Below are 119,701 nucleotides of genomic sequence, written 5' to 3'. Positions count from 1 at the left end.
AATACGGACCTGTCATGGTAAAAAATGAATTTCTCTAAATTTGTTTTTTTCTTAGATTGAATAGAAAGCACCGCCTCTCAGGTGTATATATATATATAGAAAATGAAAAACGTACGTCACGGGGTTGAGCGATTGGTTAACAGACGTGTATTATTTAACTAGTGGGATAAAAAAACAGCTTTTCTAGTTTACGACCCCCCCCCAGAGCCATTGAGACACCCCCCCTTGATTCGATGCCTGGGGAAACCCCTGATTGGCTGGTAGCTATAGAACCACTGGAAACAGTCAACCACGTCACTCTGCCTACTTGGGCGATCTGTTCTCATCTGGACGAGGATAAAGCACGCCAGATACACTTGCGGAATATCGAATATTACCAAGAAAAAATAGCTCACGAGTCACGAGCAAGGACGCGCCACCACGATAAATGCAAGCGCGCCGAACGTCACTGGAAACAAAGAACAAAGTTGGCGAAGGAAGAAGTACAGGACAAACGCGACAAAGACGCAGAATGGCCCCATCAGGCACGCGCCAACGCCCCTCAACGAAAACAACATCGAAAGAACACACGCGCTACCAGTACTTCAGAAAGAAACCCCTCGAAGACGATCTTGGGATTTCGCGTAACATCTGCATCAGATTGCGGCTTCGGTGCGATGTTCGCAAAGGCGCCGTCGAACCACTTTGACACGCATCAGCAAACATTCCCAGACGAAAACGTCACGAATCTAAAAAAAAAAAAGAACCCAGTCCCACCCTGTGTGAAATTGGTTGAAACAGCGGAGCTATGCGTTGTCTTTATGAAGACTCCGTTTAGCTTCACACTGTATTAAACTTCCGCCTCTCCGATCCCCTCTTCCCACCCCTGAGCAGTCGGAGAACCTGGTGACCAGCGACCATCTGGACGTACAGCAGCTCCTGGCATCCAGAGCTAAGGCTCTCTATGAATTCCTGGACTAGAGAAGGAAATCCCACTTCAGAAAGCCCAAATAAAAGTCTCTCTCTCTCTCTCTCTCTCTCTCTCTCTCTCTCTCTCTCTCTCTCTCTCTCTCTCTCTCTCTCTCTCTCTCCGTTCAGCTTCGGCTTATTTCTTATGCGTAATGTTAAAGAGAAAAAGACAAATCCGATGTTGGTCTAAATGGACAAATCGGCGTCCCCAGAAAACGAATACACCAGTTTTTAGGGCAGTACCTCTAGATATAATCTCATAAATGCTCAAGGGCCTTATTCTCGACTGCATAAATTCACGGTGAATTCGCCATGTTTTCCTTTGCGTTTTTGTATTTTCTTTTCTGTTTTGTGATTAAAATATTGTTTTAACGCTCTTTTGTTTGCTATCCCCCAAAAATACGCCCACGCCTATTTTTGGTTAAAAGAATACTGCTACTGTCGGCTATTTATATTTTGCGTCATATATTCTTAATATTTTATGTTTGCTGAACAGTGCTGCCAAGTATGAAGCATGCTTGCAGATGCAGTAGCTCGGTAAGGTTTCGACTACGTAAACGTCTATAGTTCAATAATTCTTTTAGTGCTTGGCGGGGAGGCTGAGTGGAGCGGGACGCAAGCATACAGACATCACACCGTCTTTACCATCGTTAAAAGCTGCGCCTAAAAGAGACGAACTAAGTAAACAGAAGCTATAGTGGCGCGGGCGAAAGCAGGCGACGGCGGAGTGAATTCTTTTTCTGCAGTTGATGAAGTATTTAATTTCACAAAAGTCAAGCATGTTTGATTTTTTTATAAAGGAACACTGCAAATATCACTTCTGTATTGATTTGTTGTCGCATATTTGCGTAATGTCTTGTTCTTCAACATTGTTGACAAGTATGAACATTACACCGGACATAGACGGGTAGATTTAGCTGTGACTATATAAGACTATTGCGCAGGCATTGTTTTGCTTTGGCCGGGTGGCTGAATCGAGTCACAGACAGACAGACGGACAGACAGACAGACATACAGACAGACCAAAATTTCTGGGTTTAAGTAGCCCAAGAAAGACCATCGTCTTTAAAATAATGCGATTTGCTTTCGTCTACAGCAGTAGCGGTGACAAGTTGCAAGCGTTTCGTTTGTTGCTGTGAGCGTAGGCTGCGCCCGATGTTGACCGCAGGCCTGCGTGGTGTCCGTCCGGCCCGACGTGGATCGTGCAAACGTGTGCGGCGTGTTTTTTGGCCGGATACGGCCGCTCGTACAGCCGAACACGTTATTAAGACGATTGCCAAATCTTACAATGTAAGGTACCTTTCCTTGCCGATTCGCGCATTGCTTTAGCCTGCCGGGGTACGAACGGAGCAGCGGTGTGGCGTTTTTTTCCCCCTGGCGTAAACAGGTATGATTAAACCATTATTGCCGAGACTCGCGAAGAAGTAAACGTTCGTGCACAATTATCCGAGACTGGGTTGGGTAGCTTTAAGAAAAGAAAGGTTACACCAGCGAGAGCAAAAATGGGGTTCGGTCGGCACCACAATCCCGGGACGCTCGCCGCCGAGTCTGTACACAAAGCAGCCGCGTCGGCGGATTGCCTCGAAAGCGCGTCATCCCTATTTCATATTTGCCGCGCTTTCGAGGCGCTTTTTCAAAGAAAGTGCTACGAGTTGTACCGCGCCTCCGCCAGATGGCGCCACGGGCCCCGCGACCGAGAGAAGACGCAGTGAAACATCCCCCTCGCGAGGGGCACGATCAAATGCAGAGCATTTCCGGGGGCGCACGACGTTAAGTAGTTTGCGTTACGTTAATGTTGTTGCACTTGTGGCAACTGCTGACGAGAGAGCGCTCGTCAGCAGTAATTTGAATGAGTCAACGATATAAGGTGCGTTCGTAGCGTCCCAGACTGTGTCGGCTTTGTGGCGCAGTGGTTAGAGCACCATGTACATTGCGTTCCGCCCGCAGGGTCGAGGGATCGAAACCGGGCGCCGGATAGTATTTTTTTTTATATAGTAGGGAGGGGTGCGGTGCGGACTACGGACGTCAACGCGGGTGACATCGTGAGTTACTGAAATGCTCTGCATTTAAAAATTGGCTCCAGTCCACGCTGTGAAGGTGGTTGGAAAGCAAAGCTGTAAACGACACCAACGAAAATTGCCCATGCGACGTCACTTGAATTCACACACGTGACTCTACAAAGAGTGAAACCAGGGATTCTACCAGCCGTTACCAGGAATTCGCGGAGGCGGCGTCCGAACGCAGCAGCATAGGGCACGGCCGGGCTAAAGCGGCGGACGACGCCGCTGTAGCCCGGCCTTGAGTCGGGAGAAAGAAAGCGGAGAGAGAGAGAGAGAGAGAGAGAGAGAGAGAGAGAGAGAGAGAGAGAGAGAGAGAGAGAGAGAGAGAGAGAGAGAGAGAGAGAGAGAGAGAGAGAGAGAGAGAAATAACATTTATTTAAAGAGCTCCCCCTTATGGGGCGGTGGCGGCTGCCCACAGGGCCGCAGCGACCTGGAGGCCTCGGGAGGCGACTAGCACCTGGTCCGAAACCTCGGAGCTCCGCATGGCCTGCTCCCAGGCCAGGGGGGTGGGGAGGGGTGGGTAGGGATTCTTGGGGCACTGGCAGAGGGAATGAAAGTGCGTGTCCAGTGCACCACAGTGCGGGCAGCGAGGTGAGGGAAACAGGTGGGGGTGGGAGTGCTGCAGGATCGTTCGGTGAGGGAACGTGTGCGCTTGGATGATGCGCCACATGCGGGCCTCCTCTGGTGATAGGGAGCTGTGGGGGGGTGGGAGGGTTCGACGGCTCAGTCTGTGGTGCAGTGTAATGTCGGTGTATGTGTACAGGGGGATGGGGATGCTGTGGTTAGGAGCAAAAGAAGCAGGAGCCCGGGTAACGAGTTCTCGAGCATGTGAATGTACTGCCTCATTGCCTCCTAAGCCAGTGTGGAGAAAGCGGAGAGGAGCGTCTTCCGAAGGGTGAGGCAGCGGAACCTAGCCATCCTGATGTGCTAGCTCGGGGCTACTACACCACCGCGCGACACAAGCGCATACACCGAAACAATTCGGCGTGTGAGCTTTGTGATTCCCATTTATACCGATTTAAACTAGTTGGTTTAGTAACTTTGAGAATTGCAAGACAGCTGATGGAACTTTTATAATCGCTATTTATCAGAACCAGTTGCTCCGTTCGCCTTTTGTAATGCATGTTAAAACAACTGAACTGGTATTCACCAATTTAGAAAACAGAGTCCCATTCGTGGCAAGCAGTGCGCAAAAGGTAGCATTTCTCTAGCGGCCGGATGTCTGCATGTGGTCTCTACATTTTTTTCCCTCCCTGCAAACCAATCCTTAACGTATCTTTGCCGTACGACCACTTAATTCCGTCGGGTCCGGGTTACCAAGGAGGTGCCGTCGAACAAGCTAATCAAACCGTGCGGAGGAAGCGCGCAGCGGACGTGAAGCTGCGCCAAAATCGGCCCAAAACAGTCGTCGCTAAAGCAGACGACAAAGCCGACGGATTGGGTCTCGCCGACGCGCCCGCCGGGGTGAGCAGGCTCAAGCGCGGGAAACGCTGGGTAATAGTGCCCATTTGCCGCGCCATCTACACTGTGCTCCGTGAATGAAAAGTGCCCTCCCCCTCCCCAGCCGCGTTGGGAGCTCCTTGTGGCGCACACCACGACGAAACCATTGGCTGGTTGAGGTAGAAAGCTTTGCTTTAAAAAAGTGACCGTATCTGCTTGCTTCGCTGCCGATGTCGTGGGAAGGCGATAGTCGCCTTCCGCCCCTGCATCTCCTCTCCGTTTTCGAGCACTCTCGCTCAGGCTTCCATGATGAATGCGATGGAGGTTTGTTCAATTCAAATAAATTTTCCCGCCTTCACACTACTCGCGCGCCACCTGTTGGGATAGCACGCTTATTTTTCTTTTGTTTTTGTCCTGCCTGGAGCACCTCGAGCCGACTTGTTTTGTGCAAGTGTTTGCTTTTATTTCACCTCTCTTCGACATTGGTTTTGGTGAGCTACTAGAGTTTTAGCAGTCCGTATGTTCCGTGTTGTACGTGGTTACCGTGTTGACCGGGACCCGTCTGGGCACTTGCGCATTCGTCGCGGTAGGGGGTGGGATTAGTTCCGCGGGCCGGCCCTCGCCATTCCCGTACATTCGCCACGATGGGGTGCGCCTCCTCGCCCTTCCGCGCGTGGGCAGGCGCAGTCGGGTCCCGTTCAGCACGTTAACTACGTAAACGACGGAACAGAAGGACTGCTAAAACTCTCTAATTTCCAGCGTGTTCGCACAAGTAGGCGGCGTGGCTGACGTTCTTGGGCATATACAAGTCCGGGAAATTCGCACACAATAAATTGCTAACTAAAACTACCTGTAGAACCCCGATTATACGACTTTCTCTGGACCGTGAAAATGCGTCGTAAAATTCTCGAGTCGTAAAATCCGGACAACAATAATTAAGGCCCGTTCAAACTTGCGACGAAGTGACGCGATTTCTGTCGCTTTAGTCGCCAGGAGATCGTTTTTGTCATTTGGTCTCGACCCATTTTTGTCACCGTGACAGAAATCGCGTCGCTTCGTCGCAAGTGTGAACAGCCCTTTACGCCTAATAATATCAGTTTCGAGCGACGGATTTGCAAGAAACTGCCAACTACGAACTACATAATGCTTTGCAGGGCTCGGAAACCCAAATCACTAAAAAAGTAAATGCCAAGAGAATTATGCTTTGCAGGGGCTAATCACTGATATATTAAAACAAACGTTGAACCCCAGTCCACTGCCGCGATTGCCGCAAGCCAGTGCGAATCATGGCACACAAGATCATGACAATCACAAGTGGAAGCCTAAGCCTACGGGGTATCGTCGTTGGCGATTCACTGCTGAGCGGGTGAAATGAACACCTGTACATTGCCCCGCGACCGCTACGCAACAAGTGGAGATGCCAGTGAGGAGAGCGGGAAAGCGATTCTGCAGGCGAGCGGGCGGCTGCTGGAGGGTATCGAAATGAAAGATCAGACGGGGAAGAAAGGTATGCCGGAGGTAACCGATTGATCGTGATAAAGGTCCGCGGAACAGGCCCGCGGCACTTTGATTTTGTCCGCCGGTCAGTCGCGCGCTTCGCGTGGGTCGTCGGATAACGCGGGTCAATATAAAATTGCGTCGGATAACCGAGGTTTTTAATGCATTGTTTCTACGGGGACTTCGCCGGGACTTGAATAGTCCGTCGTAAAACCCGGGTTGTCGTAGAACGCGGGGACATGTAACCGCAGTTCCACTCTATATATTAGTCGTATTCCTCGCCAGCGGGCGCGCTAATGCTAAGGAAGGGTGAGAAAACCCAACAAAACTGCCGCTGTGAACCCTTGAACGCCAACTAAAAGCTGCGATTTCCTCCAAGACGCTTGCGAAAAACCACCGATTAAAAAAAATTTAACCCAGTTCCGCCCAGTATGAACTCTGCTGAAACAGCGCAGCTGTGGTTATCTTCTGTCGGCTAGACCGCCAACGGGCGCTCGCTTGAGAATGGCAGCGCCGTCGCCGCGCAAATTCTACGTTTTTGCGCAAAGGAATCGGAAGCTAACCGTCAGCGGTGGGAGACCCCCCCCCTGTGACACCTATGCGCCGGTGTTTGGGAACACCGGTTTCGGCGAGGTCGCCCGCGTGACGCATGAGCTACAGCACACTTACGATAAGGCTCGACCTACAGCAGCTCCGCTGCCAATAAAACTGTCCGGGAGGTGCTCCTGATACGACGATTTCACCCCTTGTTCTCCGCCATTGGTGTTCCTCAACGGGTGAACAAAAAAAGTGAGAGTGCACCTAGGCACTTCTTCGGTGTTGCGAGTGCGGAAGCAGGAATGTCTATGTCACGGCCGCTCGATGGAGAAAATGTCCTCCTTTTCGTCGAGCGGCCGTGGTCTGGTCGAGCGCTTTGATGACGCCTCGCTTTCCTACACGTTGCGCCGCTGTTCATTCCCGCTGCCGTGTAATGGGATAGTTGACGACGATGGTGGATCCCTCTGCTTGTCAGTTCACTCGTTCTGCTGTGTTTTTTTTTTTCGCTCCCTTCATCTGCAGTGTACTGGCCCGGACGACCACCTCTATGGAATTCCTGGCGCTGTGCAGTGCTTCCGGAGGAGCTCTTTTTCTGTTACGGACGTCGGCTTTTTCACTCTATGGGACACTCAAAGTTTGCGCCCTAAAAACCGGAAAATGCTTTGTGAAGCTGGTAATGGGAAGATCTAGTTGGCTGGCTCTCAAATGTGTCTAAACACTCTTTCCTCCATGCGCAACACGTTGCCCGATATCGATTGATTGCTGTGAGAGCTGAGAACAGAGCGGACAACCGGTTCATATACAAGAAAACCGAAAACGAAACTGCTTGTCAACCAGAACAAGTCCTCGCCAAATCTGTCTAATCCAATCCAGGCCCCAAGCCAATCGTGCCGGCTTCGAATCGAACACAGCGAGTTTGTTGTGTTGCTGCGGCGTTTCTGTCGGCGTTCCCACCCGTCATTGATTAGTTGGTTTGAGAATTTCGCAGTTTGCTGCCCAACTTATTCATATTGCAACATGTCTGGTGACACGAAATGGGTTCCACTGGAGAGCAATCCCGATGTACGCACGGAATAATTGCCCGATTTTGTAAACCGCGTTGTTTTGCCCATGACACTCACTATTCCATTTCTTCGATTTCAGGTGATGACGAAGGTACGAGGGCGTGGACTTTGGTTGTTGGTGCATTCAAAACTGGTGACCCATGAGGGTGTATGCTTGGGCTGCTGACGCTGCTGGGCCACTTGTTGGTTTTGTCAAAGCGAAGCGAGCCGAAAGTGTTTGTTTTCGGGAGGCCGCGTCTATGGAGCTTATCGACTCTGAACGATTTGTTCCGACTTTGATTTTATGCGTTTACAGTTCGCCCACAAGTTGGGTCTGCCGCCGAATTGGCAGTTCGTGGACGTCGTTGGGCTTGACCCGGAGCTTCTTCCCATGGTTCCGTCCCCGGTAGCCGCGGTGCTGCTCCTTTTCCCAACCAGCGATCAGGTAATAGTCAGCGTAGTTACTATTAGGTGAGTAGCATTAATTTTGGCTCTAGGAACGTCAGTTAAGTACCTGGATAACTTGTTGCCCTGTGGACGCCACGTGGTGTGTTCTGACACCGTTTGGAACGCCCACGCCATATTAGGATTTGGAAATATAATTAAAAAACTAAAGACCGTTGCTGCTCCTGTTGTTTGCTGTACGATGTTTGGGATGAAATCTAAGAACGTGAAACTTACTACTAGTTTTTTTCAAAGGCGAGAGTTTGAGCTGAGAGCAGTGGGGCTCTTCAGTGCTGAACTCGGCTACCAGGTAATTAAGCAGCGAAAGCGAGAAAGTGCTGTTGTCTTAGCCCGTCTTCAGGTAATAAGAGTAGAAGTGCTTTTAGAAGAGTAGAATGAACTTATGCAAGGTTCATTTTGCAAAGATGATGAGCCAGATTCCACTTAAAGCCCAAATGGTGCTACAGCGAAGAGAAAAGGCCTCTGTTTGGCTCTTCCTTCCTCGTCTCATCCTTACTGCTGAGTTTTATACTTTATAATGGCAAAGAACTTTGTTTGCTGCTGAATTTTAGTTCGCTTCCTGCAACTGTCATACTAACCGTAAGGGAAGCAAATGACGATATAATTAGTAAGGGTAGTCTGGATGGCACTGTGAGGCCTGCGTGAGATGAAGTCTGGGTCTGGGAGTGAAAAATCTATTTGCCACACAATTCGCAAGGGGCACACCCTATAGGAGGCACGCAAAGCAATCCAAGGTGGCTGTCCTAAGGAGGATCAGGGGGTCCCCTCTACGGACCGCCGCTTATGTGCGCGTTGAAAGCAAAGGGGGTAGCTCTACTTTTTAACGTCGTTAGGTGGCAGTGACGCCAGGTTTTAACGTCTGTCCTTAACTTAGATGTTACGCGCCAGATTAGAACTAAAGACCGGCCCACAAGCAAAGGTGAAGATGTGTGGCAAAAGCCGCTCACGTCGCTTGCTGTGGCGGTAAGGCTGCTAGCGCTTGATCTGTGACGCTGCAATACCACTGGTTAATTAGCCACTGCCACAATTAGTAGCGTTCGCTCATTAGCGGTACGGACTTACCAGAGTACGCGAGCTTACTAGGGGTTTTATTAACGCCCGCTTACTTGACAAATCCTGCCTGTATAAGGCATTTTCATAATATACTACTCAGTAGTACGTTGTGTCACTCCGTGCAGAACATGGAAGTCAATGGCCTGGCCAGCGTGAATAGTAATAGTTTCCCACTAGGTCCGTTTTATCACCAACAAAGGCAACGATATAAACGTTTCCAATCAAACTACCTAAGCGTGATGTTTTCTTTTTGTTTAAAACAATACCGAGCGGTCAACGCCGTGGCGGTCAGTCGCATTGCCCCCTACTAAAACCAATATTTTGATAAGAAGCACTATTATTAGAGCATTTGATGCAGCTTATAAAAAAAACACATCCAAACTAGCCAGAAAAGAAACCATTCAAAACAACTTTGTGGCTCCAGATTGGAGCCGATTAAACGCTTGAAACTTCTATGCAGAATGTTAACCTGTTAACCAGCATGAGCTGCTTTCTTACTATCATCCAACGTTTTATGCATTGCTAGAAGCGGCTCCCTGAAACAAGGAAATGCAAGGAAGAAACACAAAGCTCTTCGCACGTAAATCATTAATTGTAATGCTGGTTCTAAACTACCACGCCTGGGCAAGCCTGTTGGCTGTGAAATGTGAGGTGATGGCCAAGGTGTCCCCAAATCACAAACTGCCCTCGCGGTGTCGTACGTGCAAACTGCTTTGTTAATATGAGCCCATATCTGAAAACGGGTCTGCACAACGCACGATGCAAAGAAACGGTCAACAGCAGTAGGCTTTGAAAACAGATTATGGTTCAGCGTAACATCTCACTACTAAAATGTGTTATGCCTGTGCTTTCACACCCTTTCTTTGCTATGTAAGAACATGAGCACGAAGAAAATAAAATTATAGCAACGTTGTTATTGTTTCTTGCACAATTAGGGCGACGGACATCTGCGACCTGGATCCAACTTGTGGTATGCATACAAACGTCAAGTAAAGGGGACGGAAAATAAAGGCGTCCGCCCTGTAACAGCAGAGGTGTTGTTTAGACGAGTTGGTACATAATTGCAAGGATTTAAAAGCATTGCACGAAGACGAGGGAATAAAACATCACAATACACAGCATGCGCACTGTGTTCGGTTCGTGTTTCGGTTCCTAGTTTTCGTGCAGCGTGTTGAAATCTCTTGCACGCGGTGTATCAAGCGTGAGACCCTTTAGAGCAACATGCGTCCGGTAAATGTTGTGCTTCTTATCTTGTGAAAACTGCGTCAGAATCCCTGTGATACTATGGGCGAACGCTGCCGGGCGACGAGCGGGCGTGCGGGTTCCAACGCTTCCATCGCTCGTCGATCCTCCATGCAGTGATTTCTCCTCGTGCCACCGCGCGGCGCCACCATCCACGCGCCTTGCGAATAAAAAACATGGAGGTGAAGTTGTTTAGGCCATTATTATGCTGAAGAGTATGAAAGGAAGGGCTGGGGAACCTTTAGTCACTGTCACTACATAGGGAATGTCAGCAGGAAACTTGCAATATACTCGCCCATGGTAGAGAAATTTTATAGAAATGGAAACACAGAGGTTGGCCTGGTGGTATAAGCTCAGCCAGCAGCTCTGGGTGTTCAAAGAATAGAAAATAGCATAGGTATAAAAAAAAGTGTAGGAAGGACTACATATGGAACATGGTTTCCTATAACAGTAGTTCTCAACGATGGGTGCACTGGGACACCTTTTGGTCTTGCAGAAGTGATGGGTTACCCCATGATGAACTATGTTGGCCCATGTCGTAATGCCAAGCAATTGGCACTTGCTGTTAGTTGCCCGTACACCTATTGAATGCCTGCTTTGTTTTGTCGGAATTTAATGCTGATGCATGTCGTATTCTCACACAATTGCAAGGAAAGTCGCCCGAACATCTATGATATGCCTGCTTTTTGCGTGTCTGTATTTTTTCCACAGCTGGCTTGTTGCGCAAAGAGTCGATGCGAAAATGTCTGCTACGCAAAGAAGTTAAGCTTACGTGTCATGCAGCAAAGCCATCTTTTTGCACTGCTGGCAAGGTTTATCAAAAAGAAGAGAATGGTGTGTTGGCACGGTTTCAGGGAGGGCTTTGCAGACTCCTTGACGTCTGCGCACACCGAGGTTGAGAACTGCTGGACTACAATGTATAGAGTTCATGTAGTATATAGTTTGGTGATCCTTGGAATCCTTGCTCAATGTCTCTAAATCTTCCTAAGCTTCAGTCTAGCTGCCAAGCTGCTGCTTTGTGAAGATGGCAGCACAGCCCATGTAAGTCCATGGTGTGTCTGATGAGGGACCCAACAGGATGCCGCTGGACGTACCCGATCATCTAAACAGGTCACTTATGTCTCTAACTTCTCTCGTGAATTCACATAGCAAGGGCAGTCTCAGAGAACATGCGGAAGGGTCTTCAAAACATGGCACAGTTCACAGTCGAGGTCACTCGCACTGCTGATGTGCTGGTGGCAACAGATGAAAGGTGTGCAGAGCTGCAGCCAGTGAAGCAGCATTGCGGGACTTTGCCGAGTACAAGGGGTCAACTGAGACCTACAAATCGAGGTCTAGTTGATTGGGTCCAAGGTGATTATGCGAGTGGGTGAAGCAAGCTTGCAGATATTCATGAGAATTGTACTATGAGAACTGTAGTCGTGAAGCAGGTGTGGTGGGTGAGCAGCTCAAAGTTTTGGCGCGGGGCACTACGCTGTGGGCTTGACTGCCCTCAAGTAGAATACAAATTTGAGCTAGTTCTCTTTTAGGTGGTTAAACGTTAACGATGAAAGGCAAAAGGAAATACATCTGAGTGTGCATGAAATTTCTTACGTAAAACATTCTCAAATGTACATGGCTGACGCAAAATATTTGCAGGAGTGTGCACGAAACAAAGCCGGAGGAGGAAAATCCGGGACCTCTGCCGTGTGGAATTAAGTTCCTTGCTAAGCTGCCACCTGTAAGCATGTGTGGCAGATGCCGTAGCGGAATTTAATGCTACTGGACTTCAAAGAAAGCTGTCATTCATTGCGAAATTAGTAAGAGTGAACAAGTTTCCTGGTAACTAGTGCAGTGGAACCCGGTTGTATGCCGGGGTTTTATGATGGACTAGTCAAGTCCCGCTGAAGTTCCCGTAAAAACAACGCATTAAAAACGTCAGTTATCTGACGTGATGTCATGCATAATCCGCATTATCCGACGATGCACGCAACTGATTGGCAGGCAAAGTGAAAGTGCTGCTGGCCCATTCCGTGGACCTTGAGCTAGCCAGCTCAGTCAGTTATCTCCAGCATACCTCTCTTCTCCATCTGATCTTTCGTTTCCCCCCCCTCCAGCAGCCTCCCGCTCCTTGCACAATCCCTTTACCCCTCCCTTTGCTGGCATCTCCTTGTGCTGTGCAGTGGTCGCGGGGGCAGTGTACAGGTGTTCATTTCCCCCACTCTGCAGGGGATCGCCGATGAGGTTGCGCTGACAGGATTAGGCTGCCACGTGTGTTTGTTGTGATCGTGTGTGCCATGCTTTGCACTGGACTGCGGTACAATGTTTGTTTTAATACAGCGTGATTGGCACCTGCACTGCATTATTCTTTTCGCATTTACTTTTTTTTTTTTTTTGAGATTTGGGTTTCCAAGCCCCGCAAAGCAGTAGTTTTAGTTTTGATTGCACTTTCTTGCAGATACGTTGTGCAACACTGTATTTGTAGGGGTAATTGTTGTTTTGATTTTATGGCGCCCGCCTTTTTGCAATGCTTTTTCATGGTCCCGAGAAAGTCTGATACTAATTGAAGTTCTACTATATTTTGGAACATTGTCCTGGGTTATGTATTTCATTTTGCCATTGCCATTGGTTTTCTGGACTTGGAAAACCACCCCGAAAACCAAGCATAAGATTTTTGTTTAGTGAAGAAGTTTACTCTTCGTTTTCTCCATTCTTCTCTCATGCATAAATACAGTAAAGCCTCGTTACAAGAGACACTCAAGGGAACCAAAAAACGTGTCTTGTAATCAAGGTCTCTTGTATGCAATGTTGCTAACATGGCGAACATAGGAAAACCAACCAAACCGCTTTAATTCAAATGTCTCTTATAACCAAGTGTCGCTTATAACAGTGTCTCTTGTAGCGAGCTTTTACTGTAATAGAGGGCACAAGTAATATTGTAATGATGGTTACTGCTGAGGACTGCTTATGATTTATTTACAAAACACACTTGTACCTCAGAGATGATGTGCTACTTGCAGTCTCAGAGCTGCACAGTCGTCGTCTTTTGTCTTCACCTGTAGCGTGTCTGGCGTCCTCCTTCCCTGCCTACCAGTTTTTTTTTGATGCCTGGCATGAAACCGTCAAGCCAAGGCAGCACATTCAAACCGGGATGCGAGGGTTGTTGCAATATGTTGACCGTAAGCATTAAAACTAGGCTTTTTGTTGCTCAGCTCCAGGTACTAAACAGGGCTGTGCTGAAAGCTCAAGCTCTGAAGCAAGCGTGGTATAGCTTAGCCGAGCGCAGATCTCTTAGAGAATTGACTTCTCACACCAATGCTCTTTGCGTTTGTTTGCGTAGTACGACGCCTTTGTCAAGCAGAAGTGTGCTGACATCGAGAGTGCGGGCCAGGTGGTGAGCGACAAGGTCTTCTTCATGAAGCAGACCATCAAGAACGCCTGTGGTGCCATGGCCCTGCTGCATGCCCTGTCCAACAGCCTGGATCAAATCCAGTTTGGACGTGAGTGTCGCACTGTTTTTGCCCCAGTTATCTTTGTGTGTATGGAAAGTGCTTTCGCAGGGTTGGTTACACAGTTGAGTGCGTTGGTGGTGGCCATCGAGTGAGCTGGTATCATTTTCACCATAGGAGTAGCAGTGTTGCCCTCTGTGTAGCAATGCACATAGTGTTTTGAATATAAGCGAAGAGGTCTGTGTGAGCAGTTCACATTGATGCTTCACTGTTAGATTTCTCACCCCCACCTAGGTTGTCGCTTTGACAACACTGCTGATGATGCGTTTGTGTTGTCCTCGCACTATATAAATGTCCATATTCTTTGTAATTGGTAGGTTGGGCAGGCTTCTTTTATTAATAGTTTTAGTAGCTGCAACTTCATTTTGCATTTTACCCCACATCTCTTTCATATACACTATAGCAGTGCAATAGGGGCATCAAGCTGTGTGTGTCCAGTGTGTACTTTCCTCAAAATGTCATGGAGTGCAAGGAAAAGCCTCATGACCAAATGAGATTTAGCATTTCCATGTGCCCAGGACAAGGGAGTGGCATGCATTTGTGCGATTGTGTGCAGTCTGTACTTGAGCGGTAAGAAGGGGCTGGCAAGTATCTGCACAGTTCACACATCTCTGGTTTTCACAGTGACTATACAATCACAATACATTGAAATACGAACAACGGAGTACCGTACTTACCCGATTCTAATGCCCACTTTTTTTCAGGAAAAATAGGTGGAAAAATCGCATGCGCGTTAGAATCGGATACGAAACCGAAGCTGCCGAAACAGTGAAAATTTCGTCCCACCCATCGCCATCGCCATTTCAAGATGGCGCCAAAGCTTTTAGCAACTATTTTTCGGACGCAGGAAGCATAGGCGCCTAGGCTCTTCTATCGGCGTTCACACAAATCGTCAAATCGTTCCACTTGCGCGCTTGATAACAGCAATGGCAGCAGCGGCTCTCACGCGTTCAAAACGAGCGGTCGGCTATACCGTCTGCCACTGGAGAAGCTCGCAGGATGGGCGTGCGAGGCGTGGGCCACAATCTCATCTACCATGGTTGAACGTTCGTTCAGAAGTGTGGCATCGCGAACGCGCTTGACGGCACCAAGGATGAGATGTTGTGGCTTCGAATTCGCTCCGAACTAAAATACCACTATTCGCACAAGCCTACTAAAATTATTGAGGGTCTCTTTGCTACAGTGCTAGCCAAATTTGCTTGAGAGTACTGCAAGCCAATGCTTTGGTCCAGGCATTAGTGTGGATATTAGAACTGCCGAAAGAACACAGTTCAGGAAAGTACAGTTACAAGTTAAGATTTTCTTCCAGTATCGTTAACCCAAGAAATATATTTCTAATTTACTTCCAGAATCACGACACAAAAATAATTTAGCGGGGAATGAATTACTATTTTGCGCTGTTGTCGGGAAAGGACTGGGCTTAATACTTACAACTTTTCCAAAGATATGCTCCAGTAAATGGTAGTGACTGACGAGGCCTTCTTCTTAGAGGCTTTACATAGGTAGCCTCAGTAACTTTTCCCTATAGAAATTCAGCCACCTCTCACTGATGAGCCTTCAATTGCTGCTTTCATTTGGCAAGTGCTGCTGAAAATGACGACTACATGCTGTTTAAAGCGGCTTTCAATTGTGAATAGGTAGTAAAGATCTTAAAAATATGTAGGCTTTTGTTTTGGTGTTTTTTACTTCTTAGCTATCACATTCCACTACACCAAGCGGCTTTTGTCCATATTTGTGTTGGGAATTGTTGAGTTGGTTAGGTGTGTAGTAATCAAGAGTGGGCATTTTCTTACTGATGGTGGGTGATCAGTTTACGATGGCATCTCTCTCTCTCTCCTCCTCATTGTTGACAGCTGGCAGCATCTTGAAGAAGTTCTTGGATGACACCTCGGCCATGAAACCTGAAGAAAGGGGAACCCACCTGGAGGGGTGCAAGGCGAGTAATTGCTTCGGGTTGAGTTCCAGGTCATGTGGTGCGTGATGGGGGGAAGCTGAGCTTCCCCCCATCACTGAGCTTACTGAGAAGCATTTGTGAGATGTGTCTTTCAAAATGAGCCACCTGAGGCACATTTAAGAAGGTCTGTACAACCCCTCGTGCTAGTTATTGAACTAAATTGTGGGTATAGACCACTCAAAGAACGAAGTCAGCAGTATGGTGTCCGAGTGTAGGTGAAAGTAAATAAAAGCCATAAAAACAGCGACTGTAGTTCTGAACGTTTGCTGGAACACCGCAAAAAGTTTAAAAGGTACATTTAAATAGACAAATCTTGCTAGTAAGTCTGTTTTGCCATAGTTCTACTCAAGCTTAAGGGCTATGAAGACAAAATACCGTTTTTTTTTATTCGAAAAATTTCGTGTTCCATAGTGCCCCTGTGCTTGTCCGGGAGCAAATGATGCTTTATTCACTGCGAAATTAATCAATTTAAGCTAAAATTTTGATTTTCGCGCCAAAACGTGTTTGAACGAGGTTTGCAATGAAAACATGGGAACAGGTCTTTCAGCTAAACTTGGTGTGGAGTGGAGACTTGCTTACTGTTAGTCAACCTAGATGGCGCCACCTCACCGTAGCAAGTTGTTTTCTGCCTTTGGTTTGTTTGTGACTGTATTTAATTAAACCTGGCTTGTTTTTGTTCATGGAGAAAATAATCGTTTCCTGGAACATGGTGCTTGCTCGACAAATATGGTCATGTAAGACACCGTCGCTTTTGTAAATTGGCCAGTGTCGTCTGATACAACCCAAAGCCCCACTGTGCTGTGCATCTAAACGAAGCATAGTGCGCGCAGTACAACAGCAGTACGCATCGGTACTTGTATGTTTACACGTGCTTTCGTTTTGTCCCACCATTCTTACTGATATAAAAAGACTGTGCCATAAATTTAAGCATAAATAGCTCGTTCGGCGAGCTTATAAGTTCTGCCTAATTTGCGTTTACTTTTTCCGGCCTCCGCCAATTGCAGAACTGGCTGGTATGATATCATAGGTTCTGTTGCGGGAAATGAGCTGGTGGGTCGCATGGCCATTCCCTTCTTTCCTAATTATACAGCTTATTTGAGAGAAGTTTACATTAAAAGTGGTGTCAGCATGATTCTAACAAGGCAATCTTTTAATGAACCAAACTTGCATTTTGTCTTCGTGGCTCCTTTAAAAAGGCAGCTAGCCTAGTATTGCAAGTGCACAAAGTCACTGTACTATGTTGAGCCCCACATTATTTGTTGCAAGCTTGCACTGGCTAATTACAATTTTACACTTCGTGTAAGGTGGTTGTTTGGAAAGGGGATTGAGTTAAAATGATTGGCATACTGACAAGCGAACAGATCAGGTTGGCTCCTGACTCGAGACTGTGCACCATGTTAGTGTTTCTTACTAGCTAAGGCTTCCTCCTGGAAAAATGAGAAAGGTTGCAGGCTTGATTTGCTGGGAACATGGTGACCACTGTGTTAATTTTGTACAAAGCTGGTAACAAAACACATGCAGTGCAGAGAAGTAAAAATAAAGCTTTGTGCTTTGTGACAAAGCCTTGCTTTCGCATTTTTGGTGTGGGCATCTCTAAAATGGCCTCATAGTCTTGAGGCCCATGGGATGTCCTTTTGGAACCACTGTCATGCATTCGGCATTTCATTCAGTATATTAAATCTGAAACTTGAATATTTTTAAAACCTATTGGCTAATTGAGTTTGCTTCATCATCATCATCAGCCTATCTATGCCCACTGCAGGGCAAAGGCCTCTCCCATCGATCTCCAATTATCCCGGTCCTGGGCTAACTGCGACCAATTTATCCCCACAAACTTCTTGATCTCATCTGCCCACCTAACTTTCTGTCGCCCCCAGCCACGCTTGCCTTCTCTAGGGATCCACTCTGTTACCCTTAATGACCACCGGTTATCTTGCCTTCGCATTACATGCCCTGCCCACGCCCATTTCGTCGTCTTAATTTCTACTAATATGTCCTCAACACGCGTTTGTTCCATGACCCACTCCGCTGTCTTCTTGTCCCTTAATGTTACACCTATCATCTTCCGTTACATTGCTTTGTTAGCTTAGCAAATGTTTAATTTTGTGTTTGAGCACTTGTATTTGTTTTATGCCCTGTACAGCATGGCAAATGCTGCTATACATTCTCTTCACTGCTTGTTTCAGGGTTCTTGATGAGGTAGAGAAGGTCCTGGTAAATTAGCCGCTTGTTAATTTTTGCTCAAGCTTACTTGAGGACACAAGCATACCACTTGTTGGGCTTCATGATTAGCCATTTTGCGTTCCACGCATTGGTAGAGGACATAGGACGCACAATTGACTGACGCCTACGAAACCGGCATGAAACAGTTTTTCTTACTGCTAACACGCTAACAGCTAACATGTTCCTTAGCTTGTTCTTTAATCTCAAACCCTGGTTCTGGTATTGCCACGTGCTTTTCAAGATAAAGCAAAGTGAGTTCTGGGGGGACACTGGTCTTAAAACAACTTCTTAATTTTCAAGTGAACTTTGTGAAACTTTTCAGTTTTGCTGCTTTTTTTCCACTGATTTCAAATATGCCATTATTTTTTCAGTTGGTCCATTAGTTTCCAAGAAAATTGGAGATAATTAGGCATTTTTAGTCAAACAATAGACAAATGAGTGTTGGTTATAAAACTGTAATATCTATATTTTCCAATACTATGAACCCTGCTGAATGCAACAATCGAAGCAGTTTTTTGATGCATCGCTTGGAACTAATTTTACAGCTCATTAAACTTTGGTGGCACCAGTGGCAAGGAACCATTTTGAGTGCCCATTTCAAACATCAAAGTTTAAAGAGCTGTAAAGTTAGTTCCAAGCAATGCATCAAAAAACTGCTTTGAATATTGCATTCACCAAGGTTCATAGTATTGGAAAATATATAGATTACAGTTTTATGACCAACACTCTTAACTGGCTAATTATCTTCAATTATCTTGGAAACTAATTGACCAACTAAAAAAATAATGGCATGTTTTAAATCAGTGGGAAAAAAGCAGCAAGTCTGGCAAGTTCCACAAAGTTCACTTGAAATATAAAGGAAGTTATTTTAAGACCAGTGTCCCCCCTTAAACAAGTATGGAATTCACTGTCGAGAGAACTGTGATTACGCTCACGATAAATCGCTAAACCCAGCATTGTCAAACGAGCCGCTTGGCAGATACCATGCTCGGAAGAGCTTCATTAACTTGTTAAAACTAAATGCAAGGAGAATGAACTTGCCCGAATTCGGACCTGTAATCTCCTTTTTATAAGAAAAGCCATAAGCAGCCCTGCTAGAAATAGAAACATTGTTTGAGTACTGTTTCGCAAGTTTAGAATTGGAGATTCGGTGTTGGTCATTAAACACCGGGGATTAGGCATCAGTGATCCAGCATCTTGATTTGGGTTGTATGTGTGTAAGAGTGCGCTGCTTCTGCTGCCGTAACGACAGTCTGTAACAAAGGGGCTGTGTTCTGAGCCACTGAATGAGGTCGCCTCCATTTGGCCTATGTGGTGCTGAGGTGTGTGTTGGTAGGTTACTGAAACAGACGTGAAGTATTTGGTTGTGCACTTTCTCTGCAGGAGATTGCTGACCTGAACGAAGAATGTGCTAGGGCTGGACAAACTGCGGTAAGTAGACCCTGCAGCTGTCGTGTTGCACTTTTTGACGTGGTGTTGTGCAATGTCTTAGCTACTTGCATTGAATTCTGGTGTGAATACTATTATGCATGCCAACCGCTAAGTCATACTTATGTATGTCAAGACGTATTGCATCCTAACAGTGGTGCGATTGCTGCGCCAGCTCTGCCACAGAGTGCGAAAAGGAAATCCAGCAAAGTTCTAACTAATTTGCACCCAACCTCGCTTTCTGTAATTTTCTGGAAATGAAAAAATAACAATCAGTAGTGACATAGTTCATCATGAGCAATCCTTGCTTCATCTGTGTGTGTAAATGAAAGCATGTTCGAAAAACTAGCGAAAGAACACTCTGAGGTGTCTAAGCACTTCTTATGAGTTGTTAATACGGAGGACTCAAAGTGCGTACTCTGCCACAGCACACTTGCATAGCCACCACCATATTTGTTTACAAAAAAGACCATGTAGCGAGGTGGCTGTGGAGACAGCAAAGCAGCGACATCACCAGGGGGCGACACATGGTGACTCGCAGCATGGCTTTGGTTTGAGCTACGCTAGCTGGCTACCGCCGTGCCTGCGTTATTGCGGGTGTGGCGATTGGCGCTTTTACTCTCATAATATGCCCGCCTGTACCAGCCCAAAAGCGGAAGTATTTTTCGCTACAGGATAAGGCAGCCATCATTGCCCAAGTCAGTGGCCCAAGTGGAGGAAGGGAGGATAGCGCCAGTCAGGTTGGAACCGCCGGCAGTTCGCCCTACCATTTTGAAAATCAAGGACACAGGTCTTTAATGGCGCACGTGTGCAAAACAATACCATGACGGCTGCACCTTTTCGGACATCAACAAAGCATTGCTTACCTAGTTTTGTAAACAGCATTGGAACAACAAGATGCCACTTTCTGGTAAACTTCGTCAACAGATGAAGTTGGCAGGGGTGTCGGAACAGGGGGTGGCTACCCCTAATGTACAAATGGGGGAGCACGGCTCCCCCAGTCAAGGGGCACCTGAATAGTTCTGCTGTGCTTCAGACGGCTCCAGCAAAGTTAGGTTTATTTGTTGTAGGCAAAATGGCTAAGGATCGGACCATATTTTTCGCCCTTATGAGTCGCCTCAAATTTGAAAATATAGTGAGTTCGGCGTTACCAGTTTTCGGAAGGCCTTCGTATGAAGCATTTGAAAAGCTACTCTCCCCACCCAAGTATTCGATGCCTGCGGTATCAATCAAAGGATCGATGGTACATTGGCTTAGCCTTTTGTATTCGGCTCGTACAATCATGATACTAGCCAGTCCCACTGGACAGTATGAACAATAATTTTTTACGCTAACCAATTCAGATTTGTTAGAAAACCATGGTTCCCTAAGCGGCTTGCCCCAAAGCATAAAAACTCAGTTTAACAAGTTCTCAGCAGAGATATCAGCAGTGCGACTGTATATTACGATATATGAATGCATCCGTATCATACTACTGAAATTTTCCTTATATAATGGTGCACCAGACAATCATAAATACTTGGAACAAAATTAAAACAAATTATTCGTTGTGCATGCACGTACTCATAATAAAATGCACATGGTTCAATGTACATGTACATGTTAACGCATAGCATAACTTCTTTCTTCAACTGAACTGTATATTTAACTCACTTGCTTTGTCAATAGTATTCTTCGTGTAAGCCTTCATTTGGTAGCATAAATGTGCAGGTCTCGTAGTATGTTCGTGGTTAGGATGCATGTATATTAATGTGCTGTAAGTATGTGTTTCTTTTGCAAATTTTAATTTTTATTTATTTAGATGAACACAGCTCCTTTACATATATAAATAGAAAGGTACGGAATCGTGGGTGCTACTGTTGCCTCAGGTAGAGGGCACAGTCATCGTGACTCAGTGAATGTTTGACTGGGTTTGATTTGGTTTCACGTTTATGGGTCAAGTGTGATTATTTGTGCGTGCAGCACTGTACAGACCCTGCAGAAATACTCAAAGAAAATACATTAGAAGGTATTTAAAAAACAACCATAATGTTAATATAGTTGATGATGATGATGATGATGATGATGATGATTAAGGTAGCATAATTTTGGCTCTCCCAGGGAAAAAATAGTTCCGACGCCACTGGAAGTTGGACTTTGCTCTGCATGCTCAGGCATGCTCAGTGCTAAGGATCAAGGAGAAAAACATGCAGAGAAGTGAACCCGCAGGATGTTTAGGATGCGTTTGACACCATTAGGTCGTCCTCGCATGTCTTGACGACTAGCAATGAACCATTTCTTGTAGTGTAAGAGCTGAGCTCTGAAGTTGCTGCAAGGTAAGGCTCGCAAAGTGATATAACTGGCTTTGGGAAATAAATTTTCGGTTTGCGGGTGATTTTCCTGTTGACATTTCATGCTCAAGGCAACGAAATTCCCGCAAAAGGAAATTTCCAGGCTATCTCCAGCGGTTTCGTTACTGCAGGGTTAAACTGTACAACATTTTAACGCAGGCACCTGCCTCTGCTAAATTTGCATGCAGTGTGTTGTTTAGAGTTGGTGCAGGTGTTAATGACCGACTGTGGCATCATTTAAAAGAACAGCACCACTAGCCACCATACTTGAAAGTCTGTATAACTCTGCCCTACCAAAAGGCACATCACAGATGGAACAAGGCATCCTTTTGTAACTTTCCTTTCTCTTTTGTGTACCGTTAAAAGACAGTGTGTGAGTGTGTAAAGAATATATATATATATATATATATATAGGCAGAAATAAGGGTTGGCAGTCAAGAAAACCTCGGAAAGCAAAGGGGAGAATGTGGTAGGTCATTAAAACAGATAAAGAATTCGGAAAGACAGAAAGAAAGTGGAGAAAAAATGCCCGCCGGGTGGGATCCAAACCTACGACCTCCAGAACACGGTATATATATATATATATATATATATATATATATATAGATTTCGATGAGTTTTGCAACGGGCCAGAAGAAACGGTCAGGTAAAAGGTAAGAACAACTTTGCGGTTAACTTGTTTATTATAAATTAGTCCGACAGTTTCGGAAGTGGAACTTCCTTCCTCAGGGACAATCCCACAATGAACACCGAATCCTTATGCACACTGCATGCGAGGGAGAGTCTCTCCTCCTCTCCCTCATGAGGAGGGGAATACGCCAGAGAACGTAAAAAATCGGGTAACAACAGGGCACTTGCTGAGTGGAGAGGATTTAAATTAAAAAAAGAAAGAAAAAGAGGAAAGGCGGTGGTTTTAGTGAGAAAACGGCTCTGGTGGGGGAAGGGAGCGGGACCAAAGGTTTCTGTCGGCCCGCTGCGGCTGGGATGAAAGAGAACTGACAAACAAAATACAGACAACGCATGAGCACAGATGGGAAGAGCGGGGCGGTGGTGTAGTAACTAAGGACGCGGTCTTGGCCCGGCATTTGTTTCGTGGGTTCACCTAGAACAGACCGTTAAACGGAGAATCATTGCTTTTACCAAGAAACCGGTGATAAGTCTACTTTGTTTGCCCTTTGAAGGGCCGCGACATGGCGACAGAGAAAGGCACTAGCGGCAGCCAGCGGCGAGCCGCATAGCGGTCGGACCGCGCGGAAGACAGGGATCAAGTTACACAGGGGCGCGGCGAGTTCAGAGAAGGCGACGAGTACCCCGTCCGTCCTTGGCCGCAGCGTAGAGTAATGTAAAGGCACACATACGACGCGACAAGCGTGAAGTTCAATGGAGGGCCGACACAGAAAACCACTGAATTACGACACCGCTATGTCTCAACAGAACACGGCAATCTCAAGGTACGGCCAGATTGGCACTGCCGTTCAACGTCACCTCCCTCTCTCTTCTTACCCTTCTTAGTTGTCCCAATGTGGACAGCATTTATCGCGCAGCACGTGCAGTGCGGGGCTTAGGCGGCTTTTTTGGGCGGCGCTCCCTCTCGGTATGCGCCCGTTGTCTGCTGAGCTAATGGCGGGTGGTCCTGAATGAATTAAAAAAAAAAAAAAACTTTTATGCTAGGAGAAAGGGGGTGGAACAATGTGCATCCACTTCCTGTTGTCAATCAACGTCCGTGGTCCTCCGGAGGCACGACATGCTGCCAGCGCTCTCGTTGATACCATGAGTCAGCATTTTTAACTTATAAATAAGGTACGATTCCTTCTGTTCGCGCTCCCGTTTAGTGTGAAAACCGGTCTCTAGCAGAGTGACTTTAATTTGGTCGAATGAATGTCCTGGGAGGCTGACATGTCTTGAAATGGGCAAGTTCGGTTGTGTTTTAGCGTGAGAACGGTGGTTGTTAAAGCGTTTACGGAAGGCGGTTTCTGTTTGTCCGATGTACTGCATGCCACAGATGTCACAGTGAAGCATGTAGACGACATTTTGGCTGTCACAGTTTAGATGCGCATTTATTTTGAATACGTAATCTGAGGAGCTGGCTTTAGCAGCAGTGGTGGTAGTCATGTGTGAACAAACCTTACGTGTTTTCTTGCATGGCTGGCATCCCCGTTGAGTGCCCTCAATGGCAGTCGTCTTGGCTCTGACTAACATATCTTTCAGGTTTTTTCCGCAGCGATAAACAACTCGGGGGGGCTTTTGGAAAATTGAAGATAGCCGGCTACTTTGTTGCAGTATATTAAAATGTCTCGAAAGAATGTTATTAAGTTTGGGCAACGCAGATGAGTGGGTGAGGACAAGATTTGTCTGGCTTCCTTCATTCCTGGGATTCCCTCCATGTAGAATTTCCTCGCGGTTTAGGTTACGAGCTCTGTTGATGGAGTCATCGACCACTGCTGCTGGGTACTTTTGATGAATGAGGGCATTTTTTAGTTGTTGGGAGTTGTGGTCAAAGTCGGCGTTGTCAGAGCAAATTCTGCGGTATCTGTGGGCCTGGGAATAGGGAATGCTCATCTTGCAATGCCGTGGATGGTCACTTTCAAAGTGCAGATACTGCTGGCGATCTGTGGGTTTTCTATATAGGGCTGTGATCGTGGTCGTGCCCTCTACCTGAATGGTGACGTCGAGAAAGTTCACCGATGTCCTTGAGATATTATGCGTAAAAGATATAGAAGGGTGGACCAAGTTGAAATCCGAAATGAACTTATGCAAGCTTGCCTCGTCATGCGGCCAGACAAAAAAGATGTCATCCAGGAATCGCTTGTATATGAGCGGGCGAACGGGTTGAGCTTCCAAGAAGGGTCCCTCGAGTGCCGCCATGAACAAGTTCGCGTAATTAGGTGCCATTTTTGTGCCCATAGCGGTGCCGCTAATTTGAAGGTAATGTTTGTTTTCGAATTGGAAATAATTGTAACGAAGCACCACGTCAAGTAGGGTAGTAAGGGCGTGCTCATTAATCTCTAGTGCCATATCAGCGTTTTGACATGCCTCCACGGTATACCTGATGCCGTCTGAATGGGGGATATTGGTGTAAAGCGATGAGACATCCATTGTAACCAGGAAGCTGCCAGGGGGGATTACCAGTCCAGACATCTCTCTCAAAAAATGGTTTGTGTCCTTGATATAGGCCGGAATTTTGGGAACTGCGTTTTTCAAAATAAAATCAAGAAAGCTGGAAATTGATTCTGTTGGAGTGCCATTGCAAGATACAATAGGGCGGCCTGGATTGCCAGGTTTGTGAATTTTAGGGAGTAGGTAAAAGCGTCCCGGTGCTGATTGGGTGGGCGTCATTGCTTTAAACATGTCTTTAGTTATATCGCCATTTTCAAGAAGCCTTGTGAGTTCAAGGGTGATTTTTGATACGAACTGCTGTGTTGGGTCCGCAGGAAGTTCCTCATAAAAATTCTCATCACTCAGTTGTCGGAGTCCTTCCCTAATGTAGTCGGTTTTGTTAATTACGACTATTGCTCCGCCCTTGTCCGCCGGCTTTATAACAATGTCATCCCGTTGGCGGAGGGAGAAAAGGGCCTTGCGCTCATCAGTTGATAGGTTGTTGCGGACAGGGTTTGTTTTCTTTAATGCATTCAACACGTCTTTTTGAACGGCCGAAATGTACATATCGAGGTGTTTGTCCCGACCATCGCTCGGTGTCCAACATTTGTCTGATGCTCCCGGAATTTTTTTGTCTGGGTTCGTTTCCCGGTCGTAGAAGTATTCACGAAGGCGTAAGTTCCTCGCAAAATTGTCTAAGTCCTGGTACAGCTGAAATTCATTAAATTTACCCGTAGAGGGACAGAATGTGAGACCTTTTGACAGCAGTTTAAGTTCAGATTCTATGAGCGGTACGTCCGATAGGTTGACAACGTTGGATTCTGGATGCGCCGAACTTTCAGATGGGGTTTGACTCACAGGACATACGCTTTTCTCCTCACCCAAGGGTACAGCAGCTGGATTATCCGGAATGGAAGAATTCTCAGTTCTGGTTTGGCTTCCTGAGCATCCAACTCCCTGCTCCCTAAAGGAGTGATCTGGAATGGGGATATTGTCTCTCCGCATCTTTTTAAATTTTTGGTTCATCACACCTCCTTCTTTTTGAGATTCGTATCTCTTGAGTTCCATTCTTTCCATTTCGGATATCTCCGGGCTGCTCCGAAGGGAAGTTTCCAACTTCTCTAATTCTAATGTCTTTCTTTCTCCGTGTCCTATTATTACCTGCATTAGCTGCAAGGATGCGTCCTCAAGAATATTGTTCCACCGCGCCATTTCATCTGCATTAAGATCGGTCATTGCCGGTGTCAGCCTTAGCCGCAGTCCTTTAGGTATTTTACGTGCTGTTGCATATGATTTTAAAGTAGCACTGTGCAAGTTGTAGCGCACTCGCTTATCTATGCTTTTGCGAAGAGAGAGGAAGGCGCGCGACCAGGGTCGTGTCGCTCGGGCCGTACCTTTACTTGGGCGGAGTCAGTTGTTGCGAACCCCCGCGTCAGTCGTCTCAGGGGGGGTCTGGCGTGTCCCGTTGGGCCGGCGTGGCGAAGTCTTCGGGGTCACAGCTGTGGTGGGAGAGACCTCCGGAGAAGGGGGAGCCCGCTGACGTTCCCGCTGTGCCGGCGTTGCACCTGGTATTGGGTTGTTCGGTGCCCGGGGTTTAAAGGGTCTCCGCTGCCAGCCGAGCGCCCTGAACGAGAGAGCGTTGCGGAAGTGCTCCGCCAGCAGCGCAACGCCCTCAAAACTCGCGTGGAGCCCGTCAGCAGCAAAGACCCTCCGTGCCGGTAGTTCGTGGAAGGCGTGATCGATGTAGCGCACGTCTGCTCCTAACTCCTTCCGCTGGCACAGGCGGCGGACCTCGCGCACAAAATGGGAGGCTTCGCAGTTGAATGATCTGACAAACCGCCAGTCTCCCCCTCGTCGGCGCCGGTTCAGGGTGCGGGGAAGGGGCAGGCTCAAACATATCCTTTTCAAGGCCGGACGGTGGAGGCGAACCCTCGCAAGCATTCGTCTCAACTTCTCCAGGGATGAGGACGATCCGCTTTCTGCTATATCAGCAGTTCCGACGTGAAGCACCAGTGTCTCCACGGTTGGGGGTAGATATTCCAGGGCGGCGGTGACGTCCTCAAACTTCATGCCGCCGTATGAGATAAATCCGGGATAGATAAATCCGGATGAGATAAACTTGATCCCTGTCTTCCGCGCGGTCCGACCGCTATGCGGCTCGCCGCTGGCTGCCGCTAGTGCCTTTCTCTGTCGCCATGTCGCGGCCCTTCAAAGGGCAAACAAAGTAGACTTATCACCGGTTTCTTGGTAAAAGCAATGATTCTCCGTTTAACGGTCTGTTCTGGGTGAACCCACGAAACAAATGCCGGGCCAAGACCGCGTCCTTAGTTACTACACCACCGCCCCGCTCTTCCCATCTGTGCTCATGCGTTGTCTGTATTTTGTTTGTCAGTTCTCTTTCATCCCAGCCGCAGCGGGCCGACAGAAACCTTTGGTCCCGCTCCCTTCCCCCACCAGAGCCGTTTTCTCACTAAAACCACCGCCTTTCCTCTTTTTCTTTCTTTTTTTAATTTAAATCCTCTCCACTCAGCAAGTGCCCTGTTGTTACCCGATTTTTTACGTTCTCTGGCGTATTCCCCTCCTCATCAGGGAGAGGAGGAGAGACTCTCCCTCGCATGCAGTGTGCATAAGGATTCGGTGTTCATTGTGGGATTGTCCCTGAGGAAGGAAGTTCCACTTCCGAAACTGTCGGACTAATTTATAATAAACAAGTTAACCGCAAAGTTGTTCTTACCTTTTATATATATATATATTACTTAGTTCACCAGCATCCATTATGTACAAGAATTTCGAACTGTAATACATTTTAGCCGGCCTCTTCTAACGTTTTGGATTTTTTTAGATTGTAGTTTGGCTCTTTGTTGTCTCTTCGCTTACAAAAATATACACTGGTACAAAGTGAAACCAGTTATGCCAAATGCATGCTAATTAACCGAATGCAAGCAATGCTACCTTGAAACCTTGGTAGTTGAAACTTGCTCATTTCAGATTGCGGGATAATTCAAACCAGCAGTTTTTAGAGCAGAAAATGGAAGAAGGGGTTATGTTTGTTTTGTGCATGTAGTTATGTAGCCGTGTAAATGCAAGTGCTGCACTTTTACTTCGGAGCACGCAAAGCATTTTCGTTTACCTTAGTTTTTTCTTTTCTGTCCTGTACAGGCTCCAAGTGCAGATGAAAATGTGGACCTGCATTTCATATGCCTGGCAAAGATTGACAACCACGTCTATGACTTGGGTAAGCTGCGACACTTCCACTGTTCACAGCGCAAACATGCTTTCATGATCTGCATGCCTTTGTAGTACCTCAAAATGAAACAGTTTTGTTACAATAAATTTCACTAGAGTGATAATCGTGCAAATAATGCTCAAGCAGTCGTTGCTTTTTGCGTGTAGTATTGAGACCTGCCAGTACGGGAAATTAGAAATTCAGACTTCGCAGCATCACAGTCTCACAATGGGCATATTTTTCATTTGAACAGGAAATAGCTGTAACTCGCAGTGTAGATTTGCCCGGCTTGTTCATTCTTTTTTTAAAAGCTTCACGTTTGCGTGTTCAAGGGCATGGAGTCAACCCATTTGCATTTCAGTATTGCGTTGGGATAAAAAAAATGAAGAAATATTCTGTTTCCTAGCATGAAACTGAGAATTTTCAGCACTGCTAAAGGGTAAACAGTTTTTCACATTAAGAGCAATTAAGCCTACCTAGGCTGGTTGCAAACACAATTAAAGATACTTGCAGTGGGGCTGGTATCAATGTGTTCCCTCCTTCCTTTGTGTCAGGAAGCACTTTGAAAACTGTAGTTTTCACCAGCACGGAGTGGTGCTGGTTGATTGGCTCGTCGCAGCGGATACCTCTTCTTCTAAATTGATTTGCTCTTATTGCAGTCTTCTGTAAAGTGGCTGTCGCATGTGTTCATTGCTATGGCTGAAAGGAAGCTGTACAATAGCCGTGGTACCACTTGAAAGACACCATTCAAGTGTGCAAACAATGCGCAGACAGAGAAAGGGAGAAATGATCTTTTCTGCGAGCTTCCTGGTTATTTGATGTTTGAATTTGGCTGGGGTGCTTTGTGGCCACCACCCAGTCTAAGCACCAGATTCACCTGTCAACTTAGTCCATGTGAGAGTAAAAAAAAAATCGTGAAATTGGATGGCAACGGGGATGCGAGGGCAAAAGGGCTTCAAAATGCACACTTAAGGTTGAATGACGGGGAGATTGCTCCTTTGTTATCTCTTTTTGCTTTTTTTTTTTTTCGATGCGAAATGATGGTCTGCTCGTGTTGAGATTCATAATTAAAAGTAGAATTTCCCCCTCTTGTCTCCCGCCCCTGTAAAGTGAAAGCCTTAAGTGTCCCATGACAAAAATCAGAAACGTGGTTGTCTAGTGCGGAAAATGGCCGCTGCAATAAAGAGAGAACTAAAAACGTGGATTGCAATTGTATAGGCTGTACTCACTGGCGAGGCACGCATGCAGGCAACTATGTGAGTGCGCCGTCACTGGTTACGTCAGGCTCCGCAGGATGGCGGTACTTGTCCGTGCTAAGCACTCGACGTGTGTTGGACGTTCCAAACTCTACCCCACCGAACACTAAGTAATGCCTTGACTCCAATGTGAGTGCAATTAATAACATCTCTGTTGACACCACTGTTGAGGATCGGGTTGATACGGAGCAGATGATGCACGCCGGTGTTTTTTTTTTCTGTGGCGTGCGGGCGCAGTGGCACAAGCCGCGCCATGTCCGGGGCGCTTCGGTAATGTCCGTGGCCGTTTCCACTGTTCCTAAGAGAAGACATTGACAGCTAAACTTCTCAGTGAATACCATCTATACAATAAATTGAACCTGGGCCTCCAGAGTGAGTAGGGGCCCAGTGCATTGCACTGATGTCATATCGTGGGATAGGTGAACATGATTGCACGTTAGAAGAACAGGTTCATGGCAGCCACCGGGAACTCTGGGTTTCGTGAAAGCTGGGGTGTAAAGTGTCGCCAGTCTGCCTGTCAAAATGATTCGCTCCCGAAAGATGAAAAAAAAAAAACGCATGTGAAGGAAGATGCAAACACTGTGCAGCAGTAAGCGACACAAGTATTGTCAGGGGGAGATGGAAGCCACAATGCTTTTGCCTTGAAAGCACATAAGCAGACTTGTACCCTGAGAAATTTTATTGTGTGTGGCATCAGAGCCCGTCACAAAGTGCAAAAAAATTAAAGCCGTTTCACTCAATGTGAAAGCTGTCGGAAGTGCGGAGCAGTGATTTGCCATAATGGGGTGTAGCGCCGTTATCCGCTCACTGTTACCACCCAACGCATTTCAAATTTCCTGCCTTCGCAGTGCTCGCGTGCCCCCTGCCTGAAACTGCGCCAGCAGAAGTTTTGTTGTTTTTGTGCTCGCTTTTCCTCCCGCGCGTGCCGGCGTTGCACTGCCACTTATCTTCGCTTACTATCGGAAAAACCAACCCAACGAGCTTTCCTAACTAAATGAACGCAGGCGCTGCTTGTTAATTACGTATATTTTGCCTCAAATGTATACCTTTAGTTTTCATTGCGCTAAACAACGAGGAGATGTATGAAAAGCGCCAGCAATTCATGAGTTTCGAACGCTTATGACTATATAAACCGCTTGGCTTTTGAAGCCTCTGTGGGACGCTGGGACGCTGTGGGACAGAACGCCTGGTGGCTCTCGTTGGGTCCAGCGAGCGAGCTACGACGACAAGGCGAGCCCTTAAAGTGCTCTGCACTTAAAAGTGAGCCTTGCTGGCCACGCCTCGGGCGATGCCTTATTGTGGTTCTGTTTCCGAGGAGGTGGCATGAAAAAAACAGAGTGGAGATCTGTTGATAGCTGGCTAACAGTGTAACCCCTTGTGCTAATAATCTCTCACTTTTGCCCCTGGCAGTCATATGCATATGCACTGGCAGTTACTATGGCAAAAGGGCTTCAGTTTCCCTATATGAGTTTTTTCACTCCACTGCTACACCAATGTGGCACATTGACTGAACTCAAAACTGAAACTAAGTCCGTCATTCATGGCAGCAAGCCAACTACGTAATTTTTTTGCTCACTGGTTGTTGAATAGCAAGACTAATGACTATTGTTAAGAGAACAAGAACATTTGCTAGATTGCACTGTGCCTAGTTATACAGTGGATTGATGACATTACATACCCGCGAAACCGAAATGCCTTCAGGAATCATGCCAGCGGCTGATGAAGTATCATCTCTTCCCCCCTTACGAGTTCCCACTAGGTCTTGCTTCTGTTTTTTGAAGGCCTTTTAAGCAGGCCTTTTAAGGGCCTTTTAAGGGCCTTTTAGGCTAAGTAAATAAAGCATCGTGTGCTGCCGGACAAGCGCTGAAGGCCCTATAAAACATGAAATCTTTCGAATAAAACAAACTTGTATTTTATCTGCATGGCCCCTTTAATGGGCTGCTACAGGGACCTGAAATGCCGAAATATAAGCAGTCCCTTCCTTGGGACTGGAAGATTAGGAGTGCCTGCATCAGTAGCGAAATTCCAGTCTGAGCAAAGACTGTTTACTGCAAGCTTCAGGCCAGTTATGGGGAAAACTTTTTGATACCTCCCTCGTCTCGAGTAACCTGCCGCGATGGCTCAGTGGCTAAGCCAGTGTGCTGCTGGGCCCAAAAAACAAGGTTCAATTCCCTCCCGATGTGGCTGCTTTTCAAATGGAAGTGAACGCAAAAATGTCCGTGTGTCGAAGTTTCGGCAAATGTTAAAGATCTCCAGGGGTCAAAATTAATCCGGAGCCCTCCACTACAGCATGATCCATTGCCCAGGTGTAGCTTTGAAGCATGAAACCCCGGAAATCTTTATTTTATTTATTTTTTTGTCTCGAGGAAGTGGGAAGCTGAGTGCCAATGTCATTAGACTGGTGAGTTTGGGAGGCAAAGACTCGCTGGCAACAAGGTTTCCAGTTGTCGAGCACAATGTATGAAGGTTGTCCGACAAGAGGAAAGGATCTGCCGAGTGACAGTGTATTCTCTCCAAAAAGAGAGGGGCTGCACGCATCACACTGTGGGTGAGGTTTCTGCAGCGGGTGAGAGCACGGGTCCTGACGTGAGCTTGTACATTCAAATCTCCAGTAAAGTGGTGCTCTACAACTACCCAATCCAGTTTCTCCACTCTGTTTGGAGAAGCATGCCACCATATTTTATTTTTCCATCAAATTGTAGGAATGTATTTGATTCGAAAGTACTAATCCCGTAATACTGTGCCTACCGGCATGTTAGCTATGTTGCAGGCCAGGCTATCTAAAGCAGATGCATGATGAGCTTTTTCTACACAAAAGAAGGCTTCCAAACAAGTTCAACCACACCTGTCCTACCATGTGGACTGTGCACAACACATTCCGTGCTACCATCACATTTGCCACAACAGTGCAGGGAAGTTGTGCGATTCTTTTAGCACTAGAAGGCTTAACTCATTTGTTACCACCAGAAAATTGGCCTATTTTTATGGGTTTGAGAAAACATTTCCTTTTTTTGCTAGAACTTTTGGTTTAGCATATTGTCACGGGGCACACATAGGCGGGCTATGTCCCATACTGTGTGAGCTCAGGCACGAAACGACGAAGATGACGAACTGGCTGTGTCCTTGCACGCGCTATCTTATGGCCACCGTGTACATTTTGTAAATAGATTGCTTCACCCCGTCCCATCGTTCGTCTCATTGGTGTCCTGCCGCCACGTAACAATATAACGCAGCAAACTGAAATGTAGGTGACTGACTGACCTTTCCAACAAGACGAGTCTTAAAAATGTGTACATAAGTGAAGCCTGTGAAAAAAAAAGTGGTAAAATAAAAATTTTGGCCTATACATCGAAGACCACAGTGTCTTCCATCTGCACTAAGCTAGAGGACTGGGTGGCAGACAACACACGAGTGAGGCAGGAGCTTTCATTATGTGGTTACCCTTGGGCCTTTATTGACTCCGTTCAGTAACAGTCTGCTTGCCCTGTGTTTTTAGTGGACATCGGAGGTCAAGGATGTGCGGCAATGCCGTACGTGCTTGATCTCTCCAAGGCGCCGTCACGCATACTCTGCTCATATAATGTGTGAACCGCACACGTGCCATCCCGAACACTCCGGCATGAGCTCAAGAAAGGGAAGGACAAACCGCAAAAAGAAAGGTTACCATGTTACATCTACGTCATTCCATGTGCCAATTGCCCGTACGTGAACATGGGGACCGGAAACCTCCCGGAACACCTTCAGCAGAATTGAAATAATGTGAACAAGAGACTTGTCGTCACACGCCCTCGCTGAGCACTGTGATTCCACATCACACGCAATCAACTGGTCTCACACACATGTACTTGCAAAAGAAAAGAATGCCACTTCACACCTCTACCTGGAGTCACGGCACATACAAACGACAGAGCACACGTTTATTGCCACTCCACCAGTCTACACAGGATGCCTGGGCAACGTCGTGAGCCGTATATAAGGAACATATTTGCACTCTCTCCTTTATCATGAGTGTGGGAGCCAAAACATTATTCTTTTAAGCTTACTAGCTTTGTGGTCGGCGTCTTTGCCTTTTTTCACGATACAAATTTCTGTGAAAAAGTTGTCTGATGATTACGATACTCCCCAGTGCAAAATTTGAGTGCAGCACAAACTGCGTACTTCTCGGCCATGTCGCAGAGCTGCTGCATCCCCGGAAGTGACGCACGATCAGCGAACGCATGCGGGCACATGCTACTCTGGCGTTGTCTTGCGACGTGTTGCCACTGCCAACATGTTGTTTTAAATAGCGTTTGAACCGCCTGCGCAAGTGTCATGTAGTTCGGATTAGCTGCGCAATGAAGTGGACGATGAAGGACTGGTGTACGTGCAGCACGCAGCGCATGCTTGGTTTCTGTGCTTTTTATGAGCTTGAAAGGACTAGACACTTACTCTTGGTTTTGTCTCCTTTTTTGTGCACCACTAGATGCCAAGGCGCGGTTTTCCCACGCGTCTTGCGCGGCCACAGCATACCGCCCTCCCCCTCACCTTTCACCATACTTTCCTTCTCCACTCCTTGCTCGCTCATCTCGTCTACCTTCGGCGTCCTCTTTGTTCACTCGGTTACATCGAGGGACGCCGGCACTGTGAGACCACAGGAGCAGGTGCCTGAAAGGGTATTGACACGAAATTTTAAAGCGGGGATAATTATGTAAAAGGATTCCGTTGTATATGGAGACATCTTCCAGCAAGTTTCAACAGTAGCCGTTCAGTATATAACATATTTTAAATCCATTTTAATCTTTGCACGCATGAGAAAGCTCAGAACGGACACCCTTTTGCAGTCGGCAACAGCAGGACGCTGTCTGCTCCTCCTGGCCACAAACTGCTATCGTCAAGGCTCCCATGGCATGGCCAATGTGCTGGTTAAGCTTGGCATGCGCTGTTCCACCGTGTGTATCACGTCATGGTTTTGGGACTGACGTCATGCTGCCCAGCGCATGGAAACGGTGAAAACCATGCCCAGTCTGGGCGTGCGCGCACCTTCACACTGACAGTGGTGTGACGAGAATGGTGACGTTATGAGCGCCCTCCTGTCATGGCGAACGCCTCGGTGTTCGTTTAGTCGAAACCGAAACTGACACGAATGAACGAGGCTGTAAATACATATTTACACTGCTATCGACCGTCTAATGTGCCATTCTGTGATTAGTGGGCTGGTAGGCACCCATAGCAACAAAGAAAACTTAGCACGAAAATTTCGTGTCAGTACTCCTTTAAGAGCTTGCGCTCAAAAATTTTGTTCTTGTCGCATAAATGAAAACGGAACAGATTGTGGAAGGGATTTTTCTGGACTAACCACCAAATAGCTTTACTTGTTTTAGAAACGCCTTGAACGTGATGAAAAGGGGCACTGAAGTTATTGTTGTGGAAAGTAACATATAAAGGGAGCCACACAGCCCGTCACCCGATCGCTGTGCTGCTTACGAGCAATTGCCAGGGCCGCGAGGCGGGAGCTATGCCCGTGCCCTCATGCCTGGGCAAGCCACTTTTATCATCATTATCTTCAGCACACACTCCCCCCGCTGCCGAAGTGCGCAGGTCCAGCACAAGGAAACAAATGATATGCTGCAGCTGATGCACTAAATGCACCCCTGCACGAGGTCGCGGGTTCGATTCCCGGCCGCGGCGGCCGCTTTTCTGATGGAGGCGAAAAGCAAAAATGCCCGTGTGTACGATATTTCGGCGCACGATAAAGATCCCCAGGTGGTCAAAATTAATCCGGAGCCCTCCACTACGGCGCGCCTCATCGCCTGCGTTGCGTCGGCGCGTTAAACCCCAGAATCAATCAATCACTAAATGCACCAACGTAGCATAGGCAAACAGGCAGTCAGAGGCAGCATCTCTGCTACAAGGCTTGGGCAGAGCACAGTGGTAGAAGTGCAGCAGCCAAAGGCACGAAAAAGTACTTGCAAAGCTGGCACCAGCGTGAACACCTCATTGCAAGCAACAAGTCTGCCTACCAAGTTGAGGATGTCTGGGTGTAAAGCAACACAGTCTTCGCAACGCCATGCAGGATTATCTGGAGCGATGAGTGCCACGAGATCTTGAAAAGGATGGCATTTCGCAAAGGATCGTCTATGTCAACAAAAAGGGCAGTGTTGAAAGCTATGGGCGGTCACCAAGCTATGGGCTACTGCGCAAACAACAACGCTCCTTTGCAACCATTGAATATAAAAAATAGTGCCACACACCGTAGCACGAGACACAGTTCATCGCAGAGAACTGTGCTGTTGTGTTGCTTGTGGTGCTTTGCTGGAAGGACTGGGATTTTCCATGGCTGACTTCTGAACACATGGTGGTAGTTGACTCAATTGCTCATACAAACACGGCTTGCGGCGTCTCGATGAGTTGCTTGGGCGTCGGGCTGTGCCATACGATGTCGGACTGAAGGCCAGAGCAATGAAGAGCAAACTTCCCAGGGGCAGTGACTGGGAAGAGGACTGGCAGGACGACGCTGGTGTCCGAAGGCGAATCGTTGGTTCCTTTGAAGGCGTGATGCTTCTTGTGCCCTTAATTCTGTATGCTGGCATTCAAGACGTCCTGTGTGGGTTCGCATGGGCTGTTCCTGACGCATGCTTGTTTAGCTGCAATTCCTGCAATGGATTTTCGCGTTCTGGCGGCTTATGCCCAGAACTCTTCAGCACAAGTGGTTCTGGTTTAGAACGCTTGGGCAATCGTGGATCATGCCTTGAACTGTCGGGAGCTGGCGACATACACACGGTGCTTTTTGACTCTAGCAACTATGACTTAGGATTCGACGACGTTTGAAACTTCGGTGGAGTTAGACCTATCGTACCTTGAGGTCGTGTCAAGCTCTTCTGCTCGCAACTCTCCAAAATATCTCTTCCAGCTGAGCAATGGTTTGGTTTGCATTGTTGTTTTGATCTCAGTGGGGCGGACGCAGCAGTTGTCTGGCTGACTGGCCGGAACTTGTGAGAGGGTATCTGTGATGAAGCCTCGAGGCCATACTGCTTTGCCTAAAACTAGAAACAGCCTCAATTGCATTTCGGTTGCTGATGGCGCATGCTCTTTGCACCATCCATCCGAACAAGGTCTCAGGTAGCGAGGTGGGAAGTCAAGCGCTAAATCCTTCCAGATGACCTTCCAGTAGAGGTCAAAGCTGATCAAAGTGCTTACTGGGTCCTCCGACAATGCATTTGACAGATGGCGGTCAGTTGCTGTGAGATTGTGGGTCTCTAGTGAGTGAAGAACCTTGTCACTGACGGGCGGACTGGTGACGATGCAGATTTCTGGCACTTCTAGAGTGTCGATTGTCATGACTTAGTTGTCATGCTTACTTCAGAGTCCCCGAGACGAGGTTGCACTGTATTATTTCCTTTGGATGGGTCCGTCCCCCCGCACGGGGCACCTTGAGTAATCTTGGTGACGGTGAGTGGCGACACCGCGTACCCCGAGCCCCCCATACTTAAGCTGTTACCTACCGTAGCGAGAAGTTGAAAGGTGAAGGGTTAGAAGCCGTGAACGGTGGCCGTCGGAGCCCTGGTCAATCTCCGGCCGATGGGCTCCCTGTCTGTCTATCAGGCTGGGAGCTCCGGGACCTCTTTGACCATCAGGGTAACGTCAAAGAAGAAAGTACCCCAGTTCCCTGCTTTATACTATGCCGCATGGTACTTTCGAAATCCTCTCTTCCAAATGATCGGGCCCCAAAAAGGGCCCGCACCGATGTAATTTTCAAACCTCTGCCCAACATGAAATTTAACACCCCGGACAACTTTCCTCGCTTCTTAGTGATACAATCTAAGAACAAGGAATCTCCAGTTACCTGCAAGTCGGTCTTCTTAATTGCCAAGTTCATTGAGAGTGTAGTTGGCGCGAACTACAAGGCAAAGAAGCTGACATCGGGGGACGTGCTTGTAGAACTATCTACTAAAAAACAATCTGATAGTCTCTTGAACCAGACCGACCTACTTGGCCTTGAAGTAGCTGTAACGCCACACCGGAGCCTTAACAGCTCGCAGGGCGTCATATCTGAGATGGACCTGCTCAATGAAAGTGAGTCTGACCTCCTCGAGGGCATGCGTGACCAGGGCGTTACTGCGGTAAGAAGAATAATGATCAGACGCGATGGCAAAGAAGTAAAAACGAAACATGTGATCCTAACTTTTGACCGAAGTGTCCTACCGGAGTCTATCACTGCAGGCTTCCTTCATTGCAACGTACGACCTTACATACCCAACCCACGCCGCTGCTTCAAGTGCCAGCGGTATGGGCACAGTACTACCACCTGCCGCGGAAAACTGACATGTGCCAAGTGCGCAGGACATCATGACCCTTCAGAGAACTGTGCTTCTAACGTATTGAAATGTGCCAACTGTGAACAACCCCACGCTGCATACTCTCGGTCATGTGCTAAATTCAAAGCCGAGAAAGAAATCATAAACATGGTCACCCAGAACATTACCTATCAAGAAGCACGACAGAAACACTCAATGTTTTCGCAAAGGTATGCCGATGCAGCTCGCCGGGGGGCGGAGCGGCGTCTAGTCACGGCGGCCACCCAGTACTGCGAAGCAGACTTGGTGCCGTCCCAGCCCCCCCAGGTGCTGCCCAAGGCAGCCCAACCATCTGACACGACACCTGTGGCGCCCGCAAGTGTTGTGTTAGCTGCAAGTGTGATGAGTGACGGCTCTGCCGTCAATCCTCCTCTTCCGGCTGCCAGACTGCAGGCGGCCATGGACGTAAATGTGGTCGGTCCCACGACCACTTCTGTGTACAACAAACAGTCGGGGACGGCAGGGGCTCCTGCCTCCACTTCGAACATATCCCGAGGCGGAGCCCGCAAGGACTCCATCTCGTCACTGTCACACCACTCAGATGATGACATGGAGGTAACACCGTCTCTGCCAGTGCCAAAGGCGGAAAGAGAACAGCGCACCATGGCGGGGCGAGGCAAAAAGCCACCAGCCACCCGTGTCACAGGCCCAAGTCAGAACTGATAGATAGTATACATCCAGCCCGAGTCCTCATCTACACCAGGTAAAATCTCCTCCCTAAACATTTATGGTAGCACAAATAATTACACAGGGGAACTGCCGGGGCCTTATTAAAAACCTAGATGATATATATGAAATCCTACACAAAACGCAATCAGCCATCCTATGTTTACAGGAGACACACTTCAAACCTAAGCACACCAATTTCCTGAACCAATACTCAGTATTTAGGAGAGACAGAGATAGCTGCACGCACTGCTCTGGTGGCGTAGCTATAGTTACGCAAAAATCTATCCCTTGCCAATCTCTTCAATTGCGTACCGCCCTAGAAGCGGTTGCAATCCGGGCAATTATTTTCAACAGATTAACAACAATTTGCTCACTATACATTCCCCCTGAATATCGTTTATCTAGCTCTGAATTTGAGTCTCTCATAGATGAGCTGCCGGAACCGTTCCTACTCGTAGGTGACCTGAATGCACACAGCCCACTATGGGGATCTGAACGCACAGATTCCCGGGGCCGCTTGATAGAAAAATTCCTCTTCTCATCCGGAGCTTGTCTCTTTAACAAAAAAGAGCCGACATACTACAACACTACACACAATACATACTCACACATAGACTTGGCGATCGGCTCTTCTGTCCTCTTTCCGGCTGTTGAATGGGAAGTGGACGACAACCCCTATGGGAGCGACCACTTCCCTGTCATCTTGAAAGGCATTGATAAAGCCCGTAACAGTTCCATCTGCCATAAAAAGTTTAAGGAATCTGGTGCTGATTGGTTAAAATTTAAACAATTATCTCAGCTTTCATACACGTCCTTAAGCTATTTGGGCATTGACGAAGCCTGTGAACTGGTGACTGCACACATTCTTCATGCTGCCGAGGGCTCAATTCCGCAAACATCTGGTGCCACACCTAACACTAGGAGGCCGTGGTGGAATGAAGAGTGTAGGCTTGCACGGCAGGCTCAAAATAAAGCGTGGGGTGTCCTTCGCAGGTACCCCACTACGCAAAACTTGATTTCCTTCAAACGTGCAAAAGCACAAGGAAGACGCATTCGCCAGCAAGCAAAAAGAGATAGCTGGCGCTCTTTCGTGACTTCTATCAACTCGTACACAGATGCAGGCAAAGTATGGAACAGAATTAAAAAGTTTAATGGACGGAAAACACACACCCTACCTTTGGTCAACAGTACAGGTGATACCCTAGAGGACCAGGCAAACACACTTGCGAAATACTTTTCATATGTATCGAGTTCTGCTCATTACACGAATGCTTTCTTACGACACAAAACATCTATGGAGAAGAAACCGATTCGTGATAACAAAAGATCTGACGAACCATACAACACGGAATTTTCCATAACAGATTTTTTGGTCGCCTTGGGAATATGTAAGGCTTCAGCGCCTGGGGCAGATAGTATATCATACACAATGATACAACATCTGCACCCAGAAACTCTCCGAACACTCTTGCACTTGTTCAACAAAATATGGGCGGCGGGATACTTTCCGAGAGCTTGGAGAGAAGCAGTTGTAGTTGCCGTATTAAAACAGGGGAAAGATGCCTCACTACCTGCCAGTTACCGACCAATAGCTCTGACAAGTTGCTTAGGAAAGGTTTTTGAAAAAATGGTAAATAAGAGGCTAATCCATTTTCTTGAATATAACGGCATCCTGGACAGTTGTCAGGCTGGTTTCCGATCAGGTCGAAGCACAACTGACCAGCTAGTTGCCTTTGAGTCGTATGTCAAAGATGCTTTTATCCACAAACAGCACTGTCTTTCTGTTTTCTTTGACTTAGAAAAAGCATACGATACAACTTGGCGTTACGGCATACTGCTTGATCTCAAGGCATTCGGTGTGTCTGGACATATGCTAAACACTATTGAAAGTTATTTGTCGGAGCGGACATTTAGGGTAAGAGTAGGGACAGTGGTATCAAGAACATACATACAAGAAAATGGGGTTCCCCAGGGTGGAGTATTAAGCTGTACTCTGTTTATAATTAAAATGAATTCACTTGGGAAATCGTTGCCACCCTCAATCTCCTACTCAATGTATGTTGACGACGTCCAAATAAGCTTTAGGTCATGCAATCAGTCCATATGTGAAAGGCAGATACAGTTAGGTGTGAACAGGCTTGCAAAATGGACGGAAGAAAATGGTTTTAAATTGAATCCTCACAAAAGTACATGTGTGTTATTCACAAGGCAGCGTGGAATTCGTCGAGAACCCGATGTCACACTGAACGGAGAACGGATTGCTGTCAAGAAAGAACACAAGTTTTTAGGTGTTGTACTTGATGGAAAACTAACGTACGTACAGCACTTAAAGAAACTCAAACAAAAATGTCTAAAAACCATTAACATTTTAAAAGTGTTGTCACATCAGTCTTATGGTGCTGATAAAGACTGCCTTCTACGTCTCTTTGTGAGTTTAGTTAGGTCACGTATAGACTATGGAAGTGTAACATACGGGTCCGCGTCTAAAACTGCCTTAAAAATGTTAGACCCAGTACTACATTTGGGCCTTTGCCTTGCCTCTGGAGCCTTCAGGACAAGTCCAATCCAGAGTCTTTATGTAGAATGCGACCACTGGTGCCTAGAGCACCAGCGTGCTTATACAGCACTCCTCTATGCTATTAGGACAATGTCTATGACGAATCACCCATGCAATTCTATTGTGAATGACATCTCATCCGCCCATTTGTATTTAGCGCGCCCGTCGATCCCTGCCCCTGTAGCCTTGCGTGTCAAAGGCCTTGCAGAGGAGATAGGGGTGTCTTTAGATGATGGCATAAAAACCTGTATCGCCGATATAGTCCCACCTTGGGACATGTCAACTATTCATTGTGACACATCCTTTAAACAAATTGACAAGCGTCGTGCACCCCGCGAATTGATTTTACAGCATTTCTGAAGTTTACAACACAGATATCCATGCGCCTCTTTTTACACAGATGCTTCCAAGTCTTCTTCTTCTGTGTCCTGTGCTGCACATGGCCCGGACTTTGCCAGCACAAGGACATTGAACAGAAATTGTAGCATCTTTACAGCAGAAGCCTATGGTATTCTAATCACAGTGGAACACATTACACAGAACAAAATACAACAATCAGTCATCTACACAGACTCCCTAAGCGTAGTAACTGCATTGGATTCCTTTAAGCCCACAAAAAACGTTATTCTAAACCGCCTTTTTAAGCTCTTATAACTGCCTATAAGTCAAACCTAAAAATACTTGTTTGCTGGATCCCTGGACACAGTGGCATTCTGGGCAATGAAATTGCTGACCGGAACGCCACTTTGGCGGCCCTACGTAGTGGTGTTGATGTAGCGCAGGTCCCTCACCTCGATCTGAAACCAGTAATCCGGAGGGGAATCCGTAAATGCTGGCAGCACATGTGGGACACGCACACAGACAACAAGCTCCACTCAGTAAAACCAAACCTAGGAAGATACACAACAGAAAAACAAAACAGATTCATTGAGGTATCCATTTGCAGACTGCGAATAGGCCACACTTACGCTACACACGCATATCTTTTGAATGGAACACCCCCACCTGTTTGTAACAAGTGTGGGGAACGGCTCACCGTCCTCCATGTATTAATTGAGTGCACATTCTGCAATGAAGCCAGAAAACGGCATTTCCCGAAAATATATACCTACAACATTCCACTACATCCTTCACTGTTTTTAGGAGATGAACCTATGTTTACAAACAAAAGTCTTTTAAGTTATCTTGCAGACATCAAGTTTTTAAAACTCATCTCGTACAGTGCGTGACCTCAGAGCCTACGAGCAGTGAGTGAGGCCCTCATGCTCCCTTTGTCCGCACAGGAGGCCCACTCTCGTCGCATGCTCTTTGGCTCGAGGTGCATCACGTTGCACCCATAATCCATTTCAGCCACCATTATGAACATCTTCATGCTTTAGTGGATGGGCCCTCTACACCCATATATACAGTATTTTAAGATGTATCATACTCATTTCATACATATTTTAAGCACAAACATGACTATGTAAAGACCACATAACATAGTTCTGGCGCTCTTTGGTCTTAGAAACCCTTGCGCCAATAAACCACAAACATACATACACATACATGGATGGGTCCGTCCAAACATGATCAGTGCTCCTTTGATGGGATAGGCCAGGGCATGGAAAACATTGCTGCGAATAAACGGGCTCTGGCCGCCAGGGTCAAGAAGGACACGTAGCAGCATCTGGCCTGTAGGTGTCTCCTTGCCCGGGTGTGTGCAGTCTGCACGGGCTAGGGGGCAAGTAGAGTGGGGCTGGCGGATACAGAAGGGATCACCAGCACCGCTTTCGAGGCTCGACTTTTAAGACTTCCTTCGCCTACTGGTGCTTCATGGACACGCCCAACGCCACAGAGGGGCGTAATGTGTCGTCGAGAGCATTAACCACAAACAAGCCTCCTCGCTTTTTGGCACACACGGGCGAAATGGTTTGGCTTGTTGCAGTAAAAGCAGGACCTGGAAGCCTGCAACCTTTTCTTCTTTTCGCCCATTGTTTGAGGTGCTGTGCACTTGGCGAGTCCGTGGTTGCATACATCACAAAGCCAACACGAACATGAGTGCGTAGTGTGGGGGCCAATACACAAGAGCAGACCATTAGGCAAGGTCGTGGTGGATGGTGGACTTGGGTCGGAAGGCAGCAGATCTACCTGCAGTGAAAGGCGGCTTATTCAAACTGAACAATTTTAAACAGGCATGGTGACAAGAGTTAGGTGCATTGGAGAAAAGGATGGGGATAAAATTGGATGGGTGCTCATGACTATGATTTTGGAAACGCAGGCAAACATACGAGGTGCATTTACAAGAACACAAGAATCTCATTTAAAGCATTCCTCAAGCAAAAGTACGCTCTTTTTGCATAGATAGATACAAGGGCTCACATATTTATTCGGGCTGAATTCTTAGATCTAGTGCAAAAAATATACGGGATGCCTGCTTATTTTTTTATCCTCTGTGCTCTGGAAAACATCGTCTTTTTTCACTTAAGACAAATGTGTGCAGTTCCCTTTCTTATTGTCAAGGCATGTTTTTATAGGCAATAAGCAATACATTGGCCTGTTTGCTCAGTGCAGATGTCGCGTCTAAAGGAAATTTTGTAAACCATGCTCATTGAGCACAGTGCTACAGGCAACCGTTTTAAGGTTGTGGGAAACCTGTTGGGATCTGGGTAACCACTTGCCTGCTTTTTTTTCTTAGTGTCCTGCGGTAGCACCAAGTTAATGAAGTTTAGTTTTTAAAGGAGTACTTACACTAAATTTTTGTGTTCCCTTTTTTAATTGGTTTATCGATGCTTAAGTGCCTAGGAATCCTGAAACAGCACTTTTAATTTGAGAATTGCCTGTTTTGGTTTCCATTGCTGGGGGCCCGGAGGGCATGTACCACACAGCCTTGCCATGACCACACTGCTTTATGTGGATGTCAAAACACTGTGGAGACTGCAGGAGTTATTTTCAGTACCCGCCGCCGAACCTTGGCAGCTGAGCGGCCTGAAAGCGTTCTGAACTACTATCGCAACAGTTATTTGATGACCGCTTTCGGCAAAAGCACAGATGGGGCGGGACTTCTGTTGTGATTATAGGCTATATTATCTGTTCTTTTCTCGCATGTCAAACTTTATTTTTTGCAACAAAAGTGCCATTATGGCGAGAGATTACAGCTGTAGCTCTGGCTATGTGCATCAGTTTGTGTATGGTGCCAGCCCCTCGTTTCCTGCTCACCTAGCCGCCTTCCCAAGCTCGTGAAGTGACGTCCCGAGTTTCTGACATGTATTGGGATCACTGTGCTACTTCACCTTCCTTTTGCCAGGGGATTACGTCGTGCAGGTGTCTATTTACTGCACGCCACTCCTTGTGCAGTTTCGTTAGCGCGATAAATGAGACCAAATCAAAATATGTTCAACAAATGCATCACAGGCCATGCATACATTGGCCGAGGTGTTCTGCTGAGTAAAGGAAGTAAATTGTGGAATAATATTAACCCAAAAATTGGTGTCAGTACTTCTTTAACGAGTCTTTGCCACAAGAGTAAACATCAAAGGCAAAAAACGACAAAAACGAAGGAACCAACTGCTTTGACCATATTGTCATGTCTAAAAAAACTCCTTGGGGCACTTTAGTGTGCTTACGTGCGGCAAAGGCGAAAGCTTGGTGATGATTTACAACTTCATTGCTGCTCTTTGTTCACTTCAAATTACTTCGACCAGGCTTCTTTTCTGCTACACCATGTTTGCATCTCTTTCTTTGTATTGGTTTCTTCGTATTAAGCCGCAAGCTGCTTCATTAAGTAGATTGCCACACCCCGCGACTTCCCTAGAATCGGGGGTTCCACGCGGCTAAGTCGCACTTGTACTACTCACGTGCCATCAACTTTCAGGGTCACATGGCATGCACGCACTATTCAACTTGTATGTTTCCAACTTTGTTAACGCCTCAAAGCTTCCAATTCTTGGCCAATTCCCTGTGTGGGGTATGTGCCACAAAGAAAGGAATGAAGACGACGACAACAGCACCTGTTGTTGCGGCCCTGGCAAGGTGCGGAGATAGCACATTGGGCTTCTACTGTGGAGATCTGGGCTCAAATCCGATTGGATAGCACGTGGGCTTTTATTTATGCTTTTTACTGTACAACAACGGTGTTTCGCACAGTGGGGCACTTAAGGCTTTCACCTTAGATGTGGGCACTACTTCGAAAAGGTAGCTCTTGTGTGAAAGTTAAGCCTTACACGTGCAAATTCAGAACACTTAAAACTTGCTGCAAGAGGTTATTTGGACATTTACTTTTTTTTTTCCCCCTCTTTAAAGGGACCACGAAATTGTAGACCTAAACATTCTAAAAGGGCCGTTCACAGCTATATGTATTTAGTAAATAGTCACTATAAATATTGGAAACAATCTTAAGTTTTAGGTATGTTAGTGACCTTGCACAAACAATTACCAACTTAAGTTAATGCTCTGGCTGCTTGCATTACTCTCTGGGGTTCTTTTTTCAATACTAGATGGACGTAAGCCCTTCCCTATCAACTGTGGCGCTACAACCAAGGAAACCTTCCTGGAGGTGAGTGTTTACCAATGACTTCGTTTTACATGCTCAGTTTTTGCATCATCTGAGTACCCTACTGCTCAAGGTACGTAGGCCTCCTCAGGTTGTTATTTTGTACCGCACAAAAGCAGCTATGTAGGTATTCATGCAGTGGTTCTCAGCCATGACTGCCCCGGGGACCCCTTTTGGGCCTGTGAAAGTGATGGGGGACCCCACGATGGAGCATATGTTGATCGGTGTCGTAATGCTAAGCAATTTGTACAGTAGACTCTCAATAAACGGAACTTCAAGGGACCGGAAAAATTTGTTCCGTTTAACAGGAGTTCCGTTTACTGAGAGATGTTCTAAGGTGCAAATTTATGTGCGTACACACTTCTAAGGGCATTTCATGGAACTCTAACCACTAGAAAGTGACTGTAGCTGATAGTTTTCAGAAAGCAAGAAAACTACAAGAAGTGTAGGCACAGCATTCACAAAGTTGATTTGGTAACAATGAGTCGCTGTGCACTACAAAATGTGTCAATTATTTTTGTTTGAGTCCTTGCAACTGCATCTTTAGGAGGCTAGAGGCCTCAACTTCGCGAGTGCTTATGAGCCACCGAATTTAGAAGACGGCAACGTGGTAATGAAGGACGAATAGCACAACGATGGCACGAACGAGGCGACAGGAGGTGAGCCCTGTAGCCTCGGCGCCTAGAATTGAGGCCGAACGACTGGAACAAGAACTTCGATATTGCATTCGTTGCGCTAACACGGCTAACCACTTACGAGACGAGGCTTACGAGGCCAAGAAGGCTAAAAAAGCAAGGAGGAAAAAAAAAAAAAAAAAACGAACGAAACAGCCGGAACCGTAAAAAGCTGATTCTCATGCCAGTGGATTTCACAAGAAGTTCCATTTCTGGTTTCGTTTACACGGTGATGCGGAAATTTTAGTTCCGATTACCAAGAGTTTTTTTACGTTATCTGAATACAAAACCAACCAAATTCCAGGCAACTGTTCCGTTTAAGCAGCAATTCCGTTTAAGCGATTTCCGTTTATCGAGATTCTACTGTACTTGAATCTGTCTTCTAAACACCTGTGTGCTGCCTTTTGTGGTTTTTTTTTTTTTTTGTCTTTTCATAGCTGGCGTGCTGTGCAGAAATCAGGTGTTAAAATATGTGCTACGGGGAGAAACTAAACGTACATGTAATGTGGCGAAGCCACCTTTTTGCATTGTGGTAAAACCTATGCCTATACCTAAAAAGCGTGGTAAAACCTATGCCTATACCTATACCTAAAAAAGACTAGACAGGGTTCGCACAGGTCCTTGAAAACCTTGAAAACCCTTGAATTCAGAAGTGTCAATTTCAAGGCCTGGAAAGTCCTGGAATTGTTAAATGGTCCTTGAATATCCTTGATTTTTATGGAGAGAATCAATGGCCCTGTCTTTTCACAAGAATTTAAAGCGTTTGTCGTGGATTTTAGGTGCTAATAAATCTAACGAAACATTGTAGCAATCAAGCTTCAGTGTATTGCTTAAAATTTCAGAAAGTTTTGTGTATTTTCATTATTACGAGGCAACATTGGGAGCAGGGTTTTTCTCAATCCAATCCATGTCACAATACAATCCAGCGAAAGCCAGCTTCTGTTCTCTATCTTGCATCTTCCAAGTCTGTGGACGTTTGCTCATTGCATGTTTGCTGTGCCTCATACGCTCCATCTGTGTTTGCTTTTACGTGCAAATGGTGGACGTGTACATAGTTCGTCCTGCCTTAGAGCAACACTTGCTGATTCAGTTTCAACTGATACGCTTGCTGACAAAGCAGGACATGCAGGCAACATTAACGAAGTTTTGAAATGAAACAGCTTGAGCAAAACAACATGAAAAAAAAACCTCTAAATACCAACCATGAAATAAAAATAAAGCTGGGGAAACATTCACACACCTGTTAGTGGCTATCTAAATGTGCAATATTGTGCTTAGGTATTGTGCAATAAAAAACTGTTGCATTGTGTTGAAAAAGCTATAGATAATCTCAGATAAAACATTAGATGGGGACCGTTAAAATGTGTTTTCTGGTCCTTGAAAGTCCTTGAAAACCCTTGAATTTTTGCTTTTGAAGCCTGTGCGAACGCTGCTAGAAGGCTAGCAATGAAATACGGAAAGAACAGTGGAGATCCAAAACAGCCAAGGTAACCAAGAAAGAGGCAAGGCAGATTGAAACACATAAATGGCTAAAACTTCGTTAGAGATGTACAGGGCTGAGAAATTGAACATCAGAAAGGAAAATTTCTACGATAATTCCCAGGGCAGTGCTTTGCTTTTTGATGCTAGAGCAGGTTGCTTGCAAACTAAGAGCTTTGTGGGGAAGTATTCACAAAGTGATGGGGTATGCGTGGTCTGCGGAAAAGAAACAAACTATGCGGCACATAGTGTTAGAATGTGAAGGTATCCATCCAAATTTACATGAGGGAAATATTCAGCTTCCAGAAGCCCTAGGATGTAAGGGTATCACAGAGGAAGTTAACTTCAAGGCTGTCGAGGGGACGAAAAGAAGATTAGAATGCTGGTGGACGAAAAGCAGAGAGGGGAATATTGCCTAGGACAGCTGCCACCTGTAACAGGAAAAAAAGTATTTTGTGCCTAATAAGCTTTTTGTGCCTGCCCTAAGCAGCGATAGTATTAAACCAAGAGTATAAAACATAGGTATATTAGTCCTTTTTAGTAAGATGATGTGTCATCACCCCGCTACAAAGGGGAAACCAATAGCAATCATCAGAAAGTGCTGGCAATATCAAGAGAAAAAAAAAAATGGCGGGGGAGAAGTTTTGAGGGAGGCTTGGCAGACCCCTGAAATGCTCCCTGAAATGGGGGTCCTCGGACCCCCATTTGAGAATTGCGTATTAATGCGTAAGCATTCTTTGCTAACTCCCAACACAAGTCCGTCCGTAACATGCAACTTGATGCAATGCATATGGTGAATCTGGTGAATCTTTATGGTAAACCCAATAAGAGGCCTGGGGCCTCCATAAAAAACATGCATAAATATGTTTGGGCAGAGATGAGCCTCTTAAAAGAATGCTTACACACTGTGACAGTGTCCACTTGGAAGCTCCGACAAACTTTTTCGCTCATAGATTATTCCTCTTGTGAGGGCAGCCCAAGGACTGGTTGAGAATTTCAGACTGGTAAATTGAAGAGACCATGTGTGGAGCTTTTTTGCCTGTCTCATCTATTTTTCAGGGGTCAGCAAATGCTTCAAAAGCCTCTGTGCTGGAAGTGCAGGGTTGGTAAATTCGAGACTTTGACCAGGAAAGCTGTTTGCGTTCAGTTCGACTCCTTTATATTATGACCTCATTGTTTATGGTTGCTTTACAGCTCGTGCACACGGATCTCTTTTCCCAAAATGAGCGCAAGTGTTGCAGCACAGTTTACCGCATGAAATCTACTGTAGCCTGCCATAGCACGGCTGATGCTTCTGCTCCTACTGCTGAAAATGGTGGGTAGGGATGAAAGTTTTGCGCCATTTGCGCCAAGCTGAACCAAGCTGCACCAAGTAGCTGTTCCAGCGCCACCCTGCTCCAAACAGCATTCTTGTGCTGAAACTGCTCTCAAGCGGTTCCTCAATGTGCCACAAAATCTGAGGCAACAATGTGATGTTCAATGCCAGTCGCTTTGCTCAGGGAGCAGAAGAGACGCATTCGCTGTCATTTGCGACGTGGTGCACTCAGGCGGACTCCCTGAGAGCTCCCGCACTGTCCCTTCCTGTGCTGTTCGTACCGGCGAGGTTTGACGAGTCTTTACTCGAATTCTTCACCAAAATAGGTGCGTTTGCGTCCGTCATTGCAATCATTCCACTTATAAATAGTTGTACTGTTCAGTCGAACCTGCTCCATTTTATCTTATCATGAGTGTGCTTGCTGTTCCAAAGATTAGATGATGTGGTGCGGTAAACAAGAACTCGTGCGTCTTTGCCGTGCGACGGCGGTGGCATCGACGCACCTTGGAGATGGAAATGGCACCCTGGAAATGGAAGCTAAAACATCGTTAGAGATGTACAGGGCAGAGAAATGGGACATCAGAAAGGAAAATTTCTACAATAATTCCAAGGGCAGTGCTTTGCTTTTTGAGGCTGGAGCACATTGCTGGAGGACTAAGAGCTTCGTACGGAAGTATGCACGAAATGATGGGGTATATGTGGTCTGCGGAAAAGAAACAAAAAACTATGCAGCACATAGTGTTGGAATGCGAGTGTATCCATCCAAATCTATACGAGGGAAATATTCGGCTTCCTGAAACCACAGGATTTAAGGGTAGCTCACAAGGAGTTAACCTTAAGGCTCTCGAGGCGACTAAAAAATTAGAATGCCGGTGGACGAAAAGCAGAGAGGGAAATATTGCCTAGGACAGCTACCACCTGTAGAAAAAAGTATTTTAAGCCTGCCCTAAGAGCAGCGCTTGAATTAAACAGAGTATAAAACAGATATATTAGTTTCTCTGGTAAAATGACGCATAATTGCCCCATCAAAAGGGGGGTACCATTAGCAATCAATCAGCCAAACCTAAGATAACACGCACAGCCCTGGCACACGTGAGAGGATTGATTGATTGACTGATTGTAAGATTTAATGTGCCGACGCTGCACAGGCGATGAGGCGCACTGTAGTAAAGGGCTCCAGATTAATTTTGACCACCTGGGGATCTTTAACATTCACCAAAATCTCGAACACAAGAGCGTGTCGGGTTTTCGCCTCCATCAGAAAAGGGGCCGGGAAAGCCAGGAATCGAACCTGCATCCTTGGGCTCAGCAGCATAACGCCTTAGCCAGTGAGCCACCGCAGCGGGTACATTTGAAAGGAGAGCTTATTGCAGTCTACCAGCTATCTGCAAGTAATCACTTCAGTAGATGTGGCTTGCCGTACAGCAACGCTTTTCGCTTTTTTTTTTCTTGGCTTCATATCCCCCTCCCCTGGTAAGCAAGCACTGTTTATATATGCGCAATTAAAAACAGTTTGATAAACACTGACCGATTCGTTGTCTGGATAAAAACGACGCTCTTGAACTTCTTTCTTTTTACCTACAGAGAAGCCTGCTTTATGTGGTCAATGGCGCGCCAGTAATATTATTCGATACTTTTTTTCTGATGCTGTGTGCTAACATGAACAGTCATATTTAATTTCTCTGGTGTGTAGTCAGGTTCATTTAGCAACGCATCACTTATCTCTAGTTCCCTCTTAGTTTCCTTTGTCAGTGAGGCTGTATTGATGGGTTCTTAATTTTTTTTTTGTCAGGAGCCTATTAAGTGCACATAGTCAGAAGGTTAATTAGATGCAAAGATTAGAATTAGCAGGTAGTAGTAGAATTAGTAGATTAGATTAGTAAATTATATGCAAAGGGGACAACTTTGCTTATCTCTAGCATTCTCTGTATTGTTTCTCACTTCAGCAGGGGCATTGTGATAGCACATGTATTCTTCATGAGCCCAAGTCTAGGGAAATGCAGCTATTCAGGACCTTACTTATTTTTAGTTTTCCCTGAGTTGCTCGTTCAGCTGTGATGCTTTAATGTGCAGAAAGTGTGGCTGGTTTAGTATTAAATGTTGGGTAAAAAGGTGGTTTGAATTTTTTCTGTTGACCACAATAAAAAAATTGCGAATGAAATATGCTCAAACCTAAAATTATGTCCCCAGATAGACTTGCACTCCTCCAAAATTGCCGTTTTGTTGCTCAGAGGCTGTTCCAAAACAGCATTATTCCTGCTTCCTGATTCACTACAAAGGGCTCAATCCTGCTTCCGCCCCTTGGTTGGTCAAAACAGTGCACCTGTGTGGTCAGTGTGTGTCTGCTTGTGGCCCCTGGTATGTCAGTCGCTGAAAAATGAGCGATACTTATACACCGCAAAATGTGAATTATGTCAAGCTGTCAATGGCTTGCTTTGTGCCCATGTGTGTGCCACCTGTTTCACTGAAAGAAGTCGAACAAGTAATGCACTATCGCGTCCCTTGCATTGCTGTAGTCGTGCATCAGATTCACACTCCGCATCAAGCACATCGTGCATCAAGACTTTGTGGGTGAACTGGCCGAAAGTACAGTTTTTCTATCAACGTTAGTCGCTTGCTCAGTTACATCTGTCATCAAAGTTGAGTTGTTTTCGACATGCGCTGCACGTTTAGCAGAGCGGGGTAAGTCAGCGAGCTTAGTGTTTGATGTTTATTGCCTCTTACCTGGGATGGCATTGCGAGCCTGGTATGACCGGTATTGCGGCTCTGTGTGATGTGATTGAGAAGTAGGGACGAGATGAGAACGAAAACTATTTGGCATGAAGCCTGTGCCTTATGGCATCGCATGTTAAGTAGGAAAAGCAGAAACTTGTGTGCTGCTGAGCGCAAGGATGTGGGCTTGATTTCCGGCCGCGGCGGCCGCTTTTCTGATAGAGGCGAAAAGTGAAAACGCCCGTGTGTATGAGATTTCAGGTGGTCAAACTTAATCCGGGGCCCTCCACCACGGCGTGCCTCATCGCCCATGTAGCGTCAGCCTTGCAGCGTCGGGCAGTAAATAAAAAGCAGAAACTTGCCTATTTACATTATAAAGCTTAATAATTGTTTGTGCAATCTCTTCACCGACGACAATGCGAAGATAGTGCTAGATCTAACATGTCAGCAACACAACGAATTTGTAAAGTTTATTGTGTGCAAATTTGAATTATTTAAATTAAAAAAAAATTGAAATTCTTGACTTGAGACATGGCCATCCTAAATGGATTGCTCTGCATGGTATTGTTTTTGTTTTGCGTATCAGGGAAGTACGCAGGATTTTGTTTTGTAGTGCGCTGGTTGCCGTTTCAGAAATAAAAGGAGATGAGAGAGAGAGAAAAAGGAGAGAGGGGAGGAAAGGCAGAATAAGTAAAACGCAGTGTGAAAACAGGAAATTAATTCAAAATAAAGTTTGGAATGCATTGTGCATACTGAGGTTAGCTTTGCGGTTGTGACATAGGTTTTTGTTTTTCTTCTGTAGAATTTGCACTATAGTGTAATAGGTGCATCACATGTGGCAGTACTGTTGTCAGTATTCTTTGTTGAATAATCGCTGGAGCGTGTGCCAGGGTTGTCAACTGTACCCCCGAACCAAAAAATTTCCCGGGGGCCCTCGCGAATGGCACTATAAAGTTTCGAACTCGTAATTCGAAGTCACTGCCGAAATGGTGTGCACATTAGACTCTTAAAGTAGAAATTGCTCGAACGGTATGGCCACGGAGTTGAATTCTTTAAACAGGCTGAAAAACTTGTGTTTTACTGGGCGCAAATAATTTAATCCGTAATGTTAAGCAGTCAGAGTCTAGTCTAAATCTCCTCCATTTCTCCTCGCTAAGAGCTCGCCCCAGCGTAGATGCATCGCGGGGACCCCTCGTGCCGTGGTCTGTCTGCACCTCTACGGTTCCGTGGGACCCGGCCGCGCTGGCCGCTGAGTGACGAGTGTGCGCGCAGACGGGTCGGCATTCGTCACGTCGTCGGCGGCGTCGATTCTCCCACGCGGTCGTCGTCGCTTTCTCCGGCGGAGTCTGAGAGCGCCATCCGAAGGCGCGCCCGTACGTCTCCCGTGGGTGCGCGCTCCCGGAGTCGGCGGCGCTACCAGACCGGTAGTCGCCTGCCGCGTTGGGCCCCATTTGTCTTAGCGCCCTGCTGGTCGGCACAGCCGACGAATCGTCGTTCTTTTTGGGTTGCGACTCTCGATGTGTTTTTGGGAGGACCCCCGTGGTGGTGGTAGGGCACCCTGCCCCTCCTCCTCCTTTGACGCTTACTTTCGCGCTCAGAGAGAGAGCTCCACGTGATCGACCTCGGCCGCTTTGGCGCGCATGCACGTGGTCATCGCCAAATGCGTGCTCGAACTTCTTGGGTGTGTCGAAAGCTTCTCGATGCGAAATTTGTGTTCTTTGTTCGTTTTTATTTACTGCGGAACGTCTGTTAACTTCCGAATACAGGCTTCTTTTTTCTGTAGTTTCGAAGGGCGTGGTCAGTCTCCGGAGATAACCTGTCGATTATGTAAGCTTTGTTCCGTTAAATAACGAAGTTCGTGCGACCGCAAGTGCAACCCTGCAGTCCTGGCTTTCATTTTGTTTTCTTCGTGAGGCAAAGACGGAGCAGTCTGCGAACAACGTCGTTCTGCAGAGGCGGCACGTCGCCTTGTTTTGCGTTACCGCAGCACATGTCGTCCGTCGCTCTAGATTCTTTAAAAAGTGTTCTGGGGCACACTTTGAGCATCGTCAGTAAATTCGCGCAGCTGTGAAGTTACGTGCTCAAGTAATTCGTATCCGAATATCCCTTTGTACAGAAGAGCAGAACGCTCGCATTCATGCTTTATAGTTTGCCAGCCCTATCCTGCGCTTACGCGCTCTCGTGTTGGTGTATGGCTATCCTTTTGTTTTTACAGCGCAGTGCAGTCTTTCGCCGCCATCGTGATGGTGGGACCAAAAAAATTAAACCCGTTCCAGTCAAGGTGAAAGCTGTCGGAAGTGCAGAGCAGTGATTCGCCATGATGGGCTGCAGCGCCGTTATCCGCTCACTGCTGCCACCCAGTGCATTTAAAATTTCCCGTCGATGATGATGATGATTAGTGGCTTTCCCTTTGAATCGGGGTGTCGGTTGTCACCAACCGACTTGCCTGTTTTATTACGTTTACGGCCCGAGAGGTGGTACATTGCCCCCGACCCCCCTCCTACCACCCTGGATGCCCACCCCCTACTCACCTACAATGACATACTCACACACAAGCTCTCTCGTCGCACCTTCCCTACACCTCACCCGTCTCTAACAAAAGCCGATGAAATCACTATACGTCAACTTCAAACCCGGACCTTCCCTCACAATACACTTTGGCATTTGATTTTCCCCACCTCTCACTCACCAAGTTTTGCCCCGAAAGGGGTGCACTTTATCACTTCGTATGGGAATGCTCCCACACACCCGACCTCCCTCCCAATCCCTACCCCTCCCCTTCAAAGTGGGTGGCGCAGCTGTCCAGCTCTGAACCCGGCTCCCAGCTTAACCTGGTGAGACGGGCCCGGACTGCCAGCGAGAGCCAGGGACTCCTGGACTAAGGAGTCTCCCCACTGGTCTGCCTCCACACATGGAGTCGGATTGGGCCTCAATAAAAGTTTATTCCTCCCCCTCCTTGCCCTACTCCCAGCTTCCTCCCTCCCATCTCTCCCTCTTTTCTGTTTTAAACTCATCGCCCCCACCCCCATTTTTTCTCCCCTCGCTGTTCTAAATTCTCATCCGTATGGTTACTCCGCCTGCGTACCCATCCCTTCCCTCCTTCCCACCACTCCAGTCGCTTCTTCGTCAACTCTGTGGCCTTGAAATTGACGTTCCCCCTCGCCCCAAATCCCAAAGCCTCCGCCAGCGTCGTTTCCCCCTCACCTCGCGGTGTCCGTATCTCTGTGCAGCTCCTGACAATATGGCCTATAGTTTCCCGATCTTCGCAGTGCTCGCGCACCCCCTGCCTGAAACTGCGCATGCTTTAGTTTCGTATGCTGTACCCTTTCTGCGTCATTTCGAACGCGCCATTTTTTTCTTGCGTGTCTGGTGCCTTTCTGTGGCATTTCGAACGCGCCATTTTTTTTTTTTCTTGCACGGCCGCTTTTTTCTCTTACTATCGTAAAAACCAAACCTACGAGCGTTCCTAACTAAATGAACGCGGAGGCGGCCGGTTATATACACAGATTTTGCCTGAAATGTGCCTGCAGTTTTTGTTTGCGCTAAACGACGGGGAGATGTATAGCGCCAGCTGTTCACGAGGTTCGAACGGTTATCTCTAAACCGCGTGGTTTTCGAAGCCTCAGCGTGACCCCCCTGACGACGGTAGAGGAGGCTTTATTTGGGGTCCGTTATCTTGCTACGCCGCCTGATTTCGGCAGTCGCATCGACCGTTAGCGAGCTACGACGACAAGCGAGCCCATAAAGTGATCTGCACTTAAAACTCGCCACTCCGATTCTCGCTGTTGCGCCTGCGAACAGAGCGTGAGAAAACTTCGATCTCCTAGAGTGCCACCCGACGGGGCGCGCGCTACTACGGCAGCATAAAGCCCTTAGATGTACGGGGCAAGTTTTTGGTCACGTGACTCCCGGCGGGCCGTACACAGGCCTCACACGAAGAGGGCCGTACACAGCTCCTGTACGAGTTGAACACTGTGTGGCTGTCCGGAGAACTGCCCGTAGAGTGGCGCCATTCCATCGTATGCCCAATTCCTAAACCCGTTAAGAGACCTGACAGGGTGCAGAACCTACCATTTCGCTTACGTCCACACTATGTAAGCTGTTAGAGCGCATGGTGCTGGCGCGGTTGACCTACATAGTAGAGCACCACACAGGATACTTGCGGCCCACGCAGACCGGGTTTCGACCAGGGCTCTGTACGCACGATAGCCTCCAAATGCTCCGCCGCACGGTGGGGCGCCGTCGTAGACCCACCAAGACTCCAGCCATCGTTGTAGCCGTAGACCTGAAGGCCTTTGACACGGTCAACCATACCCAGATCGTGGAAGTACTTCGCGAGTGTAGAGCTGGCCCACGCATCACCAATTTTGTGAAAGGATTCCTAAAAGACCGGACATTCGAGATTAACATCGACAGCCACCAACCACAGACCTTCAACAATGTAGTCGGGGTGCCACAGGGGGCGATCCTGTCTCCTATGCTATTTAATCTTGTGATGCACGACATCGCTGGTGAGCTCGAGACAATCGACCACTTGAAGCACACAGTATACGCGGAATATATTACGATATGGACTGACCGACGTCAAGACGGCCGCTGCGGCGGTGCAGCGTGGACTGGACGCCATTGAACGGGGCTCACGGCTACAGGCATGCGCGCCTCTTAAGAGAAGACCCAGTACATCGTTGTAGGTGGTGCGGAGCAGACTAGGGAGGCCATCGAGATCAGGCTAGGCGGTCGCCGCATCGAGCGGGCTGCTTTCCGGTGGATCCGGATCCTAGGGGTCCCACTGCACGAACAGGGTGGAGCCGACGAGTGCGTCCGACAGCTGAAGGGTGGCGGCAACAGCTCCATATCATCCGACGGATGGGCAACCGCTTCGGCGGTGCGGCGACGCAGGCTATACGTGCGCTGACCCAGGCGGTGCTTACATCGAAGGCATGCTACGGGGCGGTTTGCTTCGAGCTCACCCAAGCGCAACACGCGCAACTATAGAAACGCTGTACCGCGAGTGCCTGCGAGCTATCACGGGTCTGCCCAGGCACACCAGAACCGAGGAGCTCTACCGGTTTGCGAGGCTTCCTCCGCTACGCCACATCATAGAGGAGCGGTACAAATGGCACACAACGAGACGAGCTACCACCAATGCCGGGGCATACACCCAGTGTCTCATCAACGACACGGCGAGCGACGAGTCGCCGATCGTGCCACCGCCGAATCCAATCCCCCCTTGGGAGGACGAGCTTATCTGCACCCCCAAACCCATGTCGAGGGTCTGCAGGAAGGACCACCACAGAGAGGAGGGCGCCGTCGATGCGAACATCAACCGCGTTACCGTTGCTTTGACACCACGCCCAGCACAATGCGATGCGAGCTGGAGGCGGTACTACTGGCGGCGAACCACAACGAAGAGCGCTACCAGGCGGAGGAGCTCCGGGGCCGGCAATTTACCATATATACTGACAGCAGAGAGGCGGTGGCAAGACTCGGTGACACCCCAGTCATCGGATCCACAAGCCACCTCATCAAGACGATTGCGAAGAGACTTCGCACAACGAAATCCACTACCGTGTCGGTGGACTGGGTGCCGGGACACGCGCGTGGCGTCGGGAACGAGGCCGGCCACGTGTGGGCGAGCGACGAAGCAAGTATCCGCTCCGACCCATTACACCCTGTTCCCCCGCACGGCACGGCCCAGACCCTGCGGACGACAGAGCCGCTGCCAAGCAAGAGAGCAGGACAAAGCTCCGTGCCGCTACACCCCATGACCCACGACCATGCACTGCCAGGAGGACTTCCCAGAGGGGCCCAAATCCTGCTACACAAAATAAGAGCAGGGGCTGCTCTTACGGAGGACGTGCTCGCAAAGTGGCGGGCATACGTTCCCCGACGCTCACGACACCTGAGAGAACCCCTCGAGAACTACAGGGAGACTACCATCGTGACCTGCTCCTCGTGTCACGCGCCAACAAGGCCCACAATGCAGCACATGCTGTGGGAGTGCTCGGGGCTCGCGGCGGAGAGAGAGCCCATCTTCCGCCGTACATCAAGACCTCCTAGGAGTGGGCATCGCCTCCTCTGGGCCGGGCTCACCCAAGAGAGACTGTTATGTCCCGGTGGACTTTCGCTTGTACCACGGGGATACACAAGAGAATGTAGACGCTCTCACCTTCTTTACCGCCTTCCCCATCCCTGACTAGACCTGGAGTCTCCCCTTCCGAATAAAGAATTATAATAATAATAATTTTTGAGCCCTCGCCCATGGAGTTGCGCTTGCTGTTGCTGTGGCAGGTGTTCGATCACGTGACCCCTCTTGTAAAGTGCGCCGCGTGGTTCTCGTTGTCCTAACAAAATGGAGTTTCTCGTTGTCCTAACAAAATGGAGTGACCGAAGAGTACGCCCGAGTAAGAAAAGGCGTACCGGGGTCTCCGACGTATTCGCGGACGTTAAAAGCATCTACAGATCCGCGCTAACCGATTAACTGTGCGCGTTCTTGGAACTTGTCTTGCTCAGAAACGGCGCCGTGTGCGTGTGCGCACTAGCGGTGCTACGAAGCAGTTAACACATCGTGTGTTCGCGCGTTCACCGTGCCACGCCGTGGTTTGGCATCACGCCGCGCGATGTCTTCGCTTTTTTTTTTCTTCTTTTGCGGCATATTCCATGGCACACCTTCTCTCGAGACATGCGGGCACTTTCCGTGTGTGTAACGATACCGTGTGGGCTGCTGGGACCCGCAGATCCTTTGCGGGGGCTAGCTCAATGAAGTACGACAACGTTTGCGGGCCTTTGTGTCTTTTTGGTGGTGGAGCATGGCTTCGCAGTGCTTGGAACATTACACGGCGTCTTGGGTCAGAATGGCGGCGCTTGGTTTGCGCCCCGCATCTCTCCAGCGTGGCGGAAAGCGGGACCATGCGTGCGAAGCACATGACATTGCAAGCACTTCGTCATCGCGGGCCTGCCCACACCTTTCTGTTGCGCCTTCGTATCTTCGATCTTTCCGAATTATACGTGCACACTGCACGCTTAGCCGCGCGTGGTTTCAAAGCGTTGCCTCGCAAAAGCACCGCAATGACCTTCCATTCCATTGTGACTTTTTTTGCCCCGCACAATTAGGGGTATGTATTCTTCGAGATTGCGTTCAAGTGGCATCCAAGGCCCGCGACAGTTTCACTGAACATCGTTTGTGAGCTGGCAATGGCGTAAAGGTTTCCCCGCTGCGCGCGGCCGGCCCTATCGTCGAGCGGCCGCGCGCGGGTTTATGCTCCATCGGCCATAAAGCTTGATCCCGCGTGTGCATATATCGTAGAATGAAGAATCGAAAGAGGGGAAGTATAGCAGGGGAGATTCGAGCGAGACCCTCGCGGGGTCATTGTCGGCGTCCATTAATAAAGAACCAGCGCGGCCGATGGAGGGGCGAGGAGGGGACGGTGATTTGCGCAAGCGACTCGCGTGGTCTTCGACGGCTCTCCTACACGTATAGGAGCGCGAGGCCTTCGAGCCACGTCGCTGGGAAAGGATCGACGACCGTGCACTGCCGCGTCCTAATTGGGCGATACCGAAACGCGTCATTAGAACACCGCCGGGGGTGGCCAATCGGTCGCGCCGGGAGAGGGCGAGGGCCGAACGTGGCCTCGCGTGCCTTGCTGGCGTAATCGGCGCTGGTCGAGCGGCGCAGGTGCTCCCAAGATGGATGAGCTTCGCTGCCCCGGGCAACCCCCGTCGAAATTGGCTCGCGGGCTGCTCCGATGAGCTGGAGAATTCGGCTGTTTCCTTCCCCCCCCCCCCCTTCTTCTTTTCCCCCTCTCGACTTGAGACGCAGCGCCACCTCGCTTTCGGCGCAGTGGTCGGTCCGTGCCTTATACGAGGACCTCACCACGAAGTACACCAGCTACGGCGGCAAACTGTCCTGCTGTTCGGTGCCAAGACGTCGCAAAATTTACTCTTTGCAACGGTGCCTACGTTTATGAGATGGGCGAATTCTACAAAAGAGACCACTGCTAAGCTGTACCCGTTGATGTGCCGGCTTGGGCAAACTGTCCAAACTGGCCACTTCGGTAACCAGATGCTTCTGCGCCTCGTTGAACCCCAGCTTTGAACATTTACTGGTCGGCTGGTTAGGAACGCAGTGCAGTGCGTCGTGCAACTTTTTTTTTTTTTTTCTGGGCAGGTGCAGTTCTGCCCGTCTCCATTTGTCCTAATCAACCCATGCCGTGTATATCGTCTTTGTGCCTTTCAGTAGCATAAAGGATTACCCATTCGGTCTAGTCTGAAGCGTTCAGGTCGGCAAATTTTACGACCCTTCATGACGTGCAGAGGTTTGCTCGTTCGGCGATGGATGGCGCCACCTACTTACTGCGTGTAGGGAGCCTACATGCGCTCCCTAACTGCGTGCCAAGAGTAGGATGCTGTAGCGTACGCAGCCGCTTCTACTTCGCACCACCGCGGCCGCGGTGTCCGAGTGGCCAAGGCTCAGAGCTGCGATCGAGGACTCGGGTTCGGCCCGGCAACGGCAGCCATTTTTTTTTTTTTTTATGAAAGCGAAAAACGGAAATCCCCTGTGTCTAGATTTCGAACGTCAAAGAACCCCAGGTGGTATAAATTAATCCGTAGCCCTCCACTGAGGCGCCCCTCCTAGCCTCGGTGCAGCTTCGGCGCGTAAAAACCACAAATGTGATTTTTTTTTATTCTCATCCCAATTTTTTTACATCACCTCCTTTTTTTATTCAAAATCTTCATGGTGCCCTTTAGCTGACAAGGGAACCACTGTTGTCTATTTTAGCAGCGCCAGCGGTGTGGCAGTTCATTGGCTACGCTTCGCGTTTTTAAGGATCACAACGGAATGTATCAGGGGTGAGCTAAAATGTATTTGATCCTGGCAAACTGATTAACTTTCTCACAGAACTTTTTCAGTGGTAGTGGCAGCACTGGCGACTCCCATATTCGCGCGCGCGTAACTGCAAGTCTTCGCGCGCTGAGACCCCTTCTAAACACTCCACATGCTGAAACAAAAAAATAATAATAAATAAACAAGGAAAGGCAAAACTAAAGGTGAAGTGGCGTGCAGCAAAGCTACATTGTTCGCCACTGCAGTCTTCGCTGTAGCATCCGTCCAGGTCTCGGGCTTTTCGATTAAGACGGAGTCGCTAGGCGAAACCGAAAGGATGGGCGGGGGAGGGGGAGGAGGAGGAGGGTCGGCCGTTTTAATTACAGAGCGGCTGTGTCATTCACACCGCGGGCCTCGACCGACCACTGCGCGGAATGCGCCGCCGCTACCACCACCACCCAGGTTATATGGCCGTTGGCTGTGGGTGGTCACCGCGTCATCGTCACAGTTGGGCCGCGACTGTCTGGATGGATGCGGCCTTTAAAACGGAGCGAGGAGAACGGCGCGAGTTTTGAACGACGCGGTGTGGCGTCTTTGTAGGAAGAAACGGGAAGAGAGCGGCACAGGACGAACGTCCTTGTGTAAGTGATGCCGAAAGCGGGCGAGGTGCGTCCCTTCATCTCTCCGGTGCCGGTGAATTGTTTTGCAGAATGCCTCTTTATGGTCGGTGCTTCTCGCACCTGGCCACTCACTGCGCGCGTGGATCGTGCGGGCACGTGGGTAGTCCTTATCGCGTTTTTTCTGGATTGATAACTTTGCCAAAGGGGCTTGAACTGCTATAGGAGGGAAGCGCGGAGACGGGAAACCGTGTGGGAAAATGCTGCTTGAAGCAACAGCGAATGGGGGATATCGATATCCCCCATCCTAAACAATGATCATTGTTCAAATTAAGAAAAATAAATTATTTTGGACTGGACACGCAGTGCGAAGAAATATGGGCAGTAGATACGGGGCAACGGAAGTATGGGAAGACCATAAAAACTCCGTGGAGGTGCGAAATAAGGAAATTCGGCGGCAAAAGAATGTACTCGGGCAGCGTAGGAAATGAGTGGCTGAGGCGAGAGGCATTCATCCTGTAGTGAATGTAGATAGGGTGATAACGATGGCGATTATGATGATGAGCAACTTTCCGTGTGCTGTTTTACGCTTTACACCACGCCGCGGCTGTTTGACCGTTTTTAGCCCTGAATTCTGTCAGTTTGAAGGGTAGAGCGGACATGAACAGGCTGATTAAGATTGTGAAAATGATGATCTTTAGTGTCGAGCTCTGATCTATACTCATTTGCGGCAGTTCCGTGGACGATGGCGACGTGGTGATGGGAACGTTAGCGGGCGTCTGTCTGGTTGTCATTGGGCATCCTCAATTTACCAGTCCTGGACAGTCCGCGGGCAGTCCGAGGACTGCGTTGGTATCGGAAGTCCCATAGAAATACATGAGAGAGTCGAGCGCCGGATCGCGTCTCGGGCAGCCCGCGGACGATCCGGACTAATCGAGGAGGCCCATTGTAAATTCCCGCGTGAAGAGAAAGCAACCGCGCGCTCGCGGAAATCATTTCCTTCTCGATCCTGCCTGCGCAACGGCCGTCTGGCTGTTTTACGGGCGCAGGGGTGAGACTGATGCGCATATTGCGCCTTTTTGATACAATTCCATTTTCCTGCGACAAGCTGCTCCAAAAGCATGACAATTGCGAAAATTGCGCAAAACTGCTACAAAAGAGCCCGAAAGCACGGATTGTGATGCTCATGTCAGTTCCGGTAGGGACGAAAGCCTCCCGCATCCCAGTGACCGCTTTTATTGGCGGTCATTTGCAAACACAGAAATGGCAAAAATAGAAAGACTGAAGAAATGAAGCAAACGATAGCTTCTAAAACACGATTGGCTTTCTGTCCGGGTTCGCTGAAATGGCCTTCCCGATTAAGCACCGCTGTGGCTACAAACATGGCCGCCGCCTGATCTGCCTGCTACTGCCTACTTCACGCGCTCACTGCGCATCGCCGATATTTTCCCTGGTTTATTTTAAGCTATCAGCTGGGTTCCAGTCTATTCATTCTATCAATTGTGGCTCTGAACAGTGACGTTAACGCGGGGATATGGTTGAGATTGGTGCGAGATTACGAGAAGTTGCGCGGCTCGTAAAAAAAGTTTTGAAATGTCGGGTTTACGACTTCGGCGTGCTTTGTCCTTGAGTGCGAAACGCGGTGCGTGCATCTATAATCGGGTTCGTGAATTTAACTTTTTGGCTCGTTGTGGTGTTATAAAATGCTGAGGTGTTGCTATGCTTCGAAGCACGATCGCGAGCCTCGGCCCGGGAGGGAACGGTCGGCACTAAAGTTGCGGGCTGCGCTGCGGCGCCGCGACCTGTCCAGGCAGCGCCCAATAGCTGCAGGACTACATGGTTGCCATAGCACGCGACTAATAACACTTGATGTGTGCGAAGTGAAATTTAATGCCCAAAACTAGGTGGCTAAACAGTAACGCTACTCAAATGATCACCGGGTGGACGTGCGCCCCACGGACTGCAACGGGTAGGCTGGTTGGGCTATGCGACCGTTAGCTCGAAGTTGCTCAACTGTTGCCGTGACTACACTCGTTCGTACAACGCACCCTGGGATTACAAAAATAATAATTTTAGCATTGAAACGGTAAAAAAACACGCCACAATTGCAGAGCCCTTAAATTTGATAATGTTAACTGCAGTTTTGTTGTCAGTGTTGCGTACAGCCACAACACAATCTCACCAGTTAGGAAAAAGGTAGTGCAGTTAGAACTTTGTGATACTCTTTAAAAATTCTTTCGCGTAAGGCTGTTTCAGTGTTCTGTGTCAAAACTGATTTGAATGTGTACTTGACCCTTCAAATTGCTGAAATTGTAATTTTTTAAGCTCACAAGACGATGTATTAAATGTCCCTACCTGCTCCAAATCAAGCTTCTTCTGCTCCAAAATCGAAATTTTGCTGCTCCGAAAACTGCTCCCATATCTCTTTGGGCTGTCTCACCCCTGCGGGCGCCGCGTCACTTGTTCAACTCGTTGTTCAATGCGGCTGCTTTGCTAATTAAGCGTTTGTATTGCGTGCTGTCTTACTCGTTCTGTTCTCTTCGAGTGGTAAACTGGAAGGTAGATTGTATGTAACCCAAGATTGAAACAGCGTGCCTCTCTTTGTACGAGCTTGTTTGGTCGTACTTTGCGTGCCCGTTTGCAAGCGCCGTTTAACGATTTCCAGCCAAAATTTTAGGGTGTTGCGCAGACACTGGTGCGCATGCAGCACATGTTCAACGCGCACAGCACATTCACCTCCCCCCCCCCCCCCCCGCCCCAAACACACCCACCCACACATATCCGATAAGAGAACAAATCAGTGTAGCACAGAGGGCGAGCGAGTATATATACCATTCAGAAGAAAATAATTGGCTAGAGGTAGTGGGATAGCGGCAAAGATCATTATAGCTCCAACTTTGCTACTACGATGAACAGTGTATACAAGTCAGTATTCAGTCTTTCATTTCCTTTTTCTCTTTTTCTTTTTGAAATAGAAAAGCAGAGTTAGAATTTAACAATTAATCATGTTGTGACCCGTGTCCTTAATCTATTACCCGACAACCGTGCCACACCCTTCAAACGTTCTAGAAAACATCGAAGCAGCAAGCTGCTAGTCTGTCGTCACCCCTTTCGCTACCCACAGTAGGTGTAAAACGCCGAAAACGGGTATTGGCACTTTATATTAGGTGTGTAATCACATTGCGACACCCTAATCCCATCCACTTCCAACCTTTATTAGAGGCTTAGTGCGTGAAGAAAAAGGCTAATTCGATCAGCGCCTCTCCTGTTAAAACAACGACGGTTCACTCACTCTTCCCCAGAGGCCCTTAACCAACCCCTCCAATTTTTCTGTTTTCGCAATCGCGGTGGAGTATAAAAAAAGCCTGCCGTCTCGATGCGCTAAATATCGCATTGCCTGTAAGCGATGAGGCGATCAAGGCGTTGATCGTTCGCGCACGACTCGGATATTCCGGCGTGCGGCCGGGCAAGAAGTCGTGACTGCTGCCGTCTTTCGCGCGGGTCGGGTCTTCTTCTGGCTGACCCCGGGGTCGGCGGGGCCTGACCCCGCATTTGCCACGGCGGCGTGTGTCACGTCTCCCGCCAGGAAACGTCCATCGACGCGGCAACCTCCCCCCTTGGCCGCTGCTGATCCGTTATCTAAGCGATGGTCGATCGCTCGCGGCTCCCGTGCGCTACCGTGGCGGTGATGGGGCCGCCGCCGTGAGTTATGGCGTGTGTGCGACCCCGTCGAGCGCCTGCGGTGTGCCCCCGCGAATGACGCTGTTTGCGGGTCCTTCGCCTGTTGACGTGTGTTCGTGCCCGACTGGTACGCGTGCGCGAGGCCTGTTGAGAAAAATGACGCTTCTTCAGCACCTGCTTGCCTGCCTGTGTGGGCCTGCCTCTTTAGCTGTTGGCTTCCGACTGCGATGTCTCGCTGGTATTCATTCGGCCCTGGGAATCTCTTCTACGGAGGAAACGGAATCGTTCATGTATACACGACATTTCGTGCACGTTGAAGGGTACCTGATCCGTATTTAATAGGTTGAGCCCCACATTTGAGTGGCCTGTCTTGGCGAATGCTTTCCGGTTGGTGCGTTGTGTGTCGGAGTTGAGGGAATGTGCGGTCGCTCTAGTCGAGGCTTAATGGCGCTATGAATCGTTTGCGTTAATGCGACCGAACTCGAGTGTTGTGGTGAAGTTCGACAAGTGTTCGGGAGCCTTGCACTTGTGTCGGTTGTAGGATGACAACCCTGTCCGTGGTATTCTGGGTATGCGCTCTTCGGGCTGAACGCCTAGTGCGGCCTGTCTGACGATCATCGGTCAGCGAAGCGTGCCTCGGAGCACAGGTGTGGCTTGGACAGGTCATTCAGGTGCACTCAAGCAGGTCGTTCGTGCGCGAGGTAGCTTTGCCACACAACGCTCCGGTGTGATGGACAAGCGAACTTGCAGGAAGTTCGCCTAGTACAGTATATCAAGCTCTTTTTTTTTTTTTAGCGTAAGCTACACTGGCCGGGGTTGAGCAAATTCGCGTGGACCTTGAAGGGCCGTGCTGCTCAAGCGCGAGGAGCATTGGATTGGATTGCATTGGATTGGATCCAAATGGAGTACGGGTGTGTAGAGAATTGCGTCTGCACATTCGCCGGTCTGCGCATTCCAGAGGAGTGAGGTCATAGCCGCGGCAGACGCACTGGTGCCGGCGCGTGTCCAGCTGTGCGCCTCCGTTGCGCAGTAGCCAAGTCTGACGGTGCGCCGGAGCCGCTTGGTAGCCGTTGCGCGTGGCTCCTGGAGAGCCGTGCTGCGCATGCGCGAGGAGCAGTGACTGTACCGGACTGGAGTGTACCGGACCGGACTGAATTGGACTGGACTGGATTGGAAATCGTTTTAGCAGCAGTAAGCATCTAATCAGGTAATCCTACACAACCTGGAAACCAAAGAATAACCAGCTGAACCTTAGCTCATGCTACGTATATCCTGGCATCGCCGAGCTAAGCTATTGCTAATTTTTTTACTCTCCTGGCGTTCTTTTTAGCTTGAAGTCTGTAAGAACAGCATGCTGGACGTCGAGAGAAACTTTGCTGCGTATCGCGTGGACGAGTTTAGAAAGAGGGGAACAGCGCAACGCAGACGAAAAACAAGAAGGAAGTGACAACCACGAGCGCTGTATTTTTCGTCTTTTCTTGTGTTTCGTCTGTGTTGCGCTGTTCCCCTCTCTGTAATCATACACCAACTCGCCCAAGCCTCAACCCTTGCGTGGACGGGAACATTTATTGCGGTGTTCCGAAGCTATTAGTGGCAGCAGCGTACGTGTACGTCTTTTCAAGATGCTGGGCCACGACTGCAAACTCCACGATATTGCTTCCTTCGCATTTTATTCGTCGCATTCAACGCTGCCGCGGCGGTAGACAGTAACCACTGCCCGCGATAAGATCTAGGCGCATAGACGAGCGGTTTTGCCAGCACTGCCGGCTCCGCTCTCTCCCCCTCCGTGCTTGCTACCGCGCGCAGCTTTTGCCGCTTGTGGATTTTTGGATGGAAGCGTTTCTTGTTGCTTGCCGCCGTGTAGCATTGCACTGCGGTGCACGACCCGCGTTGTGCGTGCTGTGTCGGTCACTCTTAGATGGCGAGAGGAGGGGGTGGTTGCGCGTCCGATTTGGAGGATGGGGAGAGGGGCCGGCGAGGAAAAAAATTGGTCTCCGCCGTTTCGGCGTGCTAGCTGAGGAGGCTGTACGAGATTCCCATGCCGATCGGTCTCTTCTCCGTCTCTCTCGTTTGGAAAGAGGAGCAGGATGGAAGCCGGCGGGAGAGAGTGGGGAAATGATCTTGCTCGGCGGCGGCGGCTCGTTTTATAGTCGTATATCCTCGCGAAGAGAGAGTCCCAGTCGGAGATCAAATCTGCGGCCCGATCGATCGAGGCCGGCCGTGTTTTTTTGCACGCGCTGCCCATTGGCCGTGCTGGTTGCGAGGGGCGTGAGCGCTTCCCGCCAATCGCGGCTGCTTCTTGGCCGGCTGCTGTGGGGGTGATCTCGGCGGTGGAGTACGTGCAGGCCGACGTGCGTGTCGGATGGGTGGTGCGCGTTTTTCCTCCTACGCCGAGCTCGTCCTCCTCCTCCTCCGCGTGCGCTTCTTCATCATCATCTTCCTCGCGACGGGGTTCTCGGCCGCTGACGCCAGCGGCGTAAACGGCAGCATCGGCGGCGTAATCGCCTCCGAGGGATGAGTACGGTGGTTGGGGGAGGAGGGGAAGATTGTAGCAGCAGCGCGCCGTGAAAAAGGAAAATTACGTGGCCGCGGGTCGAAATGAACGCGTCTTCTCCGCTGCGCGTTCTTCGGTCCGATGTGCCGTGGCGGTGGCGCGCTCGGGGCCACCGGGGTCACGAATGCTGTTCGCTTCTTCTCATCCAGCGCTTCTTTCTGCCAGAGGATGAGGAGGAAAAGGGCGGCTGGACGCTTTGTGCGTGTCTGCATGCCGCCGACTTATGGATGCTGCGTCGTTCATTACGTGCTGCCTCGCGACCATCGTCCAGCCCGAAGCTTGCGCGTCTTGGGTTATTCTTTCTGCCGTACCATATGGCGAGAGGGCGTCGAGCGCTCTTTTGCTTGTAATGACGACGGCCCCGAAATACCGGATTGCCGCCACGACTGTCTCGTCGTAACTCTTGTTTGTACGTGCGGTTCATTATGCCACCATTGTAATCGACGTGCCGTAACAGTGGAGCGACTGGCCGGGGACGACGCTCGGGCAGTCTTTCCAATGAGATAAGAACGAATGGGGCCGCGCTATATATATGGGGGTCATTTAGGTTCTTATTCTTCCCTTTGTCCAGCATGCGCTTCGGGCACAACAACGGTCCGGGGCAATTCGAGCGATCAAAATTGCACCCCTAAGCGGCCGCTTTAATGCGCGCGCATACTTTTGCCGTCGCTCTCGGCGTGCGCGTTTTATTTATCGGGCTCGTTGCGGAAATTACGTAATGTGGAGAACGGTAATGCACGTGAGCTGTTTTCCGCCGAACCTAGCGGATCAGCGAGTCGTTTCCGTGCAACCCGGCCGTGATTATTGTAATGAGATTTTTTTTTAACTGTACGAAGTTCACCGGTTCCAGCTGAGCCGTGTACAGACCCTATAAATACAAATGCTGCCCTGCTTGCACCAGCTAAACCAGATGGATTCAATACTTCAACCTTAAGGGCGTTATAATTTCCCCGTGTAAATTGTCGTATACGCTCTGCGTGGCTTGCATGGCGTGGACTGGTCGTGTGCACCTGACCCCTTACCTTTTTAGTTTTGGTCTTGTCGCAGTCGGGATGCCATGGTTTGACAAAAGTGGGCGTGCAAGGACCCTTTCCTTGCAACGACCTAACTGCAGGGATGTGCAGTGTGGGCTACAAGGATACATTTTGGTTTTAAAAAAAATTGACTTACGATTACGAAACTCCTTAAAGCGAAATTAGAGCGCTTTGTGAGTTGCAGTTTTCTCTGTGACGGCGCATAGCTGCTGCGTCTCAGAAAGTAATCTGACGCTATCTCGCAGCGCGTCGCCGCCGCCGAGCATGTCTCGAGCTGCCTCGGCATACCGCCCTCCCCCTGACACTTGCGCCATACTTTCTTCCTTTGCTTTCTTGCTCGCTCTATCACATCTATATTCGGTGTCCTGTTCGTTCGCTCGGTTGCAACGAGGCCGACGGCGACGCGATACCACAGAAGCGGGCGCTTAAGAGCTGCGCTCTAAATCCTAATAAGAAATTCCTGTAGCTGGAATTAAAAAAAAAAATCATTCTTTTGTGTGTTAACATCGCAGTTCTCGAGGGGTATAAAGCGTTATTTGCTTGGGGTCCTGTTGTGGGCCAAGTTGCTAAGGGATTTTTTCAGCACATTTTCTCCTGAGCTGTTTTGCGCAGCTACATGTCATGGTTGGAAGAAAGCGTGCCTCGATGCAGTCGTTTCCTTCTCTGTGGCCGCTGGTTTATCGCTGCTAAAAATAGCCCTGGACCTCCGGTCGGTAGCGCTGCGCGCAGTGGTCATCTATCATTCTGCGGCGCTGCATATTACCCTCATTTCGGCGTCCCCTGAGCATGCTCACTGAAACGATTTCCTCGTGCTGTGCTCCGTGTGTGTATATATATATGCTGGGATAAGAATCGTGTACGTGTCACTGTCTTGGCGGAGTGGTGTCGCAAATAGATGATGGTGGATGCGCGCCGCCAGCGGCCGTAATTTGAATGTTCACTCTGCATGCCCCGTCTCATAGGCGACCGCATTCCTTTGGCCGCGCCGAATACGGATGTTTGGTCCAGTCCGCGTGCTTACCGACAGAAAAGAAATCATTTGCACATTTGGCGGTCGTTTTCCCGCTAACTTCGCTGTAGCGAACGAAGAGCAGCCTATATAGTGCGCCTTCGCAGATTTCATCTCTCTCTCTCTCTCTCTCTCTCTCTCTCTCTCTCTCTCTCTCTATATATATATATATATATATATATATATATATATATATATAAAAGAAAAAAATTAGGGTGGGCAGTCAAGAAAACCTCGGAAAGCAAAGGGGACAAACATAAAGAATTTGGAAAGAAATAAAGGGGAGAAAAAATGCCCGCCAGGTGGGATGACCACTACTATATATATATATATATGTACATTCAGCGCGAATGTTCCTAAGTGCCAAAGCGAGCAGAAAAATAAGAACGAATTTAATTACCTGGGTAAAGGTGCGCGTTGTATACCAGTGAAACGGATTTTTTTTTCCTCGGCGTCAAAGCGATCGAGCGCGAATCGCGTGAACGCGTCCGTTTTCACATTTCTTTTCTTTAACATTCTGAGAGAGTATACAACGACGGACGCAGCTTGGACCCGAATAAAACACGTTCGGGCACGGCAGCAAATAGACGAGGCGCCCAAATCACTGTGCCACCGGTGGATGGTTGCTGTGCTCAACTAATTGAACATTGTCGGATTTCTGTGAGAGCCTCGTTTGGGTCCTGTTCGGGCGACGAAGTCCTGGGCGCGCTCCTTTTAGTCAGCGGCATCCGTCTGCAGGAACAGTTATTCACCTGTTCCTGCAGACGGAAGCCGCTCAGTGAACCTGCTCTCATTTTGCTCCTTTTTTTGTGTGTGTTTTTGCAGGGCGTACTTCAGTAATACCTCTGCACCCATGGTTTCGTCGCCGTGGGCAAAAGCGCCAAGGCCTAAGACGCCTAGTGCCTGTTCCAGGCTAATCAGGCGTACAGCATAGAGCTCAGAATTCGTTCAAGGATACCACAAAACAAGCATGGAAACCGCATTATGGTTGATAAGGTGCCTGTGAACAATTGAACCCCGCCCCCCGCCATGTGTTCCTGTTTGCAGATTATCTTTGAAGGCTAGGCAGGACTATAGTGTTACCAAATAGAGCAGTTCCTGCCCAAAACGCCGAGCACATGCGTCAGGCTGGGCAGGACCCAACGTTTGCCGCATCTCAGGACACACTTCGGCTGGTGAGATGCTGTTACACGCGTTATCTTTGATTCGAGCATGGAGGACAAGCTAAGCCTACCAGAGTTGACTTACTAAAACGCATAAATAAAATGGCGGTATACCCATGAACTGTCGCAGTGTTAACAGATGCCATGTAATGTGAACTGGCCAATGATCAATCGGGGTGGCGGCAAAGAACCTTGGGAGAAAAGAGTACCGATACTCTGCGCCCTTATCGAGTGGCACTGGCCGAGCGCAACCGCCAAGCCCGCCGAGACGACGAGAAACATTTCATACCTTCCTCCTTCACCATTTGTAGTGGTCTACAACAGCTTTGCTGGACATCCACTTTCGCAGTGCGGGATGGCGACCAATTTTTACAAGCATAAAGCAATTCCGTATGCGTCCCGTCTGAAGTGGGAGAGCAGGCGGCTGTTCGGTCAGTAGGACACACTATAGCGTTGTGCGCAGGCGCAGTACCGTCATCGACGCGTTGAAACCAAGTACTAGAGGATTTTAGCTTAGCGCGTTTCCGTACGCTTCCGTCGTGCCGGGACCTGACCGGGCATGTTCGCATTCGTTCCGATGGAGTGGCTTGTTCCGCTGACGGGCGGCCCGGCTCGCCGGGGGCCCCTCGCGCATGCGCAGTCTCATGCGCACTCGTATGTGCGCCACTCCCGGGTGCAGTGCACCAAAAGGTCGTCCTTCGTTTAGCTCTTGCCCAATCGTATGTGGATTCTTGAAAAAAGAGTCACAGCAGCGCTTTCCTCCCTCTGTACCACTACCGCAGTTCCCCGTCAGCCTAAAACACGTTGGGCATTCTGTACTTGAACTCAGCACCTGCAGGAGTAACTTGGCCGTAATAACTAGAGCGCGTGCACTTTGCAAGCGCGGTAGAAACAGTCATCATTTAAAGGACCATCCGCCAACCCCAGTATTATTATTATTATTATGGCTCTGTAGCTATGACCGGCACCATTGTGGGTGGCTGGATGATGCCGTTGTATTGCCACAAGACAAGGGCCCGGCTTGTTATATATATATAGACCGACATCAGCCTAAATTGTGAACTTCTCGTCAAACTCGTCTTCACTCCCCACGCTTATCACCAAACATCTCATTGGCACTGTGCCCTCTGCAGTACTTGATCATCACTGTCGTCGTCGTATACTCGCACACCACGTCGACCCTCTTGTCATTTTTCTCGCCGCACTCCTTATCTCCCCTGCGCGCTTCACGCCCTTCCTCATTAGCACGTCGCCGAACACCTCGCCATACTTTTCGCTATGCTTGTTGGAATATCTGTCTCACTGGTTGCAACTCGTTGTCCCTATATATATATTCGCCGGGCTCTTCGTCACTGTCTTCACTTCGATTGCGGGTCTCGTCGACCTCTTTGCCGTACTCCTCGTTGCTGTTGCGTTAGCAATAGGAAAGTTGCGTCGCCAAAAAGTGACCGGCGTCGCTCCGTGAACGCTATAGTGGCAGAGGGTGGAAGGAGTGGGGAAAGGAGGAGGGACGCGTAGCGCAATTGGTGCAGAAACGAGTGACGTAGTAAAGGGACAGTGGATCAGCTCCCGACCCGAGGCTGCAGCACTAGTTGCTCGTACGTTACGTCGTTTCTTGTACGCGTTGATGCGGAGTGTAAAAAATGGAGTGTGAAGGGAGTGCAGGGCCGAATAGGCGGCAAGTTTCCAATTTATAGCGACGGTAGACAATGGAACGCTGAGACGCATTGAACAACGGAAGAAGCTACAGCTAGGCAGCCAGTGCCACCGCTAATCGGGCAAAGATGGCAGCTAAGGCAAAGGAAAAAGGCACTGCACTGTTGGCGCTGAGCGCGGATGCGGCACGCGTAACGGCGTAACGCCGAGGCATGGGCTTCTTATTAAGCCGGAACGAAGCGTGCGCGTCGGGCCGATCGTCGTGTGCGCGAGACAGACGACTGCGACGCTATCGCATTTCCCAGGAAGGATTCACCAATGTACCTTCCATTACGAGTCGCGCAGATGAAGGCTAGCATATCGCATTTCGAACAGTACGTGCAACCAACTTCCCGCACTCCTGCCTCGCTCTGATAGCGCGCAACAGGGAAGGCGTTGGGGAAGTTCGGCGGGAAATCCTCTGTTCACACCAAGTTCGCCGCGGGCCAGTGCACACGCCCGCATGGCGGAGCAAAGAAGAATCGTGCAGATAAGCATTCTTTATTCGTTGCAGAGGAAGGCAAGTGTGGGTGGGTGTGGAGGTTTTTCCTGCCCGGCAAGGAAATTCCGTTACGGTGGAAGATACCTGGCTCACCACTGCGTGGAACACTTGAAAATAACTACGGTGTATGCGTAGGAGCGTACAGGAAAGATTAATTCATCATTTTTCTTACAAATCGATTGGTAAGAAGTACTGCAGCTAGTGATAAGCCTATTCATGCACGAGCGCAGTCTTGAAGTCCGCTCCTTGACCCCTAACGGGTGCTTTTTGAGTCAGTGGTCTTGCTTGTTCTTTACGCAACTTTCAGAACCGTTTTCAGGAGGCCCAGCTGGCGGTTCCTACAGACGCTAATCGCGTTCATTCCTGCTACGCTTGCGCAAATGTTCTCAGGGCTACGTACGCACGTCTACGCGAAGCCCTAGAATTCGCATAGGAAGCTCTTTCGCGATGTGATGAGAAACGGGCGGGAGTTTGAGCATATAAACTTCGTTTGGTTATTTTTCTTCTGGTCGCTTGGGGGCTAACGGGTTTCAGCCCATGGGCGTGCCCAATTTGTCGCTAGTATGCTCCGTTATGCTAACATAGCCGTCCGTGCAGTGTAGCGTACTTTAAAAGGAAACACTTGAGTTCAGGTACCTGCTGGGCCGAACTTTTCTGTGGCAACTCCCTGAACAGTTTTTACAGGGAAACGACGTACATGTAATGACTGGATGATTAAAAACGGTGCAACTTGTACTAGTGGTGCAAGGCTGGCGAAACAGCAGAGCTGGTGGCTTTTCTCCCTTCGTCGGACACGCGGCTATTGCATATTCAGCGGCAGCAGCAGCAGCCCACTAGGTCCATTGCGGAACAAAGGCCTCTACTCTCCCATCGACCTCCAACCGCTCCTGTCCCGCGCCACTCGATTCCATTCTTTGCGTACCCGCCGCGGTGGCCCAGTGGCTAAGTCGTTGTGTTGCTGAGCACGAGGTCGCGGGTTCGATTCCCGGCCGCGGCGGTCGCTTTTCTGATGGAGGCGAAAAGCAAAAACGCCCGTGTGTTCGAGATTTCTGCGCACGTTAAAGATCCCCAGCTTGTCGAAATTAATCCGGAGCCTGCCACTACGGCGTGCCTCATCGCCTGCGTTGCGTCGGCGTGTTAAACCCTACGATCGATCGATCGATCGGTCAATCAATCAATCAATCAATCAATCAATCAATCAATCAATCAATCAATCAATCAATCAATCCATTCTTTGCCTCCGAATTTTCTTATTCCGTCCCTCCATCGAGTATTTGTCCTTCCTCTTTTTCTATAGCACTGTCTCTCGGCGTCCACTCTATAACCTAGGTAGTCCACCGATTGTCATCCCGCGTAATTGCGTGGCCAGCCCATGTCAATTTTGTTTTCTTTATTTTAACTGTGCTATCTTCTACTCAAGATAGTTCTCTGATCCAGGAAGCTCGTTTCCTGTCTGTAAGTGCTACTCCGATCATTATTCTTTCCGTGGCCGTTTGAGCTGATCCCTAAGTTTGCTTTCAATTGTTAAGGCGCCAAGTGTCCGATCCATATGTCATCACCTCACATGGATTTCCGAACTTGCCGCTGAAAATTCTCCATGACTGGCAGGCCCGGATCGTTTCGTCCGCAGCCTTTCGCATCTCTCCCAAAGAGGATGAGCTCACCCTAGAACCCGCGGCCGCGTCCAAAGCCAACGCCCGTGCTACCAACCCAACGGAAATGATGTGCGGCCGGAATGCGATGTTATCGGAAAGACGCCTTTTTCATAACGCGAGAAACCCAGGTTCAATTCCTACTACAGGAAGCGGGTTTTTTTTTTTTTTTTTTTTTCCTTTTGGTTGCAAATGTTGTTGTTCGCCACCACTGCTAACCCGCACCCCTCGGGCTTTTTGGGTGGTCCAGTGGTTAGGTTGCCGGTTTCACGGAGTAAAGGTCCCGGGTTCGATTCCCGGGACCTCCCTAGCCCCATTTTGTTTTTCTTGAGGCTTCGGGGTTTTCTGTCTACGATGGACAGATTTCTCGGTCTAAGCAGCTTTGCTGTTAAAAATTCGGGCGCTTGATCTCTTCGGTTTTGATGCAGAGAAAAGATATTACCCCACCGTGCGCGTGGGTGAGCTGGTATCTTTTCTTCTACACGCTTCGCCGCACCCATCTAAAGCAGCAATATCTGCTGTAAGTAGAGCCGACCTCTTCAGTCATATATCGAAGTTTATTTCTCTTGGTATAGGACAGGCCAACTGTTATTTTAGCGAGAGTTTTTCAATGCGTATCAGTTGCGAAACTTCGCTTGAGAAACCGGATAAGGAGAGCACCCTCCTTCGTAGTAGCAAACGCGTGGGCGCTACATCTGAGGGGCAAAAACTGAACTTCGATAAGCGTTTACTTTATAACATAACCTAGCAAAGCTTGCTTTTCATATTAGGGAGCTTTAAATTGATAATCTGTGCTATTGTTTCCACGACTTTTTCCTTGACTTACGGCAGCATCCGCAAGCACTTCAGCACCACTTCAACTTTCAGTCTTCAAATGGCAGGCTAATTCGCTTCCTCCCGTCCCACGCCTATAGGGCAGGGAACCAATCACAGACCGCTTTTTGACACACTCGAGCAACGGGGTGGTTCGGAACTTAGTTGCGAAACTCCCCATCGTTCGCGTATCGGCAGTTGCGAAACTTCCCATAGCCCCCAAACACACCAGCTGAGCTGGTGTATTTGAAGAACTCTGAACTTAACCGGCAGCGTGTATTTTTAGCTTATGTCCGCGCTCCTCGTGTTTACCAGCTGCGGTTACGCTTCATTTTTCGTCCGTTTCGGTGTGCGTCGCAGTGCGTTTATAGTAAACGCGCGTTTGCCTCGTCTGCAGGAGCAACCGTCGGCGGGCGTATTACCTTCACGTTCTTGGCGGCCGTATAAAGAAACCGCTCATTACGATGGTCCTCTTTGAAAGAGCTATTCATCATTGGGTCCTTGCCAGTGCGCTATCGGTCGCTGCGAAATTGGCCGTATATTCCTTTCAACGATTCGCGTTATCGATAAGGAGCTATTCGGTAAGCAGGTTCGCTCGGGCTACTCTAATGTCAATAGGCTCGTGTATCGAAGCTCCGGGCAGCGCCCGCTTTGTGTACTCCTTCCAGCGCGAGTTATATCGAAGGGTACGGAGCGACCGCTGTATACGATCGCCGATCAACGCGACTGGCCCTCGGGCATTGCGGAAGGAGATGGCTTTTCCGCTCCTCTTCCTCCTCCTCCGCGGCGAAGCGACCGGCGATGATTAGTCGTGGCCAGCGACTGGGTCGGTACACCGCGCGCACGCGCGCTTCCTGCAGCGGCGGCAGCTCGCGCTATGCATGCAGCCGAGCGCCATAATTCTCGCGATGACCGAGTCGAGATAAGAGATGCGGGAGCAACCGAGAGGACTAGGCGTTTTCGCCCAGCGGAGAGTCCGCGCAGGTAGCAGCAGCAGCAGAGAGGTTGGCGGTGGAAGCGCCGCGTCGGTGGGCAAGGAGTGCGGAGAAGCGCGCTAATTGCAGGCCGCGTGGCTTTCCGGTGGTCCGCTGTGCCGACCGCGTTGCTGCCGCCGATAACGTCGCGCGCACGCGCTCGCCGAGTTCAACGCCAGCGGCCACTACGGCAGCCACCCATTTCTCGCGCTCCTCCCGCTCGAGTGGCCGCTGCTGCTGCTGCTGCATTGTGCGTGTGCTAGGGTAACCGCGCTCACAAGCTTGATCCCTGTGTGTGTGTGCGTGTTCGCACGCGTGTACCCATGCATGCGTGTATGCGGACGCGTTGCGGTGATCTTAAATCTCGGTTTTCCTCATCCTGGGTCCTGATTGAGAATTCCGATGCCTGGCCACAGCTCTTTGCGCTTCTGGTGCCTCGCTTATCCTTTTTGTAACACGTTGTGGCTCTTGAAAAGCCCATGCTTTGTTTTTGTAACCGGCTTGTTGGAGGCTCTTCAGGGGCTATGATCGTTTGCACAGTTTTGCCACGGTTGCGCCGTCCGTTAAAAGGCTGTCCGTCCTTTGTCCCCTCCACTGTGTTGTTTTTAGAGGTACCGGGAGAGCCCGGTTTCCGTATTTGTAAATTCTAAGGTACGTTTTTTTTTATTTGCAAATTCTAGTGGTATTTGGTGAGTGATTGTTTTTAAACGTGAATGATTCACTTATCTTTTTTTGTGGCTGGGAAGCGGGGAGAGTATTATTTCTTGGTGCCTCGCAGGCATGCATATCCACAGGATTTCTGGACCCTTAGAGGAAACTAATTTTGTAGTGCGAGTACTGCGAGTGTGTGCGTGGGGTTATGCTCCGAATTAGTACTAATGTTTGCTTCACCGCAAGAGTACCCTTCGTGCTGGGGTGCACCTTTTACAGGCAAGTCTCTGGTTCGGAGGCGAGATAGTTTCGTAGCCAGCCAGATATTTTTCGTATTGTTGGCACAGAACAATTGACTTCTCTCGGTGAAATCATTTTAACCGGTTGGCAAGCTTTTTTTTTTTTTTGAAGTGTTTGCATGCCTAGTAGCTGTATTTAAATAGCTAAATTAACTGTTTTAGTTGCTGTGCGGTGGCCCTTTCAGGGGCTTCTGTTTGCGAGCTGCCGTTTTCCACTTGCTGCTATAAGCATTGGTTTCGATCTGCATCACGCGTGAACGCTTCGTTCCTGGCATTACACGCACAAACTGTGGGGTAAAGGAGCCACAACATGCACACACTGACTTGAGAAACCGCAGCAAATCAGTTCGCAACCGCTTGCCCGAAAAAAAAAATGAAGTGACTGTTTTCTGTAGAGAAAAAAAAAACTGTGTGTGTATGTGTGTGTGTGTGTGTGTGTGTGTGTGTGTGTGTGTGTGTGAGAGAGAGAGAGAGAGAGAGAGAGAGAGAGAGAGAGAGAGAGAGAGAGAGAGAGAGAGAGAGAGAGAGAGAGAGAGAGAGAGAGAGAGAGAGAGAGAGAGGGGGGGGGGGGGGGGGACGGACGCACGGACGGACTCAAGTAAAAGATCGTCGCTGCCGAGCTATGTATCTGTGAAATGGCGCTCCTTGCGAAGATATCACTCTAGAATGAAACCTGAAGCGATTGTAGTAGAGTTCTCTACTTCCATTGGTACAGGTCGCGAAATATCGTCTTATGGGTTGTTAAATGGAAAAATGCGTGTCTTTTTAAGGCGGCAGACAGCCGATTTTTGGAGAGTACCCGCTTTATACGCCATATAAAAGCGCCTTGAATCGAAGTGGTTTCCATGATAGGGTCCTAGCACGTTGGAAAGCTGAATTTAGATTTAGTATATGCTGCCAAAAATATGCTGGCAACTACACTCTTAAAAAAAGGTCGGGGCATTCACTAATGGGACACTAACAAGTTACTTGTCCCAGTATACACTAGGCACTTAGTAACTGAAGGTAGTAAATTTAGTAATAGAGTTGCTAACTGAAGCAAGTGCTATTCTATTGCCTCCCCTAGTAAAGTCCTAGCGGTAACACTTTTCTGCGCTACATGCGTTTACTAACTGGCCATGCATAACCTAGTCACAAGCACGACCTTAATTCAGTGCATACTACTTCCTACATTCAGTTAATTTCCTTAACCATGCAGTTGTTAGTTGCAAAGCCTACGTACAAAACCGCGGCGTAGTAAGGTTCGTAAGGAGTTAGTAAATACGGCCGTTACTACCTTTACGACCTTTTACTACCTTTTTACGACCTTTTTAGATGCGACTGCATCTCATTCACTCGCCTTGTCCCTCCATACGGCGTTGTTGTTGTCCGTCCACACCCCTCCCCCATTCTCCTCGCCGCGCGAGCTGCGCTCTCCGCCGCTCACCCCCTCTCCTCTCCGATAGCGAACACTCTCTCGCGAGGGGCATTGGATTGGCTTGGCTTGGATTTGGATTGGATTGGATTAAAGTGGATTGTGTTGGATTGTGTTGCGTCATAGCCGCGGTCGTTCCAGCACCGGCCAAAGAAATAAAGAATACATCATACGCATTCCTCACATGTTTCACGCAATTAGAGAATCAACCCAACGGAAACACCAAGTGAACCCCCAAGATGCGTCGCATCTCCACAGGGTTCCCCTCGCGGGAAGGTGGGGTAATTTTTATTAAGAGTGTATGACAGTGGGCCGCGTGGCAACATACTTTTAACTGTACGTGAGACGAGAGGAGGTATTTAGAAACTGATCCCCAGCTAAAACAATTATAGAATGCAGTCTTTGCTATTCCTTAATGCGGTTTTTGAACCGTGCCTAGAAAACGGCGGAGCTGTTGTACGTATACGGTAGTGTCACATTCAGACGTTTCATGGCGCCACCCTTCAGATTTTTTTAATGCCCAATTTAAATTATTTCCACCAATTTGTTTAGAAATGTCTTGTGGTTATCCCACTACATAAAATTCGGGCGTTAATAGGCACTCCACAAAAAAATCGGTTGTCTGTCTCTTTGAAGTACGCCTTCTATTTTGTTATCGTCGTGATAGCCCCGTATATTGAGAATGCACTTTTGAAGGGAGTTCCCGTTCAGGCACCGACTTGTTTTCGAAACCTCACAGGGACCGTGAATGTGGATTAAAACCGCCTGTGTGACGGCTGAAGCAGGTTGTTTTTAGGAGCAGGTTAGGCTGACTCGACGGAGGTTAATATATTGGTAATATATTTTCGGGAAAATTGTATGGCAAAATACACAATTGAACATCAGAACTGTCTAGTCGGTCCAGTCTCCTATAAGAGACCTACCCGCACAAGTTCGGGTTGCATGGGGGGGGGGGGGTCGATGTCATCAGTGAGCTGGACGTTGGCGTGGTCGTGGTTTGCGGGTGTGGGGGAGTTCTGGTCCGTAAGCTAATGCTGGTCGGTAGACAACAGTGCGCTGCTGACGTCGCCAAGCCTTGTCAGTCGTGCAGTGGCCAGGAAGAGATGCGGCTCGGCCTTGAGGTCTCCTGGGCGTGTGCGTCGAGCCGAGAACTCGCCGAGCGCCTTCCTGCCGCCCCACTTGCCACGTTTCGTTCGCGGTTTTGCTTCCTCGAGTTTAGGACGCCTTGCCTCCAGGCAAAGCAAAGAGGAAGCTGTGGTTCTGCGATGAGGTCTCCTTGGCGTTCGCGCCCAACTGAGAACTCGCCGTAGAACCGTACGCCTCCCGCCTCCGCCTTGCCACGTCTCCTCCTCTCTTCCACGTCTGTTCTTTTTTCTTTTGTGTTTATTTTCTTTTGTCGCGCGCGCTGGCACGCGCACCTCATCTTCTTCACTTCTATGGCTCCTCGAAAAACATTTCCTCGCAATGGTTTCGCACGTGTTTCTAAATCACGCTGCCTTCGAGATCATTGGTCCCGGCTATAGACAGTTTAAACCAGTGTTGGGACCCAGCCCTAATATTTCGTAAACCCATCTCCACAGGAGCCCAGTATTTGATTTATGTTAAGCTGGGCCGAGTGGTCTCAAAATGACAAAGAAAACACGAGGGGACATGTACGAGACGGCTGCTGTCAACTGCTTTATTCACAAAATTACGAAAGGTTATATGGAGAGTGGTCAGGGCGAAAGAGCAGCAACAATGTAGCATACATTGACACGTGCGATTGATTCTGCTTTCTATTTCGTCGTCAGTGTTATCTCACGCTGTAATAAACTTACGAGTTATAAAAACATTTAAACTTATAAGCGCACTCGTGTACACTTCAGGAAATACCTGTTTCAGTTTCCATTTTCGGCCGATCTCCCACACTTCCCAGTGCGCGTGCGGGAGCAAGCCATAGCCAGTAAAACATGAATCAGTTCGTAATGCGAATTAGTACATAAATCAAAGCAGGGCGTGACGGCCAGCATCCGCAGTCGGACATTAAACGGGCCATGAAGACAGAACACAACTTTGTTCTATTTGAAAGAACTGGACTGCAATAGCTTATCTCATCTCCGTATCAGCGGCGAAATACTTTTTAAAACGAAAAAGTGCCTGAAATATTAAACAACTTTCAAATTTGGTGTCATATAGGACGTAATATGGGCAGGAGTGACCTGTTGTGGACGTGAACCAAAAACATTTTAGGTGCACGTTCGAGTGACACGATAAAACGGAACTAGAGGTCGACCCACTACAATTTCCCGTCATGTTTTTTTTTGGCGGTGGCGTAGTTCGGTGGCCCCACGAACAAGATCCTGTGACGTCATAAAATGTTTTCGGAAAGTGGCGAGGGAGTAAAAATGTTCCGTTTTTTTAAATATCTTGAGTATTTGTTTGAAGTTGGGCATAAAATGGCCATTAACAGCGAAGCTGGGTAGGAAATCGCTATTTTGCGTGTCCGCGGTTGAAAATACCGAGAAAATGCCGAGCGCTCGCGTGTGCGTGCCTCGCGGCGACCGCCCAGCGTCCCCGGCGCACGTTTGTCGAGCCAAGAATACCCACTTGGGGAGATTGACAATCCTGGGAACACTTGCTCGGGGTGAGAAAGATGACTCCAGCGTTCGCCGTAATCGTGGCAACGAGAGAGACACATCATAGCGCACGTCCCTCCAAGGTGATGTCCGGAGATGGTCACCTCCAGAAAAAATGAAGGAAGCTGACGTTGATGGAGTAATGGTCCTTGCGGCAGCGAAGAAGCAAATCGGCTGCAATCGTGGACTTAAACCGTCATGATGATCATGAAGGTTGCGTACAGCTTCCCTACCGTCTGTCTTACGCGTTAGTGTGAGCTTCCTTCATTTTTTTTTTTTTTTTGCTGTTATCGGGACAAAACGGCATTTTTTAACAAACCGCCTTTGTATTTTGTCTCTCTAGACCATTGTACCGTAGTCGTCGTTTAGGACTCGTCATGAAGACATGAATGGCGCGTTTTAATGGTGTATTTGGCTTCATGGCCCCTTTAATCAGGACCAACTAGCCCCCCATCATAGCGTCCCAGTATTTAAGCTAGCTTAGCCGTTGTGATGTCACCGTGCCAGTTTTATCGTACCGAAAAGGTGTGTTTCGGGGTTCATTCTGTTTTCATACAATTGCTTACAACCGCTTACATACGCTCCTAGCATTTTCTATACGAAACATTCCAAACGCAGCGCTTGTTCGGGAGTTGTTGGTAGTGTAGAAGATGACCATGTCGATGTACGCTTCACCCAGCTGCTGGCTATGATTTCATCGTTCGTGACCCCAACTGCGGCATTGTTGTGGTTTTTTTTTTAACGGAAAGGTTAAATGCCGATTCTGCGAAAAAAAATTACGCCCACCTCCCCTCGCGGGAACCCTGGTGTGATGCGACGCTGAGGGGGGGTCCAAGCGCAAGCGGAGAGCAACCGTCGACCGAAAGGCCGCCGGAGAGCGGCACACCGGTTATATGCGCAGCGCGCCCGAAGGAGAGGAGACCGCGGGAGAGAGAGAGAGAGAGAGAGAGAGAGAGAGAGAGAGAGAGAGAGAGAGAGAGAGAGAGAGAGAGAGAGAGAGAGAGAGTGTGTGCCGCGGCTATGACGCAACACAATCCACTTTAATCCAATCCAATTCAAGCCAAGCCAATCAAATCGAATCCAATCCAATGCCCCTCGCGAGAGAGTGTTCGCTATCGGAGAGGAGAGGGGGAGAGTGGCTGCGGACAACAACAATGGACGCACGCGGACAACAACGGACGCACGCAGGAAGCACAGGGCCGCCGACAAGAGATGCTCTCAGCGTCACATCTAAAACCGTTGTTGTAGTTGTCCGGTTGTAGTTGTAGTTGGCCACTGTAAATAAACACATTTATTGATTGATTGATTGATTGATTGATTGATTGATTGATTGATTGAAGGGTTTAACGCGCCGACGCAACGCAGCGATGAGGCTCACCGTAGTGGAGGGCTCCGCGGATTAATTTTAACCATGTGCACCTGGGGATCTTTGAAGTGCGCCGAAATCTCGTACACACGGGTGTTTTTGCTTTTCGCCTCCATCAGAAAAGCGGCCGCTGCGGCCGGAAATCGAACCCGCGTCCTCGTGCTCAGCAGCACAACGCCATAGCCCCTGACCCACCGTGGCGGGTGTAAATAAACACATACCTGGGGCGGTATTCTCGTGTTTGTCCCATCTTAAAAATCAAACTGCGCGCAAATTAACGAGGACGTGAACACACTGAAGACACCACAAGCGCAGCACACTGAAGACACCACAAGCGCAGTGTGTGTTCACGTCCTCGTTAATTTGCGCGCAGTTTGATTTCTAAGATGCGTCAATACCAACTCGCCCAACTTTCGACTCTTTTACGTGTTTGTCCGTTTTATTGTGACGTACTTCCAGTTGTAGGCGGGCTCTCCATGGATTGACTTTTGCGCAGCTGTTCTTGTAAACACATTTTAAACGACTAAACCTATTTTAAACTATATTTTATGCGTTTATTGTTCCGGCAGCGAACCAACAACAACGCGACGAAAAAATCGTCTGCTCCTTGAAGCCGCGCCTCGTAGCTCCGGCGTGCTTGCATGGCGTCGCATCCTTGTGTTCGCCTTATAGTCAGTCAGTGCTTACTCAAAGCGGACACTTTTGAAACGGACACAAAGCGGACAAAACACGAGAATTACCGCCCTTGATCCGATGGGACTTGAACTTGGTTCTCCGCAGCAGCAGCAGCCTAGTGCGTTGCCACTAACAATATACTCAACACGTTTCCAGTGGTTGGACAAAAGTTGCTGTCGTTGAGGCGGTTGTTCCTCTTCGTGGCACATACCAAGTTGGGGCAATGGCCAGGAATCGGAAGCTTTGAGGGGATAGTGTGTGCCAGCTTCACAAAATTCACCAAATTGTGAATTGGAAACGCAAAAGTTGTGGAATAGTGCGTGCCGCTTGACACCTGAACGTGGTTGCGAGTGGAACAGGTGCCCGCCAGCCGCGAAGAGTTAACCCTAATGTTAAGGAAGCTGTGGAGTGTGCCAGGATGTACTTGCTAGCGTAATTCGCGTCGGAGGACAAACTACACTCTTAGGCAAGAAGGACTAACTTTCCGTCCTTTGGGGGGGACTAACGGCCTCTGCCACAATCATTCGGGGACTAACTGCGAAGGGACGAACGGTTAGTCTCCCACCCGGATGGTCCGTTCCGATACTCCCCAAGGACGAACTGCTGAGAGCCGCAGAAAAAAGAAAAACCGTTGGCACCAGCAGGGATCGAGCCACCGACGCCCGGAAGTACACGCGAGGAACCCGACGCGCTACCGCTGGACCACGCCGCCGGGTGGAAGCAGCGGTAGATAATATTCAAGCGTACAGCGTGTGGTTCTGTGCAAAACGCGACAGATCCATTGCAACTCGTGTCCGAATTTTTATCCGTGCGAGCGAACGTGACCGCGATTTGCGCTTAGCGCTGTGCTAACTTTAGGGACTATTGCTCAGTTCGATTCGAAGTAGAGCCTCACAACCATAGTTTTTCTCGTAAATAACAATCAACTCGTCGTCGCCTAGTTGAGGTAGGTAGCTGGGCGATCGGATGACTCATTTGTTTCCGCACAAACTAGCGCAAACTAGGTGTATTCTTTATGTTCGATACATATGTTAAGTGCTCTGTGTAACGCATGTGAAAGGTGTCGTCTGTGTGAGTGTCAGAATAGGGAAACAGACCGTATTTTCCTGCATCGGCGAAACCAAATTCGTTGTTGCTTAGCCTGAATTCTTCAAGTTCGCCTCGCTAGACGATTGTGACTGGGAAATGCAAGCGGGTTTTACAGCAGTTGCAGCATTGTCTTTGGTGCACAAGGCAATTATGTACCGAGTGCAAAAGATAACTTCGAGGCGCTAACCTGTAGCGAGCATTTTTATTGCAGTTGTCATGAGCAACTACTGCGTTTTTTTCTGTCTGTTAAACATATACATATTCATTACGCTTAGGAATCCACGCTTGCTATTGTCACTAATTTTTGTGCTACTGTTGACGCGCTTGAAAGCTTTCATTGGACATTATTACCTCGCACGAATCGTATGCAACACAGCGTATAAACATAACCTCACCGGGACGCGTCTGGCCATCGCGCTTCGCCGCTCCTTGCCATTACCCGGCGCTCTATTAAACCTAGGCGATTTTCTTATAATTAACATCGATATTTTCTCCTGTGGCACCATCTAAAGGACCCACTGACTGCAATGACGTGTTTTGGAAATCTAAAACTGTTCAGACATATACGCGAAACGGCAACGACGACGCCATTACAGGGGATTAACGACGCAGCAAAGAGACTGCGTGCGTTTCGTCTTGCCGTTATTCCTTATCGATCGGCGGGGACGTACAGTTAGTCCGCATTTGTGCACACGGCACATACTCTGCCGCAGATACTCCCCTTGAAGATAAACGGTTGCCCCTGAAGACTAACGGCTGTATTTTATAGTCCCTATTTCAGTCTTCTTTGTCTAAGAGTGTAAACGAAAAAGAGACGCAAATTTGATTTCTCTCGGCTACTCTGCAGAAGAGCGGAAAGTCGCCTTGAGTGCCAGCATTCACCTCCGCAGAGAAAGGAGGGAAAGTGTTCGTCTAATGGGATTTTGGGCACGCGTGAATAAACAGCCGTTCGAAGGATTGCTCGTCGAATGGGGCGAGAGCGAGTGTAAGCTGTGCTCGTCTAGCGCGCATACCGCTGTCTGTGTATGCCTGCTCGCCAGCGGTGTTTCCGCCTTTAAATGCCAAATGCTTCCACAGCTGTATAGGCCAGCTCCGACGCATTCGTGGGTTTGATTTCCATCGCCCACACCGCATATTGCAACCGAATGCTTCTGTGTGCGTCGGCCGTGTTTTGTACACTGACGGTCGTTGCGAGCGTGCGTGCGTGGAGGCGAAGTGATTGAACAAGGGGGATGGGGGGATATGTCTGCCGTAGGCGTTTAAAGCGCGCGGCACTCGAACGTCGTCTCTTGTCGGTCGGCCTCGATCTTTTTCCATACGCTTATTTTGTTCTTCTATATTACTCTTAAGGTCTGTCTGGAGCTTGTTCACTCGTGGGTGTTGTCGCGTCGGTATCTGTATGCAGTCGAAACACGGGCAGGTCGTATTTTCCTGTTTTAACCGCCCAGTCCTGTGAATGTCGCGTGGGGGTAGTGTGTGACTATCCTAACGAACCGAAGCCGTTGGCGAGGCTTTCGAAACTCAGTATAGTTCATAGAGGGATGGGGTGTGAAACTTTTATCGCTGGACTCGTGCGTGGAGGTTTTCGCCGTTCGGTGTTTTTCTTTTTAACGCACATTTCACTCATTTGTGTCTTCAAATGAGCGCGCAAGCATTGGCTCTTGAAAGTCAGTACAGCAGATTCAGTTCCACCGTGTGAAAGCTAGGAAACGCGATTGAAAAGATGTTTGCTCTAAGGCTTGAGCATTTTCCTCGCTCCAAACGATTTCTAAGCCATTGCAAATATTTATATAGGTACGCGTTTGAACATGGGACTCTTTTCTCCCTACTTTTGGATCACACAGCTTTAGGAAGAGTGTATTTTTTTTTTCTTTTAGTGTTTTGCTAGGGCACATGAAAATATAGGAAGGAAGGGAGGGAGAAAAAGCACTTCTGTGATTTGGGAGCATGGCTCGTTGAGGGGAGGTTCTAGTCACTAAGCACAGATGTTTCGCTCTTCTCGCTTCCTCCAGCCTTCGAGTGTAGGTAATTTCGATGCAACTGCTGCATTACTCTGAAACCAGCTGAAGAGTATTGTTCATTCTTTTTAACAGTTCGCCTCACTCTTTTCGAGATATGGCCGGCTAACGTGAAATATTCTGCTCTGACCAAAGTGTGGGCGAGCGCACGGTAGATACCGCATGACGTGTCTGCCCGTTTCGTGCGATTTTGTGCGCTGGTCGAGTTTTCACCTTCGCGCGCCGTTTAACGAGGGTAAAAAATTAGTTGCGCGATTTCGACGGGTCATGTTTTAGCGTTGGCCTGCGGGCCCGTTCTTCTTTCGCTTTTTTTTTTTTTCTTCCTCTGGGCATTTCGTTCCCCGAGACGACCGCAACTGTCTCTGCGCACCTTCTCCTCGACGTAATTGAATGGGCGACCTCCTCTTCCTCTCCCTAGCTCCGTTCGCGGCCGGCCGGACTCGATTTGGGGTCGTGCTCTGCTCAGCATGCGCGAGCACGAGCGAGGCCTCGTTTGCTCCAGTTAATTAGGCAGCGCGGTCCGCGAGACGCTGACCGGTCGACCTGCGGCGGCGACCTCCGGTCATTGCCGGCACCTCTTCTTCCACTCGCTGCCGGACGCGAACCCGGGAACTTCCCCCGCTGCTGCTTCTGCTGCACGGCCGTATTGTCTGCACATACATTCAGTCTTTGTCGAAAGCTCCCAGACGGGGCTGCTGCTTGCAGTACCTAAAGTAGTCCTAGGCCAGCAATATCACTCGGAATGCAATCAAAAAGGCTAAAACTGAGGTTGATTCCTCTGTCATAGGAATCAGTAAAACACGAAAGTGGAATGTGCAGCGAAATCTGCAGCTAAGCATGATTTGCGGGTCGGCGGCTGTCTTGTGGGTGTGATTGGCGAGCGACGTCCTGCTGGCAGGTCGCTTTGGCAAAGGTGTACTGGCGTCATTTCCGTGACGGATATGACGTCAGTGAAATCTTGGGGTATCGTGCCATGAAAGTTTCGTGTTAAAATAAACCCCAAGAATAACGTACTCTTTAGTACTAGAGGTTGCTTCCCCGCAAGAAGACCCTTCGTGCAGGGGTGCACCCTTTACAGGCCGCTTGCTTCGTTCTTCTTGCGTCACTTCCGTAACGGATATGACGTCAGCGAAATCTTCGTGTATCTGGGAATAAAACACTTTCGTGTTAAAAAGGAAAGACGCGAAGGTCAGTTTTCTTCGCTCTGAAAAGGCACATTGCAGAAAGCAGTGACGGGTGATTGCAAAGAATGTGGGAGGTTTTCTGACCTTGGTTGTAAGAGTTGTGGCTGGCTGCTTGGATACTTTTTAGCGGGCAGTTCAGCTTCAGAACTTATTTCGCGTGCGTACGTACCGATCGGTTTGCGCGGGTATACACACGTTCGAGCACATTTGGAATCTTCTGGGTGCGCAGTTGCGAGAAAGGTGTCTGTTACCCGTTTTTACAGAGCTGTCCTTGGTCTCCACGACTGGCCACGTGTGTCGCTTAGTACTGTCAGAGTCGCGAGGTTGGCGCTCCAAACCGACTAGGAGGTGCACGGTTGGTCGCCGTGACCCCCAACAGCGTCGCGCGTCACCTCCGCCCGTCTCGAAAGTGAAATTGCTCGCGGGTGCATTGTGGAGTAGGTGGGTTTTGATCGCCCGCAGCACATCTTCGGCCGCTGCGCCTCTGCGTCTTATAATACTGTATATGTGCGTGAAAGTGGGCTCTTCCCTCCCTCTCTCCCCCGGCGGCTCCCTCCTATCATGTCCGGGCGACTTGATGAGGCTGGCCCGTGTGCGCGCGCGCGAAGTGGCGGCTTGCTGCTGCTGACGATGGCGGCATCAGCGACGGCTGTGCGGTCGCCCTTGGAGGTGGCGTCCCGCGGCGAAACCATTTGGCCGCGCCGCGTGAGTCCGCCGCTCTCGTTCGATGCTGACCACAGCAGCGTCCCATGTCGCTTCGCCCGCCACCGGGGCTTACTAGTCCGCTCTCACTCTCCCTCTCCTCCGCCGTTTTTCGCCTGTGCGCTAACATCCGCAGGAAGAAGTGACTGCCGAGCTGCCAATGGGTGGCGTAACACGCCAAGGGAAAATGCGGAATAATAACGATCGCCGCAGAGAGCGTCTCGGACGACGTGCCTTTATAAAACCGAAGGGGGAAAGGGGGTTAGACACGGCCCCTTTGCACGCGCGGTACCGCCGCCACGCAAAGTGTGCTGGCATGCGAGTTGTGTCTGCGTGTATGCGCTACATGCACGTGGCACCGGAGCAACGCACCCGCGCCGACGACAACGCGCTACGACAGCGCCGATGACCGGACTGACGTCTTGACGCACCCATGGGGGCTTCCTTCTCCTTTGCTTGTTTTGCGCCGTACGTTTGACAAGGATGGTTCGCGGCCTTGAACGCTATTTTGAAGAACCTGGGAGTCGCGGTGGTGCTTCACGCGGCTGGTGTTCGGGATTTAAGAGCATGGCGGGGGCATACTCGTGGCTGGAGTCTCAGTAGGATGAACGAGTGTGTGGATTTTAGGCTTCCGATTCAGACGCTACAGGCCATCGCGGCGTTACTGAAATGTTCAAGTCGTCGTAATATGTAGAAAGTGCGAGCCTCCCCTGGCGTGTATACTGTGCCGCAGATTGTCAGCAGTGCGCGCAAGTTAAAGCGTAGCACGTTCGACTACCAGCAGGGCTCGGCGTACTGAAATTTACGCATGTAAATGCGTCAATTAACACATTTGGCGCGTAGCCTGCGTGTGGTGGGCATCAGATAACCTCCGGTACGCGAAATGGGGGGCGACCCAGGCAGCTGCGTGTGGTGACGTCACAAGTGACGTTAATTTTTCGGTTTATTGGGGCGTGGAGTCTGGGGTGAGCACGTCGCGAGGCACGGGAGTTCGCCTCGCCGACTAAGCCGTTAAGAGCGGTCATTCAGAAAGCTGGAAATCGATGCATCTTCTTCCACATCTTTTAACCAGCACAGACATCGAGTATATAGCCGTTTTGAATTTGGCGCTGATACGGCGCCAGCGAGCATATCAAGGGTGTAGGGATGTCCTTCGAATGGTTAGAACGAACGGCCTATTTCGCCGACAGTATACGCAGTTTACTAGCTGAATGGATGCAGGCTTTTGCTATTCTTTCTCTTGACGCCGCTGAGGCATTTGACGCTTTTTTTTTTTTGTCTGCTGCGTGGCTCGTAGCTAAATCGGCTATATAATTAAACGCATCCCACGGTGCTCCGTGACTCTCACGTACTCTAGCTGGTTGAGCTTGCATCCATGCAAGCTCAACCATTGTTCCGTGGTGCAATGTGTGAAAGGGAGCCTCAGCCAGAGCTGTTATCCATCCAACTGGCAAAATGTACTTATCGTTGAATGTTTTGAGGAAGCAACCCCATTTCCGGGTTGTGAGGAAGAAAAATAACATTTATTTCCGGAAGCGTAATTGCCGGGCTTCTAAAAGTCGACGTTTTTTTTTTTTTTTTTTTTTTTTCCCTTCAGATTTCTTCGAGCAACCGCTGGATCCCTCGGCGAGCTAAATATAACGCGCTTGCTGCGCTATCGCATGTGCGGTGGTGCCCTTTAGCGTTCCTACAGTTTAATATCTGTAATAGACTTGGCCCGGTTTAGATTATAAAATGCTTTGGTGTATAATATTAGAACGGCTTTAACGTTGCGCTGGCAGCACGTTTCGAAAGTGGCCGAAAAGGTCTCGATTTTTCACTTTGGATGGACCCCAAACGGTGCCAATTACACCGGGCCATCTCTCGACGATCGCAGCAGCTCATGAATGCGCATATTAAAGTTTCCAGCGATGCAAAGGGATGGCGGAAAAGTGAATCAAAAGAAAACCTCTCTGTAACGAGTATCTCGAGATAATGTTCAGCGACACAGCTGGGATCGTGGCGCGCAGTGTTTCTGGCCTTGTAAAGGGAGGTGCGAAGTGTTCGAGTGCATAGACGCCTGACGGTGCCATGTAATCAACGAGCCGCACTTATTGTGCCTACCTGCACGCGTGAATAAATGTTGATGAGAAATGTGGCCATTGGATTCAATGAATATAGTTCTATGTCGTGAGCAGTAATAGCGGGATGCTGGTCTGCCCAGTTGCGATGCAAGTACGGATTAATTCTCCATCGTTACGGTGCACGTGCTTGTTTTCGGGTTTCCCGGGAGAAACGCGCGCTTGGTAGGGTTTGCGTTTCACGCTTCCTATCGCAATTGCGGTCATTTTCTTCGTGCGCGCGTTAAGAGCGTTCGCGCTCGCGTCCGTATACGTACGCTGGCGTCCTCGATCGCCTCGCGGGCTTCCTGTGTTCTCGAATAACAAAGTGGTGTGGGCCGTCCCCGCGCCCATAGTGCGTGTGGCACGTTAAAGATCTCCGATTTGAACGCACTTCACACTTGGGCCTCCGAAGTGGGTCACGGGGCAGAATAAAAGCCACGAGAGGAAGGGTGCATTCTGTTCTGGTTTGTTTTTGGCTTTTTTTTCTTCTTCTTACTCTACCTATACTTCGTTTTTTTCTCCAAGCGCAGGCATAGAGACCCAATCAGGTAGAGGCTATGTGGGCACGAAAGCGGTGGGCTGTCGCGTATTAACGTGCGCTCTCCCTCGCGTATGAGAAATATGTCTATCATTGAGGATACCGTGTTGTGTACACACTACGGCTTTCAACCCGCAGGAACGGAAAAACGCAACCTTCTCTCTTTTTAGTACCAGCAGGTGGACTGGCTGCAAGCGCATTTGAACATATTAGGGATACGTAAGTTTGTGTTACCTACCGCTTTGTTCGTTTGGCGTACGGTTTAGGCGAAAACGAGCGGAGCTAATGTGCTGTATAAAAGAAGGAATTCCTACAATTCCCGATCGTCGTCGGTAGATCCCTTCGGCCGCGTTCATGAAGGGGGGGGGGGGGGGGGGGGGGTGCGTAGGCTTCACCGTGCAACTCTCGGTGTGGGAAAGCCAGCTTACAAAAAAAGATAACAGCGACCTCCTTAAAGTCGGCTTCGCCTGTACACACAAATGCATTGAGGAAAAGACTTCTCAGGGACAATAAATGGCATCTTATACCAAATTATGAAGCTCCGGAGGCCACAGAAGGCCGAAGGGAGAGAGTGGGCTCAAGTGAGAAAGACGGGTAGCGGTTTTTCTCGATCAACGCATGAAGAGAAAAAACCGGGGAGTTACCCTGTGATAGTTCCGCTGCAAAATATTCCTCGGGAAGGAAGGAAGGGTGTAGAAGGAAGGCAGGAAAGTTAACCTGGCTAGAGCCTAGTTTGCTATCCTGCATGTGGGAAAGGGAAAATGGGCAAAAAAGAGAAAAGAAAGAAGGAAGAGAAGTTGGGGTAGACACGTATGCCCAGCGCTAAAGCACTGACACTGATTGAGACTGGAGGCGTTCAGTCTATAGTCTGGTGTATAAGTTCGTCGCCCGTAAAAAGCGTAACTTAAGTCTGCTTACGTGACCTGAATGCGCAGGCATCGACCACGTTTAGTTGGCGTAGAAACTGGAGGTGCACCTGACATCGAAGCATCTTCCATACCGAGGCGCAGGTCACTCCAACGCCTCCGACGACCGCCGGTTCGCCTCGGGCGCTTTAGTGGCACGAGTCACGCGATCCACAGCTAAGAGCGGTCAGACGCTAAAATTGGGCCCCTGCTGTGAACGTTTCTTCATGACAGTAACTGCGGTTTCGGAACCACTTGCTACCAGCCGTTACCTGCTCCATAGCTACGAACTGCTTTTCTGATGGAGGCGAAAAGCAAAAACGCCCGTGTGTTCGAGATTTCGGCGCACGTTAAAGATCTCCAGGTGGTCAAAATGAATTCGGAGCCCTCCACTACGGCGCGCCACAACGCTTGCGTAGCGTTGGCGCGTCGAACACCATAACCAATTAATCACAACCAGCTAAAGCTGTCAAGCCGAAGCTATAAATTACCTAAGCTGACTACTGGAGGGATCCTGTTGACGCGTCTTGGCAAACTTCTAACGGCCTACCGAATGGCGCTTCAAAGGGTATGTGTCAAAGGCGGTTGTTGCAATCTGTTGTTCCGGCTGCCACTTGCCTACGGAAGTTCGGCCTAAGCGCTGATAGCTCACTCCTCCCATATTCGTATTTCAACGAGTTCGACGGGTTGATATCAGGTAGTTGTGTTCTTGAAACGTGAGTCAGCTCGAACGCTTGCAGATATATCGCTTAGGAATAACAACAAACAAACCAGCTCGAGAAACGGGACGACGTCGCTAACAGACACAAGCGCTGTCAGTGCTGGCACACGTGGTGGCAGAACAAATGAGAGATGGATAGGACATGATGAACCGTTTTTTAGCTGACGCGCTCAAGCATAGCGAACTGTCACTGCTGAATACATGCTGCTGCTGACGAGCCTCGGTGTGTGGCTCTGTTCGCATCCGCTTATTTGTAACTAAGTCTCGTCTTACAACACGCTGCTGAGCCAGTTATCATGGCCGTCAGCCGAGATGAACGTACTGTTGATTTTTTGTTGCACTTTATTACAGGTTAATTAGTGAGGTGGTCAAGCGCGGTGGACTCGCTTACTCACACACACAAAAAAAAAAGTCGATGAAATCTGATTGGATTTAAACCTGCAGTCGCCACCTCGTTGCGGAAAAGAAACCAACCTTAAACGTCTGCGGATCTAGCCTCCAAGTCTGCATGCTTCGGATTCTTAGGTTTGGACTGCTCTGAACCAGGAGAGGATCGTCAGCGAGGAGGAGCTCATTCAAGCCGAGATCAACGGGGCGCGTCGCTCCCGCGTACCTGGTGGTCACGGTCGTTGCGATTGAATGTCCACAGCCCCCTCATTACGGGCCCGCTCGGCGCAATCAGCTCTCCGCGGACGACAAGGCGGGGTCGAGTCGTCGTCGTTGTCCCTCGAGTTTGGCGCCCGCGACGCCGTCACGCCTTCGGCCCGATGCGGGCGAGCCCGGTGGTCCTCCACTCCCGTTCGGGCAGGCAGACGGCTTGGCGCGCGCCGTGGGACGACGGGTGTCTGGTGCGCGTCGTGACGGGACCCTCCCAGCTCCCGACGCCCCTGCCGCCACGCGACTTCATTCATCCACTGCTGCTGCTGCTGCTCGCCACGCGCGCTGGTCACGATTTTTCGGTCCCGGCGTGCGCGCTTGATTGGGCCCTGTAGCTACATCTTGGGCAGGGGGGGAGGCCTCTCTGGCTGCTGCAGCGTCAATGCGCGTTCACGGCTCCCCCCTACTTCGTCGTATCTACGTGAAACGATTTCATTCATCGCTTCCGCGTACATAAGAGCCATTCAGAAGCTGCCGCGGCGCGGCGGCTACTGCTCTTGAAAGCGGTTGCCCGGCCTTTTATTTTGGGACAGCTTGTGTTCGGGCGCCTGGTTTGACGAGATCGAAGTAACTTTGGCCTGCTGGGCAGTGCAGCTGGCAGACCCGCGGGGCTCGTATAATTTGGAACGCCAAATCAGTGGATTGTTTTATTCCAGCTGCGCTTTGCAATGGCTGTGTAAAGCGGCGGAACCCTTCTGGCCCTGCCTTTGGCGGAAAACGCGTGTGTGCCTAGATTTAGGCGCTCGTTTAAAGACCCCCAGATGGTCAAAATTAATCCGGAGCCTTCGCTGCGACGCACCTGATTGCTCAGGTGGAGTTTCGACGTGTTAAACCCAACAATCAATCAGTTTGTGCGGCGGAACCGTTCTTTAAGGACTGGGTTATTTCAACGTACCTGAAGAACCGCTTACGCCATTTCGGGCACAGCGCAAGACCCGGTGAAGTAATAAAGGGTAATTTTTGGCTCTTACAATTAATACTCGCACATTTTTTTTTTTTTTTTTTGCATCTGAATGGTGGTATTTTTGTGTAACGTGGTCCCCACGATGTGCTGTGCGACCGGTTGCATGAGGACGAGGAGAGCTAGTGGGATTGCGATCAGTCCGCGATGTTTTTGTTCGGCACCGCGTAGCGTCGATGCCGCGGGCTGATGCCTGTCCGTGCGTCAGCCGTATCTCGCGAAAGAATACCTGCACGCAGGAACTATCGCCCTTGCCCCGCATTTTTTCGGTCATTGCGTGCGCAGGGCCGCTCGAGTGGCGGTGGTGGGCGGCCTCGCGCTGATCATACGGGCGAAACTGCGCGCGACGGCCGCTGGCTACGGGGCCTGTCCGACAGAGGCGGCGAGATGGGAAAGAACGAAACATATACTACCTCGTGCAGCAGCGCAAAAAGAAGCAGCGCAGAAATCGGACGCCGTGGCCCCGTCCCCCCTGGGCGATCGTATTCGCCGCGCTCCGCGTCTATGAGAGGCGCTTGTGCGCGCTCATCTCTCTCCGAGCGCCCCGAAAGGGGACGACGCGTCGGTTCCTAATCAGAGCCCGGCCGGCCGTGGAACGGTATCGACCCGGATGCGCCGAGGTCGCATCGTCCAATTTGGTGCCCTCCTACCGGCCTGCCCGACGTCGGCGCATTGCTCTCTTCTCCCCCCTCCCCCCCCTCCCTTTCTCTCTTTCTCTTCTCCACTGGCTTCTTTTCTTCCATTACATCTTTTCACGCGTTACAGCAGCAGCCGACCGCTGCGTGGCGGCAGCGGCGTCGTCCGAGGCCTCGCTTATCCATCTATCTGTCTATCCCGGGGTCCCTTTTGTTTTTGCCGGGGTGTGTATTCCCTCCCCCTCTGTGCCGCCGCGTTTTGGGGGGTTGTTATTTGGCAGGCAAGGTCATCTCTGGTCGAGTCTCGGGCCACGCCCACCGTTGCGAAGGTGCTGCGGACGATGTGCGGACGCCTCCGCTTCACCCGAGCAGCGCGGGGCAGTACGCCGCCCTGTACGCCGCTCGCGTCTTGTCCTCCCCCCGGGGCCCTTGTCCGCCGCAGCCGCGCGACCTGGCGTGTAGGCACAAGTCCTCCCGTCGTTGCCCCGTTGTTGTAGCATACGGACGACCCCGCGGCGTCTTCTCGCCGTGTTCTGTATTCCGCCCTCTCCGGCGGCGCATTTTCATACCAGAAACGTTAAGCTGCAAAATGCGGGCGTTTCGAGAACGTGCCTTCCGCGATACTTCCAGCTCGCGAAATGGAGGGGGTACCTAAAGGCTCCCCCCTTCCTCCTTTGCTGTTCTTTTTTTATTTATTTTATCGTTCGGTGGCGGGGGCACATTTTGTTAACGCGCACACTGGCTTGGTCATCTGAATTCTTTGCGGGATGAGTGCGAGATAAGCGGTTGCGCCTTCCTTCTCTTCTCGGCGGCGGCGGCGCGCATTTTTATGAGGAACGGATCGTTATTGTGGAAGAGAGGGGTCGTCAATCGACGGGCGCCCCAAAATCGCCGTGTTGAATAATGAGCGAGACGGATACGCCTACACTGGCTTCGCGAACGACGGGTTGTAGGGCAAGATTGAACAAAAGATTGCTCTCGTGCCGAACAAAAGCCCCCGGTGGCAGTTGTGGAGTGCTCTCGATGGTTGTGAAAGATGGTTGTGTGTTACAAGGAAGGAGTTCTGGTTAAGTGCGTGTGTCGGCAACTTGGCGCCTCCGGCCTGTATTGTGCGAGTGCTTTGCTCGCGCACTTGATCGATCTCGCATACGCGAGCGAGCTGCCTTTCGAAAAACGTGTTGCGCATGTCGCTTTAATTATGCTGTCTTCTATTCATGGCTATTCCTGTCATTCCTGCCGCTTGGATCAAACCGCCATGGTTAAAGGGACTCGGCAACGCTTTCGATAAATGCTTTCACTCTTTCCTTCGCGTCTGGAAGCACGGCGGAAGGTATAGATATCGCCAGCGCCGAGCAACACTGCCTGATTTGCTCGTCGCAGCAGATACGCCTTCCGTTTCTGCCTTGTTTTTTAGAGCAAAGCCGTATACCTCTGCCCCCCAACGGTTTCATCGTCGCTTGCAAAAACGCGGCAAAACGCCAAGGCCTAAGACGCTGTGCGCATGCGTCAGGCTAACCAGGCATTCAGCATAGAGCTCAGAATTCGTTTAAAGAAACCGAAAAACACCAGCATCGAAACCGCATTATGGATGATAAAGCGCCTGTGAACAATGGAACCCCCCCCCCCCCCCTCCATGTGTTCCTGGTAAAGATTGTTTGCAGGTTATCTTTGAAGGGTAGGCAGGACTAGTGCCACAGTTATTGCCCAAGACGCCGAGCGCGTTCGCCAGGCTAGGTAGGACCCAGTATTTGCCGCCAGAGAAGCATAGCGTGGTGTCCGTAGATAAGGTATTAGAGTATCGCCACTGACGCACGCAGCGGCGATTTTGTCGTTCATCAGTGGTGAGATATTGCCGGATCTGCGGCCTCGCTGGTAACTTCGATCGGGTCGCTTGCTAACAACACTACCTAAGATGCAGCAAAACGGCATCTTTGGACACACTTCTGCTGGTGAAATGCTGTTACACGCGTTATCTTTGACTCGCATTCGTAACGAGGTCAGTCGCGCGCAGCCGCAGAGCAGGCAGGACAAGCTTACCAGAGTTGACCGACTGAAACGCATAAATAAAAAAATGGCGGCGCCCGTGCACCGTCGCAGCGTAAACAAATGTCGCGTAATGCGAACTGACCAGTGATGATGGTGCATGGCGGCACGGAACAAAAGGAGAAAGGAGTGCCGATAGTCTGTACCCTTATCTAGTGACACTAGACGAGCGCAAGCGACACGCCCGCCGAGACGTCGAGAAACATCTCATACCCTCCTCCATCACCATTTTGTACTGGTTTACAATAGCTTTGCTGGACATCCACTTTCGCAGGGCGGGATGGCGACCAAGCTTTTGTTTCTTGTTTTAAAGTGGCTATCGAATGCGTGCATTGCTGCAACTGAAGGACAGCTGGTAAAGAGCCGCAATACCGCTTTAATGTTATTCCAGCGTTTGAAGAACACCAAGACCGGGAAAGATAGAAAAAAATATTTTGAGTAAGCTTCTAAGTTATCTGATGATCATAGTCGTAATTTTTGGATGAGGTACTTTGCGACCCCTAACCAAGTGGTGGATGTGTTGGTTGTCTACGGTTCTGCAAGCATTTAAGATTTCGAAACAGCTTGGAAGAAGTATTGCAGGGTCTCTTTAACCACGAGGGCGACTACGCGTTTAGCTGGGGCGTTGGCGGACGTCAGTGTTGAATAGATGTGCGATCGTGCCCGAACCAGGCGCCCCATTGTGTCAGCGGGCAATGCAGACACAAGGCCTGTCGGGCACTGTTCTTGAATCACCCGCATCTATGGGCCCAACGAATGAACTGCCCGTGAAAATTGGGCGCAATCGTCAAACTACATGACGGACCGGAGTTGTGTGCTGCTGCCTTATGATTTTAAAGTTTGGCCTTAGGTGATGTCGTACGAGCTGCAGTGGGGTCGAAGTGTAACCTAAATAATTCTTTGTTAGTGCTATGTGGGCCTACAGAAATTCCGTGTAATACGGTGCCGTTTGCAGTGAAGGGCGCAAACGCAGCCCTACGCTGTTTTGCTGGAGTTTCACCGGTATAAAACTGCATGCACCGCTGTAGAAACTAGGTGGATTGCGTGATTTTATTCCGCGTCTCTATTGCCCTTTGTTGTGAACGTCTGCTGTACCCAATCCGGCTATTTTAACACGGACTAGTTTGTAAACAGCTGTCGGCATATAAAACGCGGGCTAACATCTGGGCGTGTGTACTACAAAGCATATACCGAGCTTCTAAAGTCCTTTATAAGCCCGGGCGCATATAGTTTGTCGTGGGAAGTCTTTTTTTTTTTCGTATACTGTTTTTTTACAGCGCTCATGTATGCATGAAAACGACATTTGCGCGGGTTGTTGGCGGTGGTCTTCAACAACCACTTTTGTCTTTACAGCTGTAGTACGGCGGCTACCAAGGTTCTGCGCCATCAGGCTTGAAAACTCCCTGTAAAGGTTGTTTCACTGCTGGGGTATTCATAATGAGGAAAAGAAAGCTTGGAGGAAGGCTTTGTGGGGCTCAATGTATCGGCACGAAGTTCCCCAACATTTGAGCACAAGTTCACCGTGACGATGTCCACTAAGAGGGCTATAGAACTGTCGTCCATGCAAGGCTAAATGCTGCGCGAGTGAAGCGATGGTAGTTTTCGCCAATGTACGGGCACGGGAACAAGGCTGCATTCGTTTTCGTGAGTAAAGAGCTTTTCCCTGCACGCCTTCGCTCAAGATGTCGGCTCCACATTCCTCAACGCTTTCCGCGCTTTTATCGCTGATTCAACGCACTTGGGCATCGTGCGGGATTTCGCGTCGGAAAGGCGGAGCGCGCCAATTACGCGACTGCTGAAAAGGACGTGTGCATGCATTTCGCCCTTCGAAATTATTTTGACGGCACATGGTTCGGTTTAATTCTTATGGCGCTGTTAAACTATCGATCGCGCTATCGTGTGCAACGAAGACGAGTGCAGGCATCTGTGGCACGCGAGGGGTCTGCTGCTTAGTTTCTCAATAAAGCACGGGAAGGCCTACGAGGGGCGGAGAGGGGGGTGCTGCTGCAGTAGTGATCCGAACCGGATCTGGCAGCAGCACCTCCGGGGCCTGCAGGCTTGCGGTGTGCATAGAGTAGCCAGTGTATCAGCTTCAGCGGCAGGAGTGCGTCTTACGGGGGGGAGGGGGGGGGAGGGGGCGAGGTTCCCGGCTGGCTGCTGCAGCCCAATGAGTGCCGCCGTATTTATAATGAAGGAAGGGCGAGAGAAGGCCCTTGCGGCACTCTGCGCCGAGCGTATCAAAATAGCCGAGGAATCGCCTCGGGGTATACCCCCGCAGAGGAGGAGGAACTCTGCGGCGCGGGTCGGCACATAGGGCACCACTGCCGTTGCTGCCCGGCTCGGTCAACTAGAATCTCTAGGCCTCCCGCTTCGTTCTTGCGCGGCCTTTGCTTCGTTTTTCTTTCTCATCTGGTTCATGTGCAACCCTCGTGTTTGTTGTGTCGTGTGCACCGTGTAGGCGTGCGATGCGCTGCTCTGGCGAGCTGTTCAGCAGCGGAACGGCGACAGAGTGGAGTGCGATCGCTTTGCTTCACTAGACAGCAGAGCGTAGCGCACTCTTCGTTGTACAGCTTCTGTTGGTTTTGGCGTGTCCTTACCCAAAGCATCGCTTGCCAGCAGGACCCGCCGGTACACCACTGGTCGACGCAATTCTACGTAATTAGGCCCCTTGCATGCGTTGCGAAGCTTGGGGTCCTGCTGCGTCGGGTTCGAGTTCTCGCTTCGTGTGTTTCAGACCTGAGGTCGAGGACATCCAGTTCCACCCTGGAACCTTGTCCCGGTATAGTTACGTCACAGTCGTTACATAGTCGTTAGCCACAAGTCTATATGCTGCATGGACTCGCGTACGCGAAGGTGCGGAAATTTTCCGCTGTCGGTTTTTAATGAATATTTTTAACGGTCGGCGTATTCATCGAGCACCATCATTGTGCAACGTAAGTGTGTTCGTTTCGTGTTTCATGCGCACCATATCTTATGCGTCGCCCGATCGCACAGCCCCGTTCTTTCCGACCAAGTGCGTGTTTGCGAATACCTTTACGGGCCCTGCTTGCGGATCTCACCCTTTTTCTTTTTTAACATTAAAGTGTTTTGTTCCGGGATACACAGATTTCCATGGCGTCATATCCGTCACGGAAATGACGCCAGTACAATGAAGCAAGTAACCTGTAAAGGGTGCACCCCTGCACACATGGTCTTCTTGCGGAAAAGCAACCTTTAATACTAAAGAGTACGTTATACTAAGGGTTGTTCGTTTTCGGGTTTTATATTTTCACACGAAAGTGTCTTATGCCGGGGTACACCAAGTTTTCACTGACTTCATTCATATCCGTCACGGAAATGACGGCAGCACACCCTTGCGAAGCGACCCGCCAGCAGGAGGTCGCTCGCCAAGCGCACCCACAGGATAGCCGCCGAACCGCAAATCACGCAGATTTGGCTTCACATTTCACTTTCGTGTTTTACCGATTCCTATGACAGAGAAATCAACCACAGTGCGTTTTGCAAAGAGCGTGACATAATGTCTAGAATCTTCCCAGATGGCAACGCTGGGGCCTTTTTGAGCGCGAAATGTCACCTTCATCGCGAAAAGAAGAAAAAAAGAAACAGCGCGTACGGCCTTTGCTGTTTCCCTCGAGTGTATCATAACAGCCTAGGCATTCCAGTCGCCGGAGACCTGGAACTTAGTCGTATACGCGCATGTTTGCCTCCCGCTCGCAATCATCTGTGACGACATTTAAATAATTGCTTTGACTCCGAAGGCCTTGCGCGCACTGCTGAATATACCCGTCCGCGTTACGGAGGCCCATACGCATGCATATACGTGTGCATGTCTGTTAGCTCAGGCACGGAGGAATACGCCGATCTGTGGTGCTCACGTATAACGCACGTATATGCCCCCTCCGCCACAACATCGCTGTCTGGATGGCGCGCATCGTTGGCCGGATAAACAGCAGGAGGAGGCCCGACATTAGCGAAGGGCCGGCTCGTTTTTATTATTCGGCGGTGGTGCGTAATTGCGCATGCGCGGCACGCACCCGGATGCAAAGGCACCTGCTGCGCGTAGCTTCTGTGGCCTCGTACTGTAAGCTGCTGCACGGCACGTAGCGTGTGCTGCCGCTCTCTCGGCATAGCGCAACAGAAGCTTCGGCGTTCGATTTGCTACTTCTGCTTCTGCTGCTGATGGCGATGTTTTTGCCGCCGCCGGCGAGGGCAGTGAAATTGCGAGCACGGGCCGGAAAAACTGTTCTTTCTCGCTCTTCCCTTCTCCCTTCCTCTGTTGTCGGGCGCGGCGGCGTTGTACTCGTACGGGCGGGCGGAGTAATTGCCGCGCCGATCTTCTTTCCTGACTGATGACACCGCACGGGGCTGCGGCAGCCGGACCCTCGCGTCGTCGAGCTTGTCTTCGACTTCGGTCGCGCGCGCTTGTGCGATGCTGGGTCCTGTTTTCCTCCTTCCCGACCGCTCGCTTTTTGGTAGTCGCGGTAATTAAATGCTGTCAGTCTTGTTTTCTCTTTTTCCTTGTCGACCTCGCATAAAGTTTGAAATTGATCGGCCTGTTTTAATGGCGAGCACGGGACTTGGTCGCTACTCTTCATTTTCTTTTCACCCGGTTCTTACCATCATCCCCCTACCTTTTTCCTTTATGTTTTTTGTTCCGTGGCGCGGGTCGTTCTGCGGGTTCTGGCAGAACGATGACTGCAGCGCGATGTTATTTATACGCTTCCCACGTGTCGTGTCACTGCGGCCGGTTCTCGATCTCGTGCGTGCTTTCGCTTGTGCATCGGAGACCTCTGTGAAGGCAGCTGGCCGCGTATTCATTTTTCATGAGATTCGTTGTGCTTTCCCCCGCAAATTTGCGGCGCTCCTTCCTGCTTGTTAGTTCGTGAGCTAATTTGCGCGTTGCCCTACTAGCGCCGAATGGGAAACTAACATTTTACCGGCTCGCTAGTTAATTCGTTGTTTTGGTTCAATTTGTGTTTGGGTCGCCGGGAAAAAAATGTTTTGCCTGCCCGTCGTTCTCTCAGTGTCCCATGTGCGAGAGATCATTAAAGCAGTTTGGAATAGAGCAATTTGGGTCTAGTTTGAGAATGCGGGTGCGACATCATTCTCAATCCGCGCAAAGGTGGCAATTTGGGCGCGGTATCGAGCATATATATCTGTTCTTTCCTTGGGTGTTCACGTAACCCGAATTTTTAATTTCGGGCCTCAGCAACTATAACACTCAGGATTACAACGCGGTGGATATATATCGCTTCTGGATGAACCGATGCGCCGCAGTGTCTGGCACCCGGAAGTTTTAGAGCGTGCAAACGTCAACGATCACCGCGTGTATATGGTTGGGCTAGTGAGCCGGGATAACGTTAAAGGGACCCTGCAACACTTTCGATTTCGAAAGCACTTTCACTCTTCCCTTCGCGCCTGGAACCACTGCGAAAGGCATAGTTATCACCAGCACGGAGTGGTATTGCGTGATTTGCTCGTCGCACCAGATACGCCTTGCGTTTCTGCTTTTTTTTTTCCTTTTTTTTTTTTAAGTTATCGAAAAGCGTTCATTGCTGCAACTAAGTAAAGCCGGTCAGCAGCCGCTACACGGCCTTAGTGACGTCATTGGACCGGTCGAAGAACGTCAAGACCGGGAAAGAAAAACATTTTTGAGGGAGCTTCCTGCTTATCTGATGGGCATAGAGCAGTAATTTTTGGCTGAGGTACTTTGCGACCCCCTAATCTCAGTACTGGGTGTGTTGGGTGACCATGTTCTGCAAGCATTTAATATTAAAAAAAAAAAAGTTGAAAAAAGTGTTGCAGGTTCCCTTTAACCGAGGGCGATACTGTAGTCGGCGTCCCGTAAATCTGACCATGCAGGAGAGCCTGGGTAACCTATTGATTACCAATCCCATGATTAACTGCGGCAGTAATTCGTTCTTGCTCTCCGCATACTTCGAGCCACCTATACAACAACAACAACAAAAAAGAAGTGAGCTTTAATCTAGGAAGTTGGAGCATCGTACTAGTATATTGTCACGTAGCGAAAGACGACGCAGCTGTCTTAAAAAAAAAAAAAGCAAGCTTATGAAGGGGGGGGGGGGGGAGAGAAAACGCGCTCCATGTGTCGATATTCGGCACACGTCAAAGATACACCCAAGTGGTCGAAATTAATCTGGCGCGCTCCATTACTGCGCTCTTAGCCGACGTGTGGCTTCGGCGCGTTAAACCTCCGTAACCAATCAATCAATAAATGTAGCTGCGCCTGCTCGGAGCGGTTGGTTCTAGGGACACTCACCTTGCTATCCGCTTGATCCAACCGTTTGGCTGTTTAATATGTGAAAACGCGGTCCTAGGTTACTTGTGATCTGTTCTCGCGTTGCTGCATGTTTGAATTGCTGTATCGCACTCTATTTCCTGCGTGCTGGTACTTTGCGCATATGAAAAAAAAAAACAAATCACGCATCTCCACGAAGTGAATCATGACGAGTGGGCGAAGCACTGGGGATCGTTCTTACCGTAAATCACCCGTGACATTGCCCACTCGCGCATGTAAATGAGTGACAAGGCGTGTGTACAGTATATACAATTCCAATCCAATCCAATCCAATTCAATCCAATGCTCTTCGCGCATGCGCAACACTGTGTACACGGACGCCAAGGGACAAGCCACGGACGGAGCGAGGTCCTAAGATGCTTCGCCCCCTAAAAACGCTAACTCGAGCGTGCGATTCGGTGCATGTGTGGGTGTATGTATTTATCTGGTGCGGCCGTCCACGTGCGGTCGACGAACGGCATGTATGGGTGTACGTATTTAGCTGGTGCGGTGCGGTCGACGAACGGATGGTTCGTTTGACGGATGGCTGCCCGGGATCGTGTGGTTGAATCGCTCGCCGTTCGCTGCGCTGCTCGGCGTCGCCGGACAAGCGACAGTGCAAACTTAGAAGGGCTCTTGGATTGTGCAGTAGATGGTAACTGAACTCGTCGCTCGCTGCCTTGCATAGCTGAGGTAGTATTTGCGGTGTTTACAAAAGACCGTCGATATGTGCACGTTTCTGCCTTGAATTGATGCTCACAGTCTATACGTCAATCGAACAGACCTGGCGGCGCAGTGTGATTTCGTGTTTACCTCTTTAGCAAAACGGTTGAAACTTCGCATTGTCGTAATTGCGTATCGCGTATTCCGGCCGCTCACTTTCTCACCCTTCCCCCCCCCCCCCCCCCCCTCGTTGTCTATTCGCAGGACGCCAGCAAGGTGTGCCGGGACTACATCGCTCGTGATCCCGAGAACTTCAACTTCAGCGTGGTGGCCCTGGTGGGCGGCGGAAACTGAGTCCCGCTGAGTACGTGAGGGCCGCGAAAAGGGGGAATAAAGGGTGAAAAGAAGGGGCTTGTTACGGGAAACTGCAGAACGGCTGCGGTCGCAATTGCCGATGTGCCATTCGGAATGTGCTATGCCCTTGCTTCGTTTAAAATATATGTAATGGCCCATGAGTAGTGGCCAGTCTAAAAAAAGTAGGAAAAGTTGTCTTTAAAGTTTGGTCAAGGAATTCGAAGCGATATTGGCCGAAACGTGTGAAGAGCGTTTCGTCCGACTTATAGTCCATTCGTCTTTTTTCAGGTCTTGGACTGTGCGTGGATACATTCCCTATATGTTCCATTGTGCAGTTTCAGGTTTTTACTTCGCACCATGCTGGCAGTCTGCAGATATTGCGCCACCGCCGGTGCTTCTGCAAATGCGCAAATTCTGCGTCCTATTTGTGGACTGCTTCCCAAGTCGTCGAGAATTCTTGTGGTCATGTGGAACTTGTATACCCTTTAGTCAGTTCCCGTAGCAGGCCGACTGACTGGCACAGTAAAAAGTGAGTGGTCTTATCGGGATCATCCGCGCATACATCTAAGACATGCGACGCCCCTTTAAACCGTCAACTAACCGCACCCTGAAGTATTTTTTATGCAGCGCGCAGTTTTTGTTTGGACGGCCGGTAAATTCGTTAAATGGACGACTTTCGCTTAAGCCTACACGTTAGGCTTAGTTCTGGGCGGGAACGTAAGTCAGCCTCCTCGGTGATGCGACTTCAGTAATGCGGTTGCGAGAAACACTGGAGGTATTTGCAGACGTTGTTAGCCCCCTCAATGCGCCTATTCATTTCACCTGTTTCCAAAAGATCGCGCGGCCGTCGGTTGGTGGCGCGCACAGCGCATGGGAGTGGCTCTCCCATTGGAATGCCCCCGCTCCGGATTCCTCCGCGCGTCACGAAATCTCCCGGAAACAATGGGCTACACGGCGGGAACGTTCGAACGCTCCCGGCATGCCTTTCTTACTTCACTAAAGCGTAACCGCCGTCGCCTTGCGCAGATACAGCGTCGCGTCCAGTGTGCTCCTTGTTCTCGGCAGCGAATGTCCAGCGGTCCACGGCTCGGTCTATACGAACGGAATAGATGTAAAGGGATGCCCCCGACGTAAGTAGGGCTAAGACGGGGGAAGAAAGGGAAGGTTGGCGGTGGGGGACGCAGGAATTTCGCCGCGACACTTTTCTCTTCCCACTCTTCTGTCCGCTGGCGGCCCGCGTTCGGCGTCCAGAACCCGGAACTCATTCGTCGAACGGCCCAACCCAGGTTTTCATTGTTGTCCGGCCGCCGGCTCGGCCAAGCGTTGAAGCCTCGTCTTTGGCGGCGGCGACGGAGGGGTCGACAATGGGTGCCGCTAAAGACGGGCCGAGGCGGCTGGGGAACTAAAGGAGAGGCTCCCCCCCACTTTCCCTTACACAACCCCTGCCAACTTTGTCGATTTTCCTTTTTTCCCTCTTGCGCGCGTCTCGTCTAACGTACGCATTTCCTTTCATTTTCCTAAGTCTCTTGCCTGTCGGTTTTCGCCGGGTCCGGCAGTTTGTGTCGCAACTTACGAGCGCTCCCTCTTTTTTCCTCGATTTTTTTTTTCTCTCCTTATGACTAGTTTCGCTCTCTAGCTGCCCGGTGTGGCTTCGAGCAGTGTGCTTCGCCGTCCTCGCCGTCGCCGTCGCACGTGGTCTGGCTTCTAGCTCGACTGCGGCCGGTGTCTCGTCATCGTTCTGCTGCCATATTGCACGCTTGGTCGCAAATCTGGGTCACCGGCAGCAGACGCTGGACACCGGGCTCCCATCTGCGCCCACGAGCTGCAGGCTTGGGCGAGGCCGTCTTCCCGCATACTACTGTAGGCAGTGGGGGCGGCTGCGCGTCTGCTGTCGCACGCGGGGGCCAGATATCGTGTTGCCTGTTTGTCGTCGCCGTGATTCTGTTGTTGTCACCTGCTTGCCCGCCTGTATATGCTATTGTCGCGACGGCCGCTTTCCCCTCATATTTTCTGGCTTCGGCGTTTTGCTCACTCTCATGTCTAGCGCGCGCTGCTTCCGCGTTCGTATTTTAGTCTCGGTCATCAGCTGGCAGGCAGAAGTTGCGGAGAAACGCGTTTCTTGGTTTTTGTCTGGGCGTTAAAAATTGCTAGTCGTGTAAGCGCGGACGGTCGCATGTAAGGAGGTATTCGCAAAGGCTTTCGGGCGCGTAGCATATATATCCGCTTTCACTTAGAAAGACTAATTATATTCGGTCTAGTCTCCACCCTCGCCGCTTCTGGTAGCCGGTTGCGTGGGCAGTACCAGTGCACAAAAACTATGTGCGTACTGCTTTTTAGCACGAATCATTTTCACTAGTTATGTGTGTGTGTGTGCGGGGGGGGGGGAGCTTATCGGTGGTGACAGTGCGGTAAATTAGGAGCCCGATCAAATCATTCCGTACAGCATGATGATCTCAGCATTGAGAACTATCGAAATTGCAAGCAGCACCCGGTTTTCGATGTCGATACTTGTGGAAGCTTAGAGGCCAGCACGATTTAGGGGCTCGTGCTGTCGGTGTCTCATGTCGTCGTGGTATCATGTAGTCACGGTACTAAAACACCGGGACACTCGTTTTCACACGCCTCGCGCTGGACCGTTTCATCTCCATGGGCAAAAAGGCGTACTAAAAGAACGCACCGGTACACTCGTTTCTCGTTCGCGCTTGCTTGCTTGCTTCTAGTTCACTTCGTTTTCGCTTTTCGCTTTAACTTCAAAATTTGCAGTCCTCCGTTTCGAATTTCACTTCTTCTCCGTCTTCGTGATTGGGACGTCGCGTATATTAGCGCGCGCCGTGTGGCAAGAGAGACGTACAATCTTTGAATACAGTTATACACTGTATGCTTCGCCCCTTCTCAGGTTTCACGTTAGTGGAGATGGCCTGGTGTTTTGGTCATATTTGGTACACTTTGTGCAAGTAAATCGGCCGCAGCAGGAGTTACTGTAGTAACCTCGTTGTGAGGTTCGGCTTGTGTTGCATGGTTCGTACATGCAATTCCCGTAATGTTCCGGGATGGAGGAAACGAACGTCTCGACCGGGGAACAAAAAAAAATTAGCAGTGGCTTAGCTCGGCTATGCCAGGATATACGTAGCGTGAGCTAAGGTTCGGCTGGTTATTCTTAGCTTTCCTGGTTGTCTAGGATTAGGTGATTATCATGCTTACTGCTGCTATAACTATTTCCAATCCAATCCAATGCGGCGCGCCAGCTGTGCGCCGTGAGGCGTCACTGCTCCTCGCTCGTGCGCAGCACGGCTGTCCAGGAGCCACGCGAAACTGCTCAACCTCGGCCAGTGTAGCTCACGCTACAAAAACGAAGAATTCACTAGGCAGGAAATAGACAGGACAGCGCGGAACTGGCAACGAAATTGAAACGCAGACACATGCATACTATCACTCACATGCCCGTATACACCGATGACATCATGTTCAAAGCATGTACGAGCAACAAACAAGGCCGACAAGTCGCGAAGTTCAGTTAATTTATGGAGGGGCAATATAAATTCGCTATTATTCTGAGCTATCAACAAGGCCACGTTTACACTTTTTTTTATGATGAGGTAAGCCACAGGGAACAAACGCGTGTTAAGGACATATTAGTAGGAATTAGGAAGAAGAAATGGGCGTGGTCAGGCAATGTAATGCGAAGGCAAGATAGCCGTTGGTCATTGAGGGTAACAGAGTGGATCCCTAGAGAAGGCAAGCGTTGCAGGGGGCTACAGAAAGTTGGATGTGGGCAACTGAGATCAAGAAGTTAGTTTGCGGGGATAAATTGGTCGCAGTTAGCGCATGACCGGGGTGATTGGAGAATAATGGGAGAGGCCTTTGCCCTGCAGTGGGCGTAGATAGGCTGGTGGTGGTGATGATGATGACGATGATGATGAAGCCTCACGTGTACCCACCGTTTGCGCTGCCCGTCAAGACGTTCAACCAGTACCAACGCGCCCAAATGTCCATTATTCAGGGAGGGAATGGCTGCTGAACTGGCTAAAAAAAAAAAAAAATCCGAGGGCACCTAAGCAGTTATTATGAGTTGTGAATGGTAAAGCATAATGTCCGTTCGAGCGCCGCTGAGGGCTCCTTCGAGTTTTGCGCTGCGAGCAATGTTTTCGAGTCTTGCATCGATCGGTCTATGTTTTCTAGCTTCGCGGTTGAATTGTTGCTGGTTATTCTTTAAAGTTCCCAGGTCAGCATGTTTACTATAAACCGGAATCATTTGTGCGAAATTTTTCATAAATGTACTGCCAAACAGAGTGGCCTGGCTCTCTGGGGACTGTTGCGCCGTCGGATGAGGCTAAAGAACAGCGTGCTTAATAGCGTGTCGCTGCCGCCGGACCACCGCCGCACCCTTCGCTTTCCACATGGCTCTGCGCTTGCCCAATCGTTGCATAGCAGCGAGCTCCTTTGTTTTATTAATGCTAATCAACGCTCTATAGAACGCTTCTCAGCCACGGTGGTTTAGCATCCTTTTCGTTGTTTCCGACTCCAATAACGCCTGCTTTATCGTTTAATGAGCAGTGCAATGCGTTTACTGGCGCTATTGATGGTAAGGCTGACCTGCTGCACTCGGGGAGCGTTGAGTGGGGCTGCGCGCGCGGTTCGGGGCTACGGCCCTTCCTTTGGCGCTTGAGGGAACGTCCGATGTGAAAGGGACATTACGGGGCGGGGGCGGTTCACTCCCTGTCCGCTTCAGGAATAAGGGGGTTGGAGGAGGGGGAGCGTCACTTCCGGAATGCGGGCTGCAGTCGGCGCACGTGGCCGGCACGCGTCCAGTTCCGGATGTGCTTCTCGGGGTCGTGATGCCCCCCGGCGATGTTGCAGCGGGCCCGTGCCGAGCGCGCGCGCCCAAAGTGGACGGACGGACGGACGCAGCCAGCGGGTCGTGACTCGCCGTGATCATACCGAGAAGAGGGCGGGAAAGATTGCGCGGGAGTTGCGGACTAAATGGCGGACGAGCTGTTTGTTGGTGAAAGAGCAGTCAGGTGTTCCTTGCCTTGTGGCAGGTGCTTTCTTTTTCTATTCGTTCTCCCCCTTCAATTTCGGAGCTGGAATGCCGGCCCGTTAGGCCTCACCGATCGAACCCCCCCCCCCCCTTTTTTTTTTTCTGCAGTAAACGCCTCGTGGCGTACAGAAAAGCCAACCCTACGTGTGCAAGAGGGCGGAGACCCTTCGCCTGTTTTCTCGCGCCCGCCTTTGATGTTCATTTGAAAGGAAAGGGAGGCGAGTTAGAAATTGGTTCTCGACGAGCAGCTAGTTTTTGGTATTTCAAGACAGCACTGCTAAATTGCTGAGCGTGCTGTTGAGCGGAGTCTTGTTGAAGGGAAGTCCAGGATCGCCGACTTGGTAGCGTAGGTCACGGTTTCGATTTCCAGCCGCCGATGTGTGGCGGCTGTGCTTGTGATAGGGGTGAAATACGTAATTAAGCACCTGCGTACAAGCTGTTCACTGGTCGTTGCGGAGCCCCAGGTGTTGTCTAAATTAAGCCGGAAGCGCGTCTGTCTCGTCCTTCGGTGTTTTTTGCTGTTGTGGTTTGTAGCGCTCTTTTTCTTGAAGTAATCCGAAGCCCTCGACGCTGCGGCTCGCACCGTCTGCCAATCAAGCCTTAAATTCATTGTACGGTTCTCCGTACGAAATACCTCTGGTGCTAAAGGCAGTGAAAGCAAGGAGTATTTTTCGTTACAGCGCAGCTGTTTGAATAGCCACGTCCGCCCGTCTACGCGTTTCGTTGACACGAAGAAATGTTTTCTCTCCAGTTTCACGCGAATGCTCTGTACTTCCCATTATAATGTTATTTTGTGGGAAATCGTGCTGAAATTGGCCGCTAAAGCGACTCTCTCATTGCGTGGAGTTTCAAATACTTGTCATAATTGATTCAGGGAAGTTGTGCACATTAAAAATGTTCCCGGCTGCTGTAGATACATAGCCATCTGCGGAGGGAGTATGTTTACAGAAAATGGCTGTAACTCTTGTTTTATCGAAACCATCTTGAAATAGATTACGGAAGAATTAATTTCGAATTCCCAGAAAGTTGTGCGTTTTTATTCGATCAATATGGTTAGTCAATCCGGTATAGTTATCCGTCAATACAGCTTCGCTGATCTAACGTCTTTACAGTAGTGGAAGGGATCTATTTTTTTAAGCTCCTATGAAAGCCAAATTAACCTTCAATCCTCTCTTCGTGCTAACCTCGAATGACTACGAGACAGTGGCGGTCCCGGGGGGGGGGGGGGGGGGGGGCGAAGGGGCGATCTCCCTCCCCCCCCCCCCCCCCAATGAGGTCCTCAGCTTCTTACTTCTAGTTTTTTTTAAGCATTCCACTTGCGCGAGGTTAAATCCCACTTGTACGTTGCTGCAAACGTGTTGCGACCGTCAGAAATGCGGGCTCGAGCCAGCCGTTGCACCGCCTAAGGGGCGCCAAAAACCACTGTGTCGCTAAGTGATTTGTGCGCAAGCGGGTTACACCGCTACGAGCACACGCCTGCATGGTTGTCACCTCCTCCGCAGAATTGGCGCAAGGGGGGTAGCGGTTCTTTAACCGCCCCTTCTCCAACCCCCCCCCCCCCCCCCCTTCAAAAAAAAATCCCCCCCCCCCCCCCCCCTCCTCCAATACCAATCTCTGGGACCGCTACTGCTACGAGAAGTATCGTTTTCGATCTTGCCGGTCCGCTATCGTGCTGTAATTTATTGCCGATCTTTTCTTTAACCGTCCACTAGAACAGCAGTGACGTGGCGGTGCGGGGTTAACTCCTGGCGACGTCCTAAAGGCAGCTGTGTTGGAGGCCAGTTTGACTGTGTCTTTGTGTACGAGATTTCGGCGCACGATAAAGATCCCCAGGTGGTCAAAATTAATCCGGAGCCCTCCACTACGACGCGCCTCATCGCCTGCGTTGCGTCGGCGCGTTAAACCCTACAATCAATCAATTGACTGTGTCTTTGTGTACATTTGTTTGTGGGAGCGTGTTTGTGCGTTCAATTCGTGTTTGTGCGTTCAATTTTCTTTTGTGTTTACATTTCAGCCTCGCTACACGTTCACCAACCACCTGCAGGCCCACCAATATTCAGGGCTTACCTCTTCTGCTTCAGTTCGGGGTTCCTCTTTCTCTCTATTTCTGCGAAGCAATGTTTCTGTTAAAGAACGCCACAGTAAGGCTAGTTAGTATTTCAATGAAGCGCCACCGAATACGAAGCAAGGCGGAAGTTGCAAAACGGCACGTACAACACAAAGAGCCAACACAGCGCTAACGGAAGCCCTTTGTATTGTACATATCGTTTTGTAACCTCCATCTTGCTTCGCATTCTGTGGCGCATCATTTTCTGCACCTTTATTCAGAATACCCCTAAAGGCCCTCTCGCAGAAGGGTATGACATGGGGGAGGCGGGGGAGATTACATATACAAATGTAACAAATGAATCTTAGTTCATTTGAACATTCTAGTTCAAATTAAGCGATGGAAATGGTCATGGGCTGGTCACGTAATGCGAATGAGGGACAACGGGTGAACCATCCGTTTGGCAGACTGGCTGCCAATAGACCGCAAACGCACTAGGGGTCGGCCAAGAACTCTCTGGCGATGAGCTACGAAAATTTTGAGGAAAAACATGGACTCAGCTTGCATTCGACAGGCGTGGCTGGAAATCTTTGGGAGAAGCTTTCGTCCTGCAGTGGACACAAACAGGCTCATGATGGTAATGATGACGATGGTGATTATAACAAATGAATAACTAGTCACAGAAATGCACGAACTGGAGAAACACAAAAAAGAGTAATCTAGCTGTTTTATTTATTCAGAATACCCCTAAAGGCTTGTTTCTAATTGCTTCCAATTGACAGCGTCTTCTTCGATGCGATTTTGAATCCCGCGCGCTCTGTTCATTTCAGGTGTCCTGGGACGCCCCCCAACCCTCAGCAAGCCTCAAGCGTGGTGCCGCATCGTTCCCGAAGCTTTCTTACCTGTTGTGTTGTGTTCTTTTTTTCTTTGCCGAAGGCGCCTTTGACATCTCGTCGTGTCGCAAGGAGTCTGTGCCTTTCTCCACGCTTCGTCGGCTCTACTGCAGGCCCGCACTTTGGGTGCGGCCGCGGTAGCAGAGTACCAAAGCTTCAAGCACGCAGCGAAGGTAGAAGCAGTTAAAAAAGAAGCGCATAGCGGCTTCCGCTTCTTGCAGACATGTTGAGCCTCATTAAAGTGTTCTCAGCTGGTGACGTTGTGTGTGTGTGTCCCGTGTGTGTAGTATTCGCGCGCGAGAGATGTTATCTTTCTGCAAATGAGTTCGTAATGGGCAGTACGCATTCCAGACTAAGTCGTTTCGTAATAGCCTTCTTTCGGTCCGTATAAAAACTTTCGGGTGGGGGATTTGCGAGGCCGTTTCCTTCTGAAATGACAATATTTCACGATTTCTGAATAGATTGTCTTTTGTCGAGGAAGGGGGTTAGGGATTATAGGAAGGGGGTAGCTGGGTGGCACGCCTTCGTGCCTTCAGTCATGGGTGCCATTTTGAGGGGTTTGTTAGGCTCGCCTCAGGCTGCTCTGAAGAGACCGCTTTTCAGCGCGCAGCCGCCAATTTCCCCGAGCTAGGATGGTTCGCTGCGGACTAATCGAAGATGGGCATTTAGGTCGGCAGGGGCTTGCCATTTTTCGTGTAGGGCATCCCTACCTCTGCTGAAGCTTGTGCAGCGCCGTATGAAATGGTAGGGGTCGCCACCCACGTGAACCTAGTGGTGACCCTCAGTGGGTGCACGTGGGTGGCGATATAAAGGACGTGGCTCCATTGAGCCATTTAAGTATGCCCGTCGTGTAGGCAGTGTTTGCGACAGTCTTATATTAAGATCTCTTCATGTCTCAAGGCGGGAATGTCGGGCAGGAACCCGCGGCCGGACGGCGTAGACTCGTGAAGGCTCTCCGACGTTTTGCTGTAATTTGTCCCTATAAAGGTACCATGTCGGTGGTGTTAACAAGCACTCCCTGGCTGCATCATGTGCTTTCTGGTTCCCAGCTGCGCCGGCCGTGTGCCCCGATGTCCAGGCGAGTCTGACTCGCAGTCCGTGCTCTTTCGCAACCTGGAGGAAGCTGATTATCTTGTTGACGGTCATGCTAGTTGTGGACGTTTTGCTTAGCTCCTGTAAAGCAGTAATGTACCCGCAGTGAAGGGACAACCTCATTTCGGTAGTAAATGTGGCGAGTGTGAAATAACGAACGGCTGCCGCTAGAAAATCCAGCGATGGTAATTAATCGCACACTTGTAAGAGAGGCCAGAGCTCTTGTCGTATTCGGAGTTCCTCATGGTGCACAAGGGAAGAAGGCCAGCCTCAAGCATCGAAATCGTGGCCGGTCGTACCATCACGCCTTTTCGCATCAAGATCGTAGTAATGTTTTTTTCCGGGCGGACAGCAGAAAGTTCTTATCAGCCGGATCAAGCGCACTACCGAACAAGTCACACATGCTCCGAAGAATATGTGGGCGCCATGATCGTTCCCTCCTCGACTTCATACACGAAGCGAACATTTTCATGTTTATTTCATCACCTTTCGTCATCATCAACTCATAACCCCTTATCTATTCCCTGTGGCAAAATAAACGCTCTTAAAAAGATAACGACAAAGTCTACGGGCATGAAAGAGGCGGACACACTTGGGCTCGTTGAAGCCTTTGTGATATCCCTGCTGGCTTACACCCTACCATATGCCGTACTCAATAAGACTGAAGCAGCCAAATCGGACGCATTGGGTTCGACTGTCACTGGAAGTATTAAGCCTCATTGATAGACTAGGAATGACGTCACCCGTAGAGGAACAGTATCGGGATGTGTCAATCGAACTCGAGAGAAGATTACAGTAGCGCCCATACCGCGCAGCATGCAGGCAGAAGAGAGGCAAGAGATCGTGCAATCGGAAGGGTCAGCGACAACAGGGACCGCACGGTCTACACTGATGTGGCAGACTACGCCAAAAGGGGATCAATGACTGCCGTTGACAACAGCAACGTCGCATATCACCCGCGTCACGCTACCCTGCATGACCACTGACCAAGAAGAAGCGGCTGCCATTGCCCTGGCGATCTCTCAGACGACCGCAAATAGTTCACAAAAGGCATGCCGAAACTACTTTCACGGTGAGAATATCGAAGTCTGGTTTAAACATTCTTTTTCAACGTCGGCTTCACCGACAAGTCGGTATTCCAGCCCATTCGATTCTCCAGGGCATTAACACCGCCCATACTGCCCGAGAGCTAACCCACCGGGCAGCACGAGGGATAGATGCTGCGAGCCCGCTGCTCACCTACCAAGAGATCACTCAGCATTACAGGCTTGAGCGCAGGGCTTGGCCCGCGGATCCCTAACGAAAGCACAGGTGAGATCACTTGGGCTGCTTCAAACGAATACGTCTCCCCACTTGACGAAATTGCGCCTAATGTATCCCAACCAACCCAGCACTCCGCTCTGTGTCAATTCTGTAGAGAACCTGGCTCGCTCTACCATGGGGGGGGGGGGGGGGGGGGGGGTGTAAAAAAATTGGCCGCGTATCTGCTCCTTTCGTTGCAAATGTCGTCAAAAGACGATAAACATTTGACAAGGAAATGCCCCCCTTTGCTTTCCCGCTCACCTCTCGTGCTGCTCCTGTTCCGACGCGCTCATCCCAAGGTAGACACACTAAAGGTTTGCTCAAGGCGATTTGAATTTACCGCGTTCCACTGCTTCAGGCCAGGCGGCGGTTTTCTGCAGTAGATGTAGAATATCATTTGCTATCGAAAAATCATGCATCCGTGAATTTTTTAATAAAGGAACACTTTAAATGTCCCTTGTGTATTAATTTTCGGTCTTATATTTGCTTAATGTCCTGTTCATGTTCAACAAAGTTGACAAGTATGAGCATATAAACCGGGCTTAGACGCTCACATTTGGCCGTGAGTATATATAAGACTATTCGCAGGCCTTGTTTTACTTTGGCCGGGTGGCTGAATCGAGTCAGACAGACATGCATACAGACAGACCAAAATTTCTGGGTTTAAGTAGCCCAAGAAAGACTATCGTCTTTTAAAACAAGTTAGGCAGAATTCCCTCGGCCTATGATCAGTGGGAGAGGGTGCTGCACAGTTCCAGTCCGGACGACCAGCTTCGGTTGGTGGAAAGGGCCGTCGCAGCTGGCACCATGAATGGGGTCAGAGAGCAAATCTCTCTCTCTCTCTCTCTCTCTCTCTCTCTCTCTCTCTCTCTCTCTCTCTCTCAGGTGAGAACACCACAATTTTTTTTTTTGCTAATGAAGTTTATTCTCTATTACACCTGTACGCTCGAAGTAGCAGTGGCGTTGTGTCTGGGTGCCGAGATGCTAAATGTAAAATGTCTGAGGTGTTGGAACTTTATCCGGCTAAAAAAATGTACCGCATGTCTTCTGGCACTGCGGTGGTTACCGGCGGCCGCTTGGAATTCGATCATCACCAGGGTGCGCTTACATTCGCTCTTCACTAGAGTTTTTGTATTAAAGCTCCCCTAGAGGAGCGAAGCATATCCAGGAACTTCACTCTTCACTACCTGTCTTGACATTGTCATCACCTGCTTCTTATAATGTTTTTAGGCCGAGTCGTCATTGCTACATACGAGAGGAAAGATAGCGCCCGCCCACACCGGAATTGCCGGGTAGATGTGGCTGGTAGAACTAATGAACAATGAAGGCTGGCCAGTGCATTCACCCGCACGCCGAAAATTGGGACAAGCTTGGTAGGGCAAACGCTGTTTTTTTCTGGTATGGTATCCGCTATAGCCACACGCATACACAATGAAGAGTAAAGCGACACAACAGGACGAACAAATATCGCTACAATAGAAGCGGCTATGCATTATGATAATGGTATATTTCATTTCGTTATTGGAACCAAACAAAAAGTCTGGCCTGCCGAAGCCACGTCGGTCTCAAGTGGCAGAGCCGGGCAGTCAGAAGAAACCCGAGGGTGCCAATGAATACGTAGAAAAACAAGCAAATAAGAACAAATTCTGGCGAGCGAAGTGCACATGAACATACATGGAAAATACACACAGCGAAGGGTGCCTGTACTGGTTTTATTCAAAATCTTGATTTCTTAAATTTATGCCTTGAATTTTTGCATGTCGCCCCGAAGTTGGTTGGAAGCAGCAGGAACATAGTATACATTGTAATCCTACGTTCGTACCTTGTTGGGCAACGGAAAATAAAATTTTCTTTTGGTCGAAGGTGTTGTGTAAAGATATGCAACGGTTTAAAATTTACTTATTCAGAAATGTTTCAAATTAAGTTTCGTTCAGCCTAAAAAAATCAGTTTGGCAAATTTTTGAACGCGTAACTCATCAAGATTTAAATCCCAACTGATGTTGGTTAACAGAACGGAGACTAAGCACTAAACTTTTTTACACCCTTATTGGCAAGAAGGGGTGTAAAAGTTTTGTCCAATGGCACGCACCTTTAAAATGTGTTCTAAAACTAAAAAAGGTTGTAAAGATGAAAAAGGGGTGGGCTTGCGAACACCGTAGAAAAAATTCGTCCACTTTCGCAATTGAGATCCCACACTGCGATTATGTGCCTCTATGGAGGTATGCATCACTTTTATATAGTGTAACCGCAGCAACTCGAGTATGCGCTTTATAGGCCTAAAATTTGAGTTTAGGGATCTACGGCCTGAATCGGTACCTGCTACTCGACATACAGTGAGTATTTTTCGTGTGTGTGCCTGTTCAAGGTGTTAAACTTCAAAATTTTACGTTAGGCCTAATGTCCGAAACCTCCAAACTCGACGTTAGGTCAAACGTCCTGCTGCTAACAGCCTTTCGGCATGCAGCGCCACGTCATTCTCATCGCACGTCGAGCTGTGTGGGTAACGGCTGTCGACTTTCACCTCAAAATATGACATTAGACCTCGTGCCGTCGCAAGCCTGCATGCGCTCCCTCCTCCCTCTAATGCATATCAGCCTTTTGCGGAGGGGGGCTGACGGAGCTGTCGCCAGGCTTCGCAGGGAAGCGTTTTAATTTTTCCACACTTCACCCACGATCATCATCATCGTCTGAGAAAGTTGACTTTCCTGCAGTGCGTTTTCGCGTACGGACATTATCAGGGAGAAGATGAAAGCTTCGCTTTAAAAGCGAGGCTTTCTCCGTGCAGAGTGAGTCAAGTCAAAATCCGCAGTCCACCCCCCTTAAGTCCAAAATCCAAACTGCCAAACTCCACTTCAGCTCAGCCAAAGTCCAAAGGCGGCGCCCGCGTTACGAACACACTAAACGTTTTTACACCCTTTTAGCCAAAAAGGGTGTAGCATAAGTGGAAAAAGGGTGTTGAGAAGCCTTTACACCCTTATTCTTGAATCTCAATACCATTTTCCTAGCTCTGCACCCTTTTTGTGGGAAAAAAGGGTGTTGATCAACTTCAACACCTTTGATTTTTTAGGGTGTTGAAAGGGTGTGGAAAAGGTGTTCAAGTGTTGATTGAATAAGGCCGTGCTTGGATGCATAATAGCACTGTAAAGAACAAGACATCCCCTCATATATTTCTCTACTCGCAAGAAATTTTCAAACGCAAAAAAAAATAATAATTGATCGAATGCAATGATCGCTCATTTCCATATGCGGTGCACCTCATGCCCCAAGTCTGGCTTTGGCACGTGAAACACCTATTCGAAACTTCAAAATTAAAAAGTCTACAGTCGTGTGGCGAAAAGGGTGTTTACCGACTGCAACACGCTTGGCTTTCTGTAGGATGTTGAAACGGTGTGAAATAGGTGTCCAGTTGCAAAAAAAGAACACCGAAGCTGGGGGTCGACCTAGTTTCTTCAGGTGTTGTTAAGTTTTGTTATGTTTGCTAAGCTTTGCAATATTCTTGCTAAGCTGGGATGACCGCTGAGGGGTGAGGCCAAGTATAACCGGATTTTAAAAGGCTGTTCTATAAGTTATTGAACATAAAAACTGCCTCGTGATTAAAAAGCTTTTGCATGTCCTCGTGTTGATTTGTATATTCTCATAGTAAAATCCGTAGTTCCAAAATTAGCGCTAAAATATTTGTTTTTTGCGACAAGCCCACCGACTCGATCGGGGGGCTTTCCTCTGCTGGATACTAAGTACGTATGCACTCCCTGTACCGCTTGCGTCCAGCCTACCTTGCCAAGCCTATTTTAGGAAAAGTACAGCAAGCGAATTGTGCAAAAAATTGGCAATAAACCAAATAGATAATCAGCAGATAGCAAGATCACGCGGTGTCCGTTGGCATGAGCTGACTTCGTCGGAGCTTCCTTCTGATGTTAGGGATTTCGGATGGTTGCGTGGCTGGCAAGTTCTTCCGACGTGTGACCGTCTGGCGAGATTCGGCATTGTGCGTTCCTCACGGTGCCCGCACTGCGAGCACACTGAAACATTGGAACATGCCTTGTTTCAGGGTCGTGTAGCGGTAACGTTTTGACTGTGCTAAGCAGGTTGTTTGGTGTTACACTTAGAATGAACACACGTTCAAATGACACGTTGGTGAACTTCCTGATGTGTGCTGGTGCATTTGTATTATGGCGAAATCGTGGTGCCGCGTGTCTCCGCGCCCGACCGCAACGGGCGATGTTTCCATTGCTGTGGCGTGTGCGGTCAATCCTTATGAATCACTTAGACAATGAGTTGGCAGTTCTAGGTGAAGAACCCTTCCTGTTACGCTGGTCCACGCGTTTCGTAGCGGTCAGGAATAACATCTTGAGCATTACTATTGTTCCGTACTGACTTTCAACGAGTTTCTGAACTCTTTCTTTGAATACATGTGAACTTTTTGTGCATTGATTTCAGAGTAGCTTAATTGTTTCACCACCACAGAGAATTGTTGTGCAATGTGTAGGCTGCCTGGAGTACTTGGAAACTGATTGGATTTTTTTTTTCTGTTTTTCGGGCAGCGCTGTTACCACTAGTCGCTGCGTGCTGATATGTGGTTTTATAATAAATTCTCTTCTCACGTCACGTTGGTTTTCTTGCTCAATTATCATTTGTGTTCCAAGTGTAACTTGTGTGGATTGACTGTGTTGAATGCTACGCGCTCCGCCGAATCACATTGCCACGCGTAGCTGCTGCCCTTTACCCTTTTTTCATCCGTACACCTTTTTTTCGCCAAAACACCTTTTAAAGTTGTTCGCCATGGGACAAGATTCTTACACCCTTTTCGGCCAAAAAGGGTGTAATTAAGGAAGTTTAGTGTGAACCCAGAGGAAACGCTGAGCGCCTCAAATAATTAATTGGACGCCCGTTTTATAACGCGGGGGACACAGGTTTCTGACCACAGGAAGTATTTTTTTTTCTTCCTGTTTTTTTTTCTTCCAAGAAAACTCCGAGCGCTCGTGTTGTGCGTGCCTCGCGACGACCACCCTGCGCCCCTTGCGCACGTGTGTCAGGTAAAGCATCATCCCACTTTGGGAGATTTCCCAAAATTGTCAAAAAAGAACTCCAGCGTTCGCCGCAATCGTAGCAACACTTGCTCGTAACGAGAAGGACTCCAGCGTTCGCCGTAATCGTGGTAACACTTTCTCGGAACGAGAAAGACACGTCATAGCGTACGCCCCTCTAAGGTGATGTCCAATAACTATCACTTCCAAGAAGAATTAAGGAAGCTCACACTTATAGCAACAATGATGGAGTAAAGGTCGTTGCGGCAGCGAAAAAGAAGCAAGTCAGCTTCAATCGGGGACTTAAACCTTCGCGATGGTCGTGAGTGTTGCGTACAGCT

General features: G+C 49.3%; 1 protein-coding gene across 1 annotated transcript; it reads left to right on the top strand.

Annotated features, from left to right (window-relative positions):
• Nucleotides 1–7,364: 7,364 nt before the first annotated feature.
• Uch (Ubiquitin carboxyl-terminal hydrolase) lies at nucleotides 7,365–112,200 on the top strand. Its single transcript, XM_077703600.1, has 9 exons — nucleotides 7,365–7,637; nucleotides 7,842–7,970; nucleotides 13,605–13,764; nucleotides 15,627–15,709; nucleotides 19,334–19,381; nucleotides 27,964–28,039; nucleotides 45,321–45,379; nucleotides 103,875–103,974; nucleotides 111,880–112,200. Exons 1-8 carry the CDS (start codon nucleotides 7,593–7,595, stop codon nucleotides 103,962–103,964), a joined length of 690 nt encoding a protein of 229 aa, XP_077559726.1. The 5' UTR covers nucleotides 7,365–7,592; the 3' UTR covers nucleotides 103,965–103,974; nucleotides 111,880–112,200.
• The last annotated feature ends 7,501 nt before the right edge of the window (nucleotides 112,201–119,701 follow it).

This window comes from Haemaphysalis longicornis, unplaced genomic scaffold (genome assembly GCF_048455015.1).
Source record: "Haemaphysalis longicornis isolate Haplotype H1 unplaced genomic scaffold, Haemaphysalis longicornis Haplotype H1 scaffold_3, whole genome shotgun sequence".
In the NCBI taxonomy this organism is placed as follows: domain Eukaryota; kingdom Metazoa; phylum Arthropoda; class Arachnida; order Ixodida; family Ixodidae; genus Haemaphysalis; species Haemaphysalis longicornis.
The sequence above is the reverse complement of the archived record's forward strand: the minus strand, read 5'-3'. Positions and strand labels throughout refer to the sequence as shown.

What these genes read in the sequence shown, in the direction of transcription:
- Uch (XM_077703600.1), top strand. Translation starts at nt 7,593, where the DNA reads ATGACACTCACTATTCCATTTCTTCGATTTCAGGTGATGACGAAG. An exon ending in TTTTCCCAACCAGCGATCAG is followed by an intron (nt 7,971 to 13,604) that starts GTAATAGTCAGC and finishes TTGTTTGCGTAG; the next exon opens with TACGACGCCTTTGTCAAGCA. An exon ending in CCCACCTGGAGGGGTGCAAG is followed by an intron (nt 15,710 to 19,333) that starts GCGAGTAATTGC and finishes CTTTCTCTGCAG; the next exon opens with GAGATTGCTGACCTGAACGA.